The following is a 136272-nucleotide window of genomic DNA, read 5'->3' on the forward strand; positions in this document are numbered from 1 at the left end:
TACACTAGTATTGATATTTTATTTTAGCTTACCTGACCACATAGTAGTACTGTACTCAAAAGTTAAGTTAGTAAGTAAGTTGCCAGGCAACCATCACATACACTAACTGTATAGCATCTTCTTTCACCCCCATATGTGCACGTCAATAAGAGGCACAGGGCATTGGCAGAAGATTTAGAGCTAATGGTCAAACTTTGTTCAACTGAGGACACTGCTGACTGGTTAAGACCCAAACTTTGTTTCTGCACATGGAGGGCAGATCCTAGAGATTCAAACTATCACATACTATAAATTTGGAGTAATGCCTATCTTGCATTATACGATTAATATGCTGATACAGAGTAGGCAGGGACAAGGAGGGGTTACCTCCTTCATTATTGTCACTGGTTACTGTATGTTCAGGTGCTCATTGGCCGCTGTACAGTGACATGTACTTCAAAATTCCTATCTTTGGCTCACTACTCTGAGGATATTGCACAGAGGGAAATTTTCACCACTTAATGCTTTAAAATTAACCTTTTACGGGCACGACTGGCGACATTTTCTGGGTCTAAGCTAATTTTTTGTGCCTGAACGTGCGTATGGACTCTTATTAAACAAAGATCAAAGAATATGATGAAACAGTATAAAGTTGTTTCAGACTACACAGATTGGCCCGACTATACTGTTGGTATTGACAAGTCATTACCAACTTCAGTTTTTGCATATATTACATTTGTATTGCTTGTCATTGTATTATGATGTTTTACCAACATCATTACATTACTTTCCCCTCCGAGAAGTCTTGTTTCGTACCCTTCTTTATCCAGGGTTAAGTTGCATGCCTGCAGATGAGCCAAAAAAAAAATAATCAAAAAACAATCAAGAAAATCAACTTTGAAAAAAATTAACTAAGATTTAAAGGATAGTAGAAATATTCTAAATTCAAGTTATGATTTTACATTTTACCGGTATATGCAATGAATGACAGATTTTGCAGTATTTATCTCAAAATCTCTAACACGTGACTCTATTTTAAAATATTTTGACCTTTTTTTTGGTAATTAATGTGGACTGAAATGAGTAAGTTTCTGTCTTCCTTCCCGTAACAATATTTTACATTTTAGTACATTTTCATGAAAATTAGCTGCACTAGCAGGAATCTGGAGGCATGCTGCTAAGAGACTTTAAACATATAACAAACACACATATATTTATTTAATAGTATTTAATAAAATAACAAGGAAGAAACTCAGGTATATTATGTATAACCTATCAATAAAATCTTATGGAAAAAACACAACAGATCTTTATATAGACTTAACAACAGTAAAAAGGGAAAAAATAACATTGTGCAAAACGCTGTATTGCGTAGAAATATCAACAATAATTGAGTAAAAAGTATTATACAACCCTTACTTAGGCTTTAAATTTACATACTAAACACTGTGCAGTGAGAAAGGTCTAGAAAAGGTTGAAGCACTATATGAGCCGTGTCATGACAAAACCAACATAATGGGTTTGCGACCAGCATGGATCCAGACCAGCCTGCACATCCACATAGTCTGATCAGGATCCATGCTGTTCGCTTACAAACTCTATTACAAGTAGAGAAACTAATAGGGAACAGCATGGATCCTGATCAGACTGCATGGATGCGCAGGCTGGTCTGGATCCATGCTGGTTGCAAACCCATTATTGGTTTTGTCATGGCGCAGATCAAATATTTATACATGTGTAGTAATATATTTCAAAATGAAAATTATATCAAATGCTATAACTTGTAATAGATAAATCCTTTAACAAGACTTATATAAAATTTGTAATTCAAAAGCTTCTTAACACTAATATATTTCAGATCTTGTGTCCAATTATATATGGTATCAATTTTCACTACAGTAACAGATTCAAATATGTAGACACCTTAATCAACCACAAAGCATGGATCCCCCTTATGATGTTCCTAAATTGGTAACAGCTTTAAGACATTGCAAAATGTTGTGAAAAGTTGAAAGATTATATTTTTTACTCGGTTTGAACTTTGAACCCATGCAGAGTTGATCTCCATGTAAAGTTACCACTTATCAAATATCAAACAGTTCTGTAAATAAGAAATTGACACTCTAGTAGAAAAAGTACCAAACTAAATATTAAGATTTTTTACGATGACCCCCTTCAATTAACCAATAAATCAACCCAAGATTGCCAAAACACAAAATTTATAAATGAACGCCCTTGACAAAATGTTGGTAAATGTGAGGTAATCAAAGGTAAATAGACAGATTCAAATCTATGACATAATATTTTTGACCATGAAAGGGCTATTAAATATATGTAATTAATTAAGAGAATATAATGTATTTCAGATGAAAGACAAAATAGGGATTCTTGAAATAAGTGAGCAAATCTGTCATCAACACAGAACTTTCATAAAAAAAACACACCTAAAAAATAACAGAAATAATGTGTAAATAACATTTGTTATGAATTACAAAACTTTCATGTAAATAACATAACATCTGTTATTAATTACTGACTTTCATGTAAATAACATAACATCAGTTATTAATTACAGACTTTCATGTTATTAATAACAAAAGTTGCAGTCAGATTACAACATTTTTGGTCCCGCTGTGTTGTGTACATATAAAATTTCAAATTTTACAATACATGTATTTTGAACACATTATTTTGTTCTCACAACCATATAAAACCATGAAAGATAGAAAATACAGACATTGGGTAGAAATAAATTCAAAACAAATATATCTATATTTTGGTCCAGTTAAATTTCAACATGAACTTGAACAAAAATGAATTTGACATTCTATGCACAATATTCAACTTTTAAATAAGATAAATGAAAATATTTATACAAATTAGATTTTATTCCAGCTGGAAAAATTTCTTAGTGATAAATAAAAAAAAGAAGAGAAAAATATAATTTCATTCAAATTCTTATATTAGTAAAGTGGAACAATTATACAAAAGTTAGTAACAAATTAAACACATTAAAAAATCAGCTCCAACAGGGGATAGGTTAATAGCTTTAAAGAATGAATAAATTAACATACATAACATCACCTTAGTCACGGACCTTAATTGTCAATTAAGGTCCGTGCTTAAGTGCAATAACTCCTATTAAATTCAGAAGGACTTAACTGGTTACTACAATAAGGTGACAATAAGATTATGAGACAACAAAATGCATTTTTTTTCAGCAAAGTTGTATATTTGACAAAAAATACAATACATTAGTCTCAATTTTTTTTCTTTTGTGAATTTATCATTATAATTATCTTAGTATATGTAATGTATGTAATATTACTATCTCGAAAATTGCTGGAATTTAAACTAAGGTGTATCACCTCTTCTCCCATATCCCAGTTACTATAATTTTCACTACTAAAAATACAGGTTAGTGTATAGTTCTATATTTTGCAATGATATTTTGTCATAAACAAAGTGGTACAAATTTTAATACATCACTATTTCTCATATAAATGTATTTAGTAAACAAAACACTATTTAATCCTATTTTTAAAGAAAGCTTTTATAATTTACTCCTACCTTTTACATTTAGACAAAGCTGGTATATTTTACTCCCAGGTAGCATAAATTTATTAAACAATTGATTGGCCAAAGTTTATAACATGAAGTCAATTATATCCAGTAATAAAAATTTAGGTCCACACTTGCGAACAGTCTTCTTTAAACTGCACTTTAATTATGTATGATTTTAATACATATTATTATTGTCATTAGAATCAAAATGATAAAATTAAATATTTTATCTTTATTTCATAAATAATCATAATTATGATAAAGGCTATTTGCTAAAATGCTATAAATGAATAACTGATGACTTACTGGAATAATTATCATAATCTTTTTTTAATTGAAAAATACAAATCCTGCAAAGGTAGCACTTATGAGAGTGACGATGCACATACTTTGGTTAATAATTGACTTACAGGTTTTTATATAGATCATTTTTTACAAAACAGTCAATAATATGACTTTCAATTATTGAAAACAATAAGGGTGTCAGTCATAATTAATACAATGTCAGAATTGTCTTTAAATTAGAACAATAAATGTGAAAAGGCAAGAATATAACTGAGAATATGTAACCCCTTAAGTGAGTATGTTAAGTAGACTAAACAAAATTTCATCACATGAACAAGAGTGATACTCTATTGCATATCCTATAATAAATATACCTGTGAACAATTTTACAATAAAGTGTAAAGAATATATAAATAAACACTGAGTTTATAACTAAATAACAACAAATAGGTTTCAAAGAAAATCTAGCAAGAGTACATACAATATCACTTTGAACATGAAAGGAAAAATAGGGTTTTATAGGGATCCATTTCTGGGGATTATTTGAGGGGATCCATTTGTAGGGATTATTGAGGGGATCCATTTTGGGGGTTATTTGTGGTGACTATTGAGGGAATTCATTATTGGGGGTTATTTGTGGAATCCTTTTATTGGGATTATTTGTGGGGATCCATTTGTGGGAATTATTTGAGAAGATCCATTTGTGGGGATTATTTGAGGGGATCCATTTGTGGGGATTCATTTGTGGAATCCTTTTATTGGGATTATTTGTGGGGATCCATTTGTGGGAATTATTTGAGAAGATCCATTTGTGGGGATTATTTGTAGAATCCATTTGTAGGGATTATTGCAAGGGATCCATTAGTGCAGATTATTTGAGGGGGTCCATTTGTGAGGATTATTTGGGGGGATCCATTTGAAAGTTAGTCGAGGAGATCCATAAGTGGATATTAAAGTATTAGAGGGATATACATGTATACAACATACCCTCACTAGTTGACTACTTCTAACAAGTTTGTGTGGTATACCAGGCTTAATTAAGTATTTCCCTATATGTCCCTCTATTCTTATTTCCCTATATGTCCCTCTATTAAGTATTTCCCTATATGTCCCTCTATTCTTATAATAGTTGGTGATAATCATTGCTAGCTAAACTCTATGGTTTCATATTTAACAGTTAATGAGATTCTGTAATGAACACTTCATTAAAACATAACCATAAAATGTGGTCTGTGGGTATTTTAAAATAATGAAGATTATTATAATGGTTTGGCATCATGATGCAACATTGTGGTACATGTATGTAAATTTACAATTTTTCCAAAACTAAACTCAATTTGAGTAAATAGATCAAAATAGGCCAAATATAACTTTCAATTTATGAAAATAAACACATAAAACTACCCATTTCAACAAAATGACATCTATTATCTCAAGTAGATGTTCATTTATGAAAACAAAAATTTAATAAAATAAACAACATAAAATCTTTCATGAAAGATTATGAATAAATGCTTGCACAACATTGCTTAGTAGAAAAAAATCTATTTTCAGACCAATCTGATAAATAAATTATATAAAGTAGAAATTCTACACACAAAAAGAAATACAAACTTTTAGCAAATATTGCTTTTTTTCTTTGAGAAAGGGACATAAATTTAAATATCAATGACTAACATTTGATATAACATTTTATAAATAACAAGTAGGAATGCCAAATAAAAAATACAAACGGTTGAAACCTTCAACATACATTGTTTTTTTCCTCATGAAAGGGACATAACTCATAATATCATCGTTAAAACTGCATGCCTCCAGATGAACCAAACTATTTCAAGAAAAAAAAAAACAAAAAAAAAAAAAAAAAAAAATACTCCCAAGATTTTAAGAAAAGTAAAAAGATTCAAGATTCAAGTAATAATTTACATGTTATGTGAGATTAATGACTGACTTTTCAGTATTTATAACCATATTCTTACTGCATGGCTTTACTAAAGCAGTAACATCTTTCTTTGCATATTTTGACCTGTTTTTTGTAATTTACATGGATTGTAAATGCTATTTGCAATGTGTAAATTACTTTCTTTGTTCACTACACAATATTTTACATTTTAATACATTTTCAAAATTTCAAATAAAATTAGCATGATTCTGAAGGCATGCTGCTTTAAAACTTTTGTTGCACCTGCTATACATGTACATATTAATCCAGCAAACTTCAAATGCAAAATTCAATACATCGATATACATTAGAAATGCTAAAATAAATGAAAAACTTAAACAAACATTGCTGTTTTCCATCGACATGGACATTAATCAATATCATTATTATTATCACAAATGTCACACTCTCAACTTACAAATTTATCATCATATATTTTGAATTGTGTCATTTTAACAGTAGACAGCAAAAATGCTGTGCAAAAAAATGCAAACTTCAGGAGCTCCACTGAAGTCCCAAAAACATAAAAACATAAACTTTGAAATTCTTACATGGATCACCTCAGGGACACTAAAAACAGAAGAAAACTAGAAATGTGTCCATAGGACACGGATGCCCACACACGCCACTGTTCTGTCAATCTTATGACTCTAGGTCAAATATTTTTTTGGACTACATGTGCCACAAGTTGAAAACTAACTAGAACTGTGTCCCAAGGTCACGGATGCCCCCACTGACAACATATATATGGTATATAGTGAAAAAATCAACAAAGGGCCATAATTCTGTTAAATTTGGTCGCAGCAAAAATTCCTTCCTTTACTACCATCTACACATTAAGGTTATTCATCCCAGGAAGTTTAAGCAAAATCTGCCAACAAGTTTAAGAGGAGTTGCGTTCACAAAATTTCTATATGGTATATAGTGAAAAAATCAACAAAGGGCCATAATTCTGTTAAATTTGGTCGCAGCAAAAATTCCTTCCTTTACTACCATCTACACATTAAGGTTGTTCATCCTTGGAAGTTTAAGCAAAATCTGCCATCCGGTTTAAGAGGAGTTGCGTTCACAAAATTTTTACATAGTATACAGTGAAAAAATCAACAAAGGGCCATAATTCTGTTAAATTTGGTCGCAGCGAAAATTCCTTCCTTTACTACCATCTTCACATTAAGGTTGTTCATCCCTGGAAGTTTAAGCAAAATCTGCCAACCGGTTTAAGAGGAGTTGCGTTCACAAGATTATGGGACGTACGGACGGACGGACGGACAGACGGACGGATGGACGGACAAGTGCAACGCTATATGCTCCCACATTGTGGGGGCATAAAAATCAACAAAGGGCCATAATTCTGTTAAATTTGGTCGCAGCAAAAAATTCCTTCCTTCACTACCATGTACACATTAAGATTGTTAATCCCTGGAAGTTTAAGCAAAATCTGCCATCCGGTTTAAGAGGAGTTGCATTCACAAAATTTCTACATAGTATATAGTGAAAAAATCAACAAAGGGCCATAATTCTGTAAAATTTGGTTGCAGGGAAAATTCCTTCCTTTACTTCCATCTACACCTTAAGGTTGTTCATCCCTGTAAGTTTAAGCAAAATCTGCCATCCGGTTTAAGAAGAGTTGCGTTCACAAAATTTTTACATAGTATATAGTGAAAAAATCATCAAAGGGCTGTAATTCTGTTAAATTTGGTCGCAGCAAAAATTCCTTCCTTTACTACCATCTACACATTAAGGTTGTTCATTCCTGTAAGTTTAAGCAAAATCTGCCATCCGATTTAAGAGGAGTTGCGTTCACAAAATTTCTACATAGTATCTAGTGAAAAAATGAACAAAGGGCCATAATTCTGTTAAATTTGGTCGCAGCGAAAATTCCTTCCTTTACTACCATCTACACATTAAGGTTGTTCATCCGTGTAAGTTTAAGCAAAATCTGCCATCCGGTTTAAGAGGAGTTGCGTTCACAAGATTTCGGGACATACAGACTGACGGACGGACAGACGGACGGACAAGTGCAACGCTATATGCTCCCACATTGTGGGGGCATAAAAATGCAAAAGAATATAAACAAAAATACTCTAAATAAAATTGAAAATCATTTTTTTGTGTGTGCAATTCTTAGCTTGATCTGAGGTAATCACACTTTGACACTTCATTGTTGGGAAATTTTGCACAATAAAAAGTTTTTATTATGGAAAAAAAAACAGAGTGAGAAAATGATATGAAAGTTTGCCAGCAAGTTATTGTTCAAGACCATCTAGTCCTGTTGTGTTAGAAAACTTAAGTGTAATCTGTTTTACATTTTGTTTGTCTGATTGTGTTTTACGTCACACCAACACAGTATAAGTCATTTGGTGACGTTCCCGTTTTACTGGTGGAGGAACACCCCGGGTGCCCTTCTGTGCATACGAGGAAGCTATCCAGCTAGCTTCCAGATGGTGGGTTGTTCTGTTTAACATAATATGCTAATTTTTTGCATGGTGAGGGTATAAATAATATTATTATAAGCATTTTTGACACATGTACATGTATAAATGTTCTACATATAAACTCTACACTGATGTGACTAGCTAAGCTATTCTACCTCACAACCTTAAGTTACCTTCATGTATAAGATGTAAAAAGCACAAGCATTTCATAACATTAACAGCTTGTTTTTTAAATTTTACACATAATCATTCTACTGAAAAACACTGCAGAGCACAACAGAATTCAAAGCAGCTTAGTTAAACTTGTCTGGTGAAAAAATAACAGGATTTAGACGGAGTTAGAAACGTAACAATAAAGTTCAGGATAATCTGCTGTCATTTTCTGTTGTAGTAACCTCCCTTGAAAACTGTCCAACAGTATCAGGGTTATCTCCCTTGCTCCCCTCCATCTTCACCTCTTGCAATCTGGAAAAAAAAAATCAAACAAAATTTAATTTAAATCTTAATCAATGTAAATGAATTTACAATTTTGTTCATTATATCACTGAGGCAAAGTGTTAAAATGCAATTTTATCAGCACCAAAATAATACAAGTAATAAAAAAATATCAAAATATGATCTGAAATAAAATAAACATATTAAGCATTTGTGTAATTACTGTAGCTAATTAATGATTATATCAGTTTGCTTAAATAAAAGCTGAAATAAAAACATTCTAGGTATACAAATTATGATGTTGTTAATGTTATGATAGCTAAAAGGATTATGTATTATGATTTGCTGAACAACACTCAGTCAAAATTAAATATAACAGGTGCTTCATTAATTTAAAACATTTAAAACATTTCTTACAATAGTTTACAACAACACCTAAATTAACTCCTTAATTAAGAAAACAACAAAACTTATATTATATTTAAACAAAATAATAAGCAACATTTGTTATGTAAAATTTTTACAATCACAAAAGCAAATGATAATATTAAATACAGATACAGAAAACAAAACTGCTGGAATAAATCATACGAGGGCATACAAGTTATATAGTACATGTGGTACATAAAAAATTCTTCTATAAAACAAAATGTTCATATATGACAACAACATAAAACAAGTCTTACAATCATTATGAGATATATTCAACTATTATCTTCCAAATACAGGTCAGTTGATATCAACCCCTCCCGTCAATAACAATTTTTCTGAACAATCAAGAGGAAGTGAGTTATATAAATAGCCCATATTATGTATATGACCCCTTTGATGAAAATCCATTTTAAAAATTTCATATTTAAAAAAGATATACAAAAAAAACCCTACCAGATTTAATGCTATTTTAAGAATTTTTCACCAAAAACTTTGTCCAAATATTAGGGTATGCCCCAAATCCATATTGAATTTGGCCTACCGGTCCTTTAAAACTTAAACAAAACTTCGGCCCTAAAAGACTATTCCTCTGAATTAATATTTAAAATGGTTTGACACATGTTCACATACTTTAATATGAATTTTCTTTTTTCATTCAGTTACTGGTCATTCAATTTTTACACAATACAACATAGGTACAAGACTGTCATATCAATATACACATGTACAACATCTGTTTCTCACATACATCCAGCAAATCATCGTCGTCATCATCATCATCGTTATCATCATTGATAACGTTTGATGCAGATTTTCTCTTGGTATCTAGGCCCTGCTCACAAGCAATGTAAGGCATAAAGTGAAAGCAGAAGCAAATATTTGCAAAATTTATAAAAAAAATATATATCTTGTTTATAAATAACTGTGTGTGCAAATTTTCTAAATTTAAACTGTAAAATGTATATGTGGTAGAAAGCTGTAAAACAATTGCATAAATTGATAATATTAAAAAAGTGTAGCATATAAAAATTGAAAATATAAAATCTATCAAAACATCAACAAAGATATTTCAATATTTTAAAAATCTGTGAAGAAATTAAATGTATAACAAAGTTATTTCAATATATGATTTTACATGATTTTATAATCAGTGATACGAAACCTGAAGTACCAATTGGCAAAAGTAAGGTGAATTATTGAAATACCACTTCACCACTTGCAATATATTATGCAGTATTAGTGATTACACACATCCGAACAATGTGATTCTTTAATTAATAATAATGTGATGTTGTTTTTTTTTCACAAAAGAAATAGAACAGTTGGGTTACAATAAAAATGCAATTAATATTATATACCAAGATTTTTTTTAAAAAGTTCTGAATTTAGTTTTAGAACTTTATTTCAAAACGCCTCTACACTTACATGCAAAACAATTATATTTCTGATATTAAAGATGTTTCAATTAAGAGAAACAGTATTAGATTTTTTTCCATTCCAAAACTTTTTAACATACATCTATACATGGGATACACATCATACATATATATAGGTAATATATAATGTAAGTATAAAATATACATATGAGCGCGTCACAACAAAACCAACATCAGTAGAGAAACTGATGCGGATGCGCAGGCTGGTCTGGATCCATACTGGTCGCAAACGCACTATGCTGGTTTTGTCGTGACGTGGCTCATATAGATCATAGTATTAATGTAAATACACTAGCAGTCACTGACAACCAATCATTAATTTAAAAGCATAGTAAAGTTATATTATATATAAATAGCTCAAACATTTTTAGTAACCATGTCTTGGCGACTTTGTTGTTAGTAAAAACACCCCCAATTCATATAACAACAATTTCAGCATTTCTTAAACATTTGTTTAAGTTATCTGGAAACCTACTTGTTTCCCAAAGTATATAGCTATAGGTATATGAACATTCATTGGATTTATAGTGTAACCTCAAAAGAGCAGCTCCCTTTGGGAGACGCGAAATTAACCTGTTGCTGAAAGGGGGTTGCTCTGGAGAGGTGAAATTTATTCTGAAAATTTTTGGGGAAAAAAAAAATATTCCATATATTAACTTGTAGATGAATTCAATAACATTAGCTAGACAACTGTAATAATTAGCCAACTTTGTTACGAAACTTAACCCAAGAAAATTGTTTAGTTTTTTTCATCACACAAATCATTAAATTTAAGCTTGTTTGTCACATTATACAAATAAACAAATCAGAATTCATTGAAAATATTTTTGAATATTATCAATTTTTTTTTAATAATTGAAGATTTATATTTGAAAAATCCTTTTTTTTGGCAATTATCCCTTAAACAATCCTTTTTTTCCCCTGACAATTATCCTTATAAATTGTATAAGTTTGTCTTATAAGAATTGAAGCAATAACAGTTGCCAAGGGTTTATGTTGTTATTATATTCTTACAAAAATTGTTTAAGAAATGCTGAGCATTCAAAGTTGTCAAGTCAGTTGTCAATATTTTACAATGCCTTGATTTTTTTTAGATGCCATAAAATTGTGTATTCAAAATTTATTAAATCATATTTATTTCGAAATATACACTTTATTCACCATAAGAAATTTTTAAAAACATTAGAAATGCAAAAGCAATTGAGCAATAAGAAGTAATTTTATGCTTGCACAAACTTTGTGAAACACAACAGAACATCATAAAATCAAAAATTTCCTTAAAAATTATAAGCAGGAGAAGTAATCTGGCAAAACTACAATTAAATATTGACAAAATGACATATTCTGCACTCTAGCAATTATGTATATAGTTTTCTTTCTTTGTTAAATAAGCTGATAAGCCCTGCCTAATGTTGTTCAACCAGTGTGTTATAAAACTCACTTCCGTCTCATTTTCTTCACTTGTTTCACTGTCATAATCGTTCCACTCCTCTCCTATTGTCTAATGTGTTACATATACATATATTATATCATCATGTTCATTGGCTTACAGATAGTTTAGGACTCATTAGCTTACAGATAGTTTAGGACTCATTGGCTTACAGATAGTTTAAGACTCATTGGCTAGCAGAATGTTAAGGACTCATTGGCTAACAGACAGTTTGGGACACATTGACTTATAGAAAGTTTGATGCTTACAGCATTTAGAACTTATTGGCTTAAAGATAGTTAAGGACTCATTGGGTTACAGACAGTTTAGGACTCATTGGTTTTTAGACAGTTTAGGACTCATTGGCTTTTAGACAGTTTAGGACTCATTGGCTTTTAGACAGTTTAGGACTTATTGGCTTCCAGAAAGTTAAGGACTCATTGGCTTTTAGTCAGTTTAGGACTTATTGGCTTACAGAAAGTTTAAGATTCATTGGCTTACAGACAGTTTTGGACTCATTGGTCTACAGGCAGTTTAGGACCCATTGGCTTACAGACAGATAAGAACTCATTGGCTTACAGACAGTTAAGGACTCATTGGTCTACAGACAGTTTAGGACTCATTTGTTTTAGACAGTTTAAGACATAATTATTGGCTTACAGAAAGTTTAAGACTCATTAGTCTACAGAAAGTTTAAGACTTATTGGCTTACAGACAGTTAATGACTCATTGGCTTACAGAAAGTTGAAGACTCTTTGGTTTTTAGACAGTTTAGGACTCACTGGCTTACAGACAGTTTAGGACTCATTGGTTTTAGACAGTTTAAGACTTATTGGCTTACAGAAAGTTTAAGACTCATTGGTCTACAGAAAGTTTAAGACTTATTGGCTTACAGACAGTTAATGACTCATTGGCTTACAGAAAGTTGAAGACTCTTTGGCTTTTAGACAGTTTAGGACTCATTGACTTACAGAAAGTTTAGGATTCATTGGCTTACAGATAGTTTACAACTCATTAGCTTTCAGATAGTTTGCAACTCATTGGCTTACAGATAGTTTAGACCCATTGGCTTACATATAGTTTAGGTTTCATTGGCTTACAGATAGTTAGGACTCATTGGCTTACAAATAGTTTAGGACTCATTGGCTTACAAATAGTTTAGGACTCATTGGCTTACAAATAGTTTAGGACTCATTGGCTTACAAATAGTTTAGGACTCATTGGCTTACAAATAGTTTAGGACTCATTGGCTTACAAATAGTTCAGGACTCATTGGCTTACAAATAGTTTAGGATTCATTGGCTTACAAATAGTATACAACTCATGGGCCTACAGATACTTTACGAATATACCAACTTGTTTTATCTTAAATATATCACCCAACCCTGATAGCTACAATAGTCTAGAAAAAAAGTAAGAAAAAGAGAAAAGATCTTTTCAAACAAGTCCATTGCATTCCCATCTAAATTAGATTAAAATATCAATTCAATGGATCAGGAAAAATCCCTTTGCCAAAAACAAAGAAAAGAAAAATCCAAACAAAATGATGAAATCAATTAAGGAAGAAAGATTATTTCATTTAATGGACGAAGATATTGCCCCTTAACCTGCTGAAAGCAAAAGTGACCAGCTTTTGCTACTGGTAAAGAGCCAGGCCAGCCTGCACATCCATGCAGTCTGACAGACTCTGTACAATTGATAGCAAAAGTTTGTATTTTGATATTGAAACCTGGAATGTTTAAAATTGCAAATCCATCAGACAAATTCAGTTGGTTAAGGCAAATATATCAACAGCTTTCCAAATTTTAAATTTATTTATCTTGCTATATATTTCATACACAAGAGAAACTCTGTGATATTTTATAACCGGTAAGCTTCCCTGCTTCCTATTTATAGAAACACAACATGACCTTTGCTTTACTAACCTCTAAACTTATTCTTAGAATGACCCAAGATTGCAAATGTTATGGCAGGAGTTATAAATATAATTTGTTTTGGTCACAAACAAACTTTATGTTTTATCTATAGTAAATTGACCTTGGTCATTCTGTCCTTGACTTTTGTAACTAAGAAGGAACAAAATAATGGGACTGAAAACATTAAATATTTATGAAAAAACACCAATGATATTTATGTAAGTATTAAATAGTTTAAAACAAATTAAAATTAATAAAGAAGAAAAGAAAAATAAGCAGACATTCTGATTACATATGTAATTTGTGATTTTTTTAAAGCAAAAAACAAGAATATAATTCATATGAATAGATATAAAGACACAAAGCATCAAGAAAATAAAGTTAAAATATCCATATTTGCATTAATTAAAACAAACACAAAAATCAGAGTCCATGAGAAGCTTGAAACTTACCTTCATTATAGTATCTGTATCAGCAAGAGCTTGTTTGGCTAAATAATGTTCCCGCTTTATTTTTAATGACAAAGATTCCGGGACGTCTGGCACTAAAATATCTATCAACCGGCATACACCAAACACAAAATGCTGCAAAATAAAACTGTGGCAGTGAACTTTTTGTACTTCACAATGATTTTTTTGTACTTTTTATAATTATACTTTACAATGATATTATTATTTGTTATATATATATGTACTTCACAGTCAACTTAATTCAAAGCTAATTTTTTTAAAACATACTTATATATACCCTACAGTGTTTTTTACAACAACATTATGCTTTGATAATGCAAAATTTTATACAACCATAACTGCTTGAAAATTAGGAAAATTTAAGAAACTCTAGAGAAACATTCACTTTTATCAGACAATATAACACATGTGTTTCTAAAAGGAGCCATATTAATTTCTAAATGTTGTTGGGAATATGTTCACATTTTTGAAAAAGTTTTAACAGTTTTCTCAATTGGGAATAAAACCTATATTAGTCCTCTATTTCATTTATCTACAAGGTCAATATAACCTTGACCTTTGACCTCTTAACCCAAAAATCAAAAGGGGTCATCTACTGGTAAAGAACCATCCCCATACCAAGTATGAAGTTCCTAGGCCTAAGTGTTCTTCAGTTATTGATCAGAAACCATTTGGTCTACGAACCAACGGACCAAATGCAAAGCAATATACCCCCACTTCTTTGAAGGGGGGGGGGGCATAATAATTATTGTAAGAAGAATTTGTGAGTGATTCGATTGAATGGTTAATGAAAATAATATAGAATGACACCGTCACCTTATTGCAATAACTGCCACTGGTTAACTTTTATTAAATTTAGAAGGGCTTAACCCGTAACTGCACTAAGGTGACAAATTATATTGATTGGCATCCATTGATTTGAAAATAGCCTCTATTTTAAATGATGTTTAGAGAAAGAAAAATAACATTTACCTCAAAAACAATAACAAAGGCGAGCCTTATAGCCAGTAAATGCCAGAAAAACATTGAGTACTCTCCAGTCTGGTCTCTAAATGCAATGTATCTGATAAAGAAAACATATAAGTCATCATTACATCTTAATATTTCAGAATTATTGCTCGAACAAAATATATACCTGTGTTTTTAAATGAATATTTATGGTACAATGTGTTATTCTATATTCATAAATTGGTTGTGTTTGATTGAGTAATGTTGAACAATGTTCAAAATATATGTATATTAGTAATAAGAAATAATATATCCCAAACTGTGACTTTATCGCTCAATAAAATCACTGTTTGGAGTGAGGATGCAAGGAATTATATCACTAGGCCTACGCTCTCATGATGTAACGATGCGCATCTGAACGACAAACAGTGATTTTATCAAGCGATAATATCACCGATTTGGATATATTATTTTGACTCTAACACAACATTAACAAATAAATGCTGCCATTCCCAATCTTAAGCTAAATTATGCCGGATTTGATCTGTACATATTTCAATGTGTCACATTTTTAGTGGTTACGTCACATGAAATATAGAACGTTAACAGTGATTTTATTGCATAATAACACACACTTTTGGTTCTTCTATGTTCAACTGTATTATAAAGGTAACACAGCTACTGTCCAGTATCACTGGGGAAGGAGACGTCAAGAATCACTCTGTGCATTATTCCAGGCCTGAGCTGGCATTTAAGTAGAACCACCGACATTTTGTAAGCTAGCTGGGAACATTCCTCATATAAAACATCTTAAAGACCCTGACTGGATTTGAACCCTCAATGGTGAGGGCGGCTTAGGCACAAAGAATCTTAAAGAACTTGTTATATAGACTTTTTAAACCAATCAAATCAGTTGTTACAAAGACAATAAATTACCTGCATGTTTCATTGAGTGTACCATTAGGTGATACAGCCAGTGTAAAGTTCGTGTAACCGTTCAGGTTCCAGTCATACTGGTACTGATATAATAGTCGTGGTAAAAACTCTGACGTAAATGCAATTAAAAATGCCTGTAAATATAAAAATTTGAATATACAAAAATGTATACATTTGTATCATATTAAAGCTCACAAACTGATAATAATGATGAACATGTCGTACTTGGAAAAGTTAAGATTATTCACACACACATTGTGTTAATTGAACATATGTGTCAAAAACATGTATTACAACATAAAACACTGTCATTGCTTAAATTCTTGATCTCTGAATATATTGGGGGAAAACAAAAACAGAAATTAATCAGAAATAATATGCTGGACCTGTAATTTGAAGAAATTGTAGGAATTAACTGACTTAATTACTTCTTTTAATAAACCAAAATGGTTATCAATTTAATAAAATTAAGTAAATGTGTGAAAATACTCATCTTGAATGCAGTAAATGGTTTAAGTAAGAACAACTTCTAACAAAAACTAGAAATGTGTCCATAGGACACGGATGCCCCCACACGCCACTGTTCTGTCAATCTTATGACTCTAGGTCAAATATTTTTTGGACTACATGTGCCACAAGTTGAAAACTAAAAATCAACAAAGGGCCATAATTCTGTTAAATTTGGGCGCAGCAAAAATTCCTTCCTTTACTACCATCTACACATTTAGGTTGTTAACCCCTGGAAGTTTAAGCAAAATCTGCCATCCGGTTTAAGAGGAGTTGCGTTCACAAAGTTTCTACATAGTATATAATGAAAAAATCAAAAAAGGGCCATAATTCTGTAAAATTTGGTTGCAGCAAAAATTCCTTTCTTTACTACCATCTACACATTAAGGTTGTTCATCCCTGGAAGTTTAAGCAAAATCTGCCATCCGGTTTAAGAGGAGTTGCATTCACAAAATTTCTACATAGTATATAGTGAAAAAATCAACAAAGGGCCATAATTCTGTAAAATTTGGTTGCAGCGAAAATTCCTTCCTTTACTACCATCTACACCTGAAGGTTGTTCATCCCTGTAAGTTTAAGCAAAATCTGCCATCCGCTTTAAGAGGAGTTGCGTTCACAAAATTTCTATATATAGTATATAGTGAAAAAATCAACAAAGGGCCATAATTCTGTTAAATTTGGTCGCAGCAAAAATTCCTTCCTTTACTACCATCTACACATTAAGGTTGTTCATCTCTGTAAGTTTAAGCAAAATCTGCCATCCGGTTTTAGAGGAGTTGCATTCACAAAATTTCTACATAGTATCGAGTGAAAAAATCAACAAAGGGCCATAATTCTGTTAAATTTGGTCGCAGCAAAAATTCCTTCCTTTACTGCCATCTACACATTAAGGTTGTTCATCCCTGTAAGTTTAAGCAAAATCTGCCATCCGGTTTAAGAGGAGTTGCGTTCACAAGATTTTGGGACGTACGGACTGACGGACGGACGGACGGACGGACAAGTGCAACGCTATATGCTCCCACATTGTGGGGGCATAAAAACTCCAACTTACGTTACTAATAACAGCCATGTGCGCCAAGGCATCCATGATGGTAAACCAGACCCCGATATCTTGTGCCCTGTCAGCCACAGGTCGCCGGGTCTCGCACACAAACTTCTGAGCATCAATACGGATCTCTAACCAGTTGTTTAACAGGGCAAACAACGGGGCCAGAGGGAATGCAGCCACAAATATTGTTATAAATCCAAACTGTAGCACTATAATATAAAACAAAGTATTTCCATTAAATATCTCCAATTTCTATAACCTGTTAACTGCATAACTGTTGCTAAACTAGTATTTTTTCTTTTTCTCATTTTTTTTTGTTTTATTTTTTTTTTAATTTTTTTTTTCTTGAGTTGGAGGGTTAAGTCATACCAACAATATAAAGGTCATATGGTGACCTTCCAGCCTTACTGGTAGAGGACAGTCTAGTAGAACCATAGTAATTCCGTAAACACGCTGAATAACCTCCTCACATAAAAAACATTCTAATGTCCCTGGTGGCACTTGAACCCACAAACAGCAAAGCTCAAGTGGTTTAAATTTATTGCAAAAATCCTTCAAACGGTCATAATAATCTTATTAAATTCTTGTCAAATATAACTGACCCATTTCAAGATATTCCTCGAACAATCCTTCGTTAGGTATCAACTCATAGTCTGCCTCCCATCTTGCCTTCATACGACTTTTGTCTGTCTTGAGCTTCATCCTGTGCCAAAATGCCTTCAACTTCCTGCAACAAGTTCAAATATATCATCAATTACTTTCAGTCAAAAAATATACCAGTGATGCCTCATGCATAAAAAAGCCTAATTAGCCTTATTAGCTACATATCAATATCAGCATCATAGTTTAAGGTAATAAAAATAGCCTTGTGCTATGTAACAGAAAGGCATTTTGGATTAGAGCTGTCATTGATTCAAGGTAAGGCATATCAACTATATATAACGATATCGGATGACAAATATCAACGATACACCAACATATCGATAAGCTGAAAACATGTTCTGTTCAGTGTGTTGTTTATAAAAGTCCATTGCATGATTTTTATCCAGATCATTTTTTGTCATCATTGCTGTGAAATATTTATCGATTATTGATCGACAAAAATATATCAATGATACATCCATATTGTTTCTATCAATGACAGCTCTATTTTGGATAAATTTAAAAACCAAAATATCAATATTTTAAACAAAACTTGAAGTATTGCAAATATCACACAAGCTAACACAGGCCTACTAAGTTGGTTTCAGTTGTGTATGGGTTTAAATTAACACTTTAATGGTCACATGACAAATTTCCAGCTCTACTGGTGACTGAAGCCCTCGGTTGACCTTTCAAGCATTATTTCAAGGTATGAACCTAAGTAGAACCACTGACTTTCTGTAAGCTAGCTGGACAGCTTCCTCACATGAAAAGAAAATTGAAGCCCTTGTCAGGATTTGAACCTACAGCAGTAAAGAGGCAAGTGATTTGAAGTTTGTTTCCTTGACCAACTGGCCACAGAGACCTTGTTGCCACAGTGGACCCATACTAAATTTCAAATAATCTTTAACATGATGCAAATATTTCTGACTGAGATATGTATACATACGGTAAGATAACTTCCTGGGCGTTATTTATCATCTGTTTACCAATCATGATGACTGCCAACTGCTGGGCTAACTCCACCAGACATCCACCATTGTTACACTGTAATTAAAGGGGAGATAATCTTAAATAGTATTGTCTCAAATTGGAACTGAAATTCCTTCTATTCTCCCTTTCAAGCGGATTTTTTTTTCCAAAGTAAGAGTGATAGCCTAGCAGCAAAGGATCATAGGTTCTTGCCCATTTTATTAAAATGGGCCATAACCATGTTCCTTCATGTGACACAAATACTGGTTGAATTTTCGAGAGTGATTATAAGCTTCACACTTTCAAAACTAAATACATACATGTCGAAAATCATTTTAATACAAAACTTGTTTAAATTTTTGTTTTTAAATATCATAATTTTTATGTATTCAACATTTCATTCATACTTAAATAACACTTTTTAACTACAATGTATTAGAATTATGAACACACTTATGAGAAGATTCATTTCATAATTAAATCAAAGTACAAATGTATGCCATATTTCTCAGTATTATTTACCTCTTCACTACGAAGTCCAAAAAACTTTGTATAATGTCCAGGATAACCTGTAAATCTGAAAATACATTTACCATAATAAATATCGTTAGATAGGAGATAACTAAGTCTGCTTATGCAATAGAAAAAGATGTGCATTACTTAAGTTTTCAGCACACCTGCTCAAAATCTCAAAAACACACCTGTGAATTTGTCTATTGAATTCTGATTGATACAAGGAAGAATGTAAAGAATTATTTTTTTTAATTTCTCCATACTTCTGTGTATATCTGTTTCTCAGGAATGTGAAAATATGGCAGGAATTACGTAATGCTGTAGTAATGCCGAATCTGTGCAATACATGTTTTCAAAATGACCAACACGTTAAATGGTCAATATATCTTATTGTAAATCAAATTAAAAGAAATGAATTGGCAGACACACAAGCATTAACTAAATTAAAGTCTTTCATTTCACCAAATGGTAAATTCTCAATGTATAATACAATTATGCCAGAAGTAAACTTTAAAGACTAAAATAACTTGAATTTGATTATGGCAAAAAATAGCAGTTTTCAAACCTTAACCTCTCTAATATTACTTCAAATCTTGACTTACCTCCCTTTGAAAAATGCAATGTAAATTATAGATGAGTAGAAATGCACAAAATTGGAAAATAAAAACTTTAAATGTCACTGGTCTTCAAATTCAGTCTGTGTTCTATGCATTTCTGGAAATACAAAAATTAAATGAATTCCTGAAACCAAAACCCATGGATTTTTACGAAACAGATTGCACTATTTACCAGTTTTAAAAAATTTAGTAAGCATTTTTGGGGGGCAATTGTATATAGCAAAGTATAATACAAGCATATTCTAAGAATCTTATGCGAGGTTCCTATACCTCTTTGTAAAACCTACATTTTCATATATAAAATCATTATCTTGTTTTTTGTAAGAAGAATGTTTATACAATATTCAATTTTACCTCTGCTACTTAAAAGTCAATGTTGAACTGACAAGAAATTTTTTAAAAATCTACATTTTCAAAAAATATCTAACATGATTTTCTTTCCGAGGCCATAAATTCACAACAACTTACCTCACTGTGTCATCCTCAATGCCAATTTTTCTTATACTCTTCCCAGGGCCATAAATATACAACAACTTACCTCACCTGTGTCATCCTCAATGCCAATTTTTTCTTTATACTTCTTCCCAGGGCCATAAATATACAACAACTTACCCCACTGTGTCATTCTCAATGCCAATTTTCTTATATTCTTCCCAGGGCCATAAATATACAACAACTTACCCCATTGTGTCATTCTCAATGCCAATTTTTCTTATACTCTTCCCAGGCGCCATAAATATACAACAACTTACCCCATTGTGTCATCCTTAATGCCAATTTTTCATATACTCTTCCCAGGGCCATAAATATACAACAACTTACCCCATTGTGTCATCCTTAATCGGCCAATTTTTCATATACTCTTCCCAGGGCCATAAATATACAACAACTTACCCCATTGTGTCATCCTAATGCCAATTTTCTTATACTCTTCCCAGGGCCATAAATATTACAACAACTTACCCCATTGTGTCATTTCTCAATGCCAATTTTTCTTATATTCTTCCCAGGGCCATAAATATACAACAACTTACCCCACTGTGTCATTCTCAATGCCAATTTTTCTTAATACTCTTCCCAGGGCCATAAATATACAATTACTTACCCCACTGTGTCCATCCTCAATGCCAATTTTTCATATACTCTTCCCAGGGCCATAAATCAGAATCAAGTTAACAATGGCCGACGACATGCTGGCAATAATTTGGGCACGCGGACGAGTTGTCGGGTTTTTGGAACAACGGAATGCCTCACCAAGTAACACGGTAAACATTATTACAGCTATGATAAATATAATAACCAATGTCATCTGAAATATTACAAATAACAAATATATAAATACAACATTTGACAGGAGAATCGTCAGGTAAAAAGAATAGTTTTAAGGCAATATCAAATTTCAAAAAATTATCAAATAAAATTATTTTTTGGACAATACACATGCACCAAAGGAAACTTTATAACAATCATTTTGTGAAAGTTTGGCTGAAATCCCTGAGAAACATGGGAAGGAATTAACAAACAGAAATAACTTTTTTTAAACCTAGGGTGTTACTTTAATGTAAAAACTAGACTTTTCTCTTAAACTTCCAGGTTAACTAATATTTTACCTAAGTTACAGGGACTACGTTATCATGGCCAAATTTTAATGTTTTGTTCAGATCAAAATTCTGTTTGAACCTTTTAATCCAAAAAATCAACTAACAACAACAAAAGTTTTCAATGTTTCCTTATAAACTGTGACAATGTGAACCAATTATATAGTTACATTATATTCAAAATTGACATCTCAGTAAAACATCAAGGCAGTACCAAAAGATGTTTTGTATCTAAATGATTTTGTCCTTAATATCATTTATTTTAATTATAATACTTGCACCTACCATATACTATAATTAACTGCAATACCAGAGAGAAATTCTGGGTAATCGTTTACGCGCCGCGAAGGAAGTACGGCTCTTTAAACGCGAGTGATGGGGATTTCCTCGTATTTTGGGGCTTTTTGCTGCATATTCTGGTCTTGGTCTTTCCTGCAAATAAACAATATTCCCCATTTTATGACTATTTTAGAAAAAACCCCATTATGAAACAAAACTTTTTTAAAAAATTGTGCTTTAATTTTTTTTTCCCCCAAAATTATGGATAGATATAGAATTTTTTAAAAAATTTTGTTTTTTTACACCAAAGGAAAAACAGGGAAACTTTTACCCCCAGGGGGTTTTTTCAAAATTTTGGGGGAAAACTGAAAAAGGTTAAAAAAATTTTTTAGTTTTTAAAAAGAAAGGGGTATCCATAAAAAAGTATAACCCCCCGGGGGAAAAAGGGTTTTTTTTCCCTTTGCATAATGGAGACAAACCAATATTTAGGGGTTAAAAATTTTGCTTTTTTTCTTCCTTCCAAAACCCCCGGGAAGTTCCCCACGGGTTTTTTAATTTAAAAAAAAATATAAATAATTTTTAAAACTCTTACCTCGGGTTTAAAAAAAATTTTAATTTTAACCCTTTTTGCTTGGTCTTGATTAATTTTTGGCCGCCCCCCTTTTTTTAAAAACCTTTCAAACAATTAAAATTTTTTTTTTAATTTTGGCCTTTAAAAAAAAAAAATTTTTCCAAGGTTTTTTAAAAGCAAAGAAAAATTAAAAGAGGGTTTTTTTTGAAAAAGTAAACCACCCAAAAGAAATTTTTTTAAAATCAAGCTTTTTCCTTTGGGTTTTTAAAAAAATTTTAAATTTTTTTTTTGGGGAAGGCCCCAAATTAAAGGTTAAATTCCCTTTTAACAAATTTTAGAATTTTTGACCAAAAAACCGTGAAAGGTTTTAAAAACAAAAGGAACCTTTAAAGTTTAAAATTAAAAGGGGTTGGGAAGGATTGAAACAAGGCAAAGGGGCAAAAAACCAATTTTGACAGGGGTTTTTTTTCGTTTCCCCCCCGTTTAATTTTGAAAACTTTGGAAATCTTTTAAAACCCCCTTAAAAATTCCCCAAAACCCCAAAAATTTGGGGCAATTTAAGGAAAATTTTAATTTTTTTTTAAAAAGAAAAGTTTTTGTTTTTTTCCCTGGTTTTTCATTTTGAAAAAAAAATTTAAAAAAGGGGAATAATAAAAAAAAATTCGAAAAAAAAAAAGAAAAAAGGAAAATTTTGCCCCCCCGTTCCTCCCTTTAAAAATAATACAAATTTTTTGGGGCCTTTAAATTTTTAAAGAAAGGATGAAAAAATTTTTTTTTTTTTAATTTCCCAAAAATGGAAAGGTTTTTAAATTTGGGCAAAAAATTTTTTAAAAAAAACAAATTTTTACAAAAAAATTAAAAATAAAAGTAACCTGGGTTTGGGAATTTTTAATTTTTAAAAAAGGGTTGGGGAAAAAATTCACATTTTGTCATGGAATTTAAAAACCATTTAAATTTTTATATTGGTTTTAAAAAAAATGTGGGAAACTGGTATGTTTTTGAAATTTTTAAAACATTGTTTCAAAAAATTTTTGTTGGGGAGTGAAAAAAGGGAAAATATTTAATGTAAATTTTAAAAATTTTAAAAACCCTAAATTAATTTTCAAAATTAAAATAAATTTTTTTTCAAAAAAAATTTAAAAAAAGGATTTTTAAAAAGAAACCCCGCCTCCCCAACAAAATCAAACCCAATTTGAAATTCCGGCCCAAATTCCTTGAATCGTACATTTTTGGGTTTTTGGACCAACCCCACCCCATTTGAAAGCTAATTGCTTTCTTTTAAGGGGGGAATTGGGAAATTTCCGGGTTGAAATTTTAACAAATTTAAACAAAGGATTTGAAAAAACCAAACCCCAGCAGGTGAATTTTGGAAATTTTTTTAAACCCTATTTAGGTTCTGCTTTTAAAATAAAACGGTTTAATTTTTTTATTTGCCCCAACAAAAAAAAGAAAAGGAAAATTAATTTGAAGGGTGAAAGGATTATGGTTTTCAAGGAATTTGGGGTTGGGAAAGGGCCGTTTTTTTGAATTTTAAAAAGGTCAAAATTGTTTTTAAAATGACCTTTTGGCCCTTTAAAAAAGTTTCATTATTGGTTCCAAAGGTTCTAAATTAACCCGTTTGAAAATTTCCCAAAACCCGGGGCTTTTTTATTATTTGGAAAACGGTTGATTTTAACGGGGCCCTTTAAACCAAACCAAAATGCAAACAATTAAAAAAAAATCATTAAATTGGGGAAAATTTCCAAATTATTTAAAAAATTTTAATTTAAATTTCAGGGAAAAAAAAGGCCAAAATTGGGTTTTTAATTTATTTCCCCAATTTAAAAAGGGCCCCCCTTAAAATTTCCAAAGGGTTTTAATTTAAAAAAATTAATTTTTGGTTTTTTAAATAAGGGGGAAAGGGATAAAAATTTAATTTTTTTTTAAAAAAATTTTTTAAAGGGGTTACCCAAATTGGTTTTCAATTTTAAATGGGAATTTTTTTTAAAAAACTGCTTTAAAAAATTTAAAACAAAAAAACTTTTTAAAAACCTTTTAAGGGGAAAATGGGAAATAAAAATTTTTTCTAAACAAATTTTAAATTTTTGGTTTGTTTTTAAAAAAAATTTTTAAAAGTAAAATTTTAACAAAGAAAGAATTTTAATTATAAAAAACCTTTTTTCTTTTGAACCAAGGGGTTTTAAAAAAACCCCCAAAAAAATTCTTTTTCAAAAAATGGTTTTTAATCTTTTGGAAAAATTTAAAAAATTTTTTCATTTGTTTTTGTGGGAAAAAAAACTTTTTTGAAACGGGGGAAAATTTTTTTAACAAGGGAAAAGTGGGGAATTTCCCGGGGGGGCAACCCCAAAACGGCTTGCACCGTCCTTTTTGGGGGTTTTTTCCAAATTTTTTAAAAAAATTAAGAAAAATTAAAAAGTTAGGGGCGGGCTAAAATTTGGGGTTTCAAAGGAAAAAAGAAATTTAAATTTGTTTAAAACTAAAAGGTTTTGAATTTTAAAAAAACCACTTTTTAAAGGGTGGATAAAAAATATAATTAATTTAAAAATTTTAAACATCTAAAGAATAAGTTTTAAATATTATTTAAATTTTAATATTAATTTAACAAATTTTTTTTTTAAAAGGAAACCCCCGCTAATGAAAATAAAGTTTTTAAAAAACCCCCCCCTTTTTTTTTAAGTTTTTCGTTAAAAAATTTTTTTTAAATTTTTTTGGAATTCAAAAATTTTTTTCCCTTTTAACTTTTTAAAATTTAAATAACTAAAACCATTTTAAAAAAAAATTTTTTCCTTTTTAAAAAAAAAAAAAAATTTAAAACAAAAAAAATAATTTTATAAAAGTTCCAAAATAAAATTGGGAAAAAAGGAAAAAACCCAACAGATGCTTTTTGCCTTTTAAGGGGGCCCGTTGGGAAATTTGAGGGAAATTTAAAATTAAAGGGAGGCGCACATTTTCCAAATGTCGACGAAAAAAACCAAAAAAGGTTAAATTTTGTCCGCGCCCTCGCTCAAATTTTTTTTTAACCCTTTCAAGGTTTTAAAAACCCAAAACAACAAAAAAATTTATTAAATACAATTTAAAATTCAAAATTTGGGAAAAGCCTCGATTCTTAGCCCAAACCAAAAACATTGGGCTCCCCCCGAAATTTTTTTCTGTGGGGGGAAAAAATTTTTTTAACAAACCCAAAATGAAAAATTTTGTTTTTAATTAGTGAAAAAATTTTTGAAAAATTTTTGGGCTTTTAAAAACCTTTTTTATACGTAAAAAAAAATTTTTTCCCCTTTAAAAGAACAAAAATTTATAAAGTTCAAAGCATCTCCTTACACTAAATCAACTTCAATTTCTCTATTCAGAGACTCAATGAAAGATGCACACCAAAAAATACACCACTCATTAGACACACAAATTATCATAAATATCTCTTACAGAGAACCTTCTTCACTGGTGGATCAATGCAATTGTCTGATTTATAATGCAAATAATAGTGCTTTAAATGTCAGTTAAAGATCATATTTTCTTCACCTAACTTTTAGATGACACCTATACAGCCCACTCATTCAAATATTTGAAAGGTTATTTATTTAGAACAGACCTATCTAAAGATATGAAATGTAGAAATGGCTGAAATCTCTCACTTCTTTTAATTAAAAAAAAAAATAAATACAATTTCAAAAAAACCAATACGAAGGCAGATATAAAATGGTTTTGGGGTTTTTTGTTAATTTTTGGTTTTCCCTTTTTCAAATTTTTAAAAATAATTTTTGTTCCTGAGAATAAAATATTTAAATCAAGTAAAATTCCCCGTTGAAATATCCCTTCAGGTTTAAAACCTTTGCAAAATATTAAAAAAATACCCGGGAAAAATTCAGGGGTTGAAATTTAAATTGTTGAAAATTTTCCCCATTTTTCAAAATTAAAAAAGAAAGTCCTGATTTTTCTTTCCCCATATATTCCCTTTTAAAAACCCATAAAAGAGGGTTGAAATTTTTTTTGTGGGGGGAAGTTTCCCCATGGTACAAAATTCGCCTTTTTTTAATTTGGGTCTCGAAAAAATTTTGTAAAATTAAAAAGGGACATTCAAGAAATCGATATTTTTTTTAACAAGTCCCCCCTTTAAAATTCTACTTACTGAAATTATACTGTATTACAAAGAAATAGGTAAAGCTTACCCCAAAAAGAGACAAATATAGAGTAAAACACTGTAGCTGGGTGATCAAACAGATAGGCCACTCTTGTATATATACAAACATCTGATAGGTACCAGTATGGACAGCCTATGTTCACGTCACATAAAGGACACATCTTGTACGTCTGATAACTGTCACACACCTCGTTCCTGAAAATATATATAAAACAGGATGATGATGTGGGTTCAAACCCTACTGGCATTACAACCAGCTCAAGAGAGAGAGAGACAGGTTCATTTTAGTTGCAAGCTTCCACCACAATCTAGCTTTTAAAGTAATGTTTCACCACAATCTAGCTTTTTAAGTAATGTTTCACCACAATCAAGCTTTTTAAGTAATGTTTCACCACAATCAAGCTTTTTAAGTAATGTTTCACCACAGTCTAACTTTTTAAGTAATGTTTCACCACAATCAAGCTTTTTAAGTAATGTTTCACCACAATCTAGCTTTTAAAGTAATGTTTCACCACAATCTAGCTTTTAAAGTAATGTTTCACCACAATCAAGCTTTTTAAGTAATGTTTCACCACAATCAAGCTTTTTAAGTAATGTTTCACCACAATCAAGCTTTTTTAGTAATGTTTCACCACATGTAGCTTTATAAGTAATGTTGCACCACAATCAAGCTTTTAAAGAAATGTTTCACCACAATCTAGCTTTTTAAGTAATGTTTCACCACAATCAAGCTTTTTAAGTAATGTTTCACCACAATCAAGCTTTTTAAGTAATGTTTCACCACAGTCTAACTTTTTAAGTAATGTTTCACCACAATCAAGCTTTTTAAGTAATGTTTCACCACAATCTAGCTTTTAAAGTAATGTTTCACCACAATCTAGCTTTTAAAGTAATGTTTCACCACAATCAAGCTTTTTAAGTAATGTTTCACCACAATCAAGCTTTTTAAGTAATGTTTCACCACAATCAAGCTTTTTTAGTAATGTTTCACCACATGTAGCTTTATAAGTAATGTTGCACCACAATCAAGCTTTTAAAGAAATGTTTCACCACAATCAAGCTTTTTAAGTAATGTTTCACCACAATCTAGCTTTTAAAGTAATGTTTCACCACAATCTAGCTTTTTTTGTAATGTTTTACCACAATCAAGCTTTTTAAGTAATGTTTTACAACAATCAAGCTTTTTAAATAATGTTTCACCACAATCAAGCTTTTTAAGTAATGTTTCACCACAATCAAGCTTTTTAAGTAATATTTCACCACAATAAAGCTTATTAAGTAATGTTTCACCGCAATAAAGCTTTTTAAGTAATGTTTCACCACAATCAAGCTTTTTAAGTAATGTTTAACCACAATCTAGCTTTTTAAGTAATGTTTAACCACAATAAAGCTTTTTAAGTAAATGTTGCACCACAATCAAGCTTTTTAAGAAATGTTTCACCACAATCAAGCTTTATAAGTAATGTTTCACCATAATCAAGCTTTTTTAGTAATGTTTAACCACAATTAAGCTTTTTAAGTAATGTTTAACCACAATTAAGGTTTTTAAGTAATGTTCAGAGACTGCTGGGATATTATTGATACATTGATATATTGTGATACATTTCAAGCAGTGATAGCCAACTCTAGTTTATTCTATACACAGACTGTTAAAATTTCACAAGTGACTCTGCCAATCATCAAAATGTATGATGAGTTAAACTGTGAAATATATAATTTATCTAATTCTTCTTTATCAACTTCAAGCAATGTTGTGTTAGATTCACAACCGTCCTATGCAGGGTTTTCATTTTTATGTGAGGCAACAGAAGTGCTATCAATTATAACCGACTTGACTAAGGGACAGGCTGAAAATACAACAGATTTTAACAGCATTTCGATCACCGATCTGTTTGTATTAAAACCCTGCCTTTATGATGCTGCATTTTATATATTCACTGCTGTTAATAAGTATATAATAGAACTGGGCTAAAACTGCCTGTTTATTATTGGTATCTGTTTACTAATTTTGTCAAACTATCGGAGAACTAATTCCACTGACAGTAAAAGAATTGATGCGATTGTTTGTTGTCTGTGTCCAGTGTCCACTCTGGGAGAAGGTTTATTGACCAATATGATATTTCGCTTCTCTTCCACTTTGTATAGGAGACAAAACAAACAGAGCTGATTGTCTGGTCACTGGTCCAAAAAACCTCTACTAGAAGGTAAGAATTGGTTTAAAGGCCTATTATTCCCCAGAAATGCTTTTATTTCTCAAAAGATTTTTACTTTTGGTGTACTTTTGTAGTTTCAAAAAAAAATAAAACAAGAGGGCCATGATGGCCCTGAGGTCGCTCACCTGTATATAGGCCCTCCCCAGCCCCCCCCCCCCCCAACCCAAGGACATTTATTTAAATAAACTCATTAGAAGATCTCATTGGGTTTTTTAAAAGAAGATTTCTTAAGTTTTTACTATACACATATAGTTAAAAACAATGACACCCCTGGGGCGGGGCCAGTTTTGACCCCAGGGCTTTTATTTGAACAAACTTTGTAGATATTTACTAGAAGATGTTTCATGCTTAATATCTAAACTCTAGCTCAAAGGGTTTTTTAAAAGAAGATTTTTTAAGTTTTTACTATACACATATAGTTAAAAACAATGACACCCCTGGGGCAGGGCCAGTTTTGACCCCAGGGCTTTTATTTGAACAAACTTTGTAGATATTTACTAGAAGATGTTTCATGCTTAATATCTAAACTCTAGCTGTTTGGGTTTTTTCAAAGAAGATTTTTTAATTTTTATACTATATGCATATAGGGAAAATCAATGACCCCCTGGGGCAGAGCCAATTTTGACCCTGGGGCTTTTATTTGAACAAACTTGGTAGACACTCATTAGAAGATGTTTCATGCTAAATATCTTAGCTCTAGCTCTTTGGGTTCTTTAAAAGTAGACTTTTTAAGTTTTTACTATATGCATATAGGGAAAATCAATGACCCCCTGGGGCGGGGCCAATTTTGACCCCAAGGGCTTTTATTTGAACAAACTTGGTAGACAGTCAATAGAAGATGTTTCATGCCAAATATCTAAGCTCTAGCTCTTAGGGTTATTTAAAAGAAGATATTTAAAGATTTTTCTTTCGGTTGCCATGGCAAACAGAGTTCTGCATGGAATTAAATTCTTTGAACAATTTTTAAAGGTGACCACCAAAGGAACATTCCTGTGAAGTTTGGATGAAATTGGCTAAGTGGTTTATGAGGAGATGTCATTTAAAGCAAAAGTTTACGGACGGACGACCGATGGACGGACGGATGCCGGACGAAAAGCGATCACAAAAGCTCACCCTGTCACTCTGTGACAGGTGAGCTAAAAATAGTCATTGGCCAAGTACCTAAAACATCACTTACTTCTGTTGCATTTTAGCAATTAGTTCAGTTAAAGTGATTTTTGTATTGTGTATGGAAGTCAAAATACAACTTTTCTAATATCTTGCTACAACTATGATAAATTATTACACAAAAAGTTCTACATTTTTCAGGTAACAAGCATCTAAAACTCTCTAAAACCATTATAATATATAAACATAATGAACATCATGTTTGCCCTTTCTAAAGAAGTAAAATTGCATTAATTGTTTCTGAGGCATAATGTGCCTTTAACATGTACCCTGCTTAGCAAAAAGTTCAAAGCCTTTACCACCAGGCTAGCCTGCACAGCCATACAGTATGATCAGGCTCTATACTGTTGGCAGACTAACTTTAAAATTTTCACCTTGATACCCCTAAATTTGATAATGGACAGTCCTAAAATTGGTTGCTGGACAAGTCCGTTTTCAAAATTTAGCTGGGTAAGGAATAAAGCTGTTTGCCTTTCAAAGTGATTAATATAAGTTGCAAGAACTTGTTCCACAATCAAGCTTAAATAAATATCTTTAAACCAAAATGTGTTGCTTTGTGATCTTTTTATTCTACAAAGGAACTATATAATGTATACATACGCTGGTGTGTTATTGGACATGGTGAATACACCGTACAGGAAAACAACCACTCCAACAAATGCAGCGGGGAGGAGCCATGCTGTATAGAAACCTAGAAAATAGAAAGAGTAGATGTTATCTGGAACTCGGCAAATGTGGGTTTTTCCTGGAGCTGATCCCTTGTTACAAACAATCTTTTACTGTTATATCTTCACGAAGCACTCCTTTAAGAATAGTTAAGTCAACCTTCTGCGCTTAGTTTTGAAGCTGTGACTATAAAAGTTTGTATGTACCTGGATCAGCTGGGAAAAACCAATCATATTCTTTATTCTGAAGCAAGCCTATATTTAGTTTTTATTTTTTTTTATCATTATTACCCTTACTGAATCTTGATTCCTTAATTATGCTTCCACTTCTCCAATCACTCCTTTATTTTCATTCAAAGAATTATTTTATCACAGTGAAAAGATAAATCATTTAATTTTTCCTTATTAAAAATTGCTGTGCCTATTTTTCTTTGGAAAAAAAGAAAAGAAACTAGAACATAATCTCAGATCCACCTGAATTATTGGCAACATGCCAATAAAGAAATTTTAATTGAATTAGAAAATAGATAGCACCAAGAGAATGTTTTTTTTATGCAAGTTTATTGACCCCTGATTAATAGGCCTTCTCTTTTGTTTTATTGGCAGTCTTGATTAACTATTGCTCTGTTACTTTATATAATTTTTTTTCGTGCATACTGATCAAGCTCTACACTACTGGCTCCAAATTAATTCAAATCCCTAAAATAGTCCAAAATATCTATAAGCAAAAGTTATTTTTCACATTGGTCAAATCCACTTCACATTTTCTTCCGATATATGTGAAACTGTAAAAAAAAAAAAAAAATGTATAATGCAAACTCTTTCAATAAAGGACTAACCCTATAATTGATCACAAACAGTTCTAAACAATGGAAGCTGAACAAGTTTATTTAATAAATTCAGGAGGTTAAATTTTTAATATGGATCGTTTACAGCAGATGTAATTAATATCTACATACCTAGCCATGCAAAATATATGCCAATTTTTTCGCCGAAATATTCTCTGATGTGATCTAGGGGCTGGTATTTATTCCACTTCCACCATCTTGCCCAATAATGATATAAAACCTGGCGAGGATTGTAAGCTTCCGGGTCAAGGTTGCTGTATTTTGGGATTTCATATGGTCCCTGAAAACACATATTATAATTATTATTATCATCATCATCATTATCATTATTATTATTATTTTAATTATTATCATTATTATCAGTATCATTATCATTATTACTATTATTATTATAATTATTATTATTATTATTCTTATTATTGTTATTATTACATGTTTTATCATTATTATTATTATCATTATTACTATTATTATTATAATTATTATTATTATTATTCTTATTATTGTTATTATTACATGTTTTATCATTATTATCATTATCATTATTACTATTATTATTATAATTATTATTATTATTATTCTTATTATTGTTATTATTACATGTTTTATCATTATTATTATTATCATTATCATTATTACTATTATTATTATAATTATTATTATTATTATTGTTATTATTACATGTTTTATCATTATTATTATTATTATTATCATTATTACTATTATTATTATAATTATTATTATATTTATTATTATTATTATTATTCTTATTATTGTTATTATTACATGTATTATCATTATTATTATTATTATTATTATGTATTTATGTTTAAACAAATTAAAAGTTCTTAGGGAATATAATTCAAAACAGATTATAATGAGTTATAAACCTTCAAAATATTTTCTGTACAAAAGCTTAACAAGAAAACTGGATGTGACACCTCAGGGAGAGTAGGATAGCTTTCCATTATTTTACTTTGTATAGTCCAACTAACAATGTTTAACTGCACAAAACTTTCATAAGAAATCTAAATATGGGTGCGGGGTAAAAAATTGTCTTCTGGTTTGACATATTTTTTTTATTAGACAGGACTGAAAATATTTTTTCAAGATTTGTATACCCTTATTTTTTGTTTCTCTTTTTTTGTGTGTGTCTTTTGCATAGTTTTTTCATTTTAAGAACCCCAGGTGATCCAATATTATTAGTATTTCAATTTTATGTTTTTTGGATTTTGGACCTTTGTGGAACTCCTTTCATTTCAATTTCATTTGGCAATATTCCCCAGTTTTGTTATTGATTTTTGTTATTGTTACTTTTTTATTTCAAATCTTTCATAATTCACTTCTTTTAATATTTTGCCTACATATTTGCCTAATTTACAGTTTTTGAACCTTTTTCACAGCAATGGTATTGCTTGGCCTTTTGAAGGAAATATCTAAAACTATAATTATTCTGGAATTTCCATAGAAACAAAGTTAATTTAAGGATTTAATGATCAATTATTTTGTTCCTAGAACACTCATTAAGTTGTCCAAGGTTTTATCTACACTGCCTATAATTAACTAAATTTTTGCTGCTTTATTTTCCATTTCCAAGCCAATCAAAACCCAGTAATTTCACACCTTTATTCTCAGCAGAAAATGCTGACATAGATAATTCTTTCTCTCGTCTCATCACAGGGATAAATTACCATAGACATATTTACTGATAAGTGATGGTCATATCTTTAACATTTAATATCCTGTCTTTCACAAAAATTCCTTTCTAAAACAGTAGATAAAGATTATAGGTTGACAGTCAATTATCACCATTCATAATGACCTTATTCTATAAAACTGTTGTCCTCGAAAAATAATAAAAAATTCCTTTTAGAAAAAAATCAATAATTTGTTTGTCAGATTTTTGTCAGTTATAAATTTTCCATGACATCTGTCAATAAATAAAAGCTGTATGAACAAAAGTGTAAAAATCTATTTTTAGCACTGGTGACCTTGACACCAATGACCCTTTACTCCACTCAAAGGTAGAAGACTACCCATATTATGTTTCCACTAAATATAAAAGACATCTGTCTATAAATAGATGTTTAATGTCCATAGGCGTAAAAAACCTATTTTTGCACTGGTGATCTTGACCTTGACCCAATTTAAAAAGCAAAACGGACCATAAACTCCACCCAAAGGTAGAGGATCACTCTTTGTATGTCCCTATTAAGCATGAAAAACATAAGTTTAAGTATAATAATATTTTCAGTGTTAAAAGGGGAAATAACTGGGAAAAAAGGATGGCACAGTTATATGACTTGGCAATATTTCAATTATTATAAGCATGGCATAAAAATGAAAATTAGTAGATGGGTAAAAGACATGAAGTAATAGCCCTCATAACTTTCTAATATGAAAAAAAAAACTTAAAATATTCCTACACCCTTTGAAAAAATTTATTGTTTCAAACTAAGTTCATAATTATCGAGGAGATATACATATATATAACTGAATTTCAAAATAAGATCAAAATCAGTATTTTTTATTAAATTGTTTCCAGGATATTTTACTATAGAGAATTATAAGCAGCTTGATTTAGATTGGAAATATGAAAGACAATATATTTGTACAACAAATGAAATCCTGAAAAACAGATGATATAATAGGTTCATCAAGTACAGTTTTGTTTCCTGGTTTCACAGCTGCTGTGCATTAACAGATGTCACAAATACAGTTAAAATTAATTAATTTATGGATAAAAAATATTTAATTATCTAATTACATTGGAGTTTTTTTATACTAAATTTATTACTATAGCAAATAATTAATTTTCAACAACACAGCAGTAATGTGGAGAGTATATATACAACTTCCGTTTATATTTCATATGTATGTTAGTTATGAATATATTTGAACTTTTATGAAAGGGGAGACAATTTCAGGTCATACAGTGATTGTGAAAAAAACATATAGTACTTTTTGCATATTATATACCTTTTCTGCAGGGGTGTATTACATACATTCATTAAAGCACAAAAGTTCTTTATGTGTATATTATTTAGTAATAGAAAGAGCACCAAAACACGAGGCTTTCTGATTTGAACTCAGGGGCTATAGCCCCCGAGCATAAATCAGATTGCAGAGTGTTTTGATGTTATTTCTCTTTTGTATCATAGGCAAAAATGAAAATATGTTCCCTGTTTGAAGTCTGATTAGAGATTTTAACACATTCTGGTCATATCTTGGCAGTGAATCTTTCTAAGTAGCTTTCCTGGATAACTAACCAGTTATTACCAATTTCTCCACAAGTAACCAACAATTGATCCCACGTGATTTCTAATCTAAAACAGCGTGACAGACAAATGACCATTAAACTCAATGTCTGGAATGAATTGTCACAGGGAATTTTCACCTCACCTAAGGACGAAACCTCCAGTGGACCCTGATATACTAATTAGATGCTTTTCCTATTCAGCTAAAATATCCAGGTCGACTTGAAAACATAAATATGTACATGATAAAAGCCAGACCACAACAAATAATATTCTTAGTATAATAGGACTATGTACTTTTAATAATCTAGGTTTACTGACTACTTATAATCATCTATATAATGTTTTGCTTTCAGAAAGAAAAGTTTCAGGTCATGTAATAGGAAGGATGGAACCTGAGTGACCCTTGGAATGCTAATTCAAAAAGCTCCCTATTGAGCTATTATGATAAATATATATATAAGAGCCAGACCACACCTAGTAATATTCATAGTATAATTGGACTATGTACTTTTATAATTATCTTTTTTCAATATTTTTTAGCTTTCATATATAAAAGTTTCACTTACATCGTGTAATGGGAAGGCGGCACTATATACGCCCTCCTCTATCAATCTTTCTATACCAATCTCCGCCCTCTTCCTCTTGCCGTACGCGGCTGTAGTCAATATCTCCCATACTATACGACTTCTTTGTGTAGTCGAGAAATATGTCTCGTGATTACTGCTACCCAGAAACCTGTAAATCAAGGTCAAGGTTAAATATTTACAGCTTAACCTGTAAATCAAGGTCAAGGTTAAATATACTAGTATACAGTTTAAAAAGAGGTTAAATTTATAACAAGAGGGCCATGATGGCCCTGAAGCGCTCACCTGTATATAGGCCCCTTGGCCAAGGCCGATTTTAAACCAGGGGCTTTCGTTTGAACAAACTTGGTAGACACCATTAGAAGATGTTTCATGATAAATATCTAAGCTCTACCTATTTGGGGTTTTTATAAGAAGATTTTTTAAGTTTTTACTATATACATATAGGGAAAATCAATGAACCCCCCCCCCCCCACAAAGGGGCCAATTTTGACCCCTGGGCTTTTATTTGAACAAACTTGGTAGACACTCACTAGAAGATATTTCATGCTTAGTATCTAAACTCTAGCTATTTAGGTTTTCTAAAAGAAGATATTTCAAGTTTTTTCTTTCGGTTGCCATGGCAACCAGAGTTCTGCTTGGAATTAAATTCTTTGAACAATGTTTGAAGTTGAATACCAAAGGAACATTCCTGAGAAATTTGGATGAAATTGGCTTAGCAGTTTATGAGGAGATGTTGTTTAAAAGTAAAAGTTTACGGATGGACGGACGTTTTGTTTTTCTGGCTGTTTGTTTTATCTCCACATCATCTTCAGCAATCTAAAACATGGAACTAATCACTCAATTTCTCATTATCTTGCTATAGCTTACTGTGACAGAAATGAGCCGTGTCACGACAAAACCAACATAGTGCGTTTGCGACCAGCATGGATCCAGACCAGCCTGCGCATCCGTGCAGTCTGATCAGGATCCATGCTGTTCGCTATCAGTTTCTTTACTTGTAATAAGAGTTGGTAAGCGAACAGCATAGATCCTAATCAGACTGTGCAGATGTGCAGGCTGGTCTGGATCCATGCTGGTCGCAAACACACTATGTTGGTTTTGTCGTGACGCGGCTCAAATAGTATTTCAAGTACCTATCAAGCTTGGACTTTTTGAAAGCACAAGTATAATAGTCCAATGGTTGATGTGGGAGGTCTTCATGTAGAATATTTGGTATGTGAACAGCTCCCAGTATCTTGTCTGACCAATTACTCCTCGGATTTGGATGTGCCTACAACAATAATATATATGAGCCGCGTCACGACAAAACCAACATAATGCGTTTGCGACCAGCATGGATCCAGACCAGCCTGCGCATCCACGCAGTCTGATCAGGATCCATGCTGTTCGCTTACAAACTCTATTACAAATAGAGAAACTGATAGCGAACAGCATGGATCCTGATCAGACTGCACGGACTCGCAGGCTGGTCTGGATCCAATGCTGGCGCAAACGCATTAAGTTGGTCGTGATGCGGCTCATATATGTATTTATTAAATGCTTATAGACTTATACACAATAAAACTATTCATATCAATCAAATGTCACTTTAATTAGTCCAGGCTCTATACTGGTGGAAAAGGCTAATCATTTTTGGTTCCAGCAGGTAAAGGTATAAAATAGCCTGGCCCTGAGTTTCTATTTTATATATTAGGTCACATTTTATTCAAGCATGCTTCATTGAAACAATAGGACAATCCATTGCATAATTACACGATATATGCACAGCATAATTACACGATATATGCACAGCATAATTACACGATATATGCACAGCATAAGAAATGGATGCTTACACGCCATATGACATCATACACGTATAAACTTATTACAAATGGCATCAGGAAAATCACTTCTACTCTCAATGTAGTGCAACCTATTTATAATCAATTCTCTTTTATATTGGCATGGAAATTGATATTAATTTTTTTGCATTGCATATAATAATGCACAATTTATCATTCAAATGCTTTGCATTAATTACTCAATCAGGCCTATGACCCTTCCAGATTATATTCCTGTGCATATTCACTCGAACAGAGCATTATTCTACAACATTGCACGTCAAAATTCATATCTATTTCCTAAATATATTTATTTTCATTTTTATGACAATGACATCAGTTAACTGTAAAAGTGTTATTGCATTGATAGCAAATAAAAACCTTCAAAACACATGTATTTTAGAACTTTGGAAGGTCACACATTTTGTCATGAAAGAAATACTAAGTCTTGTTGGTGCAGCAAACAAATTTCGCAATATAAAAAGTTATTACAGGCTTAAAAAATTTTGCTAGTGTAATAGATGGTGGGAGTGCTTGTGTTGACTGGAACATTACCTGCAAAGGAGCTCTCATGCAAAGATCTTCAGCGTAGAAGACGCAAACGTCCCACGGGGCGTACAGTTTGACATACGTTATCTGCTTCTTTTCACTCTGCACGGTCTCCTGTAATATAGAATATAATATATATACCCTGTAAAAATCAATATCAATTACAACATTTTACGCTTCACATCCATACACGACTTGCGACTGCATCTCTTGTCTCTCAACAAAATATTTTCATTTTCCCGTTGGAAGTTTGAGAGACGCTGAAATAGCAGAATTGTCCTCAATATAATAAAACAGTTGTATTTATATTCAGACGGCTTTAAGGCACTCTGGATTATATTGCATGCTATATAATACTGCTGGAATATCAGTATAAATCTTGTTCTCTTTTATGAATGTATGAAGCTAAGCCATTTGACTGACTTTGTATGATTAAGTCACAATTCCAGCGAAAATTTAATCCATCAATTGTTGAAATTTAAAATCTAAATTTCAGCAGCTGACATTGTATTTATAAAATTATAGTCTCACTACTTTTGCACCAAAGTTTAGGATTAAATTAGTATGTAACAAACACCCCTCTCCTAATTGAAGCCCCCCCAGGCTTTTTGATATGGAAAAAATCTGCTCATGAGTGGTGAACTCTTTAATAAATCCGTAAGTTTATTCAAATCCTTCAGCATCCATTTCATTTCATAGTAAACACAAAAATGTATCACATGAACTTTAAAATCTTAACACAAAATTTAATGTTATTACCAACCCATGTTACACTAAATGTATTTTCAATGATTTTTGGATTTAGGAAAAACGTGTTGTAATAATAGCCCCCCTTTTGGAAAATGTTTAGCCCCCGGGGGCGTTTAATAGGAATTTTACGGTATTATATTATAGTATAGTTACATATATCATTGTATAGTGAGTATTATCAACATTAAAGCTCAATTCACCATATAATAATACATAACCTCAGTGACTTACATGTAATCATCCCTTTTTGTTTTATATCTTCAACATATTGGATTTTTTTTCTCCATCTTGTGACACCACTCAATAAGTGCCCTAGTTTTTTCTAATTAATATTATTGTTGTGTCAGAGCTTAGAAAAAAGAAGCTTTCCACATAATTTGATAGGGTATTTTTATCAATGACACTCAGGAATGGAGTCTGCAGGATTATATTAGTTACCCTACTGACATTATTGCTGCCAGCATTTTATTCATGACAATAGTTGTCTGACACTGTTCTGCCCCTCCAGTTCTGGGTGAAATTCCTTAACATAAATGCTCCCCCCCCCACCCTCAATATTGAACTAACTGACCCCCCACCCACTTTTCTAAATTCTAAATGTATCTTCTAACATCTCTTTTATTGTTACATTTTTTTTCAAATTTTCAAATTAATCAAAATTTAAAATACTATTAATTTGCCAATGTCTCCAAATAAGCATGCCCCCACTTAGCAAAATTCAACAACCCCTGCACCTTTTTTATGGTGAAATATATTAAAGTACGGTATGTACATATTACTTAATTATGCATTTCATAATATCTTTTTCAACATATACTAAAGATTGCAATTGACATTATAAATACATCTAGAGTTTGGAGGAAAAATATTTATAAAGAGTAATTGCTTCCTTGACAAAACAGACAAACAAATATGGAGCAGTAAACAAAAACATATTTCAAAAGAAACCAACAATAAAATTTGAAACAGAATTCTAAAACTGATAACATTATAATACCTTATCTATAAGATTTTTATCAATAATAACACCTGCTTCCTGCAATGTCATAATTCCAATGTTAATTTTGTAATAATAGTCTTTCTTTATACACTTTCTAATCAATTAGTTGTATTTTCAGTATTTTTTTGTTTGTTTGGCTTTTTTGTGCTTTTTTATTAAACTTACCAATGTGATTTTGGAGAAGTGAAATGATTTAAGAACTACATGTATCTAATTAAGGATAATCAAACAACTATTTTCAGTACATTATGTTGTGGAATGAAATATACATGTCGGTCCTTCTTTTACTTGCTGGGGCCATCATTAAAAAATTTTGGTTAGCAGTTGTGCAACAGTGAGTTGATAGGTTGGGATTTTTTTTATTTTTCTTGTATTTAAGTGTTGATTCAAGCAAGCATATGATTATATTTTGATAAAATAAATTGCATGTTGGGCGAGTCAAACAAATTTTTTGAGTTGAGCCAATTTCATTAAGTCATTCACACAACTGCAAACCAACAAGTTTTTAGTTATGACCTGGTGACAAAATATAAGCCTTCTATAGCTACCGCCAATTCTGACACACATCTGTGCGGCCTCAGACCAGGGTTTACACTATTGGCTGACCAACTTCAAATCTTCATCTTGATATCATGTACAGTCCTATATAAATTGAATCTTCAATCCAGGCAACTGGCCATTTAGAAATTCAGTGCTCAGATTAATTGGTCCATCCAAAAAAGATCTAACGTTAACTAATTAAAAATGCAAAAGTCCAGAGATATATAAATTTTTTTTATAGGAGGCAATAATGCCTAATGAAAAACAGGCCCGATATTGGGGGACCAATGGTCACGGGGGACTCATACATATTCTCCCATACAGGGCTAAAAATAAACAATTTTAACAGCTTGTTAATTTAAAGCTCATTTCAACCAATGTATGGATCGCCAATCTGTTAATAATGAAAACCCTTGATTTAAAGTCAATGGCAGTCAGTTATATTATGTAATCTTGATCTAAAAGTGAAGAGGATAGCCATTTACTATCATGCAACATTTCAGGGCAATATCTCAGCATGTTTAATGAATTATATGAGCCGCGTCACGACGAAACCAACGTTATGCATTTGCGACCAGCATGGATCCAGACCAGCCTGCGCATCCGCGCAGTCAGATCAGGATCCATGCTGTTCGCTATCAGTTTCGGTACTTGTAATAGGGTTTATAAGCGAACAGCATGGATCCTGATCAGACTGTGCGGAATGCGCAGGCTAGTCTGGATCCATGCTAGTCGCAAACCCACTATGTTGGTTTTGTCATGACACGGCTCAATTATGGGAAATAAAATCCTGCACTAATCTGATGCTATCATGAATGCGAATGCTGACTGCCTATTAGTAGAGGCAGTGGGATTCCGAAGTCTTATTTAATGTTCAGTTCAGGTATAAAGCAATGTGGTGTTGTTTTTTTTTATACAATGACATGTTCTGAAAATCAATTGTGATACATGGAATGACGTTGTTAGACTGATTTCTATGCAAATTTCACAGCAACGTCATTTTATGTGGTTATAAAAACAGCAATAATTGTGAATAACTCTGAATTCTTAAGTATAACCAACAATAACTATTGTCCTACATAGAGCCTTTGTCTTTCACATGTACACACGAGCATGTTATCTTGGAAGATTGGCGGACCTGTTGTGGCATTAACTCAGAAGGGTGTAGTCCTGCAAAGGATCATCGTTTATGAAACACATTAGCCTTGGAAGTCATGTTGAAGTTCATTTCCTCCAATGAACGAAGAATAGAGCGGCATAAAAAGATGAAAATATGTCACTGATATGACTACAATAAGTGGACTAGCAATGATACCATAGGTGTCGGACATATGGTTAATTCCGGCGTCGGGTATAAACAAAACAAACAACATGCAACCAAAATAATAAGTACAGTGTATATATTATTCATGTATATAAGAGTGACCAAAGTATCTGGAGAGAAAATAACGACAGACTCCCAAGATTTTTTTCTTTCCGAGGACAAAAAACAATATTTCTACAGGAAGTAAAACAACATAAAACTATCACAGATCATTATATAGTAAAAGCTACTTCTGATCTCTGGCGTCATTTTTCATATAATTTTCATCCATCATTTATGTCATGCTTGTAAATTACTAATTGCCCTATAACACATTAATCTTCTGTTACAATCCAGGAGAATAATATGAGCCTTGATCTGGAAATTAGACGAAATCAGTGACTGTGTTAAAATTAAGCCTTTAATATTATAATATAGGCTGAGTAAATTATCCACGCCAGGGCTGTGAGAAATGCCTGGAAATAATTGCTTGTTACTTTATTCATTAGTCTTTTCACTTTTCTATATAACATACAGGATATTTAAACAAGTGTAGGTTCAGTAATGAATTCATTAAACAAGTGTTTTGCAAACTTTTGGCCAAGATCTGTTCAATATCACTTTTCATTGATGCACTTTTAGTGTAATACTAACATAAGTGAGCAAAATACATGACATTATGCAAAACATCATATTTGGAATTCATTCAGAAACAAGGAATGAAAGATTTAATCCTATACACCAATTAGCATAACATGCAGGTTTCTGTATTGACTAAAATTCACAAAAAGACCTGAATTTTTAATGAAAAACCCTGTGCTCCAAACTAAACTGGACATTGCGCCTACCTGCTTCAGCCAATCCTATTATAATGTCACTATTATTATTGTTAAGAAAAGAATGTATAATTTTCTTTATAATTTCTTTATTATACATTCTTGTCAAATAAATTAATTCTACACTCTGGCATCAGATAGACTAAATTCACTGACCTATAACATATTGCAGTAACCCAAGAGACAATAAATTCCTCAAATATGCCTGACATTTCCTACAAGACCAATAAAATAGTGCCAGGCATTCATGCTTTTCTTGATTTACTTAGTCAGCTGGAAAAAAGGGGGGATGATTTTGTTATAAACAATGCATAATAATCATTGTCTATGGTAGCTTCATTTTCCTTCAAATAAGAAGGTTAATAAACTATTTATAGATAAATTTATTGATTCTCCATGAAGATATAAGTCTGAAGCAGCTGTCCAGTTACATGTTTTGCTTACCCCACCCCCATAAGTCAAGAACGACCTTAATAAGTTTTCATTTTGAATTTTGAATTTCAAATTAAATAAAAAAAAAGAGTGATCAGTGATCACACATGCCAATTAGGCAGTTGTATTGAGTGGTGATTGACCAGTTTGTTCCCTGTATGTAGCATGTATCAGCTAGTGTGTAGTTACTATAGCAAATCAAAATTCATTAACAGACTATTATTAAAGGGCCATAACTCAGCCAATGTCATTCAACTGAAAACCCATGTAATATGCGCAAGTACTTGTAAAGTTTCATTCAAATAGAATTACTGGTATAGTAGAAGTAGTCCGGAGAAACTTTAAAAAAAAGTATTGTGGGGCCTTTATAAACTCTCAGAACAAGATCTGTCCGTAAGACAGCGCGCTCGACTTTTTTATTGCTTGCCAATAAAAAAAGTTTTTGCAGTAAAAGGCAATACAAGAATCTCTGTATTTTTAAAGTGAACAATGGCCATGAGCATTAAGATATTTAGTGAAGAATTATTTTACTGAATTGTGTGATACCCTTGAACACTGCAGCAAAGTTTGAAATGTTTAAGTCAAAAGAGGGCTGGTAAGAAAGAAAAAAAAACTAGTTGTTTGATACCCTTGAATATTACAGCAATGTTTATATGACATAATTTATGGTAAAGTGAACAAGTGGATAGGAATGAATTTTTTTAGCTTTTTTAAGTTTTTTAGTGCTTGCCTATAATACAAAACATTGACAGTTAAGGGCCATAATTCAAATAAAATCTTTGACAGAATTACCTTCTCCTGGACATGTTTGGGAATCATGATTGTAAACAAGTATTCCAACTTTCAAATTAATATCTCAAACAGTTCAGTCAAAAAGTGGACTGGTACTAAAAACTTAACCAAGATTCTAAGTCGATAAAAGGCCTTAATTTTTAAAACAAATCCTTGACAGAGTTACCTTCTCTTGCGTACAGATGGGGGTAATGATGTGAAATAGCATTAAAAGTTTCAAAAGCAATATCTCAAAGGGTTAAGGCAATAAGTGGATTTTACCCATATTCAATGTATTTTCTAAGTCAAAAAGGGGCATAATTCTGTCAAAAACCTTGACAGAGTTATGTCCTCTTGTCTGTTGATGAAGGTCGTGATGGTAAACAAGTATGGTCAGTTTCAAAGCAATACCTCCAATGGTTTTGAAATAAAGTGAGGTGGTACAAAAAACTTAACCAAGCTCAATACACTTTCTAAGTCAAAAAAGGGCCATAATTCTGTCAAAAACCTTGACAGAGTTATGTACTCTTGTCTGTAGATGGAGGTTATGATGGTGAACAAGTATGGTAAGTTTCAAAGCCATACTTGTAATACTTCTGAAATAAAGTGGGGTGGTACGAAAAACTTAACCAAGGTGTGACGCCAACGCCGACGCCGACGCGAGTAGGATAGCTCCCCTTTTCATAGAAAAGTCGAGCTAAAAATCACTGAACTTGGAAATGCCGATGATATGCACATCTAGAATAGGTCCTTCTCATCCCTGTAAAGTTTGGATGAAATTGTACATTTAGTTTTTGAGGTGTAGTCCAGACAAGTTTTGTTACAGACGGACAGAATGAATTGGACAGACGGAACGATAGAGATCCTGTCCCTACATGTCATCCCTAGCCTGTAGCAGACAACACAAAAAAGAAGTTAATTCTGCATATTTAGAAATTAGTTAATTGGTTTTATTAATTAGCATACCTTGGAAGACAAGTAATTATCATGTTGTACTCAGAATTCAATTATGAAGGAACTAATCTAAGAATTAAAGAATATAATTGCCTTTGCTCTGAACTGTGATAACACAGATGAAAGACAAATGTTTATTTTGTAGAGTTTGTTTGATTATTGTACAACATCATATTGACATGAAATGCTCCAATTGCATGACACTTTCAGTTAAGTATGATGATAAAGACAAGATGTCTGTCTGTAAACAAGAGCTGACGGTAGGACAGCATGCTTGACTATTTTCTAAGTTTAATATATGATAGTAAAACAAGAGCCTCAGGTTGTTTGTTTTGTTTTGGATTTACAGCGCATCAACACCATTTAGGTCATTATGGCACCAAACAGGAAAGATGATTTTGGCTAACCTCTGGTATAATAATAAAGACTTTATTTAAAGAGGCAACATAGTTGGGCATGCCCAGTCTTCCCTATGAGCCTCTATCAAATATACAATGTACATAATATAAACATTTGCAAACAAAAGGTATGATAAAACAACAACAAAATTACAAATACATTGTAGTTAAGAAACAAGTAAAACGAAAATCTAGGGAAAAAACATTATATAAGAATATAAACATTGCAATTCAGATATACATTTATCATTTTATAATACAAATTGATGTGTTTTATTCCCACCAGAGAACCACCATTTAAGATAATTATTTTTGAACGACTGTAAATTTGTGGAATTTCTGATATCTAAGGGAAGAGAATTCCAAAGTTTTGACCTGAATATGATAAAGATTTTCTGCAGAACTCAAGTCTAGGTTTTGGGATTTGAAGTTGTTTTTGTTGATATGATCTTAATTGTGTATTTTCTGTGTAAGTAAAAAGATTTTGCATATAATCAGGGAGAAGATTGTTAAGGGACTTGTACACTAAAATAGCTTTTTTATAATTTACTCTTTCAGAAAATTTCATCCAGTTTAATTCAGAAAATAAATCATCAGTGGGTGCATCAAAATCTTTGTCCAATATTATTCGTGCTGCACGTTTTTGAAATTTATACAGGTCATTTAAGAGTTCTTTACTGCAATTTCCCCAAATAGTGCAACAATAGTCTAAGTGGGGAAGAATGTATGCATTAAAGAAAATTTTCCTTACATGAACATTTAGAAATTGTTTTATTCTCAAAAGAAGGTATAGTAATGAATTGCATTTATTCAGTGTCATTTTGACTTGTGTTTTCCAGTTCAGTGTATGATCAACATGGACACCTAAAAGTTTTTCTGTTTCTGAAAATTGTAACCTTTCATCTTGGAGAGTGATCTGGAAATCATTAGAATTACTGATAGTATTGTAGATATTATTTGAAGGTGAAATAAACATAGCTTTAGTTTTATTAGCATTTGGAATCATTGAATTCCTGTTGCACCACCGTTGTATAGAATTAAGGTCAGACTGAAGTTTTGTACAAATTGAATTGATACTGTGTCCAAATGAGGTAATTGTAGTGTCATCAGCAAACATGTCTGATGTAGAATGTGATAAATGCAAAGGTAAGTCATTGATATAAATAATAAAAAGGAGAGGGCCTAAAACTGAACCTTGAGGCACACCAGATTTTATATGCTGAGCTTCAGAATACTTTCCAGACACACATACTTGTTGTGAGCGATCACTTAGGTATGACCTAAACCATGAAATTGAATTTTCATTTATGTTATACAGTTGTAGTTTTTTCAATAATAGGTTATGATTGATCAAATCAAATGCTTTTGTTAGATCAAGAAATATAGTCCCTATAAGTTTTTCTTCATTTATTGCTCTGATCCAGCTGTCAATAATTGAAGTAAGAGCAGTTTCGCATGAATAATTTGTGCGAAAGCCAGACTGATTTGGCTGAAAAAGAGAGTTAGTTTCAAGAAATAACTTAAGATGATTGCTAACATGTCTTTCTAGAACTTTTGATAGAACTGGTAGTATTGATATAGGCCTGTAATTACCTTTTTCATTTTTGTTGCCCTTTTTATGTATAGGAGTAACTTTTGCCTGCTTAAAGGCGAAAGGAAATAAGCCACTTGATAGACTGAGATTGAATATTTTTTCTAAAGGCTTGGATATAATTTTAGAACTTATTTTAAGAAATTTGGCTCCTATACCATCTAGACCTGTTGACTTTCTGATATCAAGATCTTGTAGTTCTTTGTATATGAATTGACTTGTAACTTCAGGTATGTTGAAAGGGCATTTATCCTTTGAATGCATTTCAATATACTCATGCAATTTTATTTCATCTTCATGTGATAAAGTTGAGCAATATCCAGGTGCAGATTTAAAGATATCAATGAAATAGTCATTAAATACTTCGGCTGTTCTTAATGGGTCTTTGATTTGATTTCCTTCTTCATCTTGAATATAATTTGTTTGGTGATTTGTAGATTTTCCTGATAATTGTTTGAGATTTTTCCACATTTCTTTTGCATTGTGTTTATTGTTATTTATAGTTTCTGAATAGTAATTTTTTTTGGAATTTGAGATTAGATTTTTAACTTTATTTCTCCAATATTTATATTCTTCATTGTTATTTAATTTCTTAGCTTTATCTCTTTGTTTAGAGGCATGAAGAATATCAGGATTGTACCAGTCTGGAAGATGCGTATGTTTTACACGTTTCTTTTTAAGAGGAGCATGAGCATTTAATACTTGATTGAATAAAGAGTTAAAATAATCCAAAGCATCATTTGGGTCATCATATATTTCTAACACTGACCAAGGCTGCTGTTCAAGAGATTCAAGAAAATGTTTTTCATCAAATTGTTTCATATTTCGGTATTGAATAATTTGATGTAAAGGGTCTTTGATAGCAGTTGTTGAGATTTTGCGTGTGAAGCAGATTGGAAAATGATCACTGATTGATAAATCAGGTACATTGATTTCAGAGATATTGCTAGGGAAATTAGTATATAGATGATCTATAATTGTATTACATAGATTAAGCAACACCAGGGGTTAAAACCACCTCACCTGCTGAACAGACTCCCATAATTCTAACACATTTAGTAACCTCTTTATGTGGCTGTAATTCTTATGATTCAACCCATAAAGGCAACCCCTAAGCCACAAGGGACAATAGCTTGGGAATTGTAAAACTTTTTAAGTTACAAAAGGGCCATAATTCTGTCAAAAACCATGTTACAGTTATAGGCCTTGATCAGTGACCTCCTATTATGCTCTCAAATGAGAGTGTGAAGTTTCAACCCATTCCTTTCAGTACTTTTGGAGATAGTAACTTACACATAAAAAAATTATTAAAGTGTGATGCTGATGCCAGGGTGAGTACAATAGCTGTTATCCTTTCCTTCAGAAAGTGGAGCTAAAACTGCCACCTTCAGATTTATATTCTAAAGTATGTTTTGGAATCAAATATCTTTTTACTGTCAATTTCTGTGATCAAAAGTTCTCTACTATTTGATACTTAAAACAAATACAAATGTCTGTTGAACATGTTGCCATTTGATTGTTAAAACCTTTCAAATCAAATCATGTTTATAATGGTCCAATCAATAAATCAATTAATTAACACTTTGAATACCTGCAACATGAATGACTTGCATTTTATGTATGATTACACACTTTCAGTATAGAGCTAGGCTTCAGACTGCTAATTTGTGGTTGCATTATTGGTAGTTTTCACTCCTGATCACGGCAGTAAGCTAAATTGAATTTACCAGAGCAGTTCAGTCATCGCAAGGAACTGATCGAATCTTCTGTACATGCCAGAGCAGAGTTACAGTGCAAATGACCCAAGGAAGGATTTCATGATCAACTACAACCAAAGTGACCTGCACTGTCCAGGAAACAAACTCAGGTCGCCCGACTCACAGTCCAACACTCTACCTATTGTGCTAACCAGATTGCTTGAGCTAATTTGTGATAACACGCTTGCTGTATTGAGCTAGGCTTCAGACTGCTTAAATTTGTGCAGTGTATTTAGGCAATACTAGACTTGCATTTGGCTGTTTAGCATTTTAATATTACACTACAGAAATGTAAAATAGGACATTAAGATGTATGCATCAATTTCACTGCCTTGTTGCTCTATAGACAGTAAAGGGATAGACATGTTCAAATCTATCTTGGTCTGCACTGGTTGCAAGGGTAGAATCAGTCTCTGCTAGCAATTCGAAATAAGTACTGACTTGAAAAGCAAACACTATGCAGACCATGATGTGCCTTCCGACTTTGGTCAGCACTGGTTGCAAGGGTAGGATCACCAAGTCTCCGCCAACATTCTAAAGTATGTTTTGGAAACAAATATCTTTTTACTGTCAATTTTCTGTGATCAAAAGTTCTCTACAATTTGATACTTAAAACAAATACAAATGTCTGTTGAATATAAATCAAATCAAATCATGTTTATAATGGTCCAATCATTTAATCAATTAACTAACTCTTTGAATACCTGCAACATGAATGACATGCATTTTAGTATGATAATACACTTGTGGTATAGAGCTAAGGCTTCAGACTGCTAATTTATGATAACACACTTGCAATATTGAGCTCAGAATTCAGACTGCTTAAATTTATGATAACACAAATGCAGAATTGAGCCAGGCTTCAGATTGCTAATTTATAATTTACTTGCAGTATAGAGCTAGGCTTCAGACTGCTAATTTATGATAATACACTTGTGATATTGAGCTAGGCTTCAGACTGCTAATTTATGATAATACACTTGTGATATTGAGCTAAGGCTTCAGACTGCTAATTTATGATAATACACTTGTGATATTGAGCTAGGCTTCAGACTGCTAATTTATGATTTACTTGCAGTATAGAGCTGAGGCTTCAAACTGCTAATTTATGATAACACACTTGCAATATTGAGCTCAGAATTCAGACTGCTTAAATTTATGATAACACAAATGCAGAATTGAGCCAGGCTTCAGATTGCTAATTTATGATTTACTTGCAGTATAGAGCTAGGCTTCAGACTGCTAATTTATGATAATACACTTGTGATATTGAGCTAGGCTTCAGACTGCTAATTTATGATAATACACTTGTGATATTGAGCTAAGGCTTCAGACTGCTAATTTATGATAAAACACTTGTGATATTGAGCCAGGCTTCAGACTGCTAATTTATGATAATACACTTGTGATATTGAGCTAAGGCTTCAGACTGCTAATTTATGATAATACACTTGTGATATTGAGCCAGGCTTCAGACTGCTAATTTATGATAATACACTTGTGATATTGAGCCAGGCTTCAGACTGCTAATTTATGATAATACACTTGTGATATTGAGCTAGGCTTCAGACTGCTAATTTATGATAATACACTTGTGATATTGAGCCAGGCTTCAAACTGCTAATTTATGATAATACACTTGTGATATTGAGCTAGGCTTCAGACTGCTAATTTATGATAATACACTTGTGATATTGAGCTAGGCTTCAGACTGCTAATTTATGATTTACTTGCAGAATAGAGCTGAGGCTTCAAACTGCTAATTTATGATAATACACTTGTGATATTGAGCTAAGGCTTCAGACTGCTAATTTATGATAATACACTTGTGATATTGAGCTAGGCTTCAGACTGCTAATTTATGATTTACTCGCAGTATAGAGCTGAGGCTTCAAACTGCTAATTTATGATAATACACTTGTGAAATTGAGCTAAGGCTTCAGACTGCTAATTTATGATAATACACTTGTGATATTGAGCTAGGCTTCAGACTGCTAATTTATGATTTACTTGCAGTATAGAGCTGAGGCTTCAAACTGCTAATTAATGATAATACACTTGTGATATTGAGCTAGGCTTCAGACTGCTAATTTATGATAATACACTTGTGATATTGAGCCAGGCTTCAAACTGCTAATTTATGATAATACACTTGTGATATTGAGCTAAGGCTTCAGACTGCTAATTTATGATAATACACTTGTGATATTGAGCTAGGCTTCAGACTGCTAATTTATGATAATACACTTGTGATATTGAGCTAAGGCTTCAGACTGCTAATTTATGATAATACACTTGTGATATTGAGCTAGGCTTCAGACTGCTAATTTATGATAATACACTTGTGATATTGAGCTAAGGCTTCAGACTGCTAATTTATGATAATACACTTGTGATATTGAGCCAGGCTTCAAACTGCTAATTTATGATAATACACTTGTGATATTGAGCAAAGGCTTCAGACTGCTAATTTATGATAATACACTTGTGATATTGAGCTAGGCTTCAGACTGCTAATTTATGATTTACTTGCAGTATAGAGCTGAGGCTTCAAACTGCTAATTTATGATAATACACTTGTGATATTGAGCTAAGGCTTCAGACTGCTAATTTATGATAATACACTTGTGATATTGAGCTAAGGCTTCAAACTGCTAATTTATGATAATACACTTGTGATATTGAGCTAGGCTTCAGACTGCTAATTTATGATAATACACTTGTGATATTGAGCTAAGGCTTCAGACTGCTAATTTATGATTTACTTGCAGTATAGAGCTGAGGCTTCAAACTGCTAATTTATGATAATACACTTGTGATATTGAGCTAAGGCTTCAGACTGCTAATTTATGATAATACACTTTCAGTATTGAGCTAGGCTTCAGACTGCTAATTTATGATAATACACTTGTGGTATTGAGCTAATTTAGGCTTCAGACTGCTAATTTATGATAATAAACTTGTGATATTGGGCCAGGCTTCAGATTGCTAATTTATGATTTACTTGCAGTATAGAGCTGAGGCTTCAAACTGCTAATTAATGATAATACACTTGTGATATTGAGCTAAGGCTTCAGACTGCTAATTTATGATAATACACTTGTGATATTGAGCTAAGGCTTCAGACTGCTAATTTATGATAATACACTTGTGATATTGAGCTAAGGCTTCAGACTGCTAATTTATGATAATACACTTGTGATATTGAGCCAGGCTTCAGACTGCTAATTTATGATAATACACTTTCAGTATTGAGCTAGGCTTCAGACTGCTAATTTATGATAATACACTTGTGGTATAGAGCTAATTTAGGCTTCAGACTGCTAATTTATGATAATAAACTTTCAGTATAGAGCTAGGCTTCAGACTTCCAATTTGTGCAGTGTTACATTTAGGCAATACTAGATTTGCATTTGGTTGTTTAGCATTTTAATATCACACTATAGAAACGTAAAATAGGACATTAAGATGTGCCCATCCATTTCACTGCCTTGTTAGTCGCCGGTAGAAACCGGCGACAATATTTGTAATAGTTTAATATTATACCTATGGTAGGAGAAGCCCTTAAAATCTGAAAATAAAAGCATATCAAACATTGAACAGTTAAAGACAACAATTATTTTTCAGTAATCACAAAAAATCAAACATATTGATAACTTTGCTCATTGGAATGAAATATGCACATATTACGTCTTAAAAAAGCAACATTACAATTTTCATCAAATGAAATCAATAACTTATCCCCAAGGATCAGTCATTGAATATTAGAGATACTTTTACTTTTTTCTGTGTGTCAAGCATTGCTATTTTATTAATATATAAATCATGAATGATATTTGAAATGACACTTTAGAATTATTTGGTTGTTTATTTTTTTATGAGACCCCTTTTATATTACATTATTTTATCTAATTATAAACAAAATGCTCCCTGGTCTTTCGTAAGAATCACGTGACTACAATGTTTATATATGTTGTATATCGTTATAAAATCTATAAATAGTTACAGATTGCTGATAAGACAGGTAACTTTTAATGGTCTGGTAACTTGATAAGATTATATCATTGTAATTTTGTACAGATAATTACATAAGTTATTTTTTAAATCAGGTTCATACTTTATGATCATTTAGAGAACCTGTTTACATTAAAAATACATTTATCAAACCTTTTTCCTTTCTTCTTTGGTAAAGGGGTTTACTTGGCCCTTTCTGTAAAACATTCCGACAGGAAAGTTCAAACCTAGTTTTAGGGGTTGAACATTTTTCCCAAAATAATGTTATGCTTAAGAAGAGGCCAACATTTGAAAATATATAATGGTAATCGTTGATTTCGGTATATTCCGTCGGCCGCACGCAGGTTTCCAAAAAACGGTATGCGTCAGGGTCCCGATAGATCCGCACCCAGAGTACATAGAAAAAAATAATAAACTATCTTTGTGTTCGATAGTTTTCGCCACTGAAGACGTTAATTTTAATCGTATGTCACGATTGGAAATACGTTTTTGTATTATTCAACTAAATTTATATATTTTTTCGATAGCACATCAATTGATGTACAACACATTTTACAATAAAATTGTATTGTTTCAGTAATAATTAAACAATATATTTTCATCGTCACTTTGCAAAATCCGAATGATCGGAATAGCCCGGTAATTATCTGAATCTGAACAGTAACCTATACGGATTTCAATGTATGGTACAACGTATATGTATAAAGAAAAAATTACAAGCAGAATTACCAGCATAGCACTTGCCTTACAAGCCTCAGTTGGCAAAACATTACTCAACTCATTGTTCCTCTTTTTTTATACTTGAACCCATTAAACTTAATATATTTTCTTTATTATGATAATACAATCATTTTTTCTATTCCGCTAGATGCTTGCATCAAAATCTCTACTTGTTGCTCTATAGACAGTAAAGGGATAGAGGACATGTTCAAATCTATCTTGGTCTGCACTGGTTTGCAAGAGGTAGAATCAGTTCTGCTAGAAATTTGAATAAGACTGACTTGAAAAGAAAAACACTATGCAGACCATGATGTCCTTTTTGATTTTTGGTTTTTCAATGGATGAGGGGGTAAAAATCACTGAGTCTCAGCCCCAAACTTTTTTAGCAAAGGGGTTTAAATCATAACACAGTGAAAAAGGGGGGTGTTAAAAACCCTTTGAAAATCAGCTGGGAAAATGTCAGTCCATTTAAAGGAAAACTTTTTTGTCCTTTTGTGCCAGGGGATTTGCAGTTTTCTCCAAAAATTTAAATTTTTAAAAACTTTAAATTTTTCCCCGGTAAGTCTTTTGGAATTTTAAATTAACCATTTCCAAATTAAGACGGGGTGTAGACCCTCAATCAATATTGAGAGCTTATAAACAGAATCATGTTGATATTCTTTAAAATGTGTTTTTTATTTTATTCTTTATCACCAAAAAAATTCAACATAAAAAATTTACTTATTTTGGTTTGGGAAATTTAAGTTTCCCTTTTTTTCTATAAATATAAAACAGAATAATTTTATTATAAATGAAAATTTTTTCGGGTTTTTGTTTTTTCAGCACCTAAACCCCAACCCACAGTGGGGGTTTCATTTTAAACAGGAAAGATGTTTTTTGGGGTTTTTAAAATCCCTTTGGGTGTTACTTTTTTTAACTTCAAAGCTACACTGGGGTTTTAAAAAACAAACCTAAACCTTTTTGCTGGACCCTTTTAAAGTTGCAATTATAAAGTGAGGCCCACCAGAATTTCTAATAACCCACACAGGGTTTAAAGGGTTGGTTTGAAATTCTTATGCCTCAACCATTGACAGCAACCTCTCAACCAAAAGGGGCTAATAAAAAATTGTTTAGTTTTTAGGAAATTAGAAAATTTTTGAAATTTCAGGTGGGGGCGTGGGGCCAAGGTTTTAAATTTTTAAGGGGTTTGGGTCATAGCAATTACTTTTTTAAAGTTAATCCAAAGGGTTAAATTTAACTATTTTTTGAAACGGGAATAGAAATTAAAGATCAATCTGGATAAATAGAAGAAAGGCAGAGTTATAAATTAGAAATTTTTTTTTAAAACATTTAAAAATTCTTGCAAAAATTGTTTTTCCCTTTTTCATTTTGTTAAAAAGAAACCCATTATGAAAATTTTGGGAATTTCAAAGGAAAAATTATTAAGGTTTGGCCAATGGTTTCCCCTTTAAATTGGGGTAACCCCTGCAAATTTTTCTTTTACATTTTTTTTTTGCATTAAAATCACTGCTATTGAAGAAAACCCCCAGGAAATCATCCCTGATATTACTTAAATTTATTACCTTTTCTCAGTCATCAACATGCGGTATTTTACAGGATTCAGGAAATACAACATTGCCATCAATGGTTTTTAGGGCTTAAAACAGCACGTTTGCCAGATTTTTGTAAATTTTTCCCATAAAAAATTTTAACTTTTGAAATTTTTTCTGAAAAATTTTGTCAATTATTATAGAAACAAACATCCAACCCTTTGGGCCCTTTTGAAATTTGTAACCCAACAGAAAAAAACTGTGAGTTTTAATGAATAAAAATTAAATTGTTTTAAATAGCCTTTTAGAGATTAAAAAAAGAAAAAAAAAGAGGAAATAAAAAAATTTTTAAAACTTTAAATGAAAAAATTATGAAAGGATCAGTATTTACACCCTTTTAACCCACTAAAATCATTTCCCAGCCCTTTGATGTAAAAAGTGTAAACCTTGCCCTTTTTGACCTTGAGGTTTAAAATTTTTATACAGGGTTTGACAAAATCCCATCATTCCCCCTGATTTATGAAAAGTTATTTTAAAACCTTTTTGAAAGAAATTTAAAGATTTATTGTCAATACCCCTACGGGGGAATATGTATTTTTATAAAAAAATTTCCCTTTTAAAGTTTTAATTTTGGTGACCTTGAATTTTGGCTTGACCCTTTGACATAGAAAACCTGAATCTTTCTTTGCAACTTGCCCAATCCACTTTTTAAAAATTTTATCTAAAAAATAAAAGATAGGGCCAAAAAACCAGAAAAGACGGACAGATAAAAAAAAACTAAATTCAAAATACCCTGATTGGTGGAAATAAAAAGAAGCTTTTTAAACAGTTTTATGAGACCCTGTACGGGGGGGCAAAGCAATTTCATTTTTGGTTTCCCCATTAAAGGTAATACAATGTAAAATTTATGCCCCTTTAATATACTATATGAATAAAATCTTTGCTGAAAATTTAAAAGGGGCCCTTAAAAAATTATTTTGTACTTCAGGCACAACTTTTTAATATTTCCCCTAGAGTTTTACTGCAGGAGGTATTCAAATTTCTTAAAAAGGATAATTTATTTCTAAAAGGGTGTCATGAACTCCTATTTTTTTATCACAAAAAAAAAGTAAACAAAGATAAATTTTCCCTAAAAATCATTGTAAATTTTGGGTTTCCCCGGGTCGATTTTGGGTTTTTAGAATGACATTTTACATTAAACAGGGAAATATCTTATCCCCTTTTTAAACTTTAAAGTTTTAAATCCCTTTACCCTTATGGCAAATTTCATATTTTTAGACCATTAAAGTAAATATAGAAAGCCATCATATGAAAAATTATTTGCAGAATTATTAATTTTTATGGTGTACCAATGCTGGGTTTCCGGGTTTCTAAAATGTTAGGGCCTAGGGGAAATTGACCCTGTTAGTTTAAATGATCAGATATTTATCTTCATCAGAATTAAATTTCCATGAAAATGAGATTTTTGAATACATTAATATGAAAAAAAAGGGTTTTTTAAAAAAAAAAAAGGGGGGGGGGAAAAAAAAAAAAAAAAAAAAAAAAAAAAAGGTTTTTCCCAAAAACCAAAAATTTTAAAAAAAAAAAAATTTTTTTTTTTAAAAAATTAAAAAAGTCAATTAAAAACCCCTTTTTTAAAAAATTTTTTTAAAAAAAAAAATTTAAAAAAAAAATTTTTTTAAAAACCAAAAATTTTTCCCCCTTTTTTTTTTTTTTTTTTTTTTTTTTTTTTTTTTTTTTTTTTTTTTTTTTTTTTTTTTTTTTTTTTTTTAAATTTTTTTTTTTTTAATTTTTTTTTTTTGCCCTTTTTTTTTACAACAAAATTTTTAAGGGGCCAATGGGGACAATAAATTTTGCCATTAAACAAATTTCCCAATTAAATTTTTTTAAAAAATTTTTTTTTAATTTTTTTTCCCTGTGACAAAAAATTATGGTCATATGAAAAAAAAAAATTTTTGCCAAAGTTTACAAAACTTCAATATTTTAAGCAAAAACTTCCTTTTTTCATGTTTTAAAACAAATTTTTAGAAAATTTAATTGGGAAACTTAAAGGGAAAAAAATTGTTTTTTTTTTTATTTGTTTTTAGTCATAAGGTTTTTTAATGGGTTTTGTAAAAACTCATTTGGATTGAATATGTTGAAAAAAATATTTTAAAAAGATACTAAAAAGAGTCCCAATAAAGGTTTTTTGTGGGGAGGGGTCCCCCAAAGGGGCATAACCAAATTTTACCTGTTTCCATTTTTTGTTTAAAATTAATAAAAAGTGAAACAAAAAAAATGGTCAAATTTTTTTTCTGTATAACAGTAAAAATGTTACCTTTTTTTGGGATGTGGAAAATTTTAAAAAAATTTTTAAATTTTGTGTTAATTTTTAAATGCAAAAAAAATTTTTTTGTTGAAAAATTAAAATTTTGCCTCAAATGTAATTTTTAAATTAATTTTCAATTTTTTTTTTTTTTTAATTTTTTTGTTTGGGTAATTATCACCACCCCTGGAAATTTTTAGCTTTACTTTTTGTTAAAAAAAAATCCCGGGAAATTTTAAACCCTTTTTAAAAAAACCAAAAATTTTTTAAAAGTGTAGTCTTACCTTTTTTTATTTTTGCGGTTGGGGGTTCCCAAAAGGTTTAAAAAAGGAGAGTGTTTATGAACTTTTATTTTTCCCTTTTACCCATTTATTCCCTTAACCATTGCCAAAAAAAAAGTTATTTAAAAAATTTAATTTAAAATTTCCCTTTTTTTGAATTAACCTTTTAATTTATTTTTAAATTTCCCTCCCTTTTTTTTTGGGCCCATATAAAAACCGATTGGGTTTTCCCTCAGGCAAAAGGGTTAATTTAGAAAATTTAACCCAAACTTTTTTGCCCGTTAAATACCAAAACCCTTGGGAACCTATCTTGTCCAAAGGGTGAAACCCAAAATAACTTACATGCCCTTTTTTCCAAATGTTTTTCAATTTAAATTAAAGTATAAAAAATATATATATGTTTGTCATATGATAAAAAAAGCAAAACACCCGACAAACTTATGCTTTAAAATTTTTATTTTTTTTAAATTTTTAACCCAAATCATTTTTTTTCGAACTTCATTTTGAAATAAATATTGTAATTTATATTTGAAATTAATCATTTTCAAATCCCCTTTCCCGGAATGAAATTTTTTAAACCGCGTCATGACAAAACCAAAAAATTGGGGACTTGCAACCAGATGGATCCAGACCAAACCTGGCGCAAAATCTGATCAGGAATCCCTGCTGTTCGTATCAGTTTTTCTACTTGGGTTTTGGGGTTTTAAACGAAAGCCTGGTTCTGATCAAACCCCGCGGGGGAAACCAGGCTGGTTCCCGGATCCCCGCTGGTCGCAAACGCATTTTTTGGTTTTGTCAAGGCGTGGCTCATTTACTTTTTTTTGGGGTTTATACATTTAGGGAAACCCTTGAAAGTAACGAATAGGGGGGCAAAACCAATTTTATCCCTTGGGGGGGGGCTCTAAAAAAACCTTTTCCAAAATCCCTTTTTTAGATTTTCCACATTACCCTTTTAAACTTTCCAATATTGTTCAAATCGTTTTTTCCCAATTTAAATGGGTAAATTAAAAGTGGGGGAAATTTTTAACTGAGCATTAGTTTGTTTTGTTTTTAAAGGGTGTAATTGTTTATTGCAAAAAGCATTTCAATTAAAAAATTTTGCCCGTCAAATAAAATTATAGATCAGTCAAAGAACAGACAGACAAAATTCCAACTGTTTTAAAAAAAATTTACAATGACAGTATTAAACCCAAAACCAAAAAGAAAATAATGGTGGGGGCGGCTGATCAAATTTTAAAGGGAAAATTTCTAGTATCATCTCCATTATATTTCATGAAGTGTTTTCCCAAAAAATTTATTTTAACCCATATAAAAATTTTTTTGTGAGATATTTACTAAGATCAGGCATCATAATAAAAAATAAATGTCAGATTTTAAAAGATTGCTAATTTGAAACAAAAAGTGAAAAGATATTCATGGGGAATTATTAAAATATAATTGTATCATAGGGTTTTGGGGGCCTTTCTGTTAAAAAATTTCAGAGGGTTTAAAAAACCCATGTCATAATGTATTACAATTGCAGTGCGTTAACTGGAGTGCAGGTATTAGTTACCCCAATCCCGATCATGCCCCCTTGGGTTGGCTCATTTTTTTCTGGGTTTAATTAAAATTTACAGTGACAACCAAAAGAAAGGGGTAGCATCAAAAGAAGTGGGGGGGGGGTTTTCACCCTCGTACAAAAACAGATTTGCCTCGTGTTTTGGTGCCCCTTTCTATTAAAAAAACTAAAGAAAGGGAAAAAAATGTGTAAACAGCCTGGTTGTCTAAAAATTTAAATTAACAATAAGAAAATGAAATTCAATGCAGAATTGAAAACGTTGAAAGCTAACTTGACAATCCCTTTTGAGAGAAGGAGAAAAAGGGAAAAAAAACACCCTTTAGCAACCAAATTTGAAACCCAAATTTGTTGTGAAATATCATCCCCATTAATTCAAACTAAATTTTTTTCTCCAGTCATAAAAATACCTGTGTTTTAAAGGTTTTCCAGTACTTATTCAGTCAAATAAAAAGCTCATTATTACACATTTTAAAAAAAAAAAAAAATATCTTCTTTTTTTTTTGTGAAAAAGTATTTTCAAACAATAAAAATTGTTTTTTAAAAAATTACACAAACAAATTAATTTTTTTTTCCCCTGAAAAAATATTGGAAACAAAGTTAGAAAATTTTCTTTTAATTTTTTAGCCCGATTTTGTAAGCGTTTTCCAAAATTTTTAAATCTTTTTTCACAATTTTTTGTAAAACCCAATTGCCTTTTTTTAGTAAATAAAATGTTTACTTTGCAAAAAAAATGGCGGAAAAAAATTAAACTGTCATGCAGGGGATTTGTTGCCCAAAAAATTGGGAAACAAAAATTTAAAATTCTCTCCCCATCCTGAAAAATTTCTATAAATCTGATGAATATCAGGTTTATGGGATTCCCATTAAATTGTCAGTGGGTCTAGTAAATTTTTTATATCATCCCCTATATGCCGACATTTTTTAGGGTTTATATCCGTTGTTTTATTTATTTTTAAGGGGTCTGGGGTATCCAAAATTGGGGCTTGTTTAATCGTTGCAGTGAAACTGATGGTGGTTTTCCTTTTTGGCTCAGTTTTCTAGATGGTTATGTCATATGCATAATAATGACTTCCGACATGTAATATTGGGAAGCTTTGTTACAGAAAGAATTTCCCGGGCATAAAGAATTAACTTCTAAATAGTTTTGTGCCTCACTGTCCTCTCCCAAAACAAATATAGGGATGATTTTGGGGAAATTTGTTTTTTTTTTAAATTTTTAAAACGAGAATTATTTTTTAAACTTTGTAACCAAAAAAAACTTTTTTTTAATTTTATAAATGAAAAAATTTCCCAAAGGATGACTTTTCAAAAATTAAACAGCCATGAAAACATCCCGGTTAAACGGTACCCAAATCCCCTTATCTTTTTGGAAGCTAAGCTTCGTTAACATTTTAAGTTCCAAAGCAGGACTCTTGAAATCAATTAGATATATTTAACAGGGTAAATTGAAAACTTAGTTAGGAAGACATAGGAATACATGAATTGAATAATACCTCATTCAAGAGTTATAATTTTGATTTTCAAACCATTTCTTTTCAAAATGGTAAAATAAAAACTTTTTAACTTATGATAGGAAATTGGCATTTTCCTCCAAAAAGAACCTCCAAAGAAACTGCAATTTTACTGACAATGATTTAATCATAAAATCTTGCCAATATGCACTTGGGAAGAGCCATTATTAAAAGTCACTTTATAACAATCGTGATGTGACATTATTGAAGGAATCTCTCAGAAATGAAAGAGGATAATGACCCCTTGAGGAGTTGCACATAGTTCATGACTATCTGCCCACTGCTGCCAACATTCCCCAGTAAAATATCTAGATCTCCACATGGAAAGATTTCCACAGGGAAAACCAAACCTAGCGGTTATATTACTTTTTCCGAGGTCTGTCTCAAATCTCAGGAATTCCATTGGTCAGTGTACATTGTGTGCTGGTTTGAGCTAAAAAAAAAGTCTTTATATAACTTTAGGCCCTGGGTTGAAAACAAGAGCTGTCAGAAGGACAGCGCGCTCGACTTTTTTAGTGCTTGCCTATAAAACAAAACTTTGACAGTTAAGGGCACACAAGACTTTAACTAGGAATTTCTAAGTACAAATCAAGAAACATTTTCACAGAGTTATCTTCTCTTGCTTACAGATAGGTCTCATGATGGCACATAAGAACTCCAACTTCCAAAGTAATATCTCAAATGGTTAGGTCAACAAGTGGACAAGAATGAAAATTTAACTGAGTTTCTAAGTCAAAAAGGGCCATAATTCAAATAAAATCCTTAACAGAATTACCTTCTCCTGCCCATGTTTGGGACCATGATGGTAAACAAGTATCCCAACTTTCAATTTAAAATCTCAACCAGTTCAGTCAAAAAGTTGACTGGTACAAAAAACTTAACCAAGATTCTAAGTCGATAAAAGGCCTTAATTTTTAAAACAAATCCCTGACAGAGTTACCTTCTCTTGCGTACAGATGGGGGTAATGATGTGAAATAGCATTAAAAGTTTCAAAGCAATATCTCAAAGGGTTAAGGCAATAAGTGGATTTTACCCATATTCAATGTATTTTCTAAGTCAAAAAGGGGCATAATTCTGTCAAAAACCTTGACAGAGTTATGTCCTCTTGTCTGTTGATGAAGGTCGTGATGGTAAACAAGTATGGTCAGTTTCAAAGCAATACCTCCAATGGTTTTGAAATAAAGTGAGGTGGTACAAAAAACTTAACCAAGCTCAATACACTTTCTAAGTCAAAAAAGGGCCATAATTCTGTCAAAAACCTTGACAGAGTTATGTACTCTTGTCTGTAGATGGAGGTTATGATGGTGAACAAGTATGGTAAGTTTCAAAGCCATACTTGTAATACTTCTGAAATAAAGTGGGGTGGTACGAAAAACTTAACCAAGGTGTGACGCCAACGCTAACGCCGACGCCGACGCCGGGGCGAGTAGGATAGCTCCCCTTTTCATAGAAAAGTCGAGCTAAAAAGGTACCAATGTCTCCTAAAAAAGATATCCTTCACTCACCTCTTCAATTTCTAGGCCAGTTTTTCTCAAACTTTCCAGGAATTTGTATCTTTTATGATCAAGTGAACCTTTCTGTGTCTGTAACCCTTGTGACTTATCTGTGTCCTCCTCGTACACCAGTAAAAAATCTGTGTAATAAAACAAAACAAAACTTTATGTAACAAAATATACAAAATTTTTCATTGTAAATAAAGTTGTCTTCACGGAGGTGTTTTTTATGTATATGAAATGGCTGTAAATTTTTTTTTTGAGATTTTTATTCTTTCAGGTATTACTGCCTGGACCAATAAGTTAGAAGGAATAACTTTAATAATTTTAATAATAATTTTAGGTCTACCTGCCCTTTGACATGGCATCCTAAAATTTATGAGTATTATTAATTACACAGTCATAGCCCACTATAGCTAAGTACGTCCACTGTCAAAGTCTAGTCTACTATCATAACCCACTGCAGTCCAATGCCATTTAAACCCAATGTATCCTCAAAGCCCACTGCAGTCCACTGTCATTTTAGCCCACTGCAGTCAACAGTCATAGCCCCAGTCTTCCATCATTTTAGCCAAGTCCACCATCAAAGCTGACTGCAGTCAAATGTCATAGCCCAATATGCCCACTGTCATAGCCCAATATGCCCAATGCAGTCAACCATCATAGCCCAGTACAATGCACCGTCCCAGCCATGTCTTATCATAGTCCATTTAATCTTAATTTTAACCTCAGTATTGCCCATTTAAGTGCCTATAGCACGCTAGCATCATCTGATATCATCAAAATTCAGTAACTAAAAGCCAAAGCAAACACATAACCTTGTTTTAAGGTCAGTTCCATTACTGTTCCACAGATTTTTTCTGGAATTTATTTCACATTTCCCTCATCATTTGGTTTTTCTATTACATAGAGCATACGATATGTTCTATCACTAAAAGCTTTCATTTCAGCAAACAAAAATAACATGATATGATTGATTTCAGCTTTTAATACAAAGTCCATTACTGTAAACAAAACTTTGTTATTTGTACATTGGAAGAATAACAGATACTCAAATAAAATTTTAGTACAAAATGTAACAGCATTACTTCCATATTGTATGGAAAAAACTAGAACTCCGCGAGTCGGATGCGTCGCCTTGTGAACAATATAGTTTAGGAGAAGTGGCCAGGACAAAAATGAAATATGAAAACTAACAAAGGGCAATAACTCAAAAAAAAATAGGTGCAGAGCAGCAGTTTCTGTGCACTGCACTTCTTATCAATAAGATCAATCATTCTATGAAGTTTCAAGTCCATATCTTTTATAATTTATGAGAAATGGCCTGGACAAAAATAAAGTATAAAAATTAATAAAGGGTAAAAACTCAAAATTAAGAAATGCAAAGTACCGGTTCTTGTACACTGCACTTTTTTTTAAATTAGATCTATCATCCTATGAAGTTTCAAGTCCATAGCTTTCATACTTGAGGAGAAATGGCCTTGACAAAAATAAAGTATGAAAATAAACAATGGTCAATAACTCAAAAAAATGAGAAACGCAGAGTACCAGTTCTTATGCACTGCACTTCTTCTTAATGAGATCTATCATCCTATGAAGTTTTCAAGACCATAGCTTTTATACTTTCGGAAAATGGCCCGGACAAAAAAAAAGTATGAAATTAACAAAGGGCAATAAACTCATAAAAATAAAAATGTAGAGTACCAGTTCTTGTGCACTGCACTTCTTCTTAATGAGATCTATCATCCTATGGAGTTTCAAGTCCATAGCTTTTATACATTAGGAGAAATGGTCCGGACAAAATTAAAGTATGAAAAATTTACAAAGGGGCAATAAAAACTCAAAAATCAAAGAAGTGCAGAGTACAGTCCTTGTGCACTGCACTTTGGGTTATTGAAAAAAGCATGCATACCAAGTTTGAAGTCAATCCGACTTAAAGTGACTGAGTTTATGCTCCGGACAAGCTTTAGACTAGGGGACGCCGACAACGAACACGCTGCCCACAAAAGTAACCTCCTTTTTCAAGGCCCAACAAAAAACACTCTAGTTTTGATAAAGTATTACTTTCAATATAACTTATTTATATTAGATTAATAATAACAACCATACTGAATTTCACCCATTATATATTATACTCATACTAAAATATTGCAACCCTCTTTATTTAACAGCCACCCCAACTCATATTTTTCATTTCAAGTAAGTTATGATGCCAGGTTTCTTAAGACAAATATACTATAAATTAGAGGTTAATATTATGAGAGATTGAGGGTCAATATTAGGGTAATGTGATATATATTTGAGGCTTATATAAGTAGAGGTATCATATATATTTGAGGAATATATAAGTAGAGGTATGGTTTATTTAAGTAGAATATGGTATATATATTTGAGGAAATATGGTTATGTATTTGAGGTTTATATTAGTAGAGATATGGTAATGTATTTCAAGTTAATATTAGTAGAGATATGGTATATATATTTAAGGTTTATATCATAAGTTATATGGTAATGTATTTCAGGTTTATATTTATTTAGTACAGATATGGTATATATTTGAGGTTAATATAAGAGAAATATGGCATATATTTGAGGTTAATAGGAGAAATATGGCATATATTTGAGGTTAATATTAGGAGAAATATGATATATATTTGGGATTAATTATTAGGAGAAATATGGCATATATTTGAGGTTAATTATTAGGAGAAATATGGTATATATTTGAGGTTAATATTAGGAGAAATATGGCATATATTTGAGGTTAATTATTTGGAGAAATATGGCATATATTTGAGGTTAATTATTAGGAGAAATATGGCATATATTTGAGGTTAATTATTTGGAGAAATATGGCATATATTTGAGGTTAATTATTAGGAGAAATATGGCATATATTTGAGGTTAATTATTAGGAGAAATATGGTATATATTTGAGGTAAATATTAAGAGAGATAAGGTATATATTTGAGGTTTATATTAGAAGAGATTATGGTACATATAATTACTCACAGCACCTTTAGCTATTCTATTAATTTTCTTTTTAATTTCTCATGCAGATTAAATCAGTTTTCAAAATCAATATTAAGAAAAACGTATCTTCTCTGATCAATCATTAACACTCTAGGCTGATGGCTATATCAAGCATCTATCACTAATAAAATTGCTGATGCAAGCAAAAACCTGCTTATCTGATGAAGTGCTATCAAATGTGAGGGAAAAGTTAATGAACCTTGTTTTTTTCAACTCATTGACAGCCAGGCAGTGATTTCAAATCAATAACTTAATCCTTTAATTCAGTGGATCTCAGTTGGCAGCATTTTATTTATCTTTTTTTCGTATATATAATTATAATATAATTGATTGAAAATCATAGAATTAAAACTCAAGACAGGATTAAAATTTACTGACATTTTTAAAACCATTGCTAAACTATAATTATCTATAATTTTCACATTTTTATTGTAAATTTATAGTACAGTTTCACTATTTTATTTGTTTCACAATTGACTTTGAAGGGTATAATATTAGTACATGACTAATGTATGAATAGACATTATCAGGAACTCGGCAAATGTGGGTTTTTCCGAGCTAATCTGTAGGTACAAACTAACTTTGACCATTATAGCTTCACCGTAGTGCACTTCATTTCTCAATAAATAAGTCAACCTGTTTCACTTATTTTCAAAGCTGAAAAAAAAATTTGTTTGTAACTACGGATCAGCTAGGAAAAAACCCAAATATTCTTAATTCCCAAGTAAGTCTATTTTATACTGTATGACATAGTGACAGCACTAAATAATGCTAGCATGCGATGATGTCTTAGCAGAAACTAACCAATCAAATCTATTTATAGCCATGCCTGGTAACTTCAAACATTTTTAAAAAGCCTCACTGGTGGACATGGTAAAATTGGTAAAAATCCAAGTAAAAGTCCCTGCACTAGGAGTTGATTGGTGCCTGAAACAAAATCAGCACAGACACAGTAGTGCAAGAATGGATGAAAGGTATATTTTAAACTTGGCACATTGCTGCCCTTAATTTAACCAATTAATTAGTACCGAGCCCATCTGCTGGTCTGTCTGTCAGTCTGTCATTTCAAAGCTGCCCAGTCTTTACATCATTAGCTGGTTTCTCATTACAAAGCTTTCATCGTCCTTCAGTATCACAAAAATTAATGTATAAAGACTGAGTGCCAAAATCACACCCCAAAGAATTAAAGCTGGAAAAGTCCATTTAAGAAATTCAGAAGCATTATTAAGTTACCAGTGATAAAACTATCTATACAAGAAATATAACACTGCCATTAGTGTGATTTTTGTATCAGACATTATGATACCCAATTTGTTACTCTTAGAAGTCACTTAGTAAATAATAATAGCATCTCAGACGAAATCATATTATAAATTGTTTTGTTTTGGTTTTTTTTGTTTACATTATTAAGTTACATAGACACAGAAATGGTTATTTTTCAGCTTTTCAGTTTATAAAGGCTTAATTTTTAGAGTTTTAAGTGTTAAATGGAAGCAGAGTTTGTCTTGGATAGATACTAATTGGGAACAATTAGTGTTGTACACAAGAGTTTGATTTACACTTCATTAAGGTATTATATTGAAATATTTTAACCTAGAAAAAGTGAGGGATGATGTTGTAAAATGTTTTGATGGGTGAAGTGTGTTCAAAATTTGAGGGGCTTTACTGTCTAGAGGAGAAGCGTTTTGTTCCCTATAGTCAATATACCTCAGGTCTGCCATGGTCACAAGTTCATATCTAATGATTGTGGAGCATAACTTTATATAAAGGATATCAATTATGACCTCAGTCCTAAGTCTTGACTAAGTTTGAACCTAAGTGAACAAAGTTAACCTATACTTATTCCATTGTTTAGTCAGTATAACTGAACACACATAACATAAAATCATCATTTAATATATATATGCATCACAGTACATGTATATGAAAACAAATATCATTTACAATGAGTTTTTTAGTTTCATCATTCGGAACTATTTTTCCTGCGTAACAATAAATCAGGTTTGGGATTTGGTCAAGCTCGGTCAAAAACATCTCTGAATTCATAATATGTGAAGTAAATAAAGCGGCTTGCCTCAAAACCTGCCTACTAAATATACTCAGTATATCATAATATGAGCCGTGTTATGACAAAACCAACATAATGGTTTTGCGACCAGCATGGATCCAGACCAGCCTGCGCATCCGCGCAGTCTGATCAGGATCCATGCTGTTCGCTTATCAACTCTATTACAAGTGGAGAAACTGACAGCGAACAGCATGGATCCTAATCAGACTGCGCGGACGTGCAGGTTGGTCTGGATCCATGCTGGTCGCAAAACCATTATGTTGGTTTTGTCATGACGCGGCTCATATATTCTATTGACTTGCATTAAGAACTCCCCGAGGACACCAGATATTTCCAGGATTTTGCTATTCCTCACTTTTTATTCTGTAAATATAGCAGAAAATGTGCTGCCTAATTTAGTTAATGGTTTATCTGATATTGACCACTTTTATACGTCCCATAGGTGGCGAAAAATATCAGGGGAGATAATTTTCCTCAACAGTCACGTCACATAGGTGGCAAAACATATCAAGGGATAAGTTACCAGAACCGTAACTTTTTCCTCCCTTAATATAAATGTATTGTCAGATAACTGTAAATGTATAGGAATAAAACAGCAGATAGGCTATAGTGTATTACCACATCTTAGATTGTATTAAAATATCATCATAACAAAAATCCCATCAGTTTATAGAATAACAAATTGTAAACACCATTAAAAAAATATCTGATACAAGGGAAATCTTGATTATATTATTATGTATAGCTGTCTGGTCTAAATATAAACAACATTGAATCTAAAGTTGACATTCAAAATTTTCAAGAAACTAAAAACCCTCACTTTTCTCCATAAGTTCTTCTATTTGACGTTTTAAATACTGATATAAATTAAACAGCTAACAAGAGAAAGCAGTCAGGGCTCAGTTTAAGATTTTTGTAGCGATTATATCATGGAATAAACTTAAGAGTCAAATACACACTTATTCACAAAGAAAAATTTACGGAAATAATTAAGCAGAAATTTCAAATCTAAGCTTTTTCATTTATCCAAATAGGCAAAAAAGTAGGTCAAAGACTAAACTTTCTGTATTTTTATGTACAAGTCAACTACATGTATATATATAGCAATAATTATAAATCATACATTCATATTTTTTTCTTCCAAGTTCATATTTCTAAAATAATAAACTTTTATAATACAAGAAAATAAATTTTCTATCCTAAGCAAATTATTTATTAAGTTTTAGATAACAAGTTTTCCATGGATACCATCAGTTTTAAGGTGTTACAGACTTGACATATATTACTATAGAGAGATATATTATCTATTTGTGTATCAAGAGAATATTATTCTATGATGCTGGTATGTTATATCCATTCCTTAAATGAGCCGAGTCACGACAAAACCAACATAATGGGTTTGCGACCAGCATGGATCCAGACCAGCCTGCGCATCCGCGTAGTCTGATAAGGATCTATGCTGTTCGCTATCAGTTTCTCTACTTGTTATAGGGTTTGTAAGCGAACAGCATGGATCCTGATCAGACTGCGCGGATGCGCAGGCTGGTCTGGATCCATGCTGGTCGCAAACCCATTATGTTGGTTTTGTAATGGCGCGGCTCAAAAGGCATTTTACCAAAAACACTGATAATAATTATGGTACTGTATTATTTAGATCCAAACGAAGATGATACTGATTATTGTTTGTGGTTTTTTTATAATTATTCTTAATTAATTCTAATTTACATTGATGTTTGGTTGGGTTTTGTTAAGTTACATCAACACCGAATAAAAATGGTTAAAAATTGAAACCTTAAAGAATGCCCCCCAAAAAGCAATATTCAAAACAAATTAGGGCTAAGTAAAGGTCATTTCAGTACGTTTCTAGTCTTTACTTAAGGGTATGAAGATGTAAAGTGGCCCCTCAGTACAATTTATTTCAGGCATGAACAGGCATATTTATTATTATTACAGTGTATATAGAACCATCAGTTTCCTAGCATAAAAAGATCCTCTGCTGCGTGTGACATTTCCAACCCACATGACTCTAGCCATGCCATCTTTGCTATTTGATCATAATCAAGGTCAGCACTTTTTGCTCTTCAAGCTATACTTATTTTGAAAATTTCCCTAAAAATGATAAATGGTTTTGTCCAAATTGAAAGATGGACCTGTCCATTTGTGATATTTAGTGTGGTAAAGGTAAACAAAACGATGATAGGTCTCCATGCATACTTGCCTCCAAGAAAGTGGAGGCTGTTAATTATATTGTAAGCTTTTAGCTACTTTATAATTAATACAATTTCATTTATTTAACAAAGTAATGGTTGAAGGAACTCCACTGAGGTCTGAAAGCCTAAAAATACAAAATCTCAATTTCTTATGTAGTAGATCAGCTGGGGCGATAACATGAAATAGACTAGTCAATCCATAGCTTTTTACTAAAAGCCATTAAAAGGGCTTAGGCCTCTTCCTAATCAAGAGGGAAAAACCCCTGCAATCAAAATCTTAAAACAAGAATATCATAGTCTGACCAATGATGTAAACCTGACAAATAACAACCATATGAATAAAGGTATCAAATATTCTCTCAATAAAATTATGACGAAACAAAACTAAAGTGGTAATTATGACTGAAAGAAGTTTGTGTACAAAAGGTGGCTTGAGACTCTTCAAAAATACCGTAATAATTCTATTTAGCGCCCATCCTCTAATAGACGCCCACCCCCCATATTTTAGACAAAAAACGGCCATTTTTCAGCCCAAACTTGAAAAATTAACTGCCCCTTTTAAACGCCCATCCCCCGATTTGAGTACAGTTGAGCTTACCTTTACAATTCAAGTTTCCTTATTTCCGTTTTCACGTAGGAACAAACTTCCCTTTTTTGTCTTTTTTTCCGTAAAGTTTATATGTACACGGTATTTAAATGCCACCACCTTTTACAAAAGTTCCTTTTTATGACGAACGCGGTTCTCCAAGTATTTTGGCACTGATTTCTACAATAAGTCCATCTTTGAATAATTTTGTAAGAGGCTGACATAATCCCTCCGGTATATGTCCAACAAGAGATCCATTATTTTTTACGATAATTGCGCTATCACTATGTTCATTTTCTGGTTCCAAATTACATATAATTACATGAAGTATAGTTCCGACTGGGCATGTATATTTGTAAACGTGATATCCCTTAATAACAGATTTTATAGACACAAGCATAGGTGTTGCCATAATTCAATGTGTTTTGTGTATAAGAAATATATACATGTATAAAAAATAACCATTCCGAGATGCCAAAACTCACGCGCCTATTTCATTACGTCAGCAAGGTCAACGTGCGTGGTTCAATGTATTGGGGCCCAACATGGGAGATTAGTTCTGATTAAAATTATTTTGAACAATAGCGATTGTCTTTTTATATCAAAATCCGGGCACATCAATCCCTTTAAGAACATATATGCTTGTGTCAGTAAAATCGGTCAGAACTATTCTTACTTTTTTTAACAATTATATTGGCGGGTAAAAAATGCATAATGATCGGACTTGAAATATTACATTGACTTTTTGAATTGTATAGAACATCCCAGATTACAGAGTTAATTGGTAACCTTACATAAATATTTCGTTGGGAAAAATCATAATATTTTTGCAGTAAAAATGCCTGAGGCTCATTTTTTATTCCCGTGCTTGGATACCGGACTCTACATGCACGGTATTAAAGTGCGGAAAAGAACAGACTTTAGCCGGTACGTTACGATACCGAAATCGACTTTAGCGTTGTCTGCAATTATAAATCAACATCCGCTCTATCTTCGGATTCGATTTCTTCTTATAGTTATGAGGGGCGAGTGGATTTATAAAGCCTTGCTTAGAAAATTAGTTTGTCTTATGAAGATGCGTCTCCAATTAACGCCCATCCCCAACTTTCGAAAAGTCTATGATTCTAATAAAAGCCCGGGCGCTAAATAGAATTATTACGGTAATTTATTACATTTTCATTGTAATTTACCATCCTCTCTACTGCAGAATTAATAATGAAACATTATTTCAAGAAGAATTTCGAAGCTTAATATTTTATATTCCTCAAGTAGAAGGAACGATTTTCATGCACTACTAGAATTCACTGAATAATTCATCACGCACTTGCATATTGTAGCTTAAGGAATCATTTAAAGTTACTAGAGAACTCATTCTAGAAAAAAAAACAAATTCTTTGAAAACAAGGCACTGTCATTACAAAGATCTGCAGCCATGTTTTCCTATATTTCATCCAGAAAAGATGCAAAAAAACACCAAAATTTTGTGTGGCAGTAAATGATTGATAACTCAAGATTATGGCAAAGTAAAAACATCAAGGAGAATTATTTTTCAACTCCAGAGATTTCTACTCCTATTAAAGTCAGCGAAAGAAATCAAATAAAAGAGAATAATATCATTTATGTCAGAGTTCAATATGCATCATTTGTTATCAGATGCTTGTTAAACAAATAAGAGGGTTGTTGTTGTTGTTTTCTATTTCAGAAGGCCACATTGGAAATAAGATATATATGATTGCTATTGTATGTTCTTAATGTGTAACCTTCTTTAAACTAGACCTATCACTGAAGGTGATTAATACCCCCACCAGCAACTTGAACTTTTGGAAAAAAAAGTAGTCTGAAAAAAAATTTGAACACAAACTATCAACTGTGTACAAAGAAATATTTCAATTAATTGTAATCGCATCTGGGGTCTCGAAATAAGCTTGCTATACACCAAGTTTGATTACAATATCTCATTCCTAACTCTAGTTATTGTCCGAAAACCATTTTTCTATTTTTAGTAACACTGTAACGGTGACCTTGACCCTAGGGGGTCCAAATGCAATACCAACCCAGGTCTTCATATAAGCTTCCTATACACCAAATTAGATTACAATATCTCATTCCAAACTCTAGTTATTGCCCGAAAACCATTTTTCTATTTTTAGTAACGGTGACCTTGACCTTGACCCCAGGGGGTCCAAATGCAATACCAACCAAGGTCTTCATATAAGCTTGCTATACACCAAGTTTGACAACAATATCTCATTCCTAACTCTAGTTATTGTTCGGAAACCATTTTTCTATTTTTCTTAACGGTGACCTTGACCTTGACCCCAGGGGGTCCAAATGCAATACCAACCCAGGTCTTCATATTAGCTTGCTATACACCAAGTTTGATTACAGTATCTCATTCCGAAGTCAAGTTATTGTCTGGAAACCATTTTTCTATTTTTTGTAACACTGTAACGGTGACCTTGACCCAAGGGGGCCCAAATGCAATACCAACCAAGGTCTTCATATAAGCTTGCTATACACCAAGTTTGATAACAATATCTCATTCCTAACTCTAGTTATTGTTCGGAAACCATTTTTCTAGTTTTCTTAACGGTGACCTTGACCTTGACCCCAGGGGGTCCAAATGCAATACCAACCCAGGTCTTCATATTAGCTTGCTATACACCAAGTTTGATTACAGTATCTCATTCCTAAGTCAAGTTATTGTCTGGAAACCATTTTTCTATTTTTTGTAACGGTGACCTTGACCCCAGGGGGCCCAAATGCAATACCAACCAAGGTCTTCATATAAGCTTGCTATACGCCAAGTTTGATAACAATATCTCATTCCTAACTCTAGTTATTGTCCGGAAACCATTTTTCTATTTTTAGTAACAGTGACCTTGACCTTGACCCCAGGGGGTCCAAATGCAATACCAACCAAGGTCTTCTTATAAGCTTGCTATACACCAAGTTTGATTACAGTATCTCATTCCTAAGTCAAGTGATTGTCCGGAAACCATTTTTTCTATTTTTAGTAACGGTGACCTTGACCCCAGGGGGCCCAAATGCAATACCAACCCAGGTCTTCATATAAGCTTGCTATGCGCCAAGTTTGATAACAATATCTCATTCCTAACACTAGTTATTGTCCGGAAACCATTTTTCTATTTTTAGTAACAGTGACCTTGACCTTGACCCCAGGGGGTCCAAATGCAATACCAACCAGAGTTTTCACATAAGGTTGCTATATACTAAGTTTGATTACAATACCTCATTCCAAACTCTAGTTATCGTCCGGAAACCATGATGTGGACCGACGAACGGACTGACCAACTGACCGACCGACAAGCTGACTCCTATATACCCCCCCTAAACTTCGTTTGTGGGGGTATAATAAAGATATTATTATTATTATTATTATTATTATTATTATTATTATTAGGGTCTTAGAACACTAAAATAATTTGACAAAGAGGGTCTGACAATACTAAATACCGGTAGTTTGACACAACAGTACTTAAGGTTTATCAAATAAAACCTTTTGAGGTTTATCAGAAAGTATCGCCTTTTGAGGTTTATCAGAAAGTATCGCCTTTTGAGGTTTATCAGAAAGTAAAGCCTTTCAAGGTTTATCAGAAAGTAAAGCCTTTCGAAGTTATATCAGAAATTATAGCCTTTTGAGGTGTATCAGAAAGTATAGCCTTTTGAGGTTTATCAGAAAGTATAGCCTTTTGAGGTTTATCAGAAAGTATAGCCTTTTGAGGTTTATCAGAAAGTATAGCCTTTCGAAGTTATATCAGAAATTATAGCCTTTTGAGGTGTATCAGAAAGTATAGCCTTTTGAGGTTTATCAGAAAGTATAGCCTTTTGAGGTTTATCAGAAAGTATAGCCTTTTGAGGTTTATCAGAAAGTATAGCCTTTTGAGGTTAGCCTTTTGAGGTTTATCAGAAAGTATAGCCTTTTGAGGTTTATCAGAAAGTATAGCCTTTTGAGGTTTATCAGAAAGTAAAGCCTTGTGAAAAAAACAACAGTGTCTGACACACTATATAAACAACATATACAACAAAGAATTTAAAAGTTCCTCAATTCATACAATTACTGTGATAAATTTACATAATGTTAGAGTAAACAGTAAATATTTTTACCGATTTTCCTTATTCCATCTCTGAAATAATTGTCCTTGTCTTCAGCTAGTCTATGACTTGAACGAGTCTCTAACTGTATACCTGTGTCCGAGGTCGTAGAACTCTGAAAATATTATCATATTATTTATTTCATTATTTTGTTTCTTCTTCACGTTGTGTTTTAAGTCACATGAACAATATATTATGGTCAAATGGCGACTTTTCAGCTTTACTGATGGAGGAAGACGTCAGATGCTCGTCTGACTGCATTATTTCAGACAAAGCAGGCACCTCTGAAAATATTATCAAGTTATTTATTTTATTATTTTGTTTCTTCTTCCGCTAAACCGTTACCTGATACAGGTTTTCCTTAAGCACCGGTATTCAAACAGCAGATAATAATGTCTGATATGCAAGAATTACATGTACACATCAGTGGATTATACAACAAGAGCTGTCACAGGAGACAGCGAAGCTCGACTAATAAAATACTGGACGCAGTAAGGAGGACAAAACTATGAAAGAAAAATCAATTATGTATAATTATGTATTAAGTTATAGTAAAAAAATAATATTTGTTAACATAAATTCCAAGATCAAGGGGAATAATTCTAGAAATAGTCATGCTAGAGTTATGGACCTTGTCACACAACATTTGTGTAATGATAAGAAATATATATTTGAAGTTTGAAGTAGATACCTTAAAAAGAAAAGAAGTTATTATATTTCTTAAAGAAAATCCTAAGTTCAAAGAGAGATAAATCTGTAAATATTGCATCAAGAGTTATGAACAATGTCACATAAAATGTAATTGTTGATAAGGAATAAGTATTTGAAATTTGAGGTAGATACCTTTAAAAATAAAAAAGTTATAATAAAAAATAACATTTTTCTAGTAAAAAAATCTAAGTTTATGGGGAGATAATTCTTGCAATATTGGTGCTAGAGTTATGAACCTTGTCACATAAGATGTGGATGATGATAACGTAAACATATTTGAAGTATGAAGTTGATCCCTTTAGAAATAAATAAATAACAGTAAAAAAAATATTTTTTATGGAAAATTCTAAGTTCAAGGGGAGATAAATCTGAAAATATTGGTGCTAGAGCTATGAACCTTGTCACATAAGATGGGGATGATGATAACGTAAATACATTTGAAGTATGAGGTTGATCCCTTACGAAATAAAGAAGAAACAGTAAGAAATAGTACTTTTTGAGGAAAATTCTAAGTTCAAGGGGAGATAAATCTGAAACTATTGGTGCTAGAGTTATGAACCTTGTCACATAAGATGGGGATAATGATAAGGTACATATATTTGAAGTATGAGGTTGATCCCTTAAAAAATAAGGAAGTAACAGTAAACTAGAACTGTGTCCAAAGGACACGGATGCCCCCACTGACAACATATATATGGTATATAGTGAATAAAATCAACAAAGGGCCATAATTCTGTTAAATTTGGTCGCAGCAAAAATTCCTTCCTTTACTACCATCTACACATTAAGGTTGTTCATCCCTGGAAGTTTAAGCAAAATCTGCCATCTGGTTTAAGAGGAGTTGCGTTCACAAAATTTCTATATGGTATATATAGTGAAAAAATCAACAAAGGGCCATAATTCTGTTAAATTTGGTCACAGCAAAAATTCCTTCCTTTACTATCATCTACACATTAGGGTTGTTCATCCCTGGAAGTTTAAGCAAAATCTGCCATCCGGTTTAAGAGGAGTTGCGTTCACAAAATTTCTATATGGTATATAGTGAAAAAATCAACAAAGGGCCATAATTCTGTTAAATTTGGTCACAGCAAAAATTCCTTCCTCTACTACCATCTACACATTAGGGTTGTTCATCCCTGGAAGTTTAAGCAAAATCTGCCATCCGGTTTAAAAGGAGTTGCGTTCACAAAATTTCTATATGGTATATAGTGAAAAATCAACAAAGGGTCATAATTCTGTTAAATTTGGTTGCAGCAAAAATTCCTTCCCTTACTACCATCTACACATTAAGGTTGTTCATCCCTGGAAGTTTAAGCAAAATCTGCCATCCGGTTTAAGAGGAGTTGCGTTCACAAAATTTTTATATGGTATATAGTGAAAAAATCAACAAAGGGCCATAATTCTGTTAAATTTGGTCGCAGCAAAAATTCCTTCCTTTACTACCATCTACACATTAAGGTTGTTCATCCCTGGAAGTTTAAGCAAAATCTGCCATCCGGTTTAAGAGGAGTTGCGTTCACAAGATTTCGGGACGTACGGACAGACGGACGGACGGACGTACGGACGGACAGACGGACGGACAAGTGCAACGCTATATGCTCCCACTGTGTGGGGGCATAAAAATAGTATTATTTAAGGAAAATTCTAAGTTCAAGGGGAGATAAATCTGAAAATATTGGTGCTAGAGTTATGAACCTTGTCACATATGATGTGGTTGATGATAAGGAACATATATTTGAAGTTTGAAGTTGATACCTTAAGAAATGACAAAGTTATAGTGAAAAATATTTTACTGCACCAAAACTTTAATCTAAAATCTGGACGCGGACGCCGACGCCGGGGCGAGTAGGACAGCTCTCCATATACTTCGTATAGTCGGGCGAGTAGGACAGCTCTCCATATACTTCGTATAGTCGAGCTAAAAAGAACTTGCATGGGAAACTTCAACAAGAAAATTTTCACAAAGGAGAAAAAATTCTGAACAAATCCATGCAAGAGTTATGGGCCATTGAGACAGTGACGTTCAATTACAATTCCAAAGACAGATAATGGTTGCATTAAATTTGAAAATAAAATTGACAAAATTTGTATGAAAGAAAGAAGACACACATTCAGCAAAGACATTTTAGGTTGCATTGAATTTGAAATAAAATTGGCATAATTTGTATGAAAGAAAGAAGACACAAATTCAGCAAAGACATTTTAGGTTGCATTGAATTTGAAATAAAATTGACAAAATTTGTATGAAAGAAAGAAGACACAGTCACATTCAGCAAAGACATTTTAGGTTGCATTAAATTTGAAAATAAAATTGGAATAATTGTATGAAAGAAAGAAGACACACATTCAGCAAAGACATTTTAGGTTGCATTTAATTTGAAAATAAAATGACAAAATTTGTATGAAAGAAGGAAGGCACACATTCAGTAACCCATATAGTTGCAATAACATCACAACACACTGACACATTTTACTGTGATGACAACAGTGTTTTTACATAATTATCTTCACTGAGCCAATTCTCGGAAGATTTCATCTGTCTATTCCCCCTGATTAAAAAAAGGCAATCAGGCTAACACTATTATAATATTTGTTTCTTGTCTTGTCTGAGATAGAAATATTACCCACAAATGACAATGCAACACACTAATGGACAAAAGTTCAGGCACAATACATATTTGGATTGATATGCAAAGGGACATATTAAGGATTACTCACAATTATACAAAGCAAATTGTACATATTAAGAAAATAATGTTTATCCACTTACAAAAATGGGACAAAATAAATGTTATCCTGAAACTTCATGGTGCATTTCCCATCACAATAGATTTAAGTCAACCTAATTTTCGAAGCTATAACTGCAAAAGTTTGTTAGTTGACCTAACAAATTTAAACTGGGAAAAACCCAAAATATTCTTAATTCCGTAGTAAGTCTATTGTCATCCACAATACAATTCAATATACAAAGGGACATAACTGTAAACCACACAGTTATATAAAGGGACATAATAATTACCCACAATATAAAACATAATATATATAGGGACATAAAAAATAAAAAATATATAATAAAGGGACATAAGCGCTATGGCCCATAATACAATGAAATGCAATGAAAAATAAGGAAACGAAAAATCCACATCTACCTTAAAGGATTAAAGTCGTCAGTATTCCTTTTGTTCTGTTAAACAATAAAGTCAATGCAATATTAATGTATAATAGAGTTTTGGCTAGACACTGGTGTAGACATTAGATTGATATCTCTTTGATTAAGTTATTTGTCTATAGTTTTCAAAGGAATTCCTGATGGGAGGCTTACATATCGTCACCTTAGTGCATTAATGGGTAAAGTTCTTCTAAATTTAATAGCAGTAAATCAGTTATTGCACTAAGGTGACAATATGACGTGTTAAAGTCTTCCGTGAAATCTTTTTTTACTTTGTCTTTAATATACTTTAAAGTGTTTTCCAATGGTCATGCTTTCTTAATCATTTAAAAATGAAGTATAATGAACTGGTCCCAGAACTGCATGAAATAAAGTCTCTAAAATCATTATTATGCATTCAAATAATACCTTACCAACTATTATATGATTTGGCCTTTTGACAGCAGAAATTTCAACATCAGCACAAGTTAAATTTACTAATTGATTTTCAAAGTTACATTAACCATAGGTATCTAATTTCACTTTTCGGTATTATTGCAAAACATTACCAGTGAAACAACAGTTACTGTGCTTTATTACAGTTATACCATATCAATATTGACCTGATTTTGGAACCCCTCTGTGATGACAATTCTAGTTATTAATGCAAGGCTTAGAGCTTCTAAATTTACATTGATTTTTCAAATAAAATATCTCCCATGACAGTTACAGTTCAGGAAGACAAAAATTTGTTTCACTATCACATCATGTTATCAATTCATAGAAGAATATTATTTTCACCATTAAAGGAAATCCACTGAGGTACCAAAGCCTTAAACATAAAACTTCTTACAATAGATCAACTTGGATACTTTAAAAGATAATTATGCAAATGATAACTAGAAGGGTTTTTGTCACAAAAACATATGTCTCCCAAAACTATTTATGGTCACTCATGCAAAGTTTCATTAAAATCCCACCAGTAGTTTGACCTGTGAAGGCTGGACAAGATTTTTCTATTTTTAGCTCTTAAGTGGCCATTTTGTTCAGCGAGGTGATGTGCACAACTAAGTATGGTACTCAGATCACTCCTGTAAAGGTTTGGTTGAAACCGATCTGAAGAGGAAAAATTGAATAATCTCAAAAAATCCTTTCCAGCCCCGTCAAAAAACCTTAGTAGAGTCCCTTATATATTCTTCAGTCTCAGACTGTATCTAAGATACAGTTATGTGGCAGCTTTCCGGCAGTTATGACTTCTGTTGTAATGCATGAGTGATGACTGGAGTAAAACAATAGACTTGAGCAGCTAGGAGCTTAACCTCATATTTTGTGCAACATCAAGGATAATTTGTAGATTTCTACAGTTCTTTGAGACACAAAGATAATTACAATAGACTGTTCAAACTAAAAGCACCTGAGGTCAACTCAACATTGCGCATAATTATTATGTTTTCAATAAGGTTCATAAATCTCTGACCTGACTAATTCTAATTATCGGATTAGTGGACACAGTAAGAATTTCACCACAACATATATGTTAACTTAATAGCACATGTCAATGTTTGTGGTTATTAAATCTATTGTTATTCAATTAAAAGACCAGTCTGGAGTCAGGATTTTTTTTATCAATTAAGCCCTGAACAAGTGTCGAACCTGAATTTACTCAGAATAAAAACCAAAATAATAATATACTGCTAAATTTGTATAATATAATTATTATATTGTATGATAATGTCCTGCTAATATGAACTTTTGGAAATATCAATTTTATTTTACAGGAATTGATTAAAAAGTAGAAAAATCTTCTCTGTGGCCAGATAATATGATAATATTACTTATGTACACTCTGGCTGGCCTGGCTCAATTTTAAGAGATGGTCTTAAATCTGCTATTATCAACAATTGTCTGCAAGATACATGGTCATTTCACAAGCTGCTGAAGTTCTCTCAAATCATTTTTTCTTTCAGATTTCAAAATCAAGAAAACTTTGTACAAGGTTGTTTTTTTCTCTCTAAAAAGTAATCTTAGAAAAGTTTTATATCATTTTTCTCACTTAAAAACATTCACAGACCTCTAAGGGAGTAAAACAATTTCTCAAAAGAGACCTGATATTTTCTCCCATAATCCATCATAATCTACCACATTTTCAGGCAATTTTCTGCAAATCTAAAGACAATGTGACCCAAGAAAATCAATTGGCCAAAAGACATCAATCAAGAAGCAAGATTCATATATATGACAGAAAACAATAAAATTATACAAAATGTATCAGTCAGAAAAGCATTTTGCACACAAAGGACACATATGTCAGGAAGAATTAGCAATAACTATGTTACACTGTACCATAAACAAGTGTGTAAAATATACTTTAATCTATATTCCAAATACAGACCAAGGACAATGATCTGGCAGCTAGGCAATACTTTTTACACAAACAGGCACATGTCAGTTAGTGACTTTTTGATTATGGGCCTAGAAAAACTTTTAATATAAAGGACTGACCAATACCAAAAGACATTTGAAAATCAGTTAAGAACATAGTCAGACAAGCAGTCTAACAAGTCCATACCCACTCCCCATTTTCTTTTTCCACCACCACTATGAAAATTGTGCTGGAAAGCAGTCCAGAAATTATGGCATGTATAAAGATTACCATTCTTATTCTATTCACAGTCTCCAATATATTCTCAATATATTCTCCAATCCACAGGAAGAAATCCTTAAATCTTCCAAACATTCTGCCTGATAATATAATAAAATCAAAAAGGAAATCTGGTTGTCAACTGGTTAAATGATAACTTCCAATAATAATGTCTACAGCTTGATCGCAGCTTAAAGAAAATCACTGCCTTGAAGAAAAAGTTGTTAATTATCCTAGGGGGTAATCAAATTGGAATTACTCACCAAATTTCCATTAATACCGAAGGACTTGATGTGAAAATGTTCAAGACAGAAGTGATGTGTGTGATTTGATACAGAAATAGGAGGCGATAAAATCCAATCAATTTTATATTCATTACATGGTAATAATACTATATAGTCTCAATTTTTTTTTCATCATCGAGGACAGAATTATCTAACGGGACTGGGGTCACTCCACTCAGAGGTTTCTTGACGTGGCTGCGCTGGAAATATTTTTTTTCAAGATAAATGTATTTCACTTGATGTAAGGTCTAGACCAATAACTTGTATGTAAAAATCTATTCGCTCGTCCTTCTTTTCGAGAATATTATTTTTATTCTAATTGTGAAAAATAACCCAAAATTGAAAAGTGCTGCAATATTTTTTGTTTATTGCATGTAACAATAGCACAAAATAAAATTTCCAATTTATTTCTGAGTATAGATCTTTGGTGATGTGTTAGTAGTTTCACTCCGGATCACAGCAATATTAGCCACATGATTTTACCAGAGCACAGTTCAGCCACCGCATCGGTTCTGGGCAGGCTGTCAAGCAGTTTACCAGTACCGTTGAAGTTGCTATTCACTTTTGCAAGGAACTGAAACTTCTGTACATGCCAGAGCAGAGGTACAGTTCGAATGCCCGTAGAACAGATTTCATGATCAATCACAACAAAAGTGACCTGCACTGCTTGGGAATTAAACCCAGGTCACCCAATTCACAGTCCAATGCTAACACAAGAGCGATCAGTAATCACATGTGTCGCCTCATGATGGCCAATTTCATGTTGGGACAAATTTTGTGACAGACGGACAGACAGACGGACAGTGCACAACTAGACTAACAACTTTGTACTGATCATTCCTGTAAAGTTTGGATAAAATTGCACCAGTAGTTAATGAGGAGTAGTCCGGACAAGCTTTTGCGTATCTGGCAACACACAGAAAAAAACACCTTTTTATCAAAGGGCCATAACTCGGCCAAAAATCATTCAACCGGAAAACCCGTGCAATATGCGCAAGGACTTGAGCTACAGATCAATCCTGTAAAGTTTCATTGAAATTGCATAAATGGTATAAGAGAAGTAGTCTGGACAAACTTTAAAAATAAAAAATTTTAAAGGGCCATAACTCAAACAAAAATCATTGAACCGGAAAATGCTGACAATATGCACAACTAGACTTGGTACTGATCATTCGTGTAAAGTTTGGATGAAATTGCACCAGTAGTTTATGAGGAGTAGTCCGGACAAGCTTTTGTGTATCTGGCAACACACAGAAAAAGAAACCTTTTTATCAAAGGGCCATAACTCGGCCAAAAATCATTCAACCGGAAAACCCGTGCAATATGCGCAAGGACTTGAGCTACAGATCAATCCTGTAAAGTTTCATTGAAATTGCATTAGTGGTATAAGAGAAGTAGTCCGGACAAACTTTAAAATTAAAAATTATTAAAGGGCCATAACTCTGACAAAAATCATTGAACCGGAAAATCCTGAGAATATGCACAACTAGACTTGGTACTGATCATTCCTGTAAAGTTTGGATGAAATTGCACCAGTAGTTTATGAGGAGTAGTCCGGACAAGTTTTGTGACGGACGGACGGACAGACGGACAGACAGACAGACAGACAGACAGACGGACAGACGGACAGACGGACAGACAGACGACGGAGAAGTGATCCCTATATGTCGCCACTACTCCGTAGAGGCGACACAAAAACGATAGATCTTTTGCATATCTCTCTGTTAAAGTGTCCCAGCTGATTTATGTCAGAAATTCAAATTTTATGTTTTAATTATTTTGAATCTCAGTGGAGTTCCTTCTGCAGGAAAGCTGATATAGATGTTTATTGTGCTGAACCTTGATATGAGCCACATCACGACAAAACCAACATAGTGCCTTTGCGACCAGCATGGATCCAGACCAGCCTGCGCATCCGCACACTCTGATCAGAATCCATGCTGTTCGCTTACAAACCCTATTACAAGTAGAGAAACTGATAGCGAACAGCATGGATCCTGATCAGACTGCTTGATGCGTAGGCAGCCTGGCTGGTCTGGATCCATGCTGGTCGCAAACGCACTATGTTGGTTTTGTCATGATGCGGCTCATATGTACTCAGACTTGCTTAATACACCTATAATAATAGAAAGAGCATCAAAACACAAGGCTATCTGATTTGTACAAGGGGGCGTTACCATAGGCAAAAACCCGTTCCCAGTTGTCACAATATGAAACCCGAGAGAAAAGTAACCTATGAACAAGCATATGAATATGATATATCAATCTTTATCCCTTGCTCTGTTGTCAAATAAGTAAACCCCAGAAAAAAATAAGCCAATCAATGGGCATGCTCTGGAGTGCAGGTAACTATACATGTAGTTAACGCACTGTGGAAATTGTGTATAATTTAACTCTGACACATTTTCAACAGAAATGTCCCCAAACTTTGGATACAATGTCAATAATTTACATGCTCCTAAATATTCCCATCGAGATACCAGAAAACTTTTACAGTTATTACATCGATAATATTGAGGGCAACACATTGATCAGTCTATTTACAGTGAAGAGTACTGCCAAATGAAGCTTAGATAATAGTTGGTTTGTCCCCAGCTGGGATTAGATGGAAAAACCCACATTTGCCAAGTTCGGATTACATCTATATAAAGCAAGCCATTTAGCTTACAGTATGAATCATATGATTCAGAGTTATCAAAGCCATAAAGTGTTAGGTTGAATATTTGTTTTTATTTATTTTATTTTCTTTTTTTTTCTTTTTTTGGTAGCCACAAACAGTGTCCAGACATTGGGTTGCAATGATATTCTGATATAATTATTGAATCTTTGATACAGTTTTGTCTGTCCTTTTTAAAAAATTGATATAAACTCTAGAGTTTCCTGTATCTTTTATAAATGAAGATGACAGGATAAAGTTATGACCTCAAACATTATTAAGTTTCTGGCCCATATGTATACAATTTATGTCTCAGCTGAGGTCAAACCAAGTCGGTTAATGAGATTATCTATCTTTATTTATACTTACAAGAACATCTTGATTAGCAAAGTCAACAGTTTCCTCCAGATCTGCCATCCTTTTAATTAATTGTCTCCACAATTTTCTTTTCAAACAATTTTAAACTTTATTTTTCTTTAATATTGTTTCAGTGATATCACAAGCCAGTGTAACATTTTTATTTGTAAAAATGTTTAGATTTATTCTCAACTGGAATTGAATCTGATATAAAAATTAGTTGTACAATAAATTCATTAAAACAGTAAGTTATTCCATGTCAATAAAAAAACAAAGCTGAAATTTGTTATATTGTGCTCTGTTAAAAAAAAAATTGAAATTAATAAATAATTATATAGTAATATTATGTAAGTATATCATTCAAATTAGCCCCTAAAAATAAATAATTATGTAGTTTTATTATATAAGTTTATATAAGTATATCATTTGAATTAGCCTCTAAAAATAAATAATTATATACTTATATAAGTAAACAAGAGCTGTCCGTAAGACAGCGCGCTCGACTTTTTTATTGCTTGCCAATAAAAAAAGTTTTTGCAGTAAAAGGCAATACAAGAATCTCTGTATTTTTAAAGTGAACAATGGCCATGAGCATTAAGATATTTAGTGAAGAATTATTTTATTATGACATAATTTATGGTAAAGTGAACAAGTGGATAGGAATGAATTTTTTTTAGATTTTTTAAGTTTTTTAGTGCTTGCCTATAATACAAAACATTGACAGTTAAGGGCCATAATTCAAATAAAATCTTTGACAGAATTACCTTCTCCTGGACATGTTTGGGAATCATGATTGTAAACAAGTATTCCAACTTTCAAATTAATATCTCAAACAGTTCAGTCAAAAAGTGGACTGGTACTAAAAACTTAACCAAGATTCTAAGTCGATAAAAGGCCTTAATTTTTAAAACAAATCCTTGACAGAGTTACCTTCTCTTGCGTACAGATGGGGTAATGATGTGAAATAGCATTAAAAGTTTCAAAGCAATATCTCAAAGGGTTAAGGCAATAAGTGGATTTTACCCATATTCAATGTATTTTCTAAGTCAAAAAGGGGCATAATTCTGTCAAAAACCTTGACAGAGTTATGTCCTCTTGTCTGTTGATGAAGGTCGTGATGGTAAACAAGTATGGTCAGTTTCAAAGCAATACCTCCAATGGTTTTGAAATAAAGTGAGGTGGTACAAAAAACTTAACCAAGCTCAATACACTTTCTAAGTCAAAAAAGGGCCATAATTCTGTCAAAAACCTTGACAGAGTTATGTACTCTTGTCTGTAGATGGAGGTTATGATGGTGAACAAGTATGGTAAGTTTCAAAGCCATACTTGTAATACTTCTGAAATAAAGTGGGGTGGTACGAAAAACTTAACCAAGGTGTGACGCCAACGCCGACGCCAACGCCGACGCCGACGCCGGGGCGAGTAGGATAGCTCCCCTTTTCATAGAAAAGTCGAGCTAAAAACTGGATTAACAGTCTTTTTAAAGAATTACAAAAGTATTATACAATGTATATGGAGAAATACACAAACACAAGTCTAATATAGTAGTATACTAGAAGTATAAAAACACTAAGATAATTAAGTAGCTAATCTACTAAAATAATTACTCCTCTGAGAGAGTTTTTGTAAGCTGTAGACAATACAATTTTCTCAATAACAGAAAGATCATTGAATAAGTAAAAGGCTGGTGGACAATTTTCTATATATAGATACAATTTTCTCTTTTAATACAGTGTTTTTCTAACATAGTTTTGTAAAGGTTAGCAAAGCATACTGTAATACTATTATTCAATTAAAACTTAATTTATTCCTGACTTATAACACACTGTCTCATTCACATATAGCAAATTAAATATTTTATATACATCCAGTTTAATATCACAATTTTAATCCCAATTCAATACACACATACGATACTGGTGGGTAGAAGTCATATGATTTTTATGATCAATAGATTGTATCATAACATTAAAGATATAACATGTAGACTGCATGCATGAAAGAGTTTCGTACATAGCAGTGGTATATAATATGTATACAAATTTACTTATGTGTGACTCAGATTTTATGTATTTGTTGTAGTGTAACAGTTGAGCACCCAAACACCATCACTTAAATTATGAACAGCTGAGCACACAAATACAACATAAATGTGGGCAAAACAAACCTGGGCAATGCATAATAAATATGCTGACAACCGCAGGCATGCTTGATAGCTGATAACCGCCCACACCTTTAAAATATTTGACCAAGGTTACTTTAGATATTGATATTATAACATTAACCTTACAAAGCTTACAAAGACTCCAAGAGATCATGTATTGTATGTATTCTAGGCTTCAAATCAGGGTCCATCTGCCCTTTCAGGCACTGAGAGTACCAAACCCCTCTGAGGGATCATCGTTTTTTTTTACATTTTTATATTTCACAACAACAGGACTGGTGTCAAGTGCTAAGGGACAGCTGTAAAAAGTTGCCCCGTAATTCAGTGTTGTTTTGATTTTTCTGGTAATTCCAGATCATTGAGCCCAGCACTTTTAAGTGTTGAAATTTGAGAATCGTTCAAGCCAGTGCTAGGGGGCATGAGGGATATTGCACTTTTTCATTATCCCTCATGTACAGACTCAAACAAACCGAGTCTGCAATTTTCATGTAATTTTGTTGTGATTGAATTGCTTCAGTGGGATTACCTAGAATTTTACATTATGCTAAAATTACCCAATGAGACATAATTAATTTATTATTTGATTTATAATAGGTGGATGAAATATTAAACTTTAATATAATAAAGTACATGTATATACATATCCATATGTACATGAGGGAGTGATTATGAATAAAGACAAATTGAAATTAATGGGAAAAGTAAAAATTTTAACTGAAAATATGATTGATTCTTGTAACAGATTAAATGCACTTGCATTTTTAAAAAGAATGATCTAGGGTTCTAAGTCAATTAGCACACACTTCTGTACAATGAAAAAGGATTTCTAAACTTCAGGTAAAATATTTATATGACATTGTATATACATGTAATGATACTAAAATTACATTTGTAAACAGGATATACAAGTATGAATAAAATGAAAACTGGGGAAAAAAGCAACAGGTAATATACCTGATGATTTTGCACTATTATGCATTTGAAACAGTCCATTCAAAGTTTAAGGTATTTTAATATTTTCTCATTTAATATTGGGACAAGATCTTAGCCTTTTCATTTTGGAAAAAAGCACTGCTAAAATTGCTAATTTGGGAAGTAAAAAAGCCAATATAACTGTAAATTCAGATTTTAAAGAAAATTTTGATTGGGAAGATGCCCTATTATATGTACATGTTTATGGTGAAAAATTAGTGGAAAATATGATAATTTAGTTACTTCCAGACTGTACTAATGCTCTACACTGGTGGTTAAGGCTACAAACAACACTGTGACTCTAACCATTAAATTCAATGATATGAAATATAGTTAAAGATTTGTGGATTGGGAAATTATGAAGTTTTAAGCCATATTCCAAAGATTTCAGAGCTAAATTCTATGAGCCAAATTCCAAAGACTTTAGAGCCAAATTCCAAGAGACAAATTCCAAGTGTCAGAGTCAAATTCCAAAGATTTTGATCTTAAGAGACCGTAACTCTCAATTACATGTTACATTCTTTTGTGCAAGTCATTAATTATTTATAAGGTTAGATGATGTAACCCTAACCCTAGATGAAACTTGATCTAATTACGACACTGTATAATGCCTGCAAGATTTTATCATAGAATTGCTGTATGGCTAGAAAATATGCAACTAAATAAAGAAGATCCAGTCTAGTCAGTTGTTTTATCTAGAGATATTGATATAAGAAAGTAATTAGCATTGTAAAATGTCTGATACAAGACTTGTCAATTACATCAATTTGTTAAGCTGACCAATATTCAGAAAACATAACGTATAAAACACTTGTACTTGACAACACTATATACACAGGTGGAATTAATTTCCTCCAGTCTGAGAAATGGCTCCCTAAACATAATGTAATGTTTGTGACATATTTGTCTGCGAGCTGGGGACCGGAAAATATACGGTGATACTGTTCTTATGTAAGTGACAACTGCTTTCTGAGCTGAAGCCAAATAATCTAATTATACTGGTGCCCTTGACTTGTATGTGACAACTTCTGTCTGAGCAAGGAACCGTATAATATGGTTATACAATTTTTATACAGATACAGACATAGAAAAATGGCCTACGGTTGTACTGCATGTCTGGTAATAATTAACTTGTGTTAGCGGTGATGAAGATATATATACGGGTATCACACATCACTGGAGCTGTCACTTAAGAAAACATTTTTAACATACAAGTCAATATTAACTTGAATATAATTTTTTATATATATAATCTATTGACAAAGCTCTGTGAAATCCCTTTATTCATTTGGTTAAGACATTTGTTTGTTTGTTTGTTTTGATTGGGTTTTACCTCACACAGCCACAGTATAGGTCATATGGCGATGTTCCAGTTTTACTGGCAGAGGATTGGACCTCAGGTGCCACTCCGTGCATTATTTCAGGCATGAACAGGCACCTAAGTAGAATCATCAACTTTCCATAAGCTAGCTGGAAAGCTTCCTCACATGAAAGAATCCAAAGTCCCTGTTGGGATTTCAAGCTCAAGGTGGTGAGGCCGGGCAAGTGGTTTGAAGACAACAACCTTAACCACTCGGCTACTGACTGCCAAGACATAAATCTTTTTGAAAAAAATAACAGCTTAATGTCAGAGTATAATTTTGCACTATTTTTTTTTTTAACATAGGTTTTCAGAGTATATTCTCTGTTTCTCTTTCTCTCCTAACAATAGATTTCCTTTAAAGACACATATTTTTGGATGTCAGGATTTGAATGAAAGTCAAAGTATTCTATCTAAATGGCATCTTTATATTTATTTATAGGTTTATTACTTATAAAGATCTGCAATAAAGTGCAAGTAACTTGAGAAATTTTTTATAACTTCTCAATGTTTTTTTCCAGAAAGTTTTAGGCTCGGAATAGACCCCATTCATAAAATGCAAAAAAGTACACTTTGCGGCCCTTATTTTCACAATTCGAAGGGTCCTGAGCCAGTTCATAAAACAATGAACAGAACACTATATAGGGTAAAACTGAAAAACTGTTTATGAAAATTTTACTGCTAATTTTTTTTATCATAGGTTTCATCAATTTACATGAAAGGTCAAAGTTTATCAGCACAGCAGGGTAACAAAGATAACTTCCTTTACAGACCAGACTTCGTTTATGGACCTGGATTATCATTTTGTATGAGACAGGTCATTAGTGCATAAAATGTAGATTGGTGATTTTTATAATTTATGTATCTGCCAAAAAAAAAAAAATGCATGTAAATTAGATATACATTAAGTCGACTTGTGGCCTAAAACAATGAATGAAAATTTTACCTGGCTACATGGTATTTTATGAAACACCTGTTATTAAGATTATCAATTAACTATATAATTTACTTACAGCATCATCAGGCAAGATCTTCACCCTATCTTCATCTTTTTTCTTCGTTGCACCGTAATCTCCCATGGGCATCATTCGACCATTGATGGTATACTTCTCCGACATTATTCCTTAAATTCCTATCCTCAACAGTCACTGAAAATACACAAGATATTTTTCACTCATTTTTTTTTTCTCTTCTGCTAAGCATCACATAGAAATACTGGAAAATGAAATAAAGTCATTAAATATTTACAATGAATGAATGACTTGTCATACACATTAAACTTAAAAATCAATAGTTTGTTATACTTTATCACTATTATAATTGCAAGCTCCTGATTTTCATTGTCAACACTGATGTAAAGTCAACACTAACGTAAAGTCAACACTGATGTAAAGTCAACACTGATGTAAAGTCAACACTGATGTAAAGTCAACACTGATGTAAAGTCAACACTGATGTAAAGTCAACACTGATGTAAAGTCAACACTGATGTAAAGTCAACACTGATGTAAAGTCAACACTGATGTAAAGTCAACACTGATGTAAAGTCAACACAGTACCAGAGTGGATGTACATTTATACAGAAAGTTCACTTACAATTTAAACACTGTATTAACTTTTGACATTTTCCTGTAGCGTATTATAGTCAATAATCTCTCTACATTCATACTGGCTGCATTAGTTGTATATCAGAAATTTTTGTTTAAAATAGCTCTAATGACTTGTTATCCTTACTGTATATGAATGCTGTTTTAATAGCACTATAGACATAATATACTATATACATGAACCAGTATTGACATGATGGGACTGGAAATAACTTTTATGTTCCATTTGTTGTAGGTCTAGACCAATAACTTGTATGCAAAATTTCAGATCATTCGCTCACTCTGATTACCCAGAATAATTATTCTTATTGTGTTATTATGTTATTTCAACACATATTAGTTTTAATCATAAAAATAATAAAAGGTATTTTAAAAATACTGTATTTATAAACATTATAAAGAAAACTTTAAGAAAGAATTAATTCTCTGAGTGGCCAACCTGACATAAGAGAGCACCTCAGGCCATAAATTATTATAAATTATTATAATATACATAAATGTTTGATTAAAAGCAAAGTTCTTCAATCTTATTTTTAAACTTTGAAACAATCAACATTTTAGTTTCCGACTGAGTTATTGAAGTTACAGTGAAAAAAAAAAGTTTAAGGAGCATCTCATTTCTTTTTTTTTTTTAATGTCTAGAATAGAAACAATTTGCATATCTGGGAGAAAAACATTTTAGATTACTTGACAGTGATTTTTTTTCTTTTGCATAAAATAGAAGCTGTCACTGCAGTCCCTTCCTCCAATGACAAATCTTTGAAAAATTTCTCATTAAATCTTGAAATTTCCAAAGAAAAAAGGTGAAAATTATCCCCAACCAGCTCAACCTAAGTTAGGCATGTTACAGTAAAACACCAAAAACACCACTTATAAATTAAATTTTACAGCAAATATGCCAGGTTTGATGAATTTTCTTGTATTTCTCATGATTACTACACTAAAATTTCCCAATTTAAATTAAAAGTGATGAGCTATTGCCAAAAAAAAAAAAAATGAAAGTAAAGATTCAATGGCTTAGGAATAAAGCCACAAGGTTCGAGATCTCTAAAATTAATAATTCTATAATTCTAGTTTAATTTGACACTGGCTGACAGGTATTATTCGAGCTGCATTCAGTATTTTAATATCTGGAAGATAAATACAATGAAATGAAGAAACATGATGAGAATTGAATAAAGCACGACTTCATGTAATTTTTATTATGTCATTTTTTAAAGTAGGGTAACTTGTAAATAGACTTACTCTGGAATATAGAATATTTTGGGTAATCCCCTGTTAATCCTGGGGTACAATTAAATTTTTTGACAGTTATAGCCTCGAAAGATAGTGCAACAGGTAGACTTATCAATAGTGACCGGTAGTGCATCGTGAAGCTGTAACTGTAAAAGTTTGTTTGTACCGGGGGGGGGATTTTAAGCTGGGAAAAACCAAAATTTGTCGAGTTTCTACTATTGTTAGCCAGCCAAAACTTGATACCAAGAATGACTTTTACATTAGTTCCTATAACAGCAGTAAAAAGATAAAGATTTCCTATCAACTTTCTGCTGGAAACAAACTCAATTATTCAAAGGTTATTTAACTTAAAATGCCAGAGTTTCTTTCAGTATCAATTTTGCATAAATTACATTCATTTAGGATCTGCACAGTGTTATTTTGCATATTACAACTACCTATATGCTTAGTTGTTTGTTTTTGTTGCGTTTTTTTTTTTTGAAGGTTATTATTATGAATTGCAGAGCTGTTAGATTTATTTTTCTATTAAAGAAACTTCCATTGAGGACAAAAAGTTTAAATACATGAAGTATGAAATTTTTTTAAAATATAAATCAAGTGAAGCATTTACCATGGAAAATCTGCAAATGAAAATATTAAAGAAATAATGCTAAGAACTGAATTGAAAATGAAAAGTTAGTGCAATGCTTAGCCCGGTTTGAGTGAATAGCTTCTCAATGCTTTTCATTTTTAGGTCAGTTTGCACAATAAAAATAGTTATTATGGAAAAACATGGCGAGGGAATAATCTGAAAATGTACACACAAGTTATTGATCCAGACCTACATCAAATGTTACACAATTCTTTGAAAAAAACATTTCATATTATCCTGTCATGTCAAAAAACCTCAACAGTGTCCCTTTAATTGAGGACTAGAAAAAAATCCAGAAATGTATTGTCATTAGATCTGGTCCTAGTAATCATTACAGCCATATAGTAATAAGTTCACTAATGTCTGATAAATCATAAAGTTACCCAGTTTTGAAATCAAAGACAAATAAGTCAAAGTACAATTAAAAAGTAAAAAGATAAAAAAAATTAAAAAAAATTGAAATGAATTAAAAAAAAAATGTAATGACAATTATAATTTATTTATCCACATGTCTTTTCATATTCATTTTTATAATGCCTGCAATATTGCAATCATATGTTAATTATATAATAACTACATATTGCAAATAATTTACAATGTCAGACAATGTTAATATAGATAATGTACATATTTTTCTAATTGTGCTCATAACAATGTGTACAAAGTACATGTATGTTTATGGTCTCAATTCTGGAGAAAATAGGAGTATCAATTGATTTATCTATTTCTAAATAAATATCCTATACAGTACATCAATCATTACATGATTGTGTATTCAACCATGCCATAGCATAAAAATTATTTATTTATTTATTTAAAATGTATGCTTTAAGCTCTATGTGATCAAATATACACTTAAATGTTGTTGTTGTTTTTGGGGGAATGGGGTATTTCATTGTTTTCTTATTTAGAACCTGACAATAGCAAACACATGGAAAGTTTGATAAAGTTTGGTAAAATAAACATTATATGCAAAATGTTTTTCATCTGTAACAATACCTTAAAAATCAATGAATCACCTGTAAGTATTGTTATCTTCTGACAAAAGCAATCAGGTAGCACACAAGCCAATTAAACAGTTGTATTGAAGGAAGATTTGAAAGTTGCCTATATGCTTCACAGCTACTTTGTAGCATGTTTCAGCTACTGTGTAGCACTAGAGACATAAAACCATTAATATTTCAAAACAATTTCATTAGAGCAACAATTGTTCAAATTGAGGATTTTGCATGTCAAATCAAAACAATAAGTTTTGTACATAGAATTTCTACAGTCTTTAATGCATGATTTTTATGTTCATTACCAATCTTTTTTCTAATTGTGATAAATTAATCAACTTAAAGAAGTTTCTAGTATATAATCGTAATTAAATGAGAAAATATTTTACTTTCTAAATTAATTATAAAAACAAACATCATTTTGGCATTACAATATCTTTTTATTTTCTTTTTCGTCAGGAAACTGTCTGGATATTAATGCATTATTGATTATAGATATCATTCTATATGATCATGTTCAATTCTGGACGGAGCAGGTCACTTTCGTTGTGATGGATCATGAAATCCTTTCTATGGTCATTGCCACTGTACCTCTGCTCTGGCATGTAGTATGTACAGAAGTTTAAGTTCCTTGCCAAAGTGAAGTCAACTAGTACTGGTTAACTGCTTGACAGGCTGCCCAGGAACGCTGTGGTGGTTGTACTGTGCTCTGGTGAATTCAATGTGGCTTACTGTCATGATATGGAGTGAAAACTACTACCACCACCATTACTCATGATAAATGCCTTACATGAGAAATAAAGCTGCATGCCTCAAGATTAGACAACAATTTAAAAAAATATTAAAGTAGAGAAAAATGTAAAATAATATTAACCAAAGTAAAAAGATTCACAATTCAAATAATAATAATGTACATGTTATGTGTGATTTATGACTTATAACACAGTATTTACCCCCATATTTCTGCTGCATATAACTAACACAGTAAGGGCTATTTTTTGCATATTTTGATTCATTTTTGGTAATGAATTTGCATGGATTGTCAATGCCGTTGCATTGTGAAAACTACTTTCTTTGTTCACTTCACAATATTTTTACTTTTTAATACATTTTTGAAAAATACGAAAAACAGGGAAACAGAGTAGTTCCCCTTAGATTATTAAATTTAGTATAATAAAATAAGAGTGGTTCGTCAAACTACCAGTTAAACAAATTTCATTTATGAAAGGGGTTTTGTCAACCTTATGTTATATAGTAGCTAATACAACATATTTAGCAGTTTTGTTCTTTAAGTCCAAATATTTAGATGTAAGCTATTTTTTATATTGGTCAAATCCGATTTAACGTTTTAAGATATCTATCTATTCAAAAGTCCATTGCAAAATTAAAAACAATGAAAAGGCACAATCATTCAAAACTTCCCTTGTGACATGTTACAAATAATGCTTGGTATTCATAATCCAAGTCATTGTATTTAAGGTTTTGAATTTACTGGCCCGAATTCCAGTTTTGAATTTATTCTAATATTTCACTAAATTGTCTTAAATTTTACACTGGACCAAACTAATATACTGGCCATGGGCCACCGGGCCAGTTCTAAATTCGATGAATGTTATCCAACCACAAATGTGTATTTTCCTTCTCAAAAACAACTTATTCAACTTTTAAACAACTTAACACAATCCCTGTACAGTGTAGACAGCCTCCATATTGGTGTATAACCTATAGTGCAGGTTACAATAACCAAAATATTGAGACAAAATTTTTATTGCGTGTTTCTCTAAGTGCCAAAGATCCCAAGAGAAAAAAAATTTCGTTCAGACTTATTTTGTATTATGTTTACGAGTGACTTCACAGCGCAACCTGGAATTTCGAATATGCAACACAAAATGTCTTTCATGTGTCTTCTTAAATAAATGGATAAATACACTGTTTATCGAGAGTTATTTTTGTATATTTAAACTGTACTTGAGAAAAAGATGCTTCCATTTTTTATGCAATCTGTTGCTTTTTTTGATAAATACAATGTAACATTTAAGTCGTCACTTACCAGTAATTTTGAATCGACTCGAGAAGAATATTGATTTGTGCTATAGGAAATTTGCTAGTCATGGAAAGAGTTCGCATTTTCCGATAAACGTCAAACTGTTGTGATGTCTTTCAACGAAGGACTATATAGTTCATTATTCAGGGTTCTCGGGGACGCTTATTTCGGCGTCCCGGTATGCATGTTTATTACAGCTGGACGCAAATATTTCAGAGCAAGGATTCCACGTACGCTTTATTTTGCCTGGGGACGCATAAACATTACCGATTGTTTACAACCACAAATACACAAATGTGTCAGCGCGTGTCAGTCTATAGGTAGGCGGTCCTATGCACATCGACCCGTGAAGCGATTAGCCAATCAGCGATAACGCTTCCGATCATTATCACGCAATAGTGATCAGACTAATGTATACACGTGCTGTACAGTGCATACAATTACCAGATATGACACGAGGTGATAATTTTATATCTTTGATCAACAGTAGATTGGAAATTAGCAAATTTTACCGACAAAAGGATAAAATTATCGACTATTTACGCCGCAAGTTTAAAGATTACAAATGAGTGTAATTTTGAATGATTGTCGAATATTTTCGGCATTTTCTAGAAACAATTTTGCTTTAGTTTCATTCTTGCAAACAACAAACCAAAATACACATACCCTTTTCTTTGATATCCGAAAATTGATCTAGAACATCGGCGATTTCACGTTCGCCAGAAACCCTAAAATTTCGCAAAAATTCTCGGTTTCCAAGCCAAACATGCGAATGAATTGTGCCTTTATTATTTAATCAACATTAAATCTTTAAATATCGATCTTCGATTTTTATGATATGATTTGATTTTTCTTATCAAATATTATTAAATTTATATGCACTAAAATATTTTCAAGAAAACAAATACAGGTTAAAAGACTTTTTTTCAAGTCAAATGACAAAATTAATATTGGAAAGAACTTGTGTTATTAAAAGTTCAAACCAGTTTGGAAACTTTTTCATGTCACCCCACCCACCTACTATAATCTGTACAAAAATTTGATAATTGAATACAACTAGGAATGTAAATAACATCATTACCTTTAACAATTTTCAAATACAAAACTTAATTTATCACAAAGTTATCCATTAAAATCACTAATTTACTGCTAATACAAATTATTAACACCACATTTATCCTCCGTATCCGATGTCAACATTCTACCGTAGCCATCTTGTGGTTTATTCTTCGGATTACACACTATTATTCGGAGAATAAACGAAGTGCACTCAAAGAGCGAAAAGAGTTTCTTTTCGTTATTTAAATAATATGAATCTACATCTACACGATGGTCAGAGTATTGCATTGTAACATGGCCAGGCCAGAGATTGGCTGAAAAAAGTGCAGGGAAAACCATATGAATCAATTGGACATGAGGTGATTGGATATTTGCATTTATAAAAAGTGTATGTCAGTCCTGTGATCAGCAGAAAATTTCAATGATATGGGGGGGGGGGGGGTAATCCTCTTTGAAGTCATTTTGCAAAAAAAAGGTTATACAACAGGAACATTTTTATATGTCAGGCATTTCATTCTGCTAGAAAAAATCACCTCTTTAGCATGAAAACTCAATTTTAAGGTAGGATTAGGGACCATTTCTTATAATGTAAGTCTATGTAAAATCAATGTGCGTGTCTGACCTGATACTGCTAAACAGGGATATAATCAAATATAGCTGAACTGCATATCAGATCTATAATCATTTAATCATATATGGCCCTTTTCAATTAATGATAAATATATTAAGGGTATTGCAAATTTGTATACATGTAATATTAAAAATTCTATGTGACAAATATTATATCTACAGTTGCTTATGCGAAATGATAGAAATTATATTCCAGGTAGGTTTATTTATTGAAGCATAGTAACAAAGACTGTTCGATAAAATAAAAATTGCCATAACCAAGGAAATAACTATAAATTATTTGAATTAACATACGATAACGAAGTGCATGATTTTGAGTTATCTGCTCTTGAACATGATTTTAAACAACAAAACTAACAGTTAGGGGCAGATAACTCATATGTAGGATGATGACGTTTATTTTTATTTTTTTTGTAAATTTGTTTCAATACCATATTTCCAACCATGCAAAGTTTCAGAAAAATGCTCTGCTCTAGGTTATTTTTTTTTTAAATCGTTCAGTGACATATGAAATGTATTTCCAAATATGATAAACAAGATCAACGAGGAAAGGCGGCGTTCAATGAACGCAACCCCACACGACCCAGCAACAAGAACCAGTGGCAAGGAGCCCAGGCGGACCCAAACAAAATCAGGACAGGGCACAAGGCAGAGCACGGACAGGCTAATCACTAAAATGATTAATAATTTGTAACTGATATGATTTAATTATAGGAAATAATTTGCAACTGATAAGGATTTTAAAGAAAACAAATCACTGATTGAAAAATAGGTCGACTTTAAAGAAAATAAATAAATGATTGAATAATATGCCCACAAAGTCAAAGGGCACAGGGGGAGGGGACAGGAGACCTGGGGGGGGGGGGGGGGGTAAGGTAAATTAAAAAAAATAAAGACTAGGGGCAAAGGGGAAGATACTTACCGTAGACGAGAAAACAACAAGGAACACAAGAAAAAGTGTCACCAAAACAGTATGAAACAACATAGACATACATCTGAAGAACACAGAGGGGCGCCGCCTTGGAACGGTCACTAGCACAAGTACTGCTGGGGAGTTTAAACCGGTTAATTGTGCACCAAACCTCATGGTGCACTAAACCAAGACGATAAAGGATTCTGGGGGCCGAAAAAGACGGCCTTCCTATATTGTTATTGTCGGCATATTTGATGTTTCTCTGATTAAAAATTCAATACCCGGTATATAAGGTTGAATTTATCATGTTGCTTTGCTTTTTATACTTTGATTACACATGGTTGGTTTTAACATGAAAACGTTGTTATAATAGAGACCACAACCAGAACAATAAGTAAGAAAATAAAGGTTGAAGTTGCTAAGACCTTTACGAAACAATGCATATTAGGGGTCACCAATTCAAAATACTGTTAAGTGTATTTACGACAGAGAAAACGTCAAATATTGAAATAAGATATTATTTTTTTGTACATTGGCAAAATGAATGTAAGATTTTTTTTGATGTTGATTAATAATGATTAATAAATTGACTTAGCTGCTACAGTTCATGTAACCACTGAATAGAAGTAGAAGAACAAAATAAAGGAGAAGACGACGTCGAAAGTGTATTCGTTTGGAAATAGTACAACAAAACAAAATTGACAAAGCCACAATTACCCATAATAAAAGTTTTGATATACAATGTATAAAAATACACATATGAAAAATCATATCAAGATGAAAATAGATAATAATCAAAGGGCTGCAAGCTCTGTGGTATTTTCTGATCTTTGCAATCTAAATCGTACTGTATATCTGTTTGTATTTTCCTGTATAAGTTTATTTTTATATACTATAATACATTTTGCAGGGCACCGAGATGCAGCGACAGCGTTTAGACTTTTTACTATAACAGTTTGAGTTTGATACATACGGAATTTTGCATGACTAGAGTTGCATCATGAAATCATTTATGTTCATTTTTTATGACAGCCGCACTTTATCCTTGCATATCGTGGTTATACTTCCTTAAAAAAAGACACTTAAAAAAGTAGTTGCCTCGACTGGGATCTGAACCCCAGACCTCTCATACCCTTAACGAGCACATTACCTCTGCACCACGGGGAAATTACACGAGAAGCCTGTATAAAATAAAATAATTCTAAATTTGGAATTTTCATTCCTTTTTAATTTCGAGGTATTTTGTTCACGATAAACCTGTTGTTTAACATTGATGTAAATAATTTAGCGAAAATCTTCTCGCCAAAACAGTCCGACATGTAAATATCCCACAGATTTATTTGTGTATTCGGTAATCGACATCGCTAAAAATAGCATTTTCATTGATTAAAATCATATTCATCCGCGTAATTTGTGATTGTGCATTTATTGACAATTCTATAAGACAACGCTACTTATAAACTTTGAATGCGTTGTAATTAGTTGGATACTAATAAAATAAAAATATTTCTTTCTTTATCATCGCTAGTTTTAAGCTGTAGTTAATTTGTCGTGAAACTGCGATCAGAAATTACAAAACGCTACTAGATGAACAAATAGACATTACTCTTACAAACTTTCAGGAAAATTCATCATTGTTTACTTCCCTTGTTTTACAATAGAGAAAAACGGAACCCATAAAGAACACCCTAACGACAAAATTGAAAATGTTGTTGAGAAATGCCACTACTTCATTTTTTACGCCGCTTTTCATGGAATGGCACTATTACGTGTCATATTGAATGTTCCATGATAACCCCGTATGATCACATTTGCTGATGTTTCTAAGTAAAAAATTATACCACTACATGTTTAAATGTTGAATACTCCTTAAGCCGGTGCTAGCGTACGTGGACGGTAACTTGCACTTTCCAGTACCTTGTGCCATGTGGAGGCAGTAAAAAGCCGCCCCGTAAATTTAATGACAAATGCTATATTTTCGGTCCTTGGAGGTCGTATAGCACGACATTATTGTTGTGTGTACATGTTTGTGGTATTTTTATTTTTCTTCTATTTGACGTTTTTCAACTTGGGTGGTTGCAGTTTTTCTACTTGAACACTGTATTATCAATCACCCTTAGGATATGGGGGCAAATTTGTCTTTTGGCGTCTTATCTGTGATATGCAGGTTCATAACCTCAAACCCCCTTTCAAAGTTCCACTGTGTTTAGTTCCGCCCATTGTTTTCTAGTTAAGAGCACAGGCATTTTTCGGGGGACCATACACTGCTTTTCGTGTAAGTGAAATTAAGTGTCAAATTGAAGGATCCATGATAACCGCCGTATGAATACATCTGCCGATGTCTCTTAATTCAAAATTTCATCATTTTCGTGATTCTGCTTAAGCCGGTGCTAAGAGGCATGAGCGGTACGTACCTTGCACTTTCCAGTACCATTCATGAACAGGCTCAATCAAACCAAGCCTGCAACATTTTCAATTTTGTCGTTTTGAGCATTCTTTAGAGATTCCGTTTTCTCTATTTTTATCTATCAGTATTTTCCTATGAATCTCCAAAAAAAGGTATCATCAACATAGTGATAGACTTACACACCTTCTTCTGAGAGAGGGGATACACTACATACCGAGACTGGAGTACCCAATATTCAAAGATACATTTTTAGCAGCTCTAACCGAAGTAGTTTTACATAGGGTTTAGAAATTATACTTTTAATATTTAAACTTTTTTTTGTAAAAGTTTAACTTACAATAATTGAATTAAAATTTTCAATTAATTGGTCAACAAATATCTGGCTCAGATATAAAATTTTATTATCAAATGTTTAAAACATGGATCACTATTATTTTCTTTAAACTTATTTCTATGATGATAATTTTTTCTTATGAGATGTTAATTATTGCAAAGATCTAGAAAGATATGTCTGTATATTATGTTCGTTATCAAATGTAAGAACTTAAAAATCATTTCAATCATTTTAAATACTAAGTAGATATGTCTATTAATAGAGGCTCATTTGTAATTTGATCTGATACTTGGGCTTATCAGTAATTAATGTGGTTACTTCAATCACTATAGTAAATGTGTAGTATTTACAACAGCAGCCGTGTGTGTGTTAAAGTCACGTGACTCCATGGTTTGTCGATACAGTGTATACCTGATAGTTTCGCAATATAAATGCACCCGTAGCGCCATCTTGGAAGAACTTATTATATTTAGCTTCGAATTAAAACAGCGATGTTTAGTAAGATTAAGATATATGTGTTAGGAGTGTTATTGATCGTTATACATGGATCTTTTGGCGAACGTAAGTCATTAAATAATCGATCTGTACGCTGTTAACATAAAGAGGGCAGTTTACAAATAACAAAGAATTATCTAACATTGTTACAGTTGTATGAATAGAGATAATTGTATGGTTTTTGTTCTAGTTATAATTATAATACATTGCTTACACCTCTGCCATTGTATGATTTATGTCCTAGTTATAATTATAATACATTGCTTACACCTCTGCCATTGTACCATGGTTTATGTCCTAGTTATAATTATAATACATTGCTTACACCTCTGCCATTGTATGATTTATGTCCTTGTTATAATAATGATATTGTATTTCGTGTGCGTGTATAAGTATAACGATCAACGAATGAACATTAAAAAAAAACATAATGTATGCTGACCTGATTTTTGCCCGCTATAATATAACTATTAAAGCAGGGCGTACCAATATCATATGGCAATTTATATGAAAATTATAAATTTAATGAAATTGATCAGTGTTGATATAAGTTTATTATACTCGTTAAAATAATTTTAGTATTAATTAGCTATTATATAGAAAATATCTTAAATTACGTGTCAAAACAAGAATAATAATAATGATAATTATAATGTATAAAATATATTTGAAAATGGCCAAATGTATATTCATGCCGATTGCTGAATAAAAACAAAAACAACACAAACACCAAAGACATCATCATCATGCATTATCATCATCAAAACAACATCATCAACAACAGCAGCAGCAGCAGCAGCAGCAGCAGCAGCAGCAGCAACAACAGCAAAACAAAACAAGAACTACTAAAGTATCTTGATATAAGGAAAATGAAAAACTTTTATTGTTTGATAGCTGCATATGGGGTCGGGCAGCTTTGAATACCTGTTCAAACATATTGAATTTTATAAGGTTATCGCATACAGACACATTAAAGAAAAATATAGATATTTGTTATTCCTTAAGAGTTAAGACGATTATAAATTATAATTATTACTTGTATTAATTTTCACAATTTCACCATAATCATGTTAAAAGATCCTGTAACACAATTTTTTCATGGTTTTATTTTATTAATATGATGCTCAAATTAAGATTTGTCAATATTGTAAGTTCCAATTAGCATTATTTATAAAGATATTACCCAATTTAACATTTCATGTTAATAAAGGGAGATAATTAGAAATTTTCTATAAATTCTAAGTCAAATTTTCCAATAAGAAATGAATGCAGGTAATTTATTGATTAAATATAATGTGCACAAATATTTGCAGTACACATTTTACATATTCTTCAATAATGGAAAATTGTTTTATTTGCATAATTATATTTTGCAAGTGTGGTATACACAGTAACAATATCAATCACAAAACATACAGGATCTTTAAATGTTTAATGTGGCTTACATTAGGCATGGGCAGCGACCTGTATTTCCACTGACGTCCATGAATAGGCTAAAATCAGACCAAGTCTGCAACATTTGCAATTTTGCCGTTTATGTTGTCCTTAAATGTTTCAATTTCTTGCTATCTTTATGAGATAAACGTATAATTTTGATTTTACAGAAAGGTATATGCTATCTAAAATAAGTTACGATAAGACCTTATCTATATTCGATTAACCATCTTATGATATGTTGCCGGCTTTTAATTTTTGTCTTTTGACATCTTATCTTTGATATGCAGGCTTCATAAATAACCTCAGATCCCCTTTCAAAATTCCATTTTATTTTGTTCCGCAAATTGTTTTCTCGTTAAGGGCAGTAAAACATTCTTTTACACGGGGAATATACGCCGCTTTTCATGGAATGACACTACTGTGTCACATTGAAGATTCCACGATAACCGCCGTATGAACACATCTGCGGATGTTTCTAAATTCAAAATTTCACAGTTTTCTTGTTAAATGTTGAATTCTACGTGGACTGTAACTTGCACTTTCCAGTACTTTCCATGAGCAGACCGAGCCTGCAACATTTTCAATTTTGTCGTGTTGGACTTTCTTTAGCGATTCCGTTTTTCTCTATTTTATTTTGTAATTATCTGATAACTTTAATTTACTTTCAGTTCGCATGGAAGACTTTTGTAACAAGGAGTTGAGTTTCGTCCTGGAATCCTTATATCAAACAAAGCTTCAACTTACCGACGACAATCTTTTTGAAAAACCAAGCACACGTTACCCATACGAAACGGTTGGCTATTGTGAAACAACAGTAGAAGCTTGGTACATCTCCTTTTCAAAATTAATGTTCTATTTTGAGGATTTAAACCTTGACTGCGATAAAGGTCATCTTGAATTTTATGACGATGAGAATTCGAATATTCGTGTTCAAGGTAATAATGTCTAATATTTGTAATATGGTTTTATGTTACAATTTCATAATTTCAATGAACACTAAAGTTCCGTGTGCAATCGTGTGTGCTATACTAGCTTTACCAAAAACCAAGCACACGTTACCAGTACGAAACGGTTGACTATTGTGAGCGTGGTACACCTCCTTTACAAAATTAATGTTCTATTTTGAGGATTTAAACCTTGACTGCGATAAAGGTCATCTTGAATTTTATGACAATGAGAATTCGAATATTCGAGTTCAAGGTAACAATGTTTACTTTTTGTAATATGGTTTTATGTTACAATTTCATATTTTCAGTAAACACTAAAGGTCCGTGTACAATCGTGTGTGCGATATTATCTTTACCATCTTTACCATAGATAAAGCGGGTTCCTGTTTAGTACATACTGGTATTAATTTCCCCTTTCTAATGTGCATTATATAAATTTGTTTTACAATTTCTGAAGCGATCTACAATTTCCTAATATAGGACTAGAATACGATGTTTGTGGTATGTCAAAGCCAGAAGGTGTATATACAGTTAACAGTCGATATATCCGAATCAAGTATGTACCTGTGAAAAGCCAATATATCTCTGACGTATTCTCCATTATTATAACAAGTTTTGGTGATGAAGGTAAGAATAGAATTACATGATGTATAAAGGCTACCTGTCCTATGCATTTTCAGAAGGAATCACTTTTTCGACCAAGTCTGAGATTTTCATCTTTATTTCATCGTTTTTATTAATTATTTCATTGTCATCATTTGTATTCAAATGAATCAAATTGAGCTATTAGTATCAAAGGGGGGATGCTCCGGCGTCCGTCGTCCGTCGTCATGCGTCAACAATCGTCTTCTTCTCTGAAACTACTAAGGAGATTTACTTCAAATTTGGTTTGTATCATCCTTGTGAAAGTCACACTTGAATTTGCTCATGTCATTCCAATTGGCCCCTTTTAGGGGTCAGCAGAGCTAATAATAGAAAAACCTTTAAACATCTTCTTCTACAGAACTAATTGATGGATGATCACCAAACTTTGTCTGTAGCATTCTTGGGTAGTCTTTTATCAAGTTTGCTCATATGATTTTGATTGGCTCCTTTTAGGGGTCTCTAGGGCTAAAAATAGAAAAATCTTTAGATATTTTCTTCTACAGAACTAATGGATGGATGATCACCAAACTTTGTCTGTAGCATTCTTGTGAAGTCTTTTATCAAATTTGCTCATATGAATTTGATTGGCCCCTTTTAGGGGCCGCTTAAGTTAAAAATAGAAAAATATTTAAACGTCATTTTCTACAGAACTAATTGATGGATGATCACCAAAATTTGTCTGTAGCATTCTTAGTTAGTCTTTTATCAAGTTTGCTAATATTATTTTGATTAGCCCCTTTTAAGGGTCTCTAGGGCTAAAAATAGAAAAACCATTAAACATCTTCTCCTACAGAACTAATTGATGGATGATCACAAAAACTTTGTCTGTAGCATTCTCGGGTAGTGTTTTATCAAGTTTGCACATATTAATTTGATTGGCCCCTTTAAGGGGCCGCTAAAGCTAAAAATAGAAATACCGTTTAATGTCTATTTCTAACGAACTAATTTATGGATGATCACCAAACTTTGTCTGTAGCATTCTTGGGTAGTGTTTTATCAAGTTTGCTCATATTAATTTGATTGTCCCCTTTTAGGGGCCGCTTAAGCTAAAAATAGAAATACCGTTAAATGTCTATTCCTAGAGAACTAATTGATGGATGATCACCAAACTTTGTCTGTAGCATTGCTGGGTAGTCTTTTATCAAGTTTGCTAATATTATTTTGATTGGCCCCTTTTAGAGGCCGCAAAAGCTAAAAACAGAAATACCTTTAAATGTCTATTCCTACAGAACAAATTGATGGATGATCCACAAACTTTGTATGTAGCATTCGTGGGTACGCTTTTATCAAGTTAGGGGTCTCTATAGCTAAAAATAGAAAAAACTTTAGATATCTTCTTCTGCAGATCTAACTGATGGATGATCACAAAAGTTTGTCTGTAGCATTCATGGGTAGTCTTTTATCAAGTTTGCTCATATGAATTTGATTGGCCCTTTCTAGGGGCCGCTTAAGCTAAAAATAGAAATACCTTCAAACGTCTATTTCTACAGAACTAATGGATAGATGATCACCAAACTTTTTCTGTAGCGTTGTTTGGTAGTCTTTAATCAAGTTTGCTCATATTAATTTGATTAGCCCCTTTTAGGGGCCGCTTAAATTAAAAATAGAAATAAGTTTAAACATCTTCTTCTACAGAACTAATGGATGGATGATCACCAAACTGTGTCTGTAGCATGTTTGGGTAATCTTTTATCAAGTTTGCTAATATTATTTTGATTCGCCCCTTTTAAGGGTCTCTAGGGCTAAAAATAGAAAAACCATTAAACATCTTCTCCTACAGAACTAATTGATGGATGATCACAAAAACTTTGTTTGTAGCATTCTCGGGTAGTGTTTTATCAAGTTTGCTCATATTAATTTGATTGACCCCTTTTAGGGGCCGCTAAAGCTAAAAATAGAAATACCGTTTAATGTCTATTTCTAACGAACTAATTTATGGATGATCACCAAACTTTGTCAGTAGCATTCTTGGGTAGTGTTTTTATCAAGTTTGCTCATATTAATTGATTGACCCCTTTTCGGGGCTGCTCAAGCTAAAAATAGAAAAACCTTTAAACATCTTCTACTTCAGAACCAATTGATGGATGATCACCAAACTTTTTCTGTAGCATTCTTGGGTACTCTTTTTATCAAGTTTGCTTATATTAATTTGATTAGCCCATTTTAAGGGGCCACTAAAGCTAAAAATAGAAAATCATGTCCTACTTAAATTATTGATAGATGATCACCAAACTTTGTAGCATTCTTAGGTAGTCTTTTACCAAGTTTGCTCATATTAATTTGATAAGCTCCGTTTAAGCTAAAGCTTAAATGCCCCAGGTCATGGCATTTCTTCAAATTATTGTTTAAACATACTCTTTGGTTAAATTTAAAATTAGAAAATATTGACATTCCAACACTGAATAGCAGTTGTTTCTGGTAAGCGACTTAGGGCCATCATGGCCCTCTTGTTTTGTTTTGTGCTTTCTTTACGGATTCCGTTTACCTCTTTCATTTTAACTGGCTTATGTTGTTTGTCTAATACAAATTCACGTACCTTAAATTATAACTTTTCTAGGATCATGTCCAAGTTATGGTCATGTGTGTGACAATTCACGGTGTATAGATGAAGACATTAAATGCAATGGTTACGATTCGTGTGGAGATGGTTCCGGTTGTGACCTTACAAATGGTGTTGTTATTGGTATAGTCATAGGAAGTATTGTTGGTGTAGGGTTGATCATCAGCATTGTCGTGTGTTGTTTTTGTTGCATGAGACGCAGCAAGGGTACTTCTGGCACGGTGCAGGTATGCTATTTGATTATCTCTTGTACATAACAGCCTTTTATCAACATCACTTATTTCGTGTCATTATTAAGATAATGACGTTTGTTTCTTAGTAACTGGTGATTACATTAAAAATTTGAATCCGTTTTGTTCATATGTCTTATACACGAAGTTTTCATCAAAATGTTTTAAAATCTGTGTTTGCATCAATTAACTAGGACATTTTACTCCTTTCTGCATAAATTTGTCTGATGAAATTATCTGTAACTCAAACAATCGTCAGTTTCGTGTTCCAATGTGCAGCTGCTCAGTTTTTGAAAACAAATGACACTTTTATTTCCCAATAAGTATTACAATACTTGTATTTACAAAAATAATTTATTAGCTCACAAGAGCCGAAGGCTCAGGGTGAGCTATTAGAATCAAAGGGGGATGCTCCGGCGTCCGTTGTCCGTCGTCATGCGTCACCAATCGTCTTCTTCGCTGAAACTACTATGCAGATTTACTTCAAATTTGGTCAGTAGCATCCTTGTGACAGTCACACTTGAATTTGCTCATGTCAATCAATCCAATTTGCCCCTTTTAGGGGTCAGCAGAGCTAAAAATAGAAAAACCTTTAAACATCGTCTTCTACAGAATTAATGGATGGATGATCACCAAACTTTGTCTGTATTATTTTTGGGTAGTCTTTTATCAAGTTTGCTCATATCAATTTGATTGGCCCCTTTAAGGGGTCTCTAGGGCTAAAAATAGAAAAACTTTTAAACATCTTTTTCTACAGAACTAATGGTTGGATGATCACCAAACTTTGTCTGTAACATTCTTGGGTAGTCTTTTATCAAGTTTGCTCGTATGAATTTGATTGGCCCCTTTTAGGGGTCTCTAGGACTAAAAATAGAAAAACCTTTAAACATCTTCTCCTACAGAACTTATTGATGGTTGATCACCAAACTTTGTTTGTAGCATTCTCGGGTAGTGTTTTATCAAGTTTGCTCATATTAATTTGATTGGCCCCTTTTAGGGGCCGCTAAAGCTGAAAATAGAAATACCGTTAAATGTCTATTTCTAGAGAACTAATTGATGGTTGATCACCAAAATTTGTCTGTATCATTCTTTGGTAGTGTTTAATCAAGTTTGCTCATATTATTTTGATTGGCCCCTTTTAGGGGTCTCTAGGGCTAAAAATAGAAAAACATTTAAACATCTTCTCCTACAGAACTAATCGATGGATGATCACTAAACTTTGTCGGTAGCATTCTCGGGTAGTCTTTTATCAAGTTTGCTCACATGAATTTGATTGGCCCCTTTTAGGGGTCGCAAAAGCTGAAAATAGAAATACATTTAAATGTCTATTTCTAGAGAACTTATTGATGGAAGATCACCAAACTTTATCTGTAGCATTCTTGGGTACTCTTTTATCAATTTTGCTCATATTTATTTTATTAGCCCCTTTTATGGGTCTCTATAGCTAAAAATAGAAATACCATTAAATGTCTATTTCTAGAGAACTAATTGATGGATGATCACCGAACTTTGTCTGTAGCATTCTTGGTGCTCTTTTATCAAGTTTGCTCATATGAATTTGATTGGCCCCTTTTAGGGGTCGCAAAAGCTGAAAATAGAAATACATTTAAATGTCTATTTCTAGAGAACTAATTGATGGATGATCACCGAACTTTGTCTGTAGCATTCTTGGGTAGTCTTTTATCAAGTTTGCTAATATTATTTTGATTGGCCCCTTTCAGGGTCGCTAAAATTAAAAATAGATATACATTTACACGTCTATTGCTATAGAACTTATTGATGGATGATCACCAAACTTTGTCTGTAGCATTATTGGGTAGTCTTTTATTAAGTTTGCTCATATTAATTTGATTAGCCTTTTTATGGGTCGCTAAAATTAAAAATAGAAATACGTTTAAACATTTTCTCCTACAGAACTAATAAATGGATGATCACCAAACTTTGTCTGTAGCATTTTTGGGTAGTTATTTATCAGGTTTGTTCATATTAATTTGGTTGGCCCCTTTTAGGGGCCGCTAAAGCTAAAAATAGAAAAAACCTTTAAACATCTTCTCATTCAGAACCAATTGAAAGATGATCACCAATCTTTGTCTGTAGCATTCTAGGGTACTCTTTTATCAAATAGAGAAAAACAGAATCCTTAAAGACAGCCTAACACAACAAAATTGAAAATGTTGCAGGCTCGGTTTGATTGAGCCTGTTCATGGACGGTACTGGAAAGTGCAAGTTACCGTCCACGCACCCTAGCACCGGCTTAAGCAGAATTCAACATTTAAACACGAAAATGGTGAAATTTTGAATTTTAAAACATCCGCAGATGTGTTCATATGGCGGTTATCATGGAACCTTCAATGTGACACAGAAGTGCCATTCCATGAAAAGCGGCGTATGGTCCCCAATTAAAAAAATGCGTGTGCCCTAAACGAAAAAACAATGGGTGGAACTAAATAAAATGGAATTTTGAAAGGGGATCTGAGGTTATGAAGCCTGCATATCACAGATAAGACGTCAAAAGACAATTTAAAAAGCAGTTAACATATCCTAAGGGTGATTCAACATAATTCAAGTAGGAATACTGGAACCACCCAAGTTGAAAAAGGCCAAATAAAAGAAACAAAAAATACCACATAACATGTATACACAACAATTATGTCGTGCTGAACGATCTTCAAGGATCGAAAATATAACATCTTTGATTACTGGAAAGTGCAAGTTACCGTCCACGCCCCATGGCACCGGCTTAAGCAGAATTCAACATGTAAACACGAAAATGGTGAAATTTTGAATTTTAAAACATCCGCAGATGTGTTGATATGGCGGTTATCATGGAACCTTCAATGTGACACAGAAGTGCCATTCCATGAAAAGCGGCGTATGGTCCCCAATTAAAAAAATGCGTGTGCCCTAAACGAAAAAACAATGGGTGGAACTAAATAAAATGGAATTTTGAAAGGGGATCTGAGGTTATGAAGCCTGCATATCACAGATAAGACGTCAAAAGACAATTTAAAAAGCAGGCAACATATCCTAAGGGTGATTAGACAGTATTCAAGTAGGAATACTGGAACCACCCAAGTTGAAAAAGGCCAAATAAAAGAAACTAAAAATACCACATAACATGTATACACAACAATTATGTCGTGCTGAACGATCTTCAAGGATCGAAAATATAACATCTTTGATTAAATGTACGGGGAGACTTTTTACGGCCGCCACACGACACAAATAACACTGATGTTACCATAAAATAGAGAAAAACAGAATCCTTAAAGACAGCCTAACACAACAAAATTGAAAATGTTTACTAATATAAATTTGATTAGCTCCTTATAGGGGCCACTAAAGCTAAAATAGAAAAAAAACCGTCGAACATTATTTCCTACTGAAATAATTGATAGATTATCACCAAACTTTGTAGCATTCTTGGGTAGTCTTTTATCAAGTTTGCTCATATTAATTTGATTAGCCCCGTTTAAGCCCCGTTTAAGCTAAAACATAAATACACCAGGTCATGGCATTTCTTCAAATTATTGTTTAAACATATTCTATGCTCAAATTTAATATTAGAATATATTGACATTCCAACACTGAAAAGCAGTTGTTTCTGGTGAGCGACTCAGGGCCACCATGGCCCTCTTGTTATTATTGTAATACACACACTTCCTGATTTGATAACGCCATAACAATGTTTTTATATCACACATGATATGTTTTCCAGAGTAAATTGAAGCTATATATAAACATATTACCGATTTGTTGACATTTTGTGTTTAGCATTCACATATCTTTGTTTCTGTACTTTACGCTATGTTTTCATACTTTACGCTATAGAATCTTATGTCTGACTAGTGACCAACAGTCAGTAATCAGTCTATTTTGTGAAATGATTGAAACGATATATGTGTGTCTTTTTGTTTAGTACATGAATTAAAACATTTGAAAAATTGTTGTAGAAAGAAATATATCTCTTGTCATATATTATGTATAAATTGCGATGACTTGAGCTGTAGTCAATGTTTGATTTATTGTAGAACACCGCTTCAAATATGCAGTCTAGTAATCAGCCAATGTACCCGGTGAATCAGGGATCACCTTACCCCACAAACATGACGCCATATCCACCATATGCTGCACAAACAAACTTAACAAATCAAGGTGTGAATCAACCGGGCAGTATTCGCCCTATCTATGGCTACAATGATGGTACAAATTATCAATCAAATCAAGCGCCTTATGTTCCGCATGAAGACACGAGTGGATACCTGAGTCCATCAGCCCCTCCGCCATCTTATGACGAAATAGTGGCAAATTCCGAGAAACACTAATCCTTTTTTAAGAAACAAATTCTAAAACTAATATATTTGAATATTAATTTTGTATAATACTTTTATATTAATATATAAATATCAATTTTGTAAAATGTGTACATTATGATGCCGTGGTTGTAAGCAGTCAGTTCATTGAAATGATGAGGCTATTATTTGTTCAGTACAAGCGACAAAGAAATATTTTGACACGTACAGATGTTCAAAAAGAAATGAAGATAAACATCCAATAGAGATATGAACATATTGTTTTGTTTTGTACTGCTTTCAACTTCTGTTTGTATATGACATATAAGCTATTTCAGAATGTTTGGAAAGGAATAAGAACACATCTTTTTATCACCAAAGGACATGCTTTACAGTGTCCAGTTGAGAAATAGGCGCGTGAATCTTTTCTAAGCTTTTTACAATGTCTTTTTATATCAAGTTGGGGTTTCAAAATGTTTTTTTCAATTCATTTTGGGTTTTCATGTTTTTTTATGGGTTTTAAACCCCCTTCCCCTTTTAGCGGGTGAAACTAAAAGGGAAAATCATTTTTATACGTATTTAAAATTTGAATTAAAAAAATCTTTAAATTTTTTAACCCAAATTTCCCCTTTTATGTTTTTAACCCTAAAAATTTTTTCCATTAAACCCTTTATAAATTTTGTCCTTTAAAAGGTGCTAGCGGGGGTTTGGGGTTTCTTTGCACTTTTGGGAAATACAATCAATGAAAAGGCTGAAAAAAATCGAGTTCTTATATAGGGATTCCATTTTTTTTATTTATTATCAGATTTTCCCCTTTTGGAAAAAGCTCTAAAACCCCAAGATAAATTTTTAAATTGTTTTTCCAAAAGGGTTTAGAAAATAAACTTTTATATTTTAACTTTTTTTAAATGTTTTACTTAAAAAATGGAATTAAAGATTTGAATTAATTTATCAAAAAAATTTCCCGGTCAGAATAAAATTTTTATTACAAAAGTTTTAAAAAATGGGTCACATTAAATTTTCCAAAATTTTCCCCATATGATATTTTTTCAAACTATCAAGGGCAATTTTGAAGATATTTGTAAAAATTCATTCAAATGTAAGAACAAAAAGGGAAAACCATTTATCCCCTTTTAGGAAATTTCCCCAAATTTTTTGAAATGTTTTAAAAAAGTAAAAAGAAAATTTTTAAAAAACATAGAAAATTTGAGGTTAATTAGCATTTTGAAAAAGTCAGAACAGGCCCCGGGGGAAAGCCCTTTTTTGTGTTCAGTTTTTCCTGATTTTGTCTTTTGACTGTGATGCCCAAACCCGATATTTTTTTGGTCCCATAAAAATATTTAAAAAGTTTTTTTTTCAAAAACTTTAAGAAAAAGGAAAAAACATCATTTATTCCGGGTTCCCCGGGAAACATTTTAAATTTTTTAAAAAGCAATCACACAATTTTCACTTCACAAAACAATAAAAAATTTTTGAATTGGGGAATATAATATAATTAAATTTTGATTTTTTAAATTGTTTTTGGATTAATATTTTCAGTTTTAAAACCCTCCGGTTTAAAGAATTTTTTAAATTCTAAACCCCCCGGTCGGTTCAATCCGTTTGAAAAAATACCGCCGGCCCCCCCAAAAAGAAGGGATAATACACATTTTGTAATATTTTGTAAAGCAGTGGGAATAAATTTAATCTTTTAAAACCCCGCTTTTTTTAAATAACGGGTGTAAAAATTTTTCTAATGATACCCTTTAAAAAGGGCTCTTTTTTATGCGCCTTTTTAATTGGATTATTTAAAGCCCCGCCCTATTTATTATATTTTGTTATAAATATCATTTGACGTTTTTTGCATGCGTTTTAATCAAACCCCCAAAATTTCTGTTTTTTGGTTTAATAAAAACATAATTTAGATATTAAAGTCTTTATTAAATTTTCATACACGTTTCAATTTTTAAATTTCCCTTTTTTCTTACCCAGAATGCGCAGCCGAAATTTCAACATTTGGGGCCATTTAAAAAGGGTTTTACTGAATTTTTTAAATTTCTGGGGAATTTTATAAAACTTTAAAAAATAACGTTTTTTTTTTTTTGTCAAAATATTTTTAAAAATTTTTTCAAACAGGGGAAATCCCCTTTAAAAAAAAGAAAATTTTTTATGATTTTTTTTGGGGTTAATCTATTTTGTACCCCGTTATCCAAATGTCCCTTTTCCCTTTTTCTTAATGCCAAAAATCCCTTTTTCGGTCAATCTGATATTGCAAAAAATGTTTGTTTAGATCTTTTTTTGGAAAATAAATTTCAAAAAAATGTTTTATTTTGGTTTTACTTTGACTTTTGGCCCAATTTTTTTCAAAAAAGATCATTTTTAAAATTTTTTACAACAGGGAGCCAAAAATATATTTTTTCCCCATGAATTTTCCACTTACACAGGATTTTTTTTTAAAGGTTTTCGCAAATTTCTCATTTCGTAAAAGAAATTTACCAGGGTTTTTCAGAACAACACAAAGGTGAAAAAAAATTATCCCCAAAAAAAAACCCCCAAAAAAGGCAAAATTGGAAAAAAGTTTTCGGGTCGTTTGATTGGGGTCGTTACGTTCAATTTTCTTGGAAAATTTCAAGCTACTGTCCATGGCCCCCCTTTAAATGGTTTTAAACCAAAAAATTTAAAAATAAACATGAAAAAGGGCGTTTTTTTAAAAAAAAACGTTTTAAAATTTTAAAACCTTTTAGGCCGTTTTGGGGAGGAACCCTTTCTTTTTTTTATTTTTATAACCCTTAACTTACCCAATTTTAAAAAATTTGAAACATGTGGGTAAATTTTTTTCCCTTAAAAACCCCTTGGGAATTTAATCCGGGGCCCTTTTTTTTCACTTCCACATTTCAGCCCCTGGTTTGATACCTTTTCCCCCAAAACAAAACGTTATTTTCCTTAAAAATCTTTTCAAAAAAAATTTCAAAAATTTTAAAATAAACATTTTAATTATTTTTAAAAAACAAATTTAAAAAATTCTATTACAATTTACAAAATTAATTTACAAAAAATAAAATTAATAAAGGGTAATTACAAATGGGAAAAAACACTTTTTTAATTTTTTCTGATACTATATTGGGCCCTTTTCAGGGCCCAATGTTTCTTTCCTTTAATTCCCCTAGTAAAAGTTAGTATTAAAAAAACTGTTGGGGTTGGGTTTAAAAATCACGTGTCCAATGGCTTTACGGAGTTGCAAATTTTTAATGCACCCAAGCGTAAAACCTGCCTTATATAACGTACAAAAAAAAAAAGTTTAAAACCCATATTTGTGTTCCCAAAAGATTGTTAAGAAGGGCTTTTTAAAAAAAATTCCCAATTAAAAAAAGCGGTTTTGGTTTAAAATTTAAAAAAACTAAAAAGGGTTATGATGTCATAGGGATCTTTGGGGAAAAGTAAGTTTTTTAATAAATTTTTTTCAAAACATAAAAATACAGCAAAAATAAATAAAAAAAACAAAAAAGAAACAAATGAAATATAAATTTCAAATGCAAAGGGGTTTGGGGGAAATTATTTTCCCAAAAATTAGCAACAGGCCCCTTCCCCCAAAGTCAAATTTATTAAATAAAATTTTTTCCCCATAGTTAAAAAAAATTTTTTTCAGTTTAAAGGGGAGAAAAAAAAAGAAAAAATAAAAAAAAACAAAAAAAAAACCGCAAAACAGCATGCTCACATACTCAAACATAGATTTTAAAATTTAAAACACCCAATTTTTCCCCTTTAAAATAAATTGAACAGGGCTTTAAAAAAGAAATTTTTAGACACGATAGAAAGGGAATTTTTTAAAATTGGGAAAATTTAAAAAAAAAAAAAAACACACAAAACCCGAAAACCAAACAAAAAAAAGAAAAAAATGATTTCTTTTGAACAATTTAATTTTATAGACAATGTAATCATTAAAAAAGGGTCTGTTCCGTTTAAATTTAAAAAGGGGAAAATTTTTTAAATTTTTTTAGATCCGTTAAAATTTAAAAAACGCTTTCACATCTGCCATGCATTTTTTTTGGGGTTTTGAAACAGAGAATTGATGTTTATGGGGCTAGATATAATGTGTGTGTTTTGTGGTGTGTTTTGTGTTGGGGTGTGTGTCTGTGTGTGGTGTGTGTGTGTGGGGTGTTGTGTGGGTGCGGGTTTTCAGTAAAACTATCAAGAACGAACATAAAAAACATACAGTTTTGTTGTTCTGAGTTTGCCAATTTATGTATAAATTTACCCCGCAGGGGTGTCAAATTTTTTTAAATAAAGATAAAAATTTATTTAAAATTTTTTCTGGTTACCCCTAAGTAATTTTTGCTTACCCCAGGGTGTGTGTGTGTGAAAAAAAAAAAAAAAAAAAAACAAAAACAACCAACACATCAACAACAAACACATAATGTGTGAAAAAAATTTAAAAATTTAATAATTTGTTTTAAATTTTTGAAGTGTGTGTGTGTGTGTGTGTGTGTATTTACATTAAAAATGAAATTATTAAAATATTTTTTGATAACCAGTAATTCCAAAAAGCATTTAAAAAAAATAGTCATATTTTAAAAATATAATTTTAGATATTTTTAAATTGGGAAAAAACGAAAACAGACACTTAAAAAAAAAAAAAATCGGGTTTTTTTAAAAAAGGGGGGGACTAAAAATTATAAATTATTTTATTAAATTTTTTATAAAAATTTTAAAAATTTTCCCTTTTTATATTTTAAAAAATAAAACGGCCCCAACATACAAATATACGGCGGCCCGGGGATTTTACGACTCCCTAAATAGGGTTAAATCAGACCAAAGTCTGCAACCCCTAATTTCCCAATTTTTTTATTGTTCGTCTTTTAAGTTCCCCAAATTTTTCTATCTTCCCTAGATACACAATAAATTTTTTTTTACAAAACTTTTGTGCTATCTGAAATAAAGTTTAAACCTTTTTCCAGAAGGACCTTTTTATATTCATTTTAAAACCCCTTTTTAATTTTCTATAAAAAAAATTTAAACCCCCTAAAATTTGTAACGAGGCGTTGCATTTTTATATCAAAAAAAAGCTTAATTACCCGACCTTTTTTTTGAAAAAAACCCCCACGTTACCCCCCAAACCGGGCTATTTTTAAAAAAAATTAAAGCCCTTTGGGACATCACCCCTTTTCAAAAATAATTTCTATTTTAGGATTTAAAACCTTTAAATCGGGTAAAGTCATTTTGAATTTTTTGACGATAAATTTGAAAATTTGTTTAAGGAAAATTTAATTTTAAAAATAGTTTATGTTTTAATTTTTAGTTTCAAAGAAAAACAAATTTCCTGTTTCAAAACGTGGTGTTTATATCAAACTAATATCTTTACCATATAAAAAAACGGGTTCCTGCTTTATAATATTTATTTAAATTTTTTTATTTAAAAGGCATTTTAACCCCTCCTTGGGGAGGGGTTAGAGCGAGCCCTTTTTAATCCAGTTTCCTTCTGGGGGTGGGGTTGATCCCCGGGGGGCTTTTTTGTTTTGCACGGAGGAAAGGTTTTTCTATTTCTGGGGATCTCCTAGGGAAAGATGGTTGGGAAAATACCCGAATTACCGAAAAAAGGGGAAAAGGCCTTAAAAAAGAAAAAAAAAAACAAATAATGCATTTTAAAAAATTGTTTTGCAATTTGGGAAAAAAACTAAAAATTTTTTAAATAAGGACGGGCACGAGGGGGTATGTCAAACCCAAAAAAGGTTTACATTAAAGGCCCCATAATCCGAATCAATATTTTTGTGAAAACCCCAAATATCTCGGGTTATTTTCCCTGATTTAAAAACAAAATTTGGGAACGAAGGGAAGGGTTAGAAATTTCATGATGTAAAAAGACCCACCTGTCCCATTGGGATTTTTAAAAGGGGAATCATTCCGACCAAAATCCCAAGATTTTTTTTCTTTATTTCACCTTTTTTATTTAAAATTTTTTTTTTCCCTCCCTTTGTAAATTTAAAAAGAATCAAATTGTTAACTAATTTTTAACTTTACTTGCATTTTCCCGTACCCCCATGAAAAAGGGCCCCAAAAAACCGGGTCGCAAAACCAATTTTTTCATTTTACTTTCTTAAGGGGTTCCGTTTTCCCTTTTTTTTTTACTGGCTTTTTTTTCTTAACAAATGACGGGAAACTTAATTATAACTTTTTAGATCATGTTTAGATGAGGTCATTTTGGGGAAACAGGGAATAGGGGGAAAAATTTAAAAAAATTTGGGTTTCAATTCAAAATTTTGGGGGGTTCCGGTTGTGAGTTACAAATGGTTTGTTTTTGGAAAAGTCATAGGAAATATTTTAGGGTTTATATCAGCATTCGCCCGGGGGTTGGGGTTGCAATTTAGACGGGAGCCCAAAATACTTCTGGCACGGTGCAGGATGCTATTGGGTTATTCTTTAAAAAACAAATTTTTTCCAAAATCCCTTATTTTTTGTCATTTCAAGGGGGAATGCCGTTTTGTTCTTTGAAAGGAATTTCATAAAAATTTGAATCCGGTTCATAATTTTTAAACGAATTTTTATCAAAAGTTTAAAAGTTTCATTTAATTTAAAAGGACATTTATACGTTTTCAAAAAACTTCGGGTGAATTTTCTCAATTAAACAATCAAATTTTGGGTTCCCAAAGTGCAAGCTGCCCCAGGTTTTTTAAAACAAATGACACTTTTTAATTTTCCAAAAAATATTCCAATACATGAATTTCCAAAAAAAATTTTAAAATTTTTAATTATCCACCCCTTTTTTATTTTATAAAGCCCTAAATTTTTTTTTTTATCAAACATATAGTTTTCCCGGGAAATTTAAACTATATATAAAAAATACCCATTTGTTGCATTTTGTGTTTTTGCATTCACATATTTTTTGTTTTGTACTTTACCATGTTTTCCCTACTTTTCGGGGTATAGAATTTTTTCGTCTTGTACCCAAAAGAGAACATCCATTGAAATAGGGAAACGATATATTTGCTTTTTTTTAATTAAATTAAAAACATTTGAAAAAAATTGTTGGGAAAAAAAAAATCTCGTTTTTAATTTTGTTTAAATTGCAATACTTGAGCTGAATCAAGTTTTTTTATTTTAAAAACACCGCTTTAAAAATACATCAAACTGCCAATGACCCCGGGAACAGGGGTCAAACTTAACCCCCCAAACAACGCCCCTATTTACATATGCTTTCACAAACAAAATTTAAAAAATCAAGATGTGAACCAAAACCGGGGAGTTTTCGCCCCAAACTATGGTACTAATTTTTACAAATTTTTCAAAACAAATCAAACGCCCCTTTTAACTGCATGAAAAACACAGTGGGGTACCTAACCAAACCCCCCCGCCATCCCCTTTTGACAAAAAAGGGAAATTTTGAGAAATACGGGAAATTTCCCAAAAAAAAGCGGGGAATTTTAAAATTTGGGAAAAAACGGCAATTTAAAGGGAAACACAATGCCAATAAATATTTTATAATTTAAATTTTTTAAAAACTTTTTTAAGGTTTCCTGGTTTAAAAAAAATCAATTTAAATTTAAAAGCTGAGGGAAAATTTTTTCATACAACAAAAAAGGGAAAATTTTACAGCTCTTTTGTACAGATGTTTTAAAAAAGAATGAAATAAAAATCCAAGAGAGATATGAAAAAAAAAATTTTTTTGTTTTTTTTTGTTTGCAACTTCTTTTTTTTATGAAATTTTAGCAATTTTAGAATGTTTGGAAAAGAATAAGAACACATCTTTTTATACCCCCGCACAACAAAGTTGTAAGGGGGGTATACTGGAAACAGCTTGTCCGTCCGTCCGTCCGGCCGGCCGTCCGGCCGTCCGTCCGGCTGTCCGTCGGTTTTTTCTTGTCCGCCCAATAACTTAAGATTCCCTTGACCCTTAGTCTTCATAATTGGCATGGAGGTTAGTCATGATTAGTAGATGACCCCTATCTATTTTGAGGTCACTAGATCAAAGGTCAAGGTCACAGGGGCCTTGACTTCAAAAAGCTTGTCAGCCCAATAACTTAAGATTCCTTTGACCCACAGTCTCCATATTTAGCATGGAGGTTAGTCATGATTAGTAGATGACCCCTATTGATTTTGAGTACACTATGTCAAAGGTCAAGGTCACAGGGGCCTTCACTTCAAAAAGCTTGTCCGCCCAATAACTTAAGATTCCTTTGACCCTTAGTCTTCATATTTGGCATGGAGGCTAGTCATGATTAGTAGATGACCACTATTGATTTTGAGGTCACTAGGTCAAAGGTCAAGGTCACAGGGGCCTTGAACTTCAAAAAGCTTGTCCGCCCAAGTAACTTAAGATTCCTTTGACCCACAGTCTTCATATTTGGCATGGAGGTTAGTCATGATTAGTAGATGACCCCTATTGATTTTGAGGTCACCAGGTCAAAGGTCAAGGTTACAGGGGCCTTGACTTCAAAAAGCTTGTCCGCCCAATAACTTAAGATTCCTTTGACCCACAGTCTTCATATTTGGAATGGAGGTTAGTCATGATTAGTAGATGACCCCTATTTATTTTGAGGTCACCAGGTCATAGGTCAAGGTCACAGGGACTTTGACTTCAAAAAGTTTGTCTGCCCAATAACTTTAGATTCCTTTGACCCACAGTCTTCATATTTGGCATGGATGTTGGTCATGACTATAAGGTGACCCCTGTTGATTTTGAGGTCACTGGGCCAAAGGTCAAGGTCACAGGGACCTTGACAATAAAAAGCTTTTCTTCTCTATTGCTAGAGTATGTCCTGTCCGCAATGTATTGATTTTGACATTTTCACATTTGAAGCATGTAGAATACATAACTTAGCAATGCACTGGCTTAGTAACCTCAGATTTGGCAGGGAGGTTGTCCTTGAGCTCTAAATGGCCACTGTTGATTCTGATTGGTATGCGGGGTATTCACGCCATGATAGTGGCAGTTCTAGTTATCACAAAAGGACCTGTTTTACAGTGTCCTGTGAGGGAAATAGGCGTATGAATCTTTTATAAGCTGAATATCTGGTTTTTATTATGTATTTTTATATAAAGTGATGTTATATTAAATATTTTATTCAATTTATTATGGATTTTGTGCATGTGTTATTTTCGTGGATTGTATCCCTCTTACCTTAGTACTCAACCGTTTTGAGCGATACAAACTATTAGAATATCATATATACTGTCATATAAATTGTGAATCAAAACATATCTAAACTTTTATACCGAACTATCATTCTGTGATTTTAAAATATATACATATCATAACTTATTTTATATAAATTGATTTTAAGAAATGCCTTTGAATAAGATTAATGTTTTGTTCTTGTTGCTTTTGTCATCTATCAACAATTAATGCAGTGTTATTCTAAGAATATGTCACGTGATAATTGTATGACAATGTCAGTGTCACGGGATTAAATGATAATGACTGAAACAATTTTTTCTTAAGAAATGCACGTGTCCTACAAATGTTTTTATTGTTAACCTGACACTTTGTCATATAAAAATGCCCGCTGCGTTCATTTAATTTGTAAATCTGATCGGATCAATTTGAACATTTTGTATTTTTCATCCACGTACGTGTCCAATGTTATGATTTTAAAATTTCTGAAACCATATCAACCACGATGAATTGCATAGCCTGTTAATGAAATATCACCTGTGTGGCTACCACATTGTTCTGTTCTGTCCATTGTTCTTTTAGCCATAAGAGATCATTTAAGACACCTTAAACACCTGAGGGATGAAAAGTATCAAAGAACATTTACTGTTATCTATTATTTTCATGACCATAAAATATTGAAAATGACATAGTCTTCACATTAACCAATTTTTTCGGATACCACGTATACTCATTATAGCATTTGTTATATTAACTTTTTCTCGACAGAATATTTTTTGTAAAAGTTTTACTTACAATAACGGAATTAAAAATTTGAATTAATTGATCAACAAATTTCCGACTCAGATATAAAATTTCATTATCAAATGTTTAAAACATGGATCACTATTATTTTCTTCCATGAGAATATTTCCTCATAAGATGTTATTTCAAAACTATCATTGACGAATTTAGAATGATATGTCTGTATATTATGTTCATTATCAAATGTAAGAACTTAAAAAGCAAGACCATCATCCCTTGTCAGGAAATTTCAATTTATTCTGCTTATCACTACTCTGACCAGACATCTGCTATTTATAGTTTTTGTTTCCTTTTTCAATTACAATCGAATTTTTTGTTCAAACATAATCATAATTATTTTCTAAGGCATAACGTAAACTGTATAGTTTCTGTACTTTTCTGGGCATTTCGTTTCTAAAATAACGTGTTTTTTAAACTTATTTGTCAATATATTTTTAATGATTTTACATAAGGGGAAGCCCTTAAAACAAAAATTATTAATGATTTAATCAATTTTGTACACGTTATTAAATGTCTTGTCCATTTTGTTATCTAATGCAAGATCTTTTTGCTGGTCAATCTGATATTGCAGAGAATGTTGTCAGATCTTTTGTGGAAAATAAATTACTTAAAACATGTTTGATTTGGTTGACTTTGACTTTTTCTATATTTGAGATGCATTTGGTATATTATTCCTACAGTCATGCATGCCATAACTGTTTTTGACCGATACCTTTAGAGAACATAAATCAAATAGAGAAAAAACATAATTCCTTAAGAATGCCCAAACATTGCAACATTGTAAATGTTGCAGGCTCGGTTTGATTGAGTCGGTTCATGGACAGTTCTGGAAAGTGGAAGCTACAGTTAACTGTCCACGCCCCATAACACCGGATCAATCATAATTCAAGATATAAACATGATCGAAAATGGTGAAATTTTAAATTGAGAAAGCAATAGATTTAAAGCATTAAGGTCGTTTAGCAGAAACCCAGTGTTTTCTTTTACTTTTGTAACATTAATCTACAATTTCAACAAAAGAAACACTAGTGTTTTATGTTTTTGCTATGAACATTTGACATCTCAGGTGTCCGGCACGTTGATTGGTCACTTCCACCTCACACCCTCTGTAATCTCATACCTTTCCCAAACAATCTAAATTACAATTATTTTCATGTAACATGCATTTACGTATTATAAACATTATATAGTCATTTCAATCATTTTAAATACTAAGTAGATATGTTAATTACATTTACAATATTAATTAACGCTATGAAAATTAATAAAGGATAATTACAACATGGAAATAGATTTGTAATTTTATCTGATACTTGGGCTTATCAGTAATTAATGTGGTCAAGATGGTGGTGTATTCCTTTAATCTTAATATAAAATGTATAGTATTTACAACAGGTAAAAGTCACGTGACTCCATGGTTTGTCGATACAGTATATACCTGATAGTTTCGCAATATAAATGCACCCGTAGCGCCATCTAAGCGTAATACGTGCCTTATATACATGTATTTAAAACCGATATTTGTGTATGAAGATCATGTGTTAAGGAAGGACTTATTATATTAAGTTTCGAATTAAAACAGCGATGTTTTGTAAGATTAAAATATACATGTTAGGAGTGTTATTGATCGCTATAGATGGATCTTTTGGCGAACGTAAGTCATTAAATAATCGATCTGTATCCTGTAAACATAAAGAGGGCAATTCTTTAGAACCGTTTACAAATAACAAAGATTTATCTAACATTGCTTACAGTTGTATGAATAGAGATAATTGTATGGTTTATGTTCTAGTTATAATTATAATACATTGCTTACACCTCTGCCATTGTATGGTTTATGTCCTAGTTATAATAATGATACATTGCTCACACCTCTGCCATTGTATGGTTTATGTCCTAGTTATAATAATGATACATTGCTTACACCTCTGCCATTGTATGGTTTATGTCCTAGTTATAATAATGATACATTGCTTACACCTCTGCCATTGTATGGTTTATGTCCTAGTTATAATAATGATACATTGCTTACACCTCTGCCATTGTATGGTTTATGTCCTAGTTATAATAATGATGACATTGCTTACACTGCCATTGTATGGTTTTATGTCTAGTTAATATGATACATTGCTTACACCCTGCCATTGTATGGTTTTTTCCTAGTTATAATAATGATACATGCTTACACCTCTGCCATTGTAATGGTTTAATGTCCTGTTATAATAATGATATATTGCTTACACCTCTGCCATTGTATGGTTTATGTTCTAGTTATAATTATAATACATTGCTTACACCTCTGCCATTGTATGGTTTATGTCCTAGTTATAATAATGATATTGTATTTCGTGTGTGTGTATCAGTATAATTAACGATCAATGAATGAACATAAAAAATATACTGTATGTTGACCTGATTTTTGCTCCCTATATACTATAACTATTTATTATAACTATTAAAGCAGGGCGTACCAATATCATTTGGCAATTTATATGAAAATTATAAATTTGATGAAATTGATCAGTGTTGATAAATATTTGTTTTATGTGTACTCGTCAAGTTATTTTAGCTTACCCTCAGTACTAATCAGCTATTATATAGAAAATATCTTAAATTACGTGTCAAAACAATAATAATAATAAAGATAAGTATAATCTATAGAGGATATTCAAGTTTTTTCTATAAATACATGATTTATTTTCATTGAGTGGTATGAAAAAAAAATATTTCAATGGTTCCCCCGGTGAAAAAAAATTTTCTGAAAAAAATTTGTTTTTAAAAAAACAAATTTTTCTGTTTATTTTTATACTTTTTTCTCTTTTTTTGATTTTAAAATTTTTGAAAGATTTTTCCTTAAATTTTGTGTACTTGCAGTTTTTAAAAAAAAAAGTAGTCCGGCAAGACACCAGTAAAAAAAAGGGAAAAAATTTTACTGCAGTGAAAAAAAAATTTTTTTACGTGAAAATGGGGAAAATAAAATACATTTATTTTCATCAATATTTCTCAATATTTCATTTATAAGTATATAATAAATAAAATATATTTGAAAATGGCCAAATGTATATTTATGCCGATTACTGAATGAAAAAAAAGAAAAAAAACAACAACACCAATACAGAAGACATCATCATCATCATCATCATCATCATCATTAAAACAACATTAACAACAGGAGCATAAGAAAGCAAAAACCAAAACCCAACAACAAAAAATCAAAAACCCCCCCCTTTTCTTGATATAAGGAATTTGATTTTTAATTTATAATTTTCAAAGGGAGAGGGGCATTTTAAATGCATTTGAAACTTAATGAATTGTTTTTCCAGTTAGCAACTGAAACCAAGACTCGGTATTCAAAACGGTACTTTCATACTCTCATTGTGATATACGTTAATTTTTTTTTACAAAAAGGGTTAGATATTTATTGTGCTACGAAATGTTAATAGTTAGCAACTGAAAAGCAGTTAAAGAAACTTTTTTGTCAGTTTAATAAGGTTTTTTAGTGTGAACAAATTTTTTTAAAGTAAAAAACCTTTTTGGTAAGATATTTTCAATTTCGATTGATTTCGGTTTTTATCTTATAACTTTTAATTTTTTTCATTCCCCGGGAAGACTTTGAAAACAAGGAGTTGAGTTTCATCGGGGAAATCCTTATTCAAACAAACTTCAATTTACCGATGAAAAATTTTTTTGAGAAATAAAAGCACAAGTTACCCATCGAAACGGTTGGTTATTGCGAAAAAACAGTGAAACTGGCCCTATCCCTTTTAAAAAATTAATTTTCTTTTTTTGGGATTTAAAACCCTTGAGCGATAAGGGTCATTTTAAATTTTATGACGATGGCCCCAAATTTCGAAAAAGGAAAAAAGCTTTTGGTGATGGGGTTTTTATATTACAATTTCATAATTTCAATGTACGCTGAAGTTCCTTTGTGCAATCATGTGTATTATGTTATCTTTACTATGTGATATATAGCGGATTCATGTAAAGTACTGGTATAAATTTCCTTTATTTAATCTGCATTATATAAATTTGTTGTCCAATTTTTGAAGCGGTCTACAATTTCTAAATATAGGACTGGAATACGATGTTTGTGGTATGTCAAAGCCAAAAGGTGTATATACAGTTAACAGTCAATATATCCGAATCAAGTATGTACCTGTGAAAACCAATATATTCTGATGTTTTTCATTTTTATAACAATTTTTTTTATGAAGGGAAGAATAGAATTACATATGTGTAAAAGGGACCCGTTTTGAAAAAAATTTTTTCGCCAAGTCAGAGATTTTATCTTTATTTCATCCCTTTTTAATGATCACTTTTTTTTATCTAATCATATTGCATATTCAAATTTCTGCTAATCTAACTTTTTAATATTACTAATAAATAAAATTTCTTAAACGTCGTCTAAAAGTCTAACTAAAGCATTTAAAGAACAAAATTTTCTAACTATCTTTTAAAAGGGTACTTTTAAATGTTGAATTCTGTTAAACCGGTGCAGAGGGCGGGACCCGTAACTTCCATTCAAGAACGTCCATGAACTCTCAAAAAACAAGCCTGCAAAAATTTTTTTTCTTTTTAATTTTTTTCGTTTGGAAAAATTTTTTCCTTTTTTTTGTACTCGCTCATTTTTTGCAAAATACAAAAAACACGAAAACCTTGAATTTTTAACTTTTTTAGGATCATGTCCCAAATTTTCATGTTGTACAATTTACGGGTTAAGATGAAGAATCAAATGCAATGGTTACGATTCTGTGGAGATGGTTTCCCGGTTTGCCTTACAAATGGTGTTTTTATTGGGTTTCTAAAGTATTTTGGGGGTTGGGTTATCATCAGTTTTCCGTTTGTTGTTTTTTTTGATAAACACAGCAGGGGACTTCTGCAACAGTGCAGGTATGCTATTTGATTATCTCTTGTAGCATAACAGCCTTTTATCACATCACTTATTTTCGTTTTCATTATTAAGATAATGACGTTTGTTTTATGAGTAACTTGTGTAATCATTAAAAATATTAACTCTTACCACGAGTTTCATCAAAATGTTTTAAAGGTCTGTGCTTGCCTCAATTAACGAGGACATTTTACTACCGATCTGATAATTTGTTCTGAATGAAATTAATCTGTAAATCAAACAATGCGTCAGTTCGTGTTCCAATGTGCAGCTGCTCGTTTTTGAAAACAAATTGACACTTTTATTTCCCCAATAGTATTACAAATATTGTAATTTACAAAAAATAATTTTAATTAGCTCAAAGAGCCGAAGGACAGGAGGTGAGCTAATTAGAATGCAAAGGGGGATGCCTCCCGTGCGTCCGTTGTCCGTCGTCCATGCGTCAAACCAAAATCGTCTTCTTCGCTGAAACCCCACTATGCAGATTTACTTCAAATTTGGTCATAGGCATCCTTGTGACCAGTCACACCTTGAATTTGCTCATGTCATCAAATCCAATTTTGCCCCCTTTTAGGGGTCACGCCAGAGCTAAATAGAAAAACCTTTAAAGCATCGTCTTCTACAGAACTATGATGGATGATGACTAACTTTGTCTGTATTATTTTTTTGGGTAGTCTTTATCAAAGTTTGCTCATAATCAATTTGATGTGCCCCTTTAAGGGGTCTCTAAGGGCTAAAAATAAAAAAACTTTTAAAACATCTTTTTCTAAGAACTAATGGTTGGATGATCACCCAAACTTTTGGTTGTAAAATTTCCTTTTGGGGAGGGCCCTTTATTCCCAAATTTGCTCGTAAAGGGGAAATTTTAAATTTGGGCCCCCTTTTTGGGGTTTAGGAAATAAAAATAGAAAAAACCTTTTTAAAAATTTTTTCTCCTTTCAGAAATTATTGATTGTTGATTTACCAAACTTTTTTGTTTCATTCTCGGGGAGGTTTTTTCAATTTTACTATATTAAAATTTTATTGGCCCCCTTTTTGGGGGCCGCTTAAAAACTTTAAAAAAAGAAAATCGTTTAAAAAGTCTAAATTTTTAGAGGGAAACTAATTTGATGGTTGATCACCAAAAATTTTTTTGGGATTTATTCTTTTGGTTAAAATGTTTAATCAAGTTTTGGGTCCTATTATTTTGATTGGGCCCCTTTTTTTGGGGGTTTTTTAGGGCTAAAAAAAGAAAAACATTTTTTAAAATTTTTCTCCTACAGAAAATAATCGATGGATGGTCACTAAACCCTTTTTCGTAGCATTCTTTGGGTAGTCTTTTATTCCAAATTTGGGTCATAAAAAGGAAAAAAATTTGAAAAATTTGGCCCCCTTTTGGGGTTTGCCCCCAAAAAAACTTTAAAAATTGAAAAACAATTTTTAAATTTTCTATTTCTAGGAACTTATTGAGGAAGATCACCAAACTTTGTCTGAGGTTCCAAAAAAAACTAAAAAAAAAAAAAAAAAAAATAAAATCCCCTTTTTAATTCCCAAAAAATTTTGCCTTTTATAAAAATTTAAAAAAAAAAATTTGAAAAGCCCCTTTTAAAAAAGGGTTCCCAATACAAAAAATAAAAAAATACCAAAATTAAAAAAGTCCTAAATTTTTGAGGGAAATAAAAAATTTAATGGAAAAAAGGAAATTTCCCCGCCCCAAAAAATTTGTCTGTAAAAACATTTTGGTAGGTTTTTTTTTATCAAGTTTGGGGTTATAAAGAAATTTTTATTTGGGCCCCTTTTAGGGGCCGTTAAACCCCCCCAAAAATAGAAAAATACCCCCCTTTAAACAAGTTAAAAATTTCCTAAAAAAAAAAAGAAAAAAAAAAAAAAAAAAAAAAAAATTAATGGGGTTTGGGTGTCCCCCCCAAAAAATTTGTCCCGGGGAAACATTGTTGGGTAGTCTTTTAAACCAAAGGGTTTTTTCAATTATTTTGATTTCCCCCCCTTTTGGGGTTTGCTAAAAAAAATTAAAAAAAAAGATGTACAAATTTTAAAACGTCTATTTTCTATAGACTTATTGATGGATGATCACCAAACTTTGGGCCCGTAGCCTTATTGGGTTTGGTTCTTTTTTTAAGGGTTTTTTCATATTTTAAATTTTATTAGCCCTTTTAGGGTTTTCCCCCAAAATTAAAAAAAGAAAAAACGTTTTTTTCTTTTTTCTACAGAACTAAAAAAATTGGGTGTCACCCCAAAATTTGTCTGTAGCATTTTTTTTAGAAAGTTATTTAATAGGGTTTTTTTATTTAATTTTGGGTTTTGGGCCCTTTTAGGGGGCCCCAAAACTAAAAATAAAAAAACCCCCTTTTAAAAAATTTTTTTCAATTTTAGAACCAATTTAAAAATGAAACCCCCAATTTTTTGTCTGTTTAAAATTCTAGGGGACTCTTTTTTTTCAAAAAAGAGAAAAAAAAGAAAACCTTAAAAACAAACCAACCCAAAAAATTGAAAAAAGTTTGGCCCGGCTCGGGTTTTTATTTTAAACCTGTTCCCTGGGGCCGGGACTTGGAAAAATGCAAATTACCGTCCCACGCACCCTAGCACCGGCCTTTAAACCCGAATTTTTAACATTTAAACACGAAAAAAAATGGGAAATTTTGGGAATTTAAAAAAAATCCGCAGATGTTTTTCAAAAATGGGCGGGTTATCATGGAACCTTCAAATTTTTTGACAAAAGAAGTTCCCATTCCCATTTAAAAGGGCATGGTTTTTTAAAATTAAAAAAAAGCTGTGGCCCCAAAAGAAAAAAAACAATGGGGGGAAACTAAATAAAAAAGGAATTTTGAAAAGGGGTCTGAGGTTTTTTGAAAACCTGCCCTATTTTCCCCAAAAAAGACCCTTTAAAAGAAAAAATTTAAAAAAAGGCAACCCTATCCCAAGGGGGATTAGCAGTATTCAAGTAGGAATCTGGGAAAAACCCCACCAAAATTGGAAAAAAGGGAAATAAAAGAAACTAAAATACCCCCCTAAAAAATGTAAAACAAAAACAATTATGTTTTTGCTAAAGATCTTTTTAAGGATCGGAAAAAAAAACATCTTTGATTAATGTACGGGGGACTTTTTACGGGGGCCCCCAAAACGGGGAAAAAAATAACACTGGGTGTGGCCCTAAAAAAGAGGAAAAAACCCCGGGAATTTCCCTTTTTGACAGGCCTAAAACAACAAAAAATTTAAAAAAATTGGCCGGGTTTGGGTTTGGGTTGAGCCCGGTTTTTATGGTGGTAAATTTGGAAAATGGTTACCGGGCCAAAAGCCCCCCCTGGGACCCCCGGGGGGGTTAAGCAAATTTAAAAATTAAACACGAAAATGGTGGGAAAATTTTGGGAAATTTTTAAAAAACTCCGCAGATGTGTTGAAAATTTGGGGGTTATCATGGGAACCTTCAATTTTGAACAGAAGTTTTAAATTTTTTGGGAAAAACGGGGTATGGGCCCCCAATTTAAAAAAAATGCCCCTGGCCCTAAACGAAAAAAAAATGGGGGGGAACTAAAATTTAAAAAATGGAATTTTTGAAAGGGGAATTGGGGGTTTTTGAAGCCTGCATATCACAGATAAAGGGCGTCAAAAAGGGCCCAAATTTTAAAAAGGGAGGCAACGTTCCCTTTAAGGGGTGAATTTTGACGTATTCAAATGGAAAACTGGAAACCCCCCCAAATTGGGAAAAAAGGCCCCCAAATTAAAAAAAAAATAAAAAAACCACATAAAAATGTATACACAAAAAATTATGTTTGGTGAACGAAAACTTCAAGGAAACGGAAAAAAAAACATCTTTTTATTAAATGTAAGGGGGGGGACTTTTTTCGGGCCCGGGCCCCCCGACCCCAAATAACAAAGGTGTTTAAACCCAAAAAATAGAGAAAAAAAGGAAAACCTTTTAAAAACAGCCCAACAAAAACCAAAAAAATTTAAAAATGTTTCAGGGTCGGTTTTTATTTTTTGGGTGGGTTTATGGGCGGTACTTTGGGCACCGGGGTTTTTAAACAAAAATTTAAAAATGTAAAACAAAGGGAAAAAAGGTGAAAATTTTTGAAATTTTAAAAAAACCGCAGAGTTTGATTGAGCGGTTTACATTGGGGAAACCCTTAATGTGGGAAAAGAAATTTCCCTTCCATTGAAAAGCGGGCGTTTTGGCCCAATTAAAAAAAGCGTTTTGCCCCCCAAAAAGAAAAAAAAAAAGGGTAACTAAATAAAAAAGGAATTTTTAAAAGGGGGTCTTTAGGTTATTTAAACCTGCATACACAGATAAGACGTTTAAAAAAAACAATTTTAAAAAACGGCAAAATAAACCTAAAGGGGGATTGGGCAGTATTCAAGTAGGGGAATCCCGGGAACCAAACCCCAAATTTTAAAAAAGGGCCCAAAAAAAAAAAACTAAAAATATCAAAATAACATGTAATTACACAAAAAATTTTATCGTGCTGAACGAAAACTTCAAAAGGGTTTTGAAAAAAATAACATCTTTTTATAAATTTCGGGGAAAACTTTTTTCGGCCGCCACCAAAGACACAAAATCACTGATGGGTTTCCAAAAAAATAGAGAAAAAAGAATTTTCCCTTTAAAAAACAGCCGGGAAAAAACCCAAAAAAATTTTTAAAATGTTTTTCTAAAATTTCATTTGAAATTTGGCCTTTTCCCTTTTAAGGGGGCCCCTAAAGCTTTAAAAAAAAAAAAACCGTTTGAACATTTTTTCCTTAAATGAAATAAATTTGGGTAGATTAAACAAACCCAAAAAATTTGTTTGGGGATTCTTGGGGAAATCTTTTATCAAAGGGTTTTTCTCATTAATTTGAAATTAGGGGCCCGGGTTTAAAACCCCGTTTTTTTCTAAAAAACATTTAAAACAAAAAAGGTCAAAGGGTTTCTTTCAAAATTAATTGTTTAAAAATATTTAAAATTTCAAATTTAAAAATTAAGAATTTTTATTGACATTCCCAAACCCCCTGAAAAGCAAAATTGTTTTTTGGTGAGCGAACCCCCCAGGGCCAAACATTTTCCCCTCTTTTAATTTTTTGTAAAAACACAACCCCTTCCTGATTTGAAAACGCCATAACAAAAGTTTTTATATCAAAACAAAGAATATGTTTTTTCCCGGGGTAAATTTTAAACTATATTAAAAGTATTACCCGATTTATGGGCATTTTGTGTTTGGGATTCACATTTTTCTTTTTTTTCTCTTTAAAATTTATAAACTTTTCACTGAAAATAGTAAAGTAATCCCGTCATTTTTGTTTAAATTTAAATTTAAACGATAATGTGTGTGGTCTTTTTTTTTTAGTTTCTTTAAATTAAAACATTTGAAAAATTGTTGTAAGGGAAAAAAAATATCTTTTGTTATAAAATTTATGTAATTAAAATTTTCCCATACCTTTACTGTAAATCAAAGGTTTGATTTATTTAGAACACAGCTTCAAAAATGCAAAATCCCAGTAATCAAACCCAATGTTTCCCGGTGAAAACAGGGTCACCTTTAAAACCCCAAAAAAATGACGGCCCTATCCACCATACCTGCAAAACCCAAAATTAAAAAAATCAAAATTTTGAATAACCCGGGGAGTTTTCGCCCAATCTATGGGGTACATTTATGGTAACAAAATTTTCAAAACAAATCAAGCGCCCCTTTTGTTCCACAAAGAAGACACGAAGTGGAAAACCTGAGTCCATCCCGGGAAACCCCCGCCCCCTTTTTTTGATGAAAATTAAATGGGGGAAAATTCCGGGGAAACACTAATCCTTTTTTTAAAAAACAAATTCTTGTAAATAATATATTTTTAAAAATAAAATTTTTTTTATAAACTTTTATTTTTTAAAAATAAATATTAATTTTTTATTTAAAAATGACCCTTATGATGCCGGGGGGTTGTAAGGCCCGTCAAATTCATTGAAATGATGAAAGGTATTATTTGTTTTAAAAAACCAAAAGACAAAGAAAATATTTTAAACGTACAGATTTTTCAAAAAGAAAAGGGAAGGGTAAACATCCAATAAAAAGATAAAAGAACAAAATTGTTTTGTTTTTTACTGGGTTTAAAATTTTGTTTGTTTATGACAATTTTAAGCTATTTTCAGGAATGTTTGGGGAAAAAAATAAAAAAACACATCTTTTTTTCACCCCAAAAGGGCCTTGGGTTTAAGTTTTTCCCGTTGAGAAATTAGGCCGTTGGGGAAACTTTTCTAAGGGTGAAATATCCCTTTTTTACAATGTTCCTTTTTTTAAACAAGTGATGTTATATTAATAGTTTAATTTAATTTTATTATGGATTTTGGGGCAAAAAGTTGTTATTTTCAATGGATTGTATCCCTTCCTTTTTGGGGCGATAGAAAATAATAAAAATATTTATATACTTTTATAAAAAATTAATTTAAATCATAACCCTATCTTTTAAATTTTTTTACGAAAAATCAAATTTTCTGATGTTTAAAGTCAAATTTTTTTTAACCCCTTACCATTTTTTTAAAAGTTAATACTCCTTTAACTGGTGCTTTGCGGGGGTGGACGTTTACCTTGCACTTTGAAGTACACTAAAAAAAAACCGAAATTCTTTTTTATAGGATTTCCCCTTTTTCTTTTTATTTTTTCTCTATGAAAATATTTTCCTATGAAACTCCATTTTAAACAGCTCTAACCGAAGACTTAAATCTGAAATAGTTTTACATAGGGTTTAGAAATTATACTTCTTATAATTGAACTTTGTTTTGTAAATGTTTTACTTGCAATAATGGAATTACAAATTTGAATTAATTGGTCAAAAAAATTTCCGGGGTTCAGAAAATTTAAAAAAATTTTATTAAACAAAATGTTTTTTAAAAAAATGGATATTATATTTTTTCCCTTTTATGAGGGGAAAATTTCCCCAAAAAAATGTTTTTTTTAAAAAAAATTTATTGACGAAAATTTTTTTAATGATATGTCTATATATAATGTTTTTTATCAAATTTTTAAGGAAAATTAAAAAGCCCAAAACCATCCCTCCCCCTTTTCCAGGAAAATTTTTAAATGTTGTTGAAAAAGTTCAAAAAAAAAATAAAAAAAATTTTTAAAAATATGAAAACGAGGTTTATTTAAACAATCTGAAAAAAGTCGAAAGGGCCTGGTAAAAATGCATTTTTTTGTGTTCAAATTTACCCGATTTTTATCCTTTAATTTTTTACTGTGATGCAAAAAAGAAAATTTTTTGGTCACAAAAAAATATTTTAAAAAGTTATTTTTTTTTAAAAATCTTTAAGAAAAATGAAATAAAACTCAATTTATCGGTTTATCGTAAAAACAAAGTTTAAAAATTTTTTAATTTCAAGTCCCCAATTAAATTTTTCACTTTTACCAAAAACAATAAAAAAAAATATAAAAATTGGTATAAAATAAAAAAACTTATAAAATTTCGAAAAATTTTCCCTAATTTTACGTGGGAATTTAAATAATGTCCCTGGTTCCTAAAAACCCTCCCCCGGGTTTAAAAATATTTTTTACAAATCTTAAACCCCGGTCCCCGGTTTTTCAAAATTTTTTGGAACCCCCTTTACAGCCTGGCCCAATCCAAAAAAGAAGTGTAAAAATAACAAATTGTGTTAAAATTTTGTAAACAGGGGGTAATGAAATTTAATCTTTAAAAAACCCCTTTCTTTTTTAAATATAAATTTTTACGGAAAGTAAAGTTTTTTAATGATACCCCTTTTAAAAGACGTTTTTTTGTATGCGCTTTTTACCCCTTGGATTATTAGGGCCTGGATATTAATTTTTATCTGTTTTAAAAAATTTATTTGACGTTTTTTAATACTTACCCAAAAAATTCTGTTTTTTGGGTTTATTTTTAAAACCCCATAATCACGACCCAAATTTAAGTCCCTTTAAATTTAAAATATCAAAACTTTGTCAATTTTTCTGGGGCTTTTTTTTTTCTTAAAGCAAAAATGTGGCATGCGCGAAATGCAACATGGGTTTCTATAAAAAAGGGCCATACCCGTAAAAAGTTTTTAAAATTATTTTGGGGGAAATTTTATAAAGTAAAAGATAACGTTTTTTTTTTAAAGGGGTTTTTTTCAATATATGTTTTAATAATTTTAAAATCAGGGGGAATCCTTAAAACAAAAATTGTTTAATATTTTTTATGAGTTAATCTTTTTTGGGACACTTAATTTAAATGTCTTTTTCCCCTTTTTGTTTTTTCTAATGCAAGATTTTTTTGGGTTTGGTCAAAAACTATAATTGGGAAGAAAAATGGGGTTTTTTCAGTCTTTTTGTGGAAAAAAAATTACTTAAAAATGTTTTTATTTGGTTTTACCCTTTGGGCTTTTTTTATATTTATATTTCTAAACAGAAAGTGCATTTGATATATTTTTTCCCACAATCCAAAAGCAAAACTATAATAATTTAATTTTTCCCCATAAAGAAAATTTTCCACTTCATAAAAGTAATTTTTTTAAAAATTTTTTAAAGCAAATTTCTTTTTATGACATTAATTTTTGTATTTAAAAAAATTTTTAAAATACATTTTTAAAAAAATAAAATTTAAATGGTGAAAAACATAATCCCCAAAAAAAAGGGGCCCAAAAAAGGCCCCCAAAATTTTTTAAAAAAGTTGGGAGGCTCGGTTTTAAATTTAAATCTGTTCTAAAATCTGGAAAAAGGGGAAACTTTCTGTCCACGCCCCCAAAAACCCCGGTGAAGGAAATTTAACAATTTTAAAAAAGAAAATGGAGGAAAATTTTTTTTAAAATTTTAAAAAACGTATAATTTTTGGGGCCCCTTTTAAAGGGGATTTAGCAGGAAACCCCATTATTTTTCCTTTTTTTTTAAAAAACCTTTAAACTACCAAATTTTAAAAAATAAAAAAACACTTAAATGTTTAAATTTTCTTTTCCCCTCTTTAGGTTGGGCCGGGGGCGGGTTTGGGTTGGGCCCCCTTTTTCCAAATTTAAAATTTTCATTTTTCTCATTTCATTTCCCTTTCGCTTCCCCCCCGACTCACTGAAAACAAATCCCCCGTTCTTCCCAAAAAAGTTACCCATAAATGGAAAAAATTTGAACCCCATCGCAGGAAGTAAAAACCCTTTTCCCCAAAAATCTAAATTTAAAAATTAAAAATTCCTTTTTTAAAAGCAAAATTTTCGGATTATAAAAAATTTTTTAAGTCCCTTTCAATTATTTTTTAAAAAAAGGGTAAAAATTTTTTTGTTTTAATTTTTTATTAAAAAGTATTAAAATTAAAAGCTATGGGAAAATTTTAAAAAGGATTTTTAAAAACTGGAAAAACCTTGGGAGTAATAAAAAAGGTCAAGATGTTGGGTTTTCCTTTTAAAACTTAAAATAAAAAGTATTTGTATTTTCAAAGGTAAAAAGGGACCTGACTCCATGGTTTGTCATACCTTTTTTACCTGATAGTTTCGCAAAAAATAAAATGCCCCCCAGGCCCTCTTTTAAAGGGGGCTACGTGCCTTAAAAAAACATGTATTTTTAAAACCCCTATTTGTGTATGAAGGGGCATGTGGTTTAAGGGAAAAGGGCTTATTATATAAGTTTTGAATTTAAAACAGCATTGGTTTTTGTAAGATTAAAAATATATGTGTTAGGGTGTTTTTTGATCGTTTAAAGGGTGCTTTGGGGGAAGTAAGTCATTAAATAACGGGTTTTGTATCCTGTTAAAGTTAAAAAAGGGCAAAATTTTTTCATTCTTTAAAACCCGGGTTTCAAAAAATAAAAATCGGGTAACAAATCTGCCTTTCATGTTGATCAAGAGAATTGTATTTTTATGTTTAGTTATAATTATTTAAAATCAAATTTATTTAAAGTGTGTGTGTGTGGGGTTTTTGTGCGTAAAGTGTGTTGTGTGTGTGTGTGGTGTGGTTTTGTGGTTTTATAAGCGTAACGATCAATGAACGAAAAATAAAAAAATACAGTATGTTTTTTTCTTTAAATTTTTGCCCCCCCTTTTTTTTAAAATTTTAAAACGGGTGTCCCAAATTTTTTTTAAAATTATAAAATTTTAAATTGATAAATTTTTTTTCATTTTACCCCTAAAAATAATTTTAGCTTCCCCTTTGAAATAAAACAGCTATAGAAATTTTTCTTTAAATTTTGCGTGTCAAAGCTGAAAAGTTAAAAAATTTGTTTTAAAATATAAATTTTAAAAATGGGGCCCCAAAAGTAATTTATGCCGATTGCTGGGAAAGGGAAAAACAAAAACAAGACCAACACTAAACAATATTTTAAAATTATAAATTTTTAAAGAAATTGATAAATATTTTTTTCCCTGTTTACCCCTAAAGTAAATTTGACCTTTTCCCTTGTGCTAATAGCTATAGAAAAAAATTTTTTTTACCCTGTCCAAAAAACAAAAAAGAATAGACCATCACAATTAAAGCATCAATCAAACTCATCCTTTCCAAAACAAACAACAACAACCCGCAACAAAAACAAAACATAATTTAAAAATAATAATAATAAAATAAAAATAATAAAAAAATCAAAAAACCCCTCAAAAAACAGGATAAGCAGCGTGCATCACCATTTAAACCCGACAAAAAAAAAATACTTTAAATCCCTTTTAAATTTAAAAGGAAAAAAATAAAACTTTCAAAAATTTGTTTGAAATTATTTTATAAGGGTTGGGGGTTTGGGGGGGCTTTGAAAACCTGTTCCCCCCAGAATTAAGGGGTTTTATTATAGACAAAATCTTTTTTTGTTGATAATTATTATTTAACTCAAAACATAAAAAATAAATTTTATTAATATAAAGTTTTTT

At 31.7% G+C, this 136272-nt stretch overlaps 2 protein-coding genes and 1 long non-coding RNA gene across 3 annotated transcripts; 1 reads left to right on the forward strand and 2 right to left on the reverse strand.

Moving 5' to 3' along the window:
• Positions 1 to 8038: 8038 nt before the first annotated feature.
• Positions 8039 to 96000, reverse strand: LOC132748366 (anoctamin-7-like). Its single transcript, XM_060737954.1, is given in 24 exon segments — positions 8039 to 8670; positions 9821 to 9904; positions 14306 to 14437; positions 15296 to 15386; positions 16208 to 16341; positions 17766 to 17971; positions 18365 to 18489; positions 19354 to 19451; positions 19899 to 19953; positions 20492 to 20603; positions 21259 to 21323; positions 21761 to 21815; positions 22461 to 22536; positions 27092 to 27287; positions 31073 to 31163; positions 32097 to 32265; positions 35812 to 35980; positions 36966 to 37102; positions 38211 to 38318; positions 39952 to 39990; positions 61961 to 62088; positions 73974 to 74076; positions 89268 to 89402; positions 95852 to 96000. Coding segments are annotated over 23 exon segments (2517 nt in total). The 5' UTR covers positions 89373 to 89402; positions 95852 to 96000; the 3' UTR covers positions 8039 to 8631.
• Positions 72294 to 73139, reverse strand: LOC132748355 (uncharacterized). Its single transcript, XR_009628240.1, has 2 exons — positions 72873 to 73139; positions 72294 to 72726 (listed from the first exon to the last, which is right to left on the reverse strand). It is a non-coding gene; the product is annotated as an uncharacterized LOC132748355 (long non-coding RNA).
• A 7111-nt stretch (positions 96001 to 103111) lies between the features above and the next one.
• Positions 103112 to 111174, forward strand: LOC132748364 (uncharacterized). The gene is made up of 4 exons (XM_060737952.1): positions 103112 to 103245; positions 103473 to 103619; positions 106195 to 106424; positions 110459 to 111174. Exons 1-4 carry the CDS (start codon positions 103158 to 103160, stop codon positions 110750 to 110752), a joined length of 759 nt encoding a protein of 252 aa, XP_060593935.1. The 5' UTR covers positions 103112 to 103157; the 3' UTR covers positions 110753 to 111174.
• Positions 111175 to 136272: the final 25098 nt, after the last annotated feature.

The sequence above is a fragment of the Ruditapes philippinarum genome, unplaced genomic scaffold (genome assembly GCF_026571515.1).
Source record: "Ruditapes philippinarum isolate M1 unplaced genomic scaffold, ASM2657151v2 ctg1690_1_1_1_1, whole genome shotgun sequence".
Lineage (NCBI taxonomy): Eukaryota > Metazoa > Mollusca > Bivalvia > Venerida > Veneridae > Ruditapes > Ruditapes philippinarum.

Excerpts from the sequence above, each read along its gene's own strand:
- LOC132748364 (XM_060737952.1), top strand. The coding sequence starts at position 103,158 with ATGTTCTATTTTGAGGATTTAAACCTTGACTGCGATAAAGGTCATCTT. Across the intron at positions 103,246-103,472 it reads TTCGAATATTCGAGTTCAAG|GACTAGAATACGATGTTTGT; the intron begins GTAACAATGTTT and ends TTCCTAATATAG. Across the intron at positions 103,620-106,194 it reads AACAAGTTTTGGTGATGAAG|GATCATGTCCAAGTTATGGT; the intron begins GTAAGAATAGAA and ends TAACTTTTCTAG.